This window comes from Budorcas taxicolor, chromosome 5, assembly GCF_023091745.1.
Source record: "Budorcas taxicolor isolate Tak-1 chromosome 5, Takin1.1, whole genome shotgun sequence".
NCBI classification, from domain to species: domain Eukaryota; kingdom Metazoa; phylum Chordata; class Mammalia; order Artiodactyla; family Bovidae; genus Budorcas; species Budorcas taxicolor.
In genome coordinates, this window is record NC_068914.1 from 99,585,634 (window position 1) to 99,729,812 (window position 144,179).

The following is a 144,179-nucleotide window of genomic DNA, read 5'->3' on the forward strand; positions in this document are numbered from 1 at the left end:
AAGTAAGGCCCTGCTCACATACTACCTCCTCCATTACTTCGTAGTTCACCCTCTTCTGTTTTTGTGCCTACATGATAACACTCAACACATGCAATTATAGGTGTGGAAAACAGAAACAAGTGTTTGAACATTCTGAGAACAGTCTCACTTTTTTTTTTTTTTTTAACAATCTCAACACCTAAACAGAGTATTAAACATAGTAACCACTCAGAGTGTACTTGGTCAATGAGTTACTAAAAGAATAAAGCAATGCTAAGGGACATGATTCCTTAGATTACGACTCAGTAAAATCTGAGCGTCACTGTCCCTCCCATCAAATTCCAAAATCAATCACCAGTCAGTCTTGCTTCTTCCCTCCAATCCCTGATATCTCACCTCGTTTATACCTCTGTCCCACTGATCCAGACTGGGCTTCTGAATCTCATTCAACAACTCCCCAGCCAGGGTCCCTACCTCCAGTCACTTTCAACACCTTTTAACATCCATTCACTGATGATAAAAACATCAGATTATTCTTTCTAAAAATCCCACTAATGGCTTCCTTCTATCCATCAGATAAAATTCAAGGGCCTCCTGAGCCTCTCTTTCCCACATTATTTGCCATACTTCTTACATAAAACTGGGGTGCTTTGCTCCCTGTATCCCCAACCATGGCTCCTGCATTTCTTCTGCTTGGCTACATCCTACACTTTTTAAGCATCGGTTCAAATCCCCTCACTCCCATGAGGACTTTCCTTAATGACCAAGTCCCAAGCATTCACTCTGTTCTCTGAAATTCTGATGTACTTATTGCCTACAACCACCCTCTAACATTACCCCTTACAAAGAAAGAGAGAGAGAAAGAAAGAAAAGACCACCTAGTGAAGTCAAATAAATTTGGGATATCTATATGTATTAATATATTGCAATAATGATTAACAACTTTTGAAGGTATTTACAAAGATCCATCTAGTCAAAACTATGGTTTTTCCAGTAGTCATGTATGGATTTGAGAGTTGAACCATAAAGAAAGCTGAGTGCCAAAGAATTGATGCTTTTGAACTGTGGTGTTGGAGAAGACTCTTGAGAGTCCCTTGAACTGCAGAGATCCAACCAGTCAATCCTAAAAGAAATCAGTCCTGAATATTCATTGGAAGGACTGATGTTGAAGCTGAAACTCCAATACTTTGGCCACCTGATGCAAACAGCTGACTCATTGGAAAAAGACCCTGATGCTGGGAAAGACTGATGGCGGGAGGAGAAGGGGATGATAGAGAAAGAGATGGTTGGATGGCATCACCAACTCGATGGACATGAGTTTGAGCAAGCTCCAGGAGTTGGTGATGGACAGGGAAGCCTGGCATGCTGCAGTCCATGGGGTCACAAAAAGTCAGATATGACTGAAAGACTGAACTGAACTGAACTGACCAGCCTTTATGTACGTTGTTGTTCCAGTTAATCCTTACATCTGGGAAGCGGAAAATTTCCCACTACCCTTCCTGAATTCTTTTGGCTGGTCTAATAATTAAACTGACACAAGACAGAGTAACAGGAGAAAATCAAATTTAATTTCATACATACAAAAGTCTCATAGAAGACCTAAAGAGATGATCAAAGCAGACAGCTTTTATACTTTTTAGACAAAAAACAACAAACCTATGAAGAACCGACAAAACAAAGAAGTTTGGGCTTAGGGTTCAGTTCAGTTCAGTTGCTCAGTCGTGTCCTACTCTTTGCGACCCCATGAATCACAGCACGCCAGGCCTCCCTGTCCATCACCAACTCCTGGAGTTCACTCAGATTCACGTCCATCGAGTCAGTGATGCCATCCAGCCATCTCATCCTCTGTCGTCCCCTTCTTCCCCTGCCCCCAATCCCTCCCAGCATCAGAGTCTTTTCTAATGAGTCAACTCTTCCCATGAGGTGGCCAAAGTCCTGGAGTTTCAGCTTTAGCATCATTCCTTCCAAAGAAATCCCAGGGCTGATCTCCTTCAGAATGGACTGGTTGGATCTCCTTGCAGTCCAAGGGACTCTCAAGAGTCTTCTCCAACACCACAGTTCAAAAGCATCAATTCTTCAGCGCTCAGCCTTCTTCACAGTCCAACTCTCACATCCATACTTGACTACTGGAAAAACCATAGCCTTGACTAGACGGACCTTAGTTGGCAAAGTAATGTCTCTGCTTTTGAATATGCTATCTAGGTTGGTCATAACTTTTCTTCCAAGGAGTAAGCGTCTTTTAATTTCATGGCTGCAGTCACCATCTGCAGGTCAGTAGGTGCCCAATATGCTACTGGAGATCAGTGGAGAAATAACTCTAGAAAGAATGAAGGGATGGAGCCAAAGCAAAAACAATACCCAGCTGTGGATGTGACTAGTGATAGAAGCAAGGTCTAATGCTGTAAAGAGCAATATTGCATAGGAATCTGGAATGTCAGGTCCATGAATCAAGGCAAATTGGAAGTGGTCAAACAAGAGATGGCAAGAGTGAACATCGACATTCTAGGAATCAGTGAACTAAAATGGATTGGAATGGGTGAATTTAATGCAGATGACCATTATATTTACTACTGCCAGCTTAGGGTAGTACATCAGTAAAGCAGTAACAAGGCTTGTTTGACATCCTTATCAGCCCTGAATTCCCCGAAAAGGGCGACAAGGGTGTGTCTCTACCACCTGAGATAGGGCGGGTACCGTTCATAGTGGAGATTTACTTCCTGTTTTCCAGGAGATAAAGAGGAGGGTCAGAGTGCCCCTCTTACACTCAACAACTCAAGTTGTTTCTTGAGTAACTTTAATTCAAACTAATCAGCATGCCTCTTTGGCATAGTTGGAGTCGCCTCCCCTGAGCCCCAGCATTCACAACAGCCCCATGAGGCACTATTCATATCTCTATCTACAGAAAAGAAAACTAAGTTGAGATACTTGACCCCCTTAAGCCTCAATTTTCTTCCTATTTTTTGGCCACGTCTCACACCTTGCAGGATCTTAGCTCCTCTGACAAGGGATAGAACCTGAGCCATTGCAATGGAAGGGCAGAGTGCTAACCACTGAACCACCAGGGAAATCCTGAGCCTCAATTTTCGTATCTGTAAACTAGGACTCAAACTCAGACAGGGCCATGATATTCTCATCTTGAGTACATAGAGTCAGTCAAATTTTCAGGTATCAGTTCAGTTCAGTCATTCAGTTGTGTCCGACTCTTTGAACCCCATGGACTGCAGCATGCCAGGCTTCCCTGTCCATCACCAACCCTCAGAGATTGCTCAAACTCATGTCCATCGAGTCAGTGATGCCATCTAACCATCTCATCCTCTGTCATTCCCTTCTCCTCCTGCCTTCAATCTTTCTCAGCACTAGGGTCGTTTCCAATGAGTCAGTTCTTCACATCAAGTGGCCAAAATATCGGAGTTTCAGCTTCAGCATCAGTTCTTCCAATGAATATTCAGGACTAATTTCCTGTAAGATTGACTGGTTTGATCTCCTTGAGGTCCAAGGGACTCTCAAGAGTCTTCTCCAACACCACAGTTCAAAAGCATCAATTCTTCGGTGCTCAGCTTTCTTTATGGTCCAACTCTCAACATCCATACACGACTATGGAAAAACCATACCTATGACTAGATGGACCTTTGTTGGCAAAGTAGTGTCTCCACTTTTTAATATGCTGTCTAGGTTGGTCATAGCTTATCTTCCAAGGAGCAAGCGGCTTTTAATTTCATGGCTGCAGTCACCATCTGTGGTGATTTTGGAGCCCAGAAAAATAGTCTGTCACTGTTTCCACTGTTTCCCCATCTGTTTGCCATGGGACTGGATGCCATGATCTTAGTTTTATGCATATTGAGTTTTAAGCCAGCCTTTTCACTCTCCTCTTTCACTTTCATCAAGAGGCTCTTCAGTTCTTCACTTTCTGCCATAAGGGTGGTGTCATCTGCGTTTCTAAGGTTATTGTTATTTCTCCTGGCAATCTTGATTCCAGCTTGGGCTTCATCCAGCCCAGCATTTTGCCTGATGTATTCTGCATATAAGTTAAAACAGGAGGGCAACAATATACAGCCTTGACGTACTCCTTTCCTGATTTGGAACCAGTCTGTTGCTTTGTTTTGGAACCAGTCTGTTATTTTCAGGTATAGAAAATGCAATAGAAATGTCAGAACTTGCCACTACCAATACTGTTTTTATTCCTCAGTAAATGGAAGTTCTGAGAGCAACACCAGCACAGTTTGCATCTGTGTCTCCATGGCAGAGAGCACAGGGAGCACCCATCCCCCCAGTAAAGTTTTTCCTTCAATTTTCATAAAAGACTATTTTCAATGTATAAAAACAACATTTTAATTTTCCCTTTGCCATCTATCAATTTATTTTCACAACAGTGCTCAGGTAGATCAGTATTTCAGCACTTTTTATATACAAGAAGATGAAGATACAGAGAAAGTAAACCATCTACCCAGGAATGGACACAGAGGATGTGGAAGGAACGGGTTCCCCATACCTCACTACTGAGCAGGCCGCCTCCACTCCTCCCAACACAGGGACCCTCGTCAGCATCTCTGGGAGGGGCTCAGTGATCCACACTGAGTAAGATTCCTTTATTCAGTCTCCTCGTCAACCTCAGAGATATATAAATTATAAATATCAATTAGGGAAAAAAATTAATAAAGGTTTTCTGATATGTCTAAAAAGTGAAAGTGTTAGTTGCTCAGTTGTATCTGACTCTTTGCAACCCCACAGACTGTAACCTGCCAGGCTTGTCTGTCCATGGAATTCTCCAGGCAAGAATACTGGAGTGGGTAGACATTCCCTTCTCCAGGGAATCATCTCAACCCAAGCCTGGGTCTCCTGCATTGCAGGCAGACTCTTTACCTTCTGAGCCATCAGGGACCTCAAATATATTCAATGCCCCATTTTGCAGAAATTAAAACAGTCTCTCTAAGGTGAATTACTAGAGAAACACTTGATATTACAGAAATCAAGCTCCTATTCCTTTTGTTACTACTTTGTTGTTCTAACCTTTCTGCATATACAATTGTGTCCCCTGTTTGTGTTCAGTATTTGAACATTATATTTGAAATATAAAATATAATAGGTATTTTTACATCTCTCTATGGATACGTGTATGGAAATTGTTCACATGCAGGCACAGATGTACCCTGGACTGGGAGAACTTAGTCCCCTGGTCTGTGAAGGCTCTCATTTCTTATTCTCCAAGCTTCACCAAAATAATGGACTTTGGTATTTCTATTAAGAGAAATCTACTTTCTCTCAAAAACTCCCTCTGGTCTATGGGAGAGGTTGTCTTCAGTGAATTTCTCTGTTCTTTCCTTCCTGATCTTCTTTTCCTGATCAATGTTTTAGTCTAACTACTTGATTTTCAAATTACTTTGTAATTACAAAATGTTTGGCTAATTTTAGCCTCACTCCAAAAAGTGATCTTCATTCGTGCCATCTCTGTCTTTCTCTGTTGCTTTCCTTGGCAATATTGTAGCTAGAAGTAAAATTAACTGCGGCCTGATTGTAACAGTGCCACCTGAACTGGCTAGCTATTCTTCTTTGAGGAAGTATCAATTGAAAAAAAAAAAAAGAGAAAGCATTCATGCTGATAGATAAAAGAATTAGGATCTCTTAGCCTGGAAAAGTGTAGAGGGGTGACTATAATGGCTTTTAAGTACATAGGAGATAATGGCTAGTTGTTGGCAGGGAGAATAGAACAAAAGGAAACAGATTTTAAGAGGAAAAGTGGAGATTCAGAATGTAGATAAGGAATAAGTTACTGTCTAAAGACAGAGCCAGTGTTACTTGCAGACAAGACAAATCCAAGAGGTATGTGATGTTCTGAAGTATCCCAGGAGGCCTCCTGGTACATCATGAACTTCTCACTCCTGCAGGGTTTTTGGGCTCTCTCACTCTCCTCTGTTGCTCATCCTTTCCACTCTCTTCTAAAATCAAATCATTTTATGATTTATTAAGACACAAGCACATCAGTATGGCTTCCAGGACCAGTAACATAATTTGCAGGGCCCAGTATGAAATGAAAATGTAGAACCACTTGTTCAAAAAGTAAGGACTTCAAGACAACGACAGCAGAGCATTAAAACCACATGTGAAGCCCTTATAAATGCAGGGCTCTGTGCCATCAGACAGTCACACTCCATGGAGTTGGCCCTCATGGCTCAGCTGGGTAAGATGTAGAAAACAAGGAGGTTGGACCATGTGGCTTCTAGAAGCCTGTAAGAACCTGTCAAACATTGGACCTAGATCCAGGACCCAATCACGGCTCAACAAGCCTTCTGAGACCATGATGGTGAGAAGAGGATGTCAGGAGGAAAGGAGAGAAGAGCCTGCGATATGTGCCTCGCTATTCCCACTCTCTGTGCTGTAAGCTCAGGTGTTAATGGGCTTCCCTTGTGGTTCAGACAGTAAAGAATCCACCTGCAATGCAGGAGACTGGGGTTTGATCCCTGGGTTGGAAAGATCTGAAGAAGGGAATGGCAACCCACTCCAGTATTCTTGCCTGGAGAATCCCATGGACAGAGGAGCCTGGCAGGGGGTCACAAAGAGTTGGACAAAACTGAGCAACTAAGCACTCATGTAAGTGTTGATAACTAATAATGTCCTAACACCTAAATCTCTTATCCCTAAAATGGTTCACTTGAAATGAAAAATCAAATCCAACTTTCCAAGGCCTTGAAGAACAGTCTAAAACAGAGTAAGCCCAATGTTGAAAATAAGGTGGTTTTTTTAAAATGGTAAACATACATGTGAATCTTACTTTCTAGACCTTAATAGAGTTGTATCTATTTATATATTCTTAAGAAATAGTAATTTTTGAAATTACATCTACAACAAAATGTTATCTACATTTTCATTTTTTTCTAGGCATGAACAAAAATTTTGACTCAGTATAATTGTGACAAGAAGCCACGCTTATGTGTGAGAGTGTTTGTTTTTATTTTATTTTTATTTGGAATAATTAGAAATTCAAAACCACCAGTTTATAAGGTGACAAACTCATTTTTCAAAAACTAGCTGTGGGGTTTGGCCAAGGACAGTCTACCACTTCTTCTCTAAAAGTTGGTACTAACCCTTGGGACCAATAAAATTAGCATGCTGCTGCTGCTGCTAAGTCACTTCAGTCGTGTCTGACTCTGTGCAACCCCATAGATGGCAGCCCACCAGGCTCCCCCATCCCTGGGATTCTCCAGGCAAAAACACTGGAGTGGGTTGCCATTTCCTTCTCCAATGCATGAAAGTGGAAAATGAAAATGAAGTCGCTCAGTCGTGTCCAACTGTAGCGACCCCATGGACTGCAGCCTACCAGGCTCCTCTGTCCATGGGATTTTCCAGGTAAAAGTACTGGAATGGAGTGCCATTGCCTTCTATGTTCTCCCAAAATGGAATGTCTGGTTCATTTTGATGTAACTAATTCTCTCAAAGCCAGAAGTTTCCTGATAACACAAAAATAATAAGTAACAATTTTCCAATCATGTACTCTTTGAGTCGTAAAGAAAGGATAAAATTGGTCAACACAGAAAAGGTAGATTTGTGGATTTTCTTGTGCATTCTATCAGCAAGACACTTACAAGAACAGAAAGTCAAACTTAACCCCTGTCTCTCTGTTTTCTACATAGACATCTGGATGTTCCACATTTATCCTGTGGCTTCACAGGATTTAAAAAAAAAAAAGTGCTGGCCAATGTCCCTGAAAGTGTTAGTTGCTCAGTTGACCCCATGGACTGTAGCCCATCAGGCTCCTCTGTCCATGGGATTTCCCAGGTAACCCAGGGATTGAACCCAGGTCTCCCGCATTGGGGGTGGCTTCTTTACCAGCTGAGCCACTAGGAAAGCCCAAGAATGCTGGACTGGGTACTTATTCCCTTCTCCAGGATAGCTTCCCAACCCAGGGATCAAACCTGGGTCTCCTGCATTAGCAGAAGGTAGTGAAGGACAGGGAAACGTGACATTCTGCAGCCCTTGGAGTTGCAAAGAGTCACATACGACTTAGCAACTGAACGCACACTGTCTCCTGGAGACTATATATTCATTATTGATTGCCTTTAATAAGTATCAACAAGAAAATAACGGCTGTCATTTTTTGACCACGTCTCACAGACCAAGCACAATGCCAAAGTCCATGCATGGGATATCTCAGTCTCACTGATGCTGAAGAGGAAGGGTGATTATCTCTCTGAGTCATTACAAGGATTAGAAGAGCTAAGTGCTCAAAGTCAGCTAATGTTAGCTAATCTACATGTGCTATTTTCTTTAATCCTCTTAATAATCTCATGATTAATAAATTAATAAGATCAAAGTAGTAAGCAACAGATGAAATTTTACCCCAGTTCAATAAAGTGGAAAACCTGTAAACTGAACAGGAGGACTCTTGGGGCCTTTCTGGGACAGATGCCCCCATGTCCTCCACCTGCTTCTTTTTTGGTAGAAAAACTTAAGCCTCCTGTGTAGGATAAGGGAGTTAGAGAAGGCAAGGTTTGGGAAAAGACGAGACTGGCACTTTACAGGAACAGATCACCTTTAATGAGGCAAGAAGGGGCAGCAGTCAGATTAGTGATCTGCTGCACTAACCCAAGAAAAGAGTAAGTATATATAGGCATATATGTGGAAATCTACTGTCTTAAGGGGGCCTGTTCTCCAGGGTTGTTCGGAGTAGTTATCTTTTAAATGACTGGGGCAAGGAATTCTGGAGATTGGCCAGAGAGAGGCTGGACCAGCTGAGAGCTGGGCATAATCAACCTTAAGGTCCATTTTTTTTTCCCTTTGGTGAGAGAGTTCTTTGTTTTGCATAGAATGGTAGGGAGAACCTGGAGGGGAGTTTTAACTCCAGGCTATTTTGAGCCCTGTAACTCTCCTTCATCCTAGACCTTCCTTGAATTACAAAGAAAAAGAGCAAATTTAATCAGAGAAATGAGATTATGCAGAAACAAAGAACAGTCAAGCAAGACAAATAATGGTTGAATCCTCAAAACAAAGTCAAGGATATTTGATTCCTCTTCAAGGGCTATAGAGGGCGTCCCTGGTGGCTCAGTTTTAAAGAATCCACCTGCCAGTGCAGGAGACTCAGGTTCCATCCCTGAGTCAGGAAGATCCCCTGGAAAAGGAAATGGCAACCCTCTCCAGTATTCTTGCCTGGAAAATTCCATGGACAGAGGAGCCTGGTGAGCTACAGTCCATCGGGTCGCAAGGAGTCAGATACAACTGAGCAACCAAACAACAACAGGGCTGTAGATAACATCCTGAGCCATATCCTTGAGTTATTTTGCCACTTTCTCAAAAAGGCCTTCCCTGACCACCCAACCTAGAGCAGCCCCAACCCCACACTCCAGGCACAGAACCCCATCACTCTGTTTCTCTTCCACAGAGCACTTCCCATGAGTTTCGCGATCATCACCTGTCTCCCCTCACCAGCATGTCAGCTTCCTGAGAAGAGGGGTCTCACCTTGGTCGCCACAGCAAACCTAAGACCTGGATTGGCATCTGGTAAGCCTCGAGTGGTCATGAATGAATCAATCTGCTGTACCGCATAGCTCCTCAAGAATCAGCTTTCTTCAGGTAACACAGCTTCCACCTCAGCCCACTTTCCTGATCGAAATGCACCTTCACCCTGGTAACATATTAATCACCCGGACAGATACTTCCATGACTCCTACTACTGCGATTACTACTGCTGCTAAGAGTATCTATCACATGCCGAGTGCTCGCCATATGCCAGAGTACTAATCATTTTTTATACATTATCCCATTTGCCAATGTTACTATCCTCGTAACAAAGAACACATTTAATCGGAGAAGTGAGATGATGCAGAAACGAAGGAGAAGAGTCAAGCAAGACAAATACTAGTTGAGTCCTCAAAACAAAGTCAAGGATATTTGGTTCCTCTTCAAGGACTACAGAGGGCTTCCTTGGTGGCTCAGTGTAAAAGAACATTTTAAAGAAGAGTATCCTGAGATTACCTTCATGAGGTCATGGGGCTTGAAAGTAATACAGCTAGTAAGTGGTGGAACCAGAGCTCAAATCCACATTTTTCTGATTATAAACCCACCATGACATCCCCTCTCCTCTTTCAAAAGTATGCATTTCTGAGTGTGTAATTTAAAAGTTTGAGAAACACTGAACTGAATGATGGAAATTCAACTGGGAAGAGTCCAGAGAAAATATTTCTAGACAGCTTCAGAGCATTCTGGGTTACAGGAGACAGGGAGGCAAATACATCCTTTGAAAGAAAAGTGCAAAGTGCTTTCCCCCACCCCCCAAAAAGTCTAACTTAGTCGGCTATCCTTTATTAATGGTGTCAAGACAATCATTAATCACACCACTTTTGAGAGCCCCAATGGTGAAAGTGGCCTCCTGAAGCAAGGACAGATATTAGGTTTGCAAGAGATGCAACTGAGAAGATAAAAAGACTGCAAAGCATAAAGTCCCCACTACACTCAACTATGCCTGTTGCTCAGCCTCCACAGTGTATTCAGCTAAGTTAGGAAAATGGGGCTGCACATTTTAGGCAAAGGAGGGGGCAAAAATCCTGCTGAGTTTTTAAGCATATTATAGATTGTTGGAGTGGTCAGTAGGTTTCCAAAATGCGGTGTATACCCTATCTCTCTAATTCTGATAAATGTAGGGTCCATGATAAATAATGGGTAATCAACCTTGAGATTCACTGAGAGACAGTCTGAGTTGGGGGAAATTTCTATGAATCCAGCAATAATGCTATAAGTATAAGAATACACAGGCAACAAAATGACCCAGGTTTTGAAAAATAAATAAGATCTTGTGAGGTGATTTGTGACATCACTTTTCAAGGCTGAAATGGTGAGAAGAGGATGAGAGGAAAAGAGGAGGTTTTGGAGGCAATATAAAATTTAGAGCTTCTTGGTTTATAGTCAAACGCATTTAAGACTCCACTAGGAAAGCTAAGGACCTTGATTATCATGTGGCTTAGGCATTTCAGATGATGTTATTCTTGCTATGCATCCTATTAGTATTGGGGCCTATATTTCCTTTTCCTAATTCTTAATATTTGATCATTTTTCAAACAGAAAAACGCAGCCTATATCCCCACTGAATTTACCAGGGAGAAATTCTTTTAAAGACATAGTGGTGTATCAATCCAATGTGTCGGGTCTTTAGCATTCACCTATTAAATGGCCCTTATATGTGAACATCTCATGTGTCGTTAATTGATTTTAATACTCCATTACTAATGAGTCCTTCTTGAAGCCATAGTTCTATACTGCTGGGAAACAATCTTTAAAAAAAAAAAAAAGCTGAACCAGAAATAGAAAGAGTTAGTCCTCTATTATTCTCTCACCATAGAAAGCATGGGTGCAGTTCTGTTTTAATAGCAGAATAAATGGTAGAGTGATGATGTTTCACACTAATAAATTAAATTTGGGTCACCAATGTAAAATAGAAATGTTTCTGATAGTTATGGCCTGGAATACAGAATCTGAAAAATAAGTACAATCTCTAGAAAATGTTTCTTTTATTTAAAAAAGGAGGCTATCGTTTTAACATTTCTCTTAACTTTGCTAAAAATAATAACCATGACAGAATGCTTTTTCCCCACTAACAGGGATGCCAAATGGGAAAAAAATAACTAAAGAACCACAGTGTCCCCTAGTGAGAAGAAGCAGAATCGTTCTTTATGTACAGTAAGTAGTTAACTACACAGAACATTTGTGAGCAAAAACAGTCACAAATGAAACAGGAAGAAAATGATAGTATAATTGATTCCAAAAAATAATTTAGTATTCATGCTTGGTCCTGATTTTCTTTGTTTCTAGCAGTTTTACATTGCTAAGCGATAGTTTATGGAGTTGTGATCATGCCATACACATGGTTCTGCATGTTGATTTACTCTTGACATGACAACCCACTCATTTCCTTATGTTATTCAAAACCCTTATAAACTCCTTTGTAATGTACCATGATTTATTTATCCTTTTCATTTTTATAAAAAACTTTAAGTGAATTAAAAATATTTTTAAACAAAAATTTTGTAAAGGAATCCAAATAGGATTACCAAAGAATTTCAAGGTAAAGAAGGTCCTTGGGTAACTGCTTTAAGAAACTCATGATTTAAGACAGTTCAGTTCAGTTCAGTTCAGTTCAGTCGCTCAGTCGTGTCCGACTCTTTGTGACCGCATGAACCGCAGCACACCAGGCCTCCCTGTCCATCACCAACTCCCAGAGTTCACCAAACCCACGTCCATCGAGTCAGTGATACCATCCAACCATCTCATCCTCTGTCGTCCCCTTCTCCTCCTGCCCTCAATCTTTCCCAGCATCAGGGTCTTTTCCAATGAGTCAATTCTTCCCATCAGGTGGCCAAAGTATTGGAGCTTCAGCTTCAACATCAGACCTTCCAATGAACATCCAGGACTGATCTCCTTTAGGATGGACTGGTTGGATCTCCTTGCAGTCCAAGGGACTCTCAAGAGTCTTCTCCAACACCACAGTTCAAAAGCATCAATTCTTCAGCGCTCAGCTTTCCTTATAGTCCAACTCTCACATCCATACATCACCACTGGAAAAACCATAGCCTGGACTGGATGGACCTTTGTTGACAAAGTAATGTCTCTGCTTTTGAATATGCTATCTAGGTTGGTCATAACTTTCCTTCCAAAGAGTAAGCGTCTTTTAATTTCATGGCTGCACTCACCATCTGCAGTGATTTTGGAGCCCAGAAAAATAAAGTCAGCCACTATTTCCATTGTTTCCCCATCTATTTGCCATGAAGTGATGGGACCAGATGCCATGATCTTCATTTTCTGAATGTTGAGCTTTAAGCCAACTTTTTCACTCTCCTCTTTCACTTTCATGAAGAAGCTTTTTAGCTCCTCTTCACTTTCTGCCATAATGGTGGTGTCATCTGCATATCTGAGGTTCTTAATATTTCTCCCGGCAGTCTTGATTCCAGCTTGAGCTTCCCCCAGCCCAGCATTTCTCAGGATGTACTCTGCATATAAGTTAAATAAGCAGGGTGACAATAGACAGCCTTGACGTACTCCTTTTCCTATTTGGAACCAGTCTGTTGTTCCATGTCCAGTTCTAACTGTTGCTTCCCGCCCTGCATACAGGTTTCTCAAGAGGCAGGTCAGGTGGTCTGGTATTTCTATCTCTTTAAGAATTTTCCACTGCTTATTGTGATCCACACAGTCAAAGGCTTTGACATAGTCCATAATGCAGAAATAGATGTTTTTCCGGAACTCTCTTGCCTTTTTGATGATCCAGTGGATGTTGGCAATTTGATCTCTGGTTCCTCTGCCTTTTCTAAAACCAGCTTGACAATTTGTAATCAAAACATCAATTATTCAATGATCCTTACTACTGTTAATGTTAGATGCACATAGGAAGGACCTAACAAAAGAAGGGGTACTGGAGGGACAGGACCAAGGTGATTAAAATGCACATGCATACAAACAATGCAAGGCAGCGCCCTGAAGTAGGAAGTAAAAGACACAACCATGTACGGAGATCAGAAGGGTGGAGGCAGCAGCCGTCTAGAAAAGCCATCAGGAGAGCCATCAAGGAGATGGCCAGCTGGAGATGAGAGGAAAGATATATTCAAGATACAGTGAATAACAGAAGCAAAGTTACAGAAGCTGGAGCTCAGTTTTCCCAAAAGACGGAGAGGAGATGGTTTCAACAGAGGGCTTAGAATGAACATTTCTTATGATACAAAGGGAAGGGGGTGGGAAAAATATGTGCTGAGCCTCATTCCATGTCACAGTCGGCATGTTGGGAGTTTTACATTAGCATATCACTTACTCATCACAACCTTGCAGTTGTGGGTGTCCTTGACCTCATTTTAAAATGAGGAAGCTGGACATCTCAAAGGGGATAACTCTTGGCCAATAAGTAGAAAAGATAAGATTTGAACCCAATCAGTTGTCCTATATGGGTTATATTTTCTAAAGTAAAAAAATCTTATCCCTTGCCATCATGTTTCATCTATTCACTTAGAAAAAGAAAACCCTTTTATCCTGGAAAGAATGGTAGTATACTTCAGTCAGGTTTCTGTCTCAGTGATCATAGATGTAAAATCTGTAGTTTCTGAATAAATTATGACTGCAATTAAATGGCCTAAACTCCTCAAACCACAATTTTCTTTTGTGTCTGGAATTTGTGAAGACTGGAAACTGGCACTCAGAGTAAGGATCTAAATCCTTTGTGAAACCGCTGGGGGTTAGACCCTCTATTTCCCTCCCAAAGCAGAGGGATGGCAGAGTGACGTGAGAGCAAGAACAGCAAGGTTGTCTCTTGGGATGGCATCTGGTTATGTTGGTCCTGCGTTCAGGCAGCTGCACATGCCCATGATATTTCTTTACAGAAGAGAACTAACATTTACAGCACCCCCACCAATGACCACATGCTCTTCACATATGTTACCCATTTAATGCTCATACCAGCTACCCGGGGCCACAGGGTTCTGAGAAGCTGTGACCATGCAGCACAGGTGCTCAGAGTTCTCACATTCAAGATGTAAAGACCAGCAACAAGTCGATGCAAATTCACTTGAGCTCTCTACGTGCATTTCTCAAATATTCTGAAGGTAGTATGTAGGTCACAGCCACACTCTTTTAAAATTCCCTTTTTCTCTCTCCTTTACTTCCCTCACCAACCACAACTATTCCAGCACCTCCTATCTTGCAAAACTCCTCAAAACAATAATTTTTCCAAACTAAAAACTTCTGTCCCAAAGACACTGTTAACAGGATAAAAAGACAAGCCATAGACTGGGGAAAATGTTTCCACAGGGAGCAAATATTTGCCAAACACATCTGACAAAGGACTTGTATCCAAAATGTACAGAGAATTCTTAAAACCCAACAATTTTTTTAAAAAGCCCAATTAAAAATTGAGGAAAAAAACTCTGAACAGACACCTCAAAAAAGATATACAGCTGGTAAATAAGCATATGAAAAGATGCTCAACATTAAATTGCAAATTTAGTTGCAAATTAAAACAAAAATACACCACTATACACCTATTTGAATGGCTAAAATCCAAAACACTGACCATGCCAAATGCTAACAAGGGTGTGGAGCAACAGGAACTTTCATTCTTGGCAGGTAAGAATGCAAAATGGTATAGCCACTTTGGAAGACAGTTTGTCAGTTATTTTTTTACAAAACTAAACATACTATTACCATACAATCCAGCAATCACACTCCTTGATGTTTACCCAAATGAGTTGAAAACTTGCATCCACAAAAAAACTTTGCACACTGAGATTTAAAGCAACTTTAATAATAATTGCCAACAGAAGCAGCTTGACCATCAATGCATGCTCAGTCACTTAGTCATGTCAGACTCTGAGAATCCATGACAACTCCTCTCTGTCCATGGAAATTTCCAGGCAAGAATACTAAAGTGAGTTGCCATTTCCTTTCCACTTGGTCATCAATAGGTGATGAATAAACAAACTGTGATATCTCCATACAATCAAATATTATTCAGCAGTGAAAAGAAATGAGCTGTCAAACCACAAAAGGACATGGAGGAAGCCAGTGTGAAAAGGCTACATGCTGTATGATTCTGACTAAATGGCATTCTGGAAAAGGTAGAACTATGGAGACATAAAAAGATCAATAGTTTCCAAGGAGTGGTAAACAGAGGGGAAGGAAGTATAAACAGCTGAAGCATGGTGGGTTTTTAGGGCAGTGAGGTTATTCTATATGGCACTATGATGGTGGGTACAGTACATTATGCATTTGGCAAAAATCATAAACCTTTGCAAAACAGAAAATGAACTCTAAACTATGGATCTTAGTTAATAATAGAATATCAGTATTGGTTTGTCAGTTGTTACAAACATGCCACACCAGTGCAAAAATTAGTGACAGGGAAACTCAGGGGAAGAGGATGGAGTATGTGGAAATGCTCTGTACTTTCTGCTTATTTTTTCCAGAAACCTAAAGCTGATCTACAAAATGCCATCTACAAATTTTTTTAATTTTATTTTTAATTGAAGGTAATTACAATATCGTGATGGTTTCCACCATACAGCAACATGTATAAATTTTTTTATTATTATTATTTTTCTCTCCACATGTAAGTGGCCACTGGAACCAAACCCCCCCGTCCCCCAACTCCCTATAGCTATCGTGAGTGCCAAAGGACCAGAAGACCAAGAAAGATGTGTCCTTCTCCTCACTCACGTGCTCTTTGACCCTCTCCCTTGCTTCTTGGCCATCATTTTGCTTACTTGGGATTAATTTCCATCTTGTCCTTCTGGTACTTCCTACACCCATGTCACAGAGCCCTGTGCCGCAGGTGAGGCTGGGTGGCCTCTGACAGGCCAAGAACTCAGATGGCCCACTCCTCCCAAGTGGGGCTCTTCATGGAGGATGTCAACAGAACAGTCTAGGAGGTGACAAGGGTTGCTCCACAGGAAAGCAGTGATGACACAGTGTGCTGTGTCTTCCCAAAAGGATACCTTGCAAAAGAGTTCAGAACTAATAGGAGTATCTCCAGGTACCCAGACCAGAGTCTGACCTGAAGAGGAACCAGGGGCAAAGTGGGCCTTTTGGGGAAAATGACACTCCCTGCTTTGCATGGTTGCTCAGAGAAATCGTCCTTCAGAAATTGCCCTTGCATCTGCGCCTTTGTGAAGATTTTGTTACAGAAATGACAACCAAGGTCCAGGTCTCTCCAGATCTTATGAGTTGTCTTTAGAACCTAGTTTGGAAATCCCCCAAAGCAGTCCATATTAAAGCACAGTTGGCCCTCCATATCCTTGGGTTCCACATTCAAGGGTTCAACCAACCATAGATCAAAAATATTCCTTTAAAATATTCCAGAAAGTTCTGAAAAGCAAAACTTGAATACGCTGCTCACCAGCAACTAGTTATGTAGCATTCACATTGTATTTATAACAACTTACAAGGCATTTACATTGTGTTTGGTATCATAAGTAATCTAGAAATGACATAAAGGGCGGGATGTGGTAGGATATAGGCAAACACACTATGCCATTTTATATAAGGGATTTGAGCACCCTTGGGTTTTGATATCCCTGAGGGAGGCAGTTTCCTAGAATGAATCCCCCCATGGGTAGAGGGAAAGTTGTACTCAGGGCTTTCCTGGTGGCTCAGACTGTAGAGAATCCACCTGCAATGTGGGAGACCCAAGTTCGAGCCCTGGGTTGGGAAGATCCCCTGGGGAAGGAAATGCCAACCCACTCCAGTGTCCTTGCCTTGAAAATCCCATGGACAAAGGAGCCTGGAAGGCTATAGTCCATGGGGTCACAAAGCGTTGGACATGACTGAGCAACTAACTTTCACTTTCACTTTTCTGAAACAGGACAGAATGTAAAATAGGCTAAGTAATAAAATCTTCCCAAAAAACTTGTGTAAGAGACTCACAAGTCATTATAACTAACAGAGGGTACCAAGCCTCAAATTAATATAGATCATCAGTCATCTGCAATTGAGTTCAAAAATAATGTTTCTTAGTTGGAAGAACTCACTTTCTGGGTTTAAGACTTAACATGCAAATAACCTTCTGTCTTGTCCCTTATTTTCAAGGGTTAAATTTTTCCTAAGGCTCTAAACACCCTTCCTCTTCTTGACTGATCATTGTCAGTCTGCCAAATCACTCAGAAGGAAATGTTTACAATGCAGTACATACGTTTTTAGTTTATCGTTTTGCCATCTGTTCATGGAAAGCCATCAACAGCAGCATGTACGTACACATTGTCCTCTCATCTTCTACTACCTCAGCAGTAAATATCAGCAGACATTTGGCAACTATTAGCAGCAGATGACCTTTTTCCAGATAAGCACAGAATATTGTCAAAAAAAATGTAATGGATTCAATAGGATATCAAATCAATGGATTCATTTCACAGGAAAAACCATTTTTCTCAGACAACCTTAATTAAAATTGAAAAAATGTAGAACTGGGGTTTTTAAAAAAGACATCTTTCATGTAAGAAAGATAACCATGATTTCTACTGATTTACAATATTTAGCACAGACATGTGCCCTTCATAATTTTCGAATTGTTATGCATGTTACTTCTACCAATAAAGAAGAGTGTTAGATTTACTTAATGTTTCCTGAGTGTCTGTTTTGAGATGACTGCTCATTATATCCTCCTTGTAAACATATGGAGAATTTTATAATCCCCTTAAAATGTGGTGACTCTACCAGAGAGTGTTCTGTGATAACCAAAATTTAAATTTACATTTCTCTGCATTTTGATCTTTTGTATTATTAAAGATTCATCCCTTTCATTATAGATTTGATTTTTGAAATTTCAGCTGAACTTTTCTGAAAAGTTGGTCTAAACAGGGTTGAGCAGCATATATTTGTGGGACTGCTGACCTCACTGCCTCAAGAGATGAATACATTGAAAAGAGACGGTTAGTCCTAGGTTTACTGGATCTTGACTAAATTTAAGCAAGTTATTACTTCTCTTACAAAATCTCAAATAAAAATAGGAATATGATACCTTTATAGAGTAATTGTTCATTTCCTGGGTTGGTTTTTTCAGCCCAATAATGTCTAGTCCTAATGAGACCTGTAGTGGGGATTTGAACCTCAAACGGACCATCTTCCTTTGCACCAAGAAAACTTCTCTTGATTGCCCATTAAGCCTCTCAAAGATGTATCATTTTTTTTGCCATGGATACCACCAAAGAAGTATGGATGGATCTGCACAAATCCATAATCACTAATCATTTCTGGAAAAATCAACCAGAACTTCAGGATGTACTGAAGATGACCCATACATCATTTTAAATAGAAACAAATGCACCTTTCTTCTCCACTGAAGTAAAAATTCTGAAAGCTAAAGCTCACTGTCACAAGCTCTGCCTTACCCACCATGTATGTATATATATGGAAAAGAATAATGTCAATCAACACCACAGCTATCTGCACTTTCAGTTCTAAATCCAATAAAAGAAAATCAAGGCAAAACACACTTTTTTTTCTAATATGCTAGGATCCTGCCTTGATTTCAGCCATGGAGACAAAAGATAAAATTAAAACATTAAAATCGTGCAGGAAATATTTCTGCCAAAAGGCCTACAGTGTAAAGACAAAAGCAGATGATTAATATGAAAGCACCATTTACCAAAAATCTGCACATCATCAAATCAATATATATTTTTAGGCCCCAGCCATGAGCCAAGCACTCAAGCTATTAAAGGAAATTCAAAACCTGCCATTTTCGAAAAGCTTATGCTCTGCTTAGGAAAATGAGGCATGCATTCCAAAGCACTTTGTGAACAGTGAAGACAGTGTCTAACCATATTCTGGAAAAGATAATCTAAATAAGTACTATGGGGATAGAGAAACACAAAGATCTTTGTGGAATGGAGTAATCGAGGAAAAGCCTGCTAGAGAGAGGGCAGACTTGAATTGGCTTGGAGGTAAGTAAAAGAACAGGTATTCCAGGTCAAAAGAGGCTGCTTACTTTTGTGAGAAGGCTGAGGAAACCTCTCTGAGGAGATAATGTTTGAGCTCAGACCTAAATTATGAGGAGCAAAGCTGCAGCCATCAGGATTTATATCTCCAGCCATCAGGAGTTATATCCTCAGCAAGAAGATATAATCTTAGGAGAAAAAGAGTTCATGTTCATTTTTAAAGATCAAAAGGAGGCCAGTGTGGAAGGTACACAGTGACTGGGGACAGTGGCATGGGTGAGGTCAGTGACAGGGGAGAGTGGTGTGGCTAAAGTCAGAAAAACAGGCAGAGACTGATCCAGCCAACTTTTTTCCACCATATAAGAAATTTACCTTTTAGATACAATAGAAAGTCAGTGACCTATTTTAGATTTGGGCAAGTGATGCATACAGGCAAGTTAAATGAGATCATTTACATTTTTTAAAGATCACTGTGGTAGCCCTGAAAAGAATGGATTGTGGAGAGAGGAACAATAGAAGCAAGGAGATGCTTAGGAGGATGCTGCAGCAGCAATGCTGGCTGGGACCAGGGGGGAGTGGTGACAAGCAAGAGTGAGAGAAGCAAACTGCCCACAAACACAAAGAACCTCCAGGATTTGCTAGCAATTGTAAATCAAGAGGAGGGAAGAGAGGAAAAGAAGGCCTAAGGATGACATCTAGCCTTTGTACTTGTGCAGTCTTGAGGGTAGTGAAACTTCTTAGTGACCTGGGGAAGACTTGAAAAAGAAAAATCTGAGGGGAAAGGGTAGGGGCAAAGTCAAGAATTCTTTATTAGTCATGCTATTTTTTTTTTATGCCTGTTCTATATCTGTATCACTCATGGATAGGAATTATTTACAGAAACTTTATAGCAAGGACTTGTATTTTTCTCATATAGTAAAGAGTCCAGGGAGGGACTGGCAATTTGGAGCTGGGAAAACTACTCAAAGTCCCCCTTCCTTTCCTGCTAAAGTACCAAAAATGAAAAATCTTTCATTCTTGTGGTCACCCCATGATTACAATATATGTTCTGTCTGCAACTTCTGGTCTATGTTTCAGACAGAAATAAGAAGGAAGCCCAATGAGGAAGGATATGTGTCTATATCAAGACTGGAAATTTCCCAGAAATCTCCAGAAGACTTTGATTGACATTTCCCATGAATATCCAAAGCTACAAGGGAGTCTAAAAAAAATGTAATGCTTAGGTTGGGCATATCATTACCTCCAAAATATCCACACTGGATGAAGCACAAGCTGGACTCAAGATTGCTGGGAGAAATAATAATAACCTCAGATATCCAGATGACACCCACTCCAGTGTTCTTGCCTGGAGAATCCCAGGGATGGGGGAGCCTGGTGGGCTGCCATCTATGGAGTCACACAGAGTTGGACACAACTGAAGCGACTTAGCAGCAGCAGCAGCAGCATGCAAATGACACCACCCTTATGGCAGAAAGCAAAGAGGAACTAAAGAGCCTCTTGATGAGAGCAAAAGAGGAGAGTGAAAAGGTGTCTTAAAACTCAACATTCATAAAACTAAGATCATGGCATCTGGTTCTGTCACTTCACGGCAAATAGACAGGGAAACAATGGAAACAGTGACAGACTTAATTTTGGGGGGCTCCAAAATCACTGCAGATGGTGACTGCAGCCATAAAATTAAAAGATGCTCACTCCTTGGAAGAAAAGCTGTGATCAACCTAGACAGCATATTAAAAAGCAGAGACGTTACCTTGCTGACATATGTCTGTCTTGCCAAAGCTATGATTTTTCCAGTAGTCATGTATGGATGTGAGAGTTGGACTGTGAAGACAGTTGAGCACTGAAGAATTGATGCTTTTGAGCTGTGGTGTTAGAGAAGACTCTTGAGAGTCCCTTGGACTACAAGGAGATCAAGCCAATCAATTCAGTCCTGAATATCCATTGGAAAGACTGATGCTGAAGCTGAGGCTCCAATATTTTGGCCACCTGTTGCTAAGAACTGACATACTGGAAAAGACCCTGATTCTGGGAAAGATTGAGGGCAGGAAGAGAAGGGGACGACAGAGGATGAGATGGTTGGATGGTATCACTGACTCGATGGACATGAGTTTGAGCAAGCTCTGGGAGTTGGTGATGAACAGGGAAGGCTGGTGTGTTGCAGTCCATGGGGCTGCAAAGAGTCAGACATGACTGAGAGACTGAACAACAGCTGGAGAAAGTGGATACTGGGAAGGTAACCAGCTGTATGAGCCACCATACACAAGTACAAACTGAAAGAAGTCTGAGGGAGTAGTTATAGATATGAAAAAGTCATCAGCCAATAAAGGATAGTTAATGCCATGAGACTGACTAGAATTAGTTAGGTAAAAAGTAAAGACAGAGAAGAGAACTCCACGCTGAGCCTGGAAGCTTATCAACATTCTGGAGTCCAATAAAGGAGGTAGCAAAGAAAATTCAAAGGAGCAGTCAGAGAGACAGAGGGTAAGTCAGAAGAATGTGTTGAACACTGCTAAGAGGTCACGTTAGACAGGTCAGAGGAAGGGCCACTGGGTTTTGCACCATGGAGATTGCAGGTAATCATGAACAGAGTCATTCAGTAGAGAAATGAATTCAAGGGCAAGATTGGAACAGGTTAAAGAATGACTAGAAGGTAAGAAATGGGGGCTGAGTAGAGACAATTATCTCAAGCAGTTTTGCTACTAGGAAAAAAAAAGATAAAGCAACAATAGAGGATATGTGACTACCAGAGAAGTTGTGGGATTTTTGTTTGCTTGCTTGCTTTAGAAATGAAAGATACCAGAACACATTTCTCTGCTGTAGGAAGACCTTGAATTCCATGTTGAGAGGTTGAGATTTTATTTTGGAAACATTGCAAGTTTTTAAGCTGGAAAATGACATGATGAAATCAGTGTTTTAGGAAGATTCATCTGAAAAGAGCTGCCCATAAATTGTATAAAATTGGAAAAGTATACATAGCCATGAAAAGTGCTGGATGTCACCCAAAGGGAGCTGACTAATGCAACACAAAACAGCCTTAAAGAGGCTCCCGAATGAGGTAAGTCAGCTGTGAGTCTTTCAATGGCTAAAGAATGGGCCCCAGAAGGGGCATTTGGAATTGATGCCTCTCCAAACGGCAAAATTTTAGCTTAAAGTCTGTCTCTGAGAGACTGCCATAAAAACTCCAAACGCTGTAAAATATCTGAGGATAAAATATTGAAGTCATCACTAAAATCTGCTAAATATTAAATGGATGAATGTGTTGGCTCAGCACTTATTTTTATTCTTATAATTTATAGTGCTGTGTAAATGTATGTGGTACTTTAGAGAACATAAAGCACAAAAGACAGAATTCCTGTCCGGTGAAGTTTACAGTCTCTTTCAGACATAAACTAAAACAGTGGATGATGACCCTAAAATATTTTTTTCAGCCAAAGCGATGGGAAAAGACATGAGTATAGCCAACACAATGGATCAATGTTTTACATGTCCTAGTGCAGAATCCCAGTAGAAAACCTTGTTAGAAACCATGGTCTCTTACCCATTTCTTCTTCAGTTGTGTTGCATATATATTCCGAAATATCTGGAAAAGAAAATATACTTATTTGCATGTGGTGGTTTAGTTGCTAATTGTGTCCAACTCTTGCAACCCCATGGACGGTTGCCCGCCAGGCTCTTCTGTCCATGGGATTTTCCAGGAGAGAATACTGGAGTGGGTTGCCATTCCTTTCTCTCTAATAACAATTAGATAACAATTAGAATTTGTTAGAGTTCTCTTGATAACAATTAAACTTAGAATTTTAGATTCTAATTAGAATTCATTAACAGACTCAGATCACAGAATAAGTGTATTAGAACCATAACAATCAAGTGGCCCAATCAACTCACTTTTGAGATGGAGTTGATAGCCAACAAGGTGGAGATGGAATAATTCACAAAAGGTCATTGCACCAATTAGCAGATCTGGAATTTGAACATGAAAACAGTGTACAGTCTAGGACTTTTCCTCTTTTCTCCTTCAGAGGAAAATCAGCTCATAGATGTTCTATTTATTTATTTCCCCCATTGATTTTCATGAAAAACATGTGGCTATTTTATGCTGTTTCCTCTGAAAATCATCTGCATTATGTTGCTCATTAATAAAAACATGTAGGGAAGAAGATCAGGGGCTGCTTTCTAAGGTCCGAATCCTACATTCTGGTAACCCAGAATCAACAACTGGCCACATTTAACAAAGAGCCAGGCTTCCCAGATGGCAGAGTGGTAGAGAATCCTCCTGCCAATGCAGGAGACCGAGCGATGTGGGTTCGATCCCTGGGTCGGGAAGATCCCCTGGAATAGGAAATGGCAACCCACTTCAGTATTCTTGCCTGGAAAATTCCATGGATAGAGGAGCCTGGCAGGCTACAGTCCATGGGATTGCAAACAATGGGACATGACTGAGCGTCTGAGCACACACAATGTAGAGCCATCTCTGACAGGAGACTTTTCTGTTTCTTGAATCTATTTTAAAAGCTTTTTTTGCCTATAAACCAGGTGGTGCCCACTCTCAGCAGTCACATTCTAATCAACCTAAAGATGTAGAAATAAACTTGCTCTTTGCTTGTTTCAGGTGCCTACAACACAGCCTACAGAAAACAGCATATAATATGTGGTAGATTAATTGACTGTGAAATTACAGTTTAAGCAACAAAGATTTTTAAAGTGTTAGGAATGTAAAGAAGCATGCAAACAAACTGATTTTCATTATTTGTTGAAAACCGTTTGCCTTTTCTCCGAGCCTTCCTTCTTTTCTCTTTATAAATGTCTTACAAGCATTTTCTCTGGGATCGTTTCATTTATAGAGCTTTCCTAAACAGCCCTCCTTGAAAAGGGAGATTTATTTGGAGAGGTGCTGAATGATTTTAGCTAAAGTGATCTGCAGTGGTTTCTGCAGATATTAAAAGCTAATAAAGCATTGAACAAATCAAAAGTATTATATTAATGTTATTATGATGAATACAAAAGGTGAATGATCATTATCAATGAGCAGCTTAGTGATTGCTCAGCACTTTACAACTACAAAGGACAACAGAGAAAATTAATCCAGCCCAATTCATTTGGAAAATGGGGACCAAAATAAGGAAAAGGAATTTGTCCAGTATACAATAACTAGTTAAAGGCTGAGTTGGAGATGGAAAACTTATAAAGTGTAAGGATTCTAAAACTGCATCCCCAAGGAATTTCTCTTGTGTGGTACCCCCAGGTCTTGGCACTATACCTCCATCTTGGCACTATACCTCCCAGCAAACCACACCTGCAAATCCTTTAGTCTTGCCCAAGAGCAGCCTATGGGTCAATGACTGCAGATATCCAGGGCTAAAGCCAACCACCAAGAAAGGTCAGTCATTATTAGACCCATGTTTCCCAAAGGTAAAGCCAGGAAAACTGAGGCAATATTCTGCTATTAGAATATTTATTCCATGATATTTAGCCTTCAATCACAGAAATATACGGAACATAAATACATTCAGTTAGATTAAAAAAAAATCCTCAGTTTTCAAAATGTTCCTTTTTCCCCCCATACCATGAGAGTTCTATGCCCAAGTTGACTTTTCTAGTTCCAAACACCCATACCGGTGTCCTACACGATAATCATTTGATAGGGTACCAGTATAATGATTGTGCAGAGTCCATTTGATGAAAATTCTATTTGTTACTGGACTTTACTATGATCTGTTGCCTCTTTCTCATATCATCCAGGAAAAGTGAGAATATTAATATGCCAAAGTTTTCAGCAAAATGGGTGGAACTTTTTGCATTCAGAATGAGAGAATGCATTACAAATTTAACGTCATGCTAAGAAATAATGACTCCTAAATTTTACGTTTTTCAAAGTATTGTCAACTCTATGGAAGCTTGTTACAGACATGATGACGGGGTCAGGCTCCTAATTCACAGGAACACAGTGGGATTAGGAAGCCAGCAATGAGTGGCTTCCAGATCTAGTGGGTGTGAGAGAGAGAGCAGGCAATTATAAAGCTCAAGAGGAAATATAGTGAGTGACTAGGCAAGGAAGAGGTAGAAGTTAGCATCTGCATCCTTTCTCATACAACGAGCAAGGCAAATGCCCAACACACATGGGTCCATTCTCTTTGCATAAAGCTTTCTGGGCTATGGTTCCTTCATTCCAAAGGCAGTCTGGCTCCCATTCCAGCTGTTAACTAACTTTTTATGGCTATCATCGTACCAACAAGACCCTAAGTAAAGTTCACTCAAGTCAGAGGAGGTCTTACCATGCGTGAGGGGGGGGCAGAAAGAAGAAACTGCTCCCTGTGGGTTGTTCTCCTCCCTTGGGCATTTGGTCAACAAATTCCAAAGAAAGATTTGCTTTCCTCATAGCAGCACAGTACTTCTCAGCAATTCATATAAATCAGGGTGAGAACCCTCACAAGGGCAGAAATAAAGTTTCTGGTCTCAAAGTGAAATCTCCAAATCTGGAGAAGGGAGATGACAAAGCTCAACCTCAGAATTTTCCAACCAGATCAAATAATGATAGTGGTCACTTATTCATTTGCTCAGCAAATATCTTTGAGTGTCTAATCCAAGGCAGACTCTATTTCAGATGCTGAGGATACCGTAGTGAACAAACAGACCAGGAAAGTGAGCAAATGTAGTATGTCAGAGGGTGATAAATCTATGGAAAAACAGGAAATTAGGCAAGGGAGAGAGACAGGGACTTGGAAAGGGGGCACGGGTTGTAATTTTTAAAGAAGGTGTCCAAGGAAAGTCTTATTGAAAGGGTGACATTTGAGTCAAGGCCTGTGGGAGGTGGGTGAGTGAACCAGACAACTATCTGGGACAACGGCAGGGATAAGAGCAAGTTCAAAGGCCCTGAGGCAGGAGCCTACCTGGAACATTGGAGGAATTGAAAGGAAGCCAGTGTGGTTGGAAGGGAGAAAAGGAAGGGAGATTAGTAGGTGGTGAGGACAGAGAGAACCTATAGGGTTTGGGAAATCCAGTCACCAAAACAAAGTTTCTCCACTGGCTGACTCCAGCTCCATGATGTCTCTTCATGTTCAGAACTTGATTATTTCTTCATACCCTTTGACTTAAAGGGGCTCTGCCCCTACAGAATTCAGTCATTCAGTGTTTGTCCTCCTGCAGAAATATCCTATCTGGGGACTCAAATGAGTAACTAGAAAAGGAAATTATTACCGTTCTAAAGTTTATAGAACTAGAGTTTTTAAAGTTTTTTCCATTAATCACTAAAGAACCTTGAAGGAGACTCTTTGAAAAGAAAAAAAAAAAAAAAAGTAGAAGTACTCCAGTAGAAGTATTACAGAATTCAATTTGTGACTTTCTTCATGGTAGTTCTGTGAGATATTCTGCACGTGTCATTGCTATGGCAAAGCAGGTCATTTTTTGCATTGTTATTAGAAATTGCTTATAGACTCGGTTTCCTCAGTAGAAAATCTTAGGTTTCTTTTGACTAGTTCCTAAAATGTGAACACACATTATTGCCATGCTGGTAGTTCAAGATCTAAGAAAATTTTCCCTGGTCACCCGGGCCACACACTTTCCTCCCTTTGTGCTTCGTCACTCACTCAAGTCTGATGCTTTGTGACCTCATGGACTGTAGCCTGCCAGACTCCTCTGTCCATGGGGATTTTCCAGACAAGAATACTGGAGTGGGTTGCCACACCCTCCACCAGGGAATCTTCCCAATCCAGGGACCAAACCCAGGGTTCCAGCATTGCAGGTGGATTCTTTACCATCTGAGCAACCAGGGAAGTTTCCCTTTAGGAATTTGATAACCCAGAAATCGTTCCATCTCTATCTTTAACCTCTCTTCCAAAGAGCTCCTAAATCTACCTATGAATTATAAGAAGGAGAATCTCTCCACAGCAGACTAAGATATTATTAAAAAGTCAATAAGCTAATTGAACCACTATTTTCTGTTCAGTTCAATTCAGTTCAGTCACTCAGTCATGTCCGACTCTTTGCGACACCATGAACCACAGCACACCAGGCCTCCCTGTCCATCATCAACTCCCGAAGTTCACTCAAACTCACGTTCATTGAGTTGGTGATGCCATCCAGCCATCTCATCCTCTGTCGTCCCCTTCTCCTCCTGTGTCCAATCCGTCCCAGCATCAGAGTCTTTTCCAATGAGTCAACTCTTCACATGAGGTGGCCAAAGTACTGGAGCTTCAGCTTTAGCATCAGTCCTTCCAAAGAACAACCAGGACTGATCTCCTTTAGAATGAACTGGTTGGATCTCCTTGCAGTCCAAGGGACTCCCAAGAGTCTTCTCCAACACCACAGTTCAAAAGCATCAATTCTTCGGCACTCAGCTTTCTTCACAATCCAACTCTCATATCCATACATGACTACTGGAAAACCATAGCCTTGACTAGACGGACTTTTGTTGGCAAAGTAATATCTCTGCTTTTGAATATGCTATCTAGGTTGGTCATAACTTTCCTTCCAAGGAGTAAGCACATTTTAATTTCATGGCTGCAATCACCATCTGCAGTGATTTTGGAGCCCAGAAAAATAAAGCCAGCCACTTTTTCACTGTTTCCCATCTATTTCCCATGAAGTGATGGGACCGGATGCCATGTTCTTTGTTTTCTGAATGTTGAGCTTTAGGCCAACTTTTTCACTCTCCTCTTTCACTTTCATCAAGAGGCTCTTTAGTTCCTCTTCACTTTCTGCCATAAGGGTGGTGTCATCTGCATATCTGAGGTTATTGATATTTCTCCCGGCAATCTTGATTCCAGCTTGTGCTTCTTCCAGCCCAGCGTTTCTCATGATGTACTCTGCATAGAAGTTAAATAAGCAGGGTGACAATATACAGCCTTGACGTACTCCTTTTCCTATTTGGAATCAATCTGTTGTTCCATGTCGAGTTCTAACTGTTGCTTCCCGACCTGCATATAGGTTTCACAAGAGGCAGGTCAGGTGGTCTGGTATTCCCATCTCTTTCAGAATTTTCCACAGTTTATTGTGATCCACACAGTCAAAGGCTTTGGCATAGTCAATAAAGCAGAAATAGATATTTTTCTGGAAATCTCTTGCCTTTTTGATGATCCATCGGATGTTGGCAATTTGATCTCTGGTTCCTCTGCCTTTTCTAAAACCAGCTTGAACATCTGGAAGTTCACAGTTCACTTATTGCCAAAGTCTGGCTTGCAGAATTTAGAGCATTACTTTCCTAGTGTGTGAAATGAGTGAAACTGTGCCGTACTTTGAGCATTCTTTGGCATTGTCTTTCTTAGGGATTGGAATGAAAACTGACATTTTCTGGTCCTGTGGCCACTGCTGAGTTTTCCAAATTTGCTGGCATATTGAGTGCAGCACTTTCACAGCATCATCTTTCAGGATTTGAAATAGTTCAACTGGAATTGCATCACCTCCACTAGCTTTGTCTGTAGTGATGCTTCCTAAGACCCACTGACTTCACATTCCAGGATGTCTGGCTCTAGGTGAGTGATCACACCATCGTGATTATCTGGGTCATGAAGATCTTTTTTATACAGTTCTTCTGTGTATTCTTGCCACCTCTTCCTAATATCTTCTTCTGTTAGGTCCATACCATTTCTGTCCTTTATTGAGCCCATCTTTGCATGAAATGTTCCCTTGGTATCTCTAATTTTCTTGAAGAGATCTCTAGTCTTTCCCATTCTGTTGTTTTCCTCTATTTCTTTGCATTGATCACAGAGGAAGGCTTTCTTATCTCTTCTTGCTATTCTTTGGAACTCTGCATTCAGATGCTTATATCTTTCCTTTTCTCCTTTGCTTTTTGCCTCTCTTCTTTTCACAGCTATTTGTAAGGCTTCCCCAGACAGCCATTTTGCTTTTTTGCATTTCTTTTCCATGGGGATGGTCTTGATCCCTGTTTCCTGTACAATGTCACAAACCTCATTCCATAGTTCATCAGGCACTCTATCTATCAGATCTAGTTCCTTAAATCTATTTCTCACTTCCACTGTATAATCATAAGGGATTTGATTTAGGTCATACCTGAATGGTCTAGTGGTTTTCCCTACTTTCTTCAAGTCTGAATTTGGCAATAAGGTGTTCATGATCTGAGCCACAAGCAGCTCCCGGTCTTGTTTTGGCTGACTGTATAGAGCTTCTCCATCTTTGGCTGCAAAGAATATAATCAATCTGATTTCTGTGTTGACTATGTGGTGATGTCCATGTGTAGAGTCTTCTCTTGTGCTGTTGGAAAAGGGTGTTTGCTATGACCAGTGTGTTCTCTTGGCAAAACTCTGTTAGCCTTTGCCCTGCTTCATTCCGTATTCCAAGGCCAAATTTGCCTGTTACTCCAGGTGTTTCTTGACATCCTACTTTTGCATTCCAGTCCCCTGTAATGAAAAGGACATCTTTTGGGGGTGTTAGTTCTAAAAGGTCTTGTAGGTTTTCATAGAACCTGTCAATTTCAGCTTCTCCAGTGTTACTGGTTGGGGCATAGACTTGGATTACTGTGATATTGAATGGTTTGCCTTGGAAACGAACAGGCTTTTGCAAAATCTGAGGTCTCTGTGTGTCTTAGATCACAACACAGCACACCATAGAGCTCAGGAAACAGCCCTGTTGTGCAAAGGCAGGAATCTTCTCCTGGACTTGGAATCAGAAGCTGTCTATTGTGGCCAAAATAATATAGACACATTTAATCAGGTCCTTTTCTTATCAAGGCATCCAAAAAATACTAATTATAATTAAAATATATCTTTCTAACTTACTCTGACTTTTATTTAAGACTTCAAAATGACTCCTAGTGCAGAACTCACCAAACTTTCTCTGTAAAAGGCCAGGTAGTAAACATGTTAGGCTTTATGAGCCATAAACTCTGTCACAACTACTCAGCTCTGCCATTGTAGCACAGAAACCCAGCCATAGACACTCTGAAAATAAATGGGTATGGCTGTGTTTCAACAAAACATCATTTACAATAAAAGGTGGCCCACTGGATTTGACCTGTAGGCCATAGTTTATTGACCCCTCCTCTAGAGATTAGACCTGAGGTTATCTTACTCCTTACTTCCACAAATACAAAATTTTGAGTCTTCAGAAAACATATGCCAAACTTACTCCTTTAATTTATCCAGAATTCACAAATTCTGGAAAAATTTACAGATCGGAGACTATTAAATAAGAAACACCAGTATAATCATTTATTTCTCATTGTTGCTTAATCACTGTCATGTCTGACTCTTTTGTAACCCCATGGTCTTTTGTGACCCCATGGCCTAATAGCCCATCAGGCTCCTCTGTCCATGAGATTTCCCAGGCAAGAACACTGGAATGGGTTGCCATTTCCTTTTCCAGAAGATCTTCCTGACCCAGGGATGGAACCCACATCTCCTGCCACATTTCCTGCATTGCAGGCAGGTTCTGTACCACTGAAACACCTGGGAAATAGTAAATATGATAGTTCTTCTAGTAGCCTACAATGGCTCAAAAAAATCATTCATCCAAACAATGCAGAGTATCCAACAAGAAACCTCATTCAAAAAAAAGCCTATGTTTATGATATCATCTGCCATAATAACAAAATACAACTGCTACATTTGAAACAGATTTCCATATTTTAGGAACTTGCCGACAGGTTAAGGTTTCTACTTTTGCTCAATTCCAATATTCTTAGCCTGTAAAAGAGATGCCAGAAATCATGTTTGGATATCTTAAAATATATATTCACATTTTAGTGACCATAGATAAGAACTTGAAACACTAGTGAGTGCTTTTGATTATAATCCTAAAATTCCTAGAACAGCAGAATCACAAGAATGGAATAGAGTCTCAGATTCTCTAAGAGAATTTGGTATTCTAACTCTCCCTACTGGAACACTACCTAAGTATCAAGGCTAATTTATTTGGGGGATATAGAGACTCTGGCAGCCAATCTCCAAGATGGCGTCAATGAACCCCACACCTAGTATAGTTCCTCCCCACACTGTACCAGGGTTAGTCTGTGTGACCAACAAAATAGAGCACAAGTGATGGAATGTAACATCTGGAATCAGATTCTAAAAGACCCCAATGCTTCTATCTTGGTTGCTGTGTCTTGCTCTGCTCTCTTAAGTCATTTGCTCAGTATGGTTGCTGCCAAGTCACAACCTTCCTGCAAAGGGACCCACAGGTTGAGGAACTGAGCCTTCAGTCAGCATCCATATGAACAAGTTTGGAGGTCACTCTTCCAGCCCATCAGAAGACTGCAGACTGGTCAACAGCTTAACTAGAACCTCATGAGATACCCAGAGCCAGAACCAGCCAGCTAAGAAAGTGTGTGAGATAATAAATATTTGTTGTTTTAATATGCTGAGCAATGAGATAATTAGTTACATAGCAATCGATAATTAAAGATTAACAGATATCTAATATGTAGATTGGTTTACATGAAAACAGCTTGTGGTTCATTTGTGGTCAGTATAGAAAAGACTGATAATATTCAAAAGCAGACAAGAAATAAAATTTCTTCAGGTGTTGCAACCAGCCCCTGAAAGGTAACTCACACTGATAGATCCAGCCATCACCTGTGAATGTGAGTTCAAGTGACCAAAATATGAGGAAAAACTTGCTGCTCAGACCTGGCCCTGAAATCCCATCTTCTTTCCATCCTTCTACTTAGGTCAATGTGCAGACTTCATTCATTCTTTGTGACCCAGCTCAATTTCTTCCCCAACACTTTTCAGACTACACCAGCATCACATGGCTCTGTCTTTTCTCAATTTCTATTGCATTGGATTCTATGCCACAGAGTTTATGACTGTTAACTAGTAATTAATCACCCTAAGTACTTTGAGAATAGAATGTTTTTTATAGGAATTTTCTACTTCTCACCTCATCCTATCCCTATCTTCTGATATTATTCATTTATTAGCAACAGGACCCCCTCTCATGACCACGCTAGCAATTGTGAGGCATGATCTATGCTAGATACTATATACGGCACTCATCATCGATTTTCAATCTCTTCCAAGAGGCCCGCCCACCCCAACCCCGCCCCTGGATTCTAGGACTCAGAGGCTGAACACTACAATTCCTAGACTCTCCTGCAGCTATGATTCTAGATACAATATAGGTTCTGCTAGTAAGATGCACTTGTATGAGATCTGAAAGGTAGAAAACAGGTAGAATACTTATTTTTTCAGGTGTGATTGGGGAGACAAAGCCAACATGAGTATTGGCAGTAGGAAGTTACAAAAAGTGAAGTCGATTAGTCGTGTCTGACTCTTCGCAACCCCGGGGACTGTAGACGACCAGGCTCCTCCGTCCATGGGATTACCCAGGCAAGAGTACTGCAGTGGGTTGCCTTTTCCTTCTCCAGGGGATCTTTCCAACCCAGGTCTCCGGCAATGCAGGCAGACACTTTACCGTCTGAGCCACCAGGGAATCCCCAGGAAGTTACAAAAGCAGTAACAATGGCAATAGGAGTAGCTCCCTGACCTCAAGTCACAGCTGGTCGAAGAGTCCAAAGGACTACCTCCAGGCCTTCCAATGATTTTTAAGCACCCAGTTCCTTGTAGTAAATCCCTTTCAGGGTAAGATGCCCTGTTGACTGCATTGAACTCTTACTGATATGCATACCATGCAGCTTTCTTTTTTTAAGCCTTTGCTGATTACCTGCTACTTTTCTTTTTTTTTTTTTTTCATTCATTCATCCACTCAACTAGCCATGGACATTTTCTGAGTGAATGGATAAGCGGAGAAGAAAAGAATGTCTCAAAGGAAAGAAAAGGATTTTTGTTTTTGATAATATGCTTACAGGTTCTCCAAATGGGGATAACCAACAGATGGAGAAGTCCAGGGCCCATGATGCAGGAGAGAAGTCGAAAGCTTCCTTCACTACCCTGACTGCTGCCAGGGAACTGTCAGGTGAAGGGTGGTTGCTCTCACTGTTGATTACCCTGAGTCTGCAACTGCTCTCATTACTTTGAATAAGTCAAAGTCATGAGAGAAGGTGAAGAGGAGGATGTGAGGGTTAACTCTTAACTCTTTCATAAATGCTTTTCACTGGGAAAGAAAACGCACTTTTATGATCATAATCTTCAACATTTCAGTAACTACCATAGTACTTTAAGGTCAGTTTAAAAGAACAGAATTATTTTCAACACCTCTGCCTGCTTCAGCAAAATTCAAGAAGGAAAAAAAAAAAGAAAAAGATATTAGCAGGACTTCCTTAGATGTGACTTTTAAAAATTTGACCCTTCCAAATCACTCCAGCAGAGCCCTCTGGACTCCAAGGAGGCATAGAAAATTGTGGCTGCTTAAATATTTAGTGTTAACTAAAACTGGCATATTAGTTTTCAATCAAATTTATGATAGAATTGCTATGTGTATACTTAATACTACAGTACAGCCTCAACTACAATCAAAGTATATGGGACACTTATGCCCATTTTTACAACATTTGGATCAGAATTTTATTTTTTTTTAAGTGATTATGTTTATGGTAGCTGGAGCTTTATCATATTGTTATTAATAATAATGTTAATAGAGCTGGGGTGCCTAGGGCTGAGTGAAGCATATCCCCCAATATAACATGTTTTCTCTGCATAAAAATCAGATTTTCTGCACACACTGTAAGCAGACTGAGCACCACCTCCACTTTTCTGCACATCTCCCACAGGACTGAGAACAGTTCAGAGTACAAAGTTGGCATTAGTATGACCTTCTTGCTCAAGGAAATGCTCCGGTGTGTGTATATCAGTAAAAACACTCTGCACCTGAAAACCTAGTTATTCTTCACTTGATAATACTCTCCCCTCTTCCAGCTGTTTGTCATACATGTCCTGCTACAAAGTAGGGGGTGCCCTGACTCCCCAGGATAGTCCCTGGTGAACTATAGGACGTTAAAATCATGAGTCTGGTAGAGATAAAAATGGCTTCCCCAGCTAATCTCCTTTCTCTCCCACCATCTCTGTTCTACCTGAATCATGTATGACTGCTCTCTGAGCTGTGTATGAGCCCATGATCAGGTCTCACTGTCTCAGTGTCACATGCCTCTATTACCCAGCCATTCATTCCACCATCATGCATTAAAGACCCGCTATACGTCAGGCACTGGTGAGACAGTAGAGCATGTAGCTAAGAGGACAGGCTGTGAAGCCAGTCTGCCTGGATGTCCATAACCTAGCTCCACCTACTACTAGCTGTGTGACATCGAGTAAGTTACTTAAACTCCCTGGGCCTCAGTTCCTTATGGATACAATATAGAATAAATTAGCACTTAGCTCACAAGGGTATTTGAAGGATTAAAGGAGCTAATATACATTTTTTTTTAGATAGCATTTGGTGCACAAAAAAATGCACAATAAATAGTACAAGCCTTGGGGATACAAAATTAATTAAGTAATCCTGTGTGTGTGTGCTAAGTCACTTCAGTCATGTCCAAATCTGCAACACTAAGGACTATAGCCCACCAGGCTCCTCTGTCCATGGGGATTCTCCAGGCAAGAATACTGGACTGGATTGCCATGCCCTCCTCCAGTGGATGTTCCCGACCCAGGAATTGAACCCGTGTCTCTATGTCTTCTGCATTGGCAGGCAGGTTCTTTACCACTAGCACCACCTGTGAAGCTTTCCTACCCTCAGGGAAATCACAGTCTAGTAAGGAAAGAAGATGGTCAACATTACTTACAGTATCACTGTTGTGACAAAGGGAAGCACAGACAGGGTAAAATGTTTAAATTATGAAAGAAGACAAATATGTGATATCACTTACATGTGGAATCTAAAATGATACAAATGAACTTATTTACAAGACAGACTCACAGACTTAGAGACCAAACTTATGGCTACCAGAGGGAACGGTGGGAGGGAGAGATAGATTGGGAATTTGGGATTGACACATACACACTGTTATATTTTAAATGGATAACCAAGGACCTACTGTGCAGCACAGGGCACTCTGCTCAATATTATGTAACAACCTAAATGGAAAAAGGACTTGAAAAAGAACAGATAACAAGCATATTCATAACTGAATCACTTTGTTGTACACCTGAAATTAATATAGCTTTGTTAATCAACTATACTCCAATATAAAGTTTAAAGCTTTTTAAAAAGAGAATAATAAAGGGCTTCCCTGGTGGCTCAATCAGTAAAGAATCCACCTGCAATGCAGGAGACATGGGTTCGATCCCTGGGGCAGGAAGATCCCCTGGAGAAAGAAACCCACTCCAGTAATCTTGCCTGAGAAATCCCATGGACAGAGGAGCCTAATGGGTTACAGTGCATGAGGTCACAAGAGTCGGACTCAGCAACTAAATCACCACCGAATAAATAAAATAAAAACCAACAAGGACCTACTGTATAGCACAGGGAACTCAGCTCCATATTCTGTAATAACTTCAATAGGAAAAGAACTTGAAAAAGAACAGACACTCGCATATGTATAACTGCATCAGCTTGCTGTATACATGAAACTAACACAACATTGTTAATCAACTATATTCCAATATAAAATAAAAAATTTTAAACAGGAAAAAAAAATAGACTGCATGGCTGGTAGACTTCCTACAGGAATCAGTATTTGAGCCAAGCTCTGACCAAAAAATTATGTGGAAGACATTCTAGCCAGAGGCAGCAACATCATGAATGCCAGGAGGCAGAAGGCTGAATGAGCCAGAGGGATGACCGAAGCTTCAGTGCAGCTGGAGAAGCTGAAATCAGAGGGGCTGATGATGACAGAACTTACACGCCACCCTAAGGGATGCAAACTCTAACAATAAAGTCAGAGATACCAATGAGTGACTTGCATTTTGAAAAGATCGTTATGGCCTTAGGGTAGAAATTAAAGATGTGTCAGGCAGCTCCACATCTCAAGATCTGCAGAAAAGGATAGGAAACAGCCACCCTGTCCACTTTCTCATTATCTGTTGTCACTGTACCCAATAAGGCTTTCTCAAGGACCTGCTCTTTGCCCTCTCACTAAGTAAACTTAACGAAGTTTACTCAAAATAGTAACTTTAACACAGGGACTCAAGATTCCATTATACTTGCTAGAGTTAAAGAGAATTTCAGACCATCTATATTTGATCAGCTCTACTAGAAAACTAGTAATGTGACAACCTCCCTTGTTCTATTAAATTTCCCTTCATTCATGAGGTGAGTCTGCCCAAAGATACAGGTGAGAATCGTAACTCTATTTTTAACTTTCTATTCTTCCCAAGTGAAACAGGTTAATTATATTTCAGAAGTAACCTTTTCCTTCCTTTAGATTGGTAATGGTGTCAAATAATTTCATAATGGATAATAAAATTCCCATTAGTATTATGAATTATATTAATATGAATCTTTTCCAAAGTCTTAAAATGTTTTAGCTGATATTTTAACTGCCTTAAAATTATAGTATAAAGTGCTTTCTTTTAATTCTCTCATAGTTCAATCCCAGCTCATCCAAAAGTGATGATCTATACTGTGTTAGTTCAAGTCCATTCTCTTATATACTTGGTAGTTCTATAGCTATGCCCTTACCACTTCTGTTCCTGTATATTCAGGTCTTTACATTGCAAAAACAAGGCTTACTTGTCCAAGAAAGCTGCTTACAACTCAGAACACTCAATGAATGCCTCCTAGGGCAGTGAATATTAGGTGGAGAAAAGAATTGTCCCCAAATCAAGCGAATTTAGATGCCCTTTGCTATGTGATTGTTTCTGTTCTCTCATTATAAAACGTAACAGAACATAATCATAGCAGTGACTCCTCATCACTTTGATCATAGTCTACTGGTTACAAGCAAGGCATAGATTCCACCCATAATCAAAGGGAAGGCATTCAAGGGCATGACTTATCAGGGTTCCCCTTAAGGGTGGGTCTGACACATAGGTGCTTAAGCTACTACTTTCTAGCCTGGAGTGCATCCTACCTTTCTATTCAAAATAAATATAGAGTACAAATAATCTTATTGCAATTTAAAGTTATTAACACAGCATCTGAAATAATATTATTTAAAAAGGAAAAAAAGTAAGTACAATTAACACACTTCCTCCTGTGTTTTGAGACACCCTGCTGAGGCTTAATAACAACTGTGGAGGGCTGGCTTTGGCATTTTTCAGCAAAGCAAACAGGATAGTCAGAGTAGAGGGGTACCCATCTGCAGGGCCTCCCGCTTACCTTACTTAAGTTGGCTGAGGGCATTTAGCTCACGAATTCACTGGGTTTCTACAGTTCTGAAACCCACTGTGTTTCTGAGTATCTGCAGTTATACCGCCTTAGCAGGCTTGCATGTTCTGTATAAATCTATCTGAGGAGGTCCTTCAAGGCGTTAAGCTTCTCAGTGCTGAGGCAATCAATGCAGCCTTTATCAAGAAATCCCTGATGAGATTCCCTTGGTTGAATTCAACCTCAGCAGGAAAAAAAATAAAAAAGGAATTTATTCTTCACAGTGTAATTTTCCAGAACGTTTCCTAAATTTCTTAGGAATATTTGGTAAGTTGACAATGGAAGATTGGATCAGTTCTGCTGTGGATATGCCACGACTGAAATCCTTAAGAATATGGCAAATCAGAACTGGAAACCATTCATAGTGCATAGTGTTGATCCTCATGACTTTTGGCTTTGCAAAAACCAATTTGAGGAAGAAGGGATTACCAGAGGTCTGATTTTGCAGCTTTTAGCATAGGTTCCCCTGGAATAGGAAATGGCAACCCACTCCAGCATTCTTGCCTGGAAAATTCCTTGGACAGAGGTGCCTGGTGGGCTGCGTGCAGTCCATGGGGTCACAAAGAGTCAGACACGACTGACCACACAAGCACTGGCACTCGTAGCACAGGTTTAAAAAAAATGTTTGCTTCGCTTTCACCAGAGTGCGAAAAAGCAAGGTCTGCGCTCTCTTTCTCTTGCCACCTGTCCTTTTCACTGCTAACATTGCCATTGGACACATGACCTTCTTAAAGGAATGCTCCAAATCACCTGAGAAATCTGCCCAAAGGAAATACTTGAGGTAATTGTCACAATGAATAAAACAAAAGCAGAAGCCCCCAGACATCTTCTATAAAAACTAGAGTTGAAACAACGTTTTGCTTTAATAATAGATAGTTTGAAAATACTGGAAGGAGAAACAATTAGAATTTTTTTTTTAGATAATAATCTCAAATGTCTCCATTACTTCATATATTAACTAAATGTAATAAGAAAAACGAGCCAAGATTCTGGAAGGTGACCATCTCTTCTGCCTTCATCCACTCAGTCAATATCAACAAGCCTGCAAGTTTCCCTGCTGGGAACTTAGAAATTGCAATAATGAGTTGTACAGCCTCCTAGCCCTGCACATTTATGTGATGTGCTTTATGAAATACGTACTCAATTCTAATGTATACTGAATTAAATTAAAAGTGGACAAATAGTGTAATTCCATTGAAATATGTACATCCATATTCACATACATACTGTTGGTTTTACATAGAAAGACTGGACAGAGTTAAATGCATATTTAATTCTTTCATTTACTTCTTATCTCATTTATTCAGGATGTGTATATTATTAGAGATCAATTGCATGTACAATCCTTAGTGAAGAATAAATGATAGTCATTTTTATTTTACCAAAAAAAATTGTTCCCAAAGGCCAACTTTAGCATGTAAAGTCTACCAAAGTATTTACTGATTATTTACTTTCATCCTCTACTTTGAGTCATTTTTAAATCTAATAATTAAATCTTGCTTTCATATAGTGCTTGATACTCAACATAGTCTTTAAAAGTGGAGAAGGCAACGTCAGACTCCTGTATTTAACTGTCAGAAAAATCTGAGGCAGGCTTGTTCCTTAATCTCATGAAACTGTGTACATTGGGTGGTATGATGGTGGAGGAGGAAGGAGTGGGTTTGTGAAGAGGCATCAGCTTGGAGCACAACTTTCCGTGGGGATGAATACCTCTGTGCATTTTGGGGAACCTTTCTTAACTTCTCTTGGATTCAGCTTCTTTCATCTGTAAAATGGGTATAAATACTACTGCAGAGGTCAATACAAAATGGGAGAATGTATTTGAAGCATTTTGTACATAGAGGGCATTGCTGCTATTACTTCACCAATGAACTAAGGGTAATAAAATACCCACTTCAGAGGTTGCTGTGGAATTGCATTGGTAAATGCTTGAGGACGCATAGGCACAGTGCCTGATGTTCAATAGGTGTGCATGCTTGGTCACTTCAGTCGTGTCTGACTCTTTGCGACCCCATGGACTATAGCCCACCAGGCTCCTCTGTCCACAGGATTCTCCAGGCAAAAATACTGGAGTGGGTTGCCATGCCCTCCTCCAAGGGATCTTCCCGACCCAGAGATCAAACCCTCCTCTCCTGCATCGCAAGCAGATTCTTTACTGCTGAGCCATTAGGAAAGCACACTCAATAGGTATCAAGAGACATTTACAATAGGTAAACAAGCATGCCTGTGTATGTGTTTGTGTGTATGTGTGTGTGCACATGCTTACCAAAGTGTTTATCTTCCGAACTATCATACCGACTGAATTGAAAAGAATTAAATTGTTACACCTAGACAACATATTAAAAAGCAGAGACATCACTTTGTCAACAAAGGTCCATCTAGTCAACGCTGTTTTTCCAATGGTCATGTATGGATTTGAGAGTTGGACTATAAAGAAACCTGAGCGCCAAAGAATTGATGCTTTTGAACTGTGGTGTTGAAGACTCTTCAGAGTCCCTTGGCCTGCAAGGAGATCCAACCAGTCCATTCTGAAGGAGATCATTCCTGGATGTTCATTGGAAGGACTGATGTTGAAGCTGAAACTCCAATACTTTGGCCACCTGATGCAAAGAGCTGACTCATTTGAAAAGACCTTGATGTTGGGAAAGATTGAGGGAAGGAGGGGAAGGGGACAACAGATGAGACAGTGGGATGGCATCACCGACTCAATGGACATGGGTTTGGGTGGACTCCAGGAATTGGTGATGGACAGGGAGGCCTGGCATGCTGCGGTTCATGGGGTCACAAAGAGATGAACATGACTGAGCGACTGAACTGAACTGAACTGAAATTGTTATGCTGGGAAATGTACAAAATAAAAAGGCTGGTTTTGCCACATGTCCTACAATCTGTAGGGTTAATATAACCTAATAAGATCCATGGGGCTTCCCTGGTGGCTCAGAGGGTAAAAAAAATCTGCCTGCCTGCAATGTGGGAGACCTGGGTTGGATCCCTGGGTCGGGAAGATCCCCTGGAGATGGGAAAGGCTATTTTGGAGAAGGAAATGGCAACCCATTCCAGTATTCTTGCCTGGAGAATCCCATGAACAAAGGAGCCTGGCAGGCTACAGTCCACGAGGTCACAAGAGTTGGACACGACTTAGTGATCCTGTTTCATTAAGATCCTATTTAGTTATCATTGTAAACAATGCCCAGCGAAGCTCTGAAGTTGCCACTGTCTAACAGATAGTCTGCTTTCAGTTTGTCCCCTCTCCGAGCATTTTTCTCATGTCTTCGTCATAACACTTTGGCTCTCGCCCTCTCTGTGGGATCCAGGCTTGTGTACTCTGGCTCCTCATTTCCCCAGGTAGTTTTCATTCCCTAAACCTTTCGGAGAAGGCAATGGCAACCCACTCTAGTACTCTTGCCTGGGAAAGCCCATGGATGGAAGAGCCTGGTAGGCTATAGTCCATGGGGTCGCGAAGAGTCGAACATGACTGAGCGACTCCACTTTCACTTTTCACTTTCATGCACTGGAGAAGGAAATGGCAACCCACTCCATTATTCTTGCCTGGAGAATCCCAGGGACAGGAGCCTGGTGGGCCACCGTCTATGGGGTCGCACAGAGTCGGACACGACTGATGTGACTTAGCAGCAGCAAACCTTTCAGTTCAGTTCAGTTCAGTTCAGTCACTCAGTCATGTCCGACTCTGTGCGATCCCATGAATCGCAGCACGCCAGGCCTCCCTGTCCATCACCAACTCCCGGAATTCACTCAGATTCATGTCCATCGAGTCAGTGATGCCATCCAGCCATCTCATCCTCTGTCGACCCCTTCTCCTCCTGCCCCCAATCCCTCCCAGCATCAGAGTCTTTTCCAGTGAGTCAACTCTTCGCATGAGGTGGCCAAAGTACTGGAGTTTCAGCTTTAGCATCATTCCTTCCAAAGAAATCCCAGGGTTGATCTCCTTCAGAATGGACTGGTTGGATCTCCTTGCAGTCCAAGGGACTCTCAAGAGTCTTCTCTAACACCACAGTTCAAACCCATCAATTTTTCGGCACTCAGCCTTCTTCACAGTCCAACTCTCACATCCATACATGACCACAGGAAAAACCATAGCCTTGACTAGACGGATTAAAAATAACGCATGAACGTGGTAGGGCAGTCAAGCTTGGCATAGTCATCACAGCATCCAGAGCTTTTCCTTCCCATTGCTCCACTAACCCTGCCTAGGTGTCTGCCCTCATTCACATGGCTCAGGGAAGCTCATCTCCAGTCCATCTTCTCAGCAGCAGGATGAAGAAAAGGAGTGGGAAGAAGGGGCACCCTCCTCTGTATAAGAATGATTTTCATAAGTCATGCCCATGGTTTTTCACATCTCACCAGCCAGCCCCTAGACACATGGTCACACCTTGCTGAAGGGGAGGTTTAGGATATATGGTCATTGTTTCAAAACCCAGAGGCACAGCTAAAAACCAAAGGTTCTATTATAGAAGGAAAGGGGAAGGTGAATATAGAATCACAATTATTCCTCCCTGTCACACATTTTTCAGAAATCTGGTGATCATGAAACAACTCTGTAAAGAATTTTCTTTCAGTAAGGACTTCTGGAGTTGCGAGAGGGGAAACCATACTAAGCCTAAAAGAGGAACATAAGGAATGACCATTATGGATAGAGGTCGGCTGGTAAAATGAAAAGACAAAAAAGTTAGTGCTAAAAATTTGAGCTTTACAAGGGTGTCCTCAATTACTTTTCTGCCAATTACACTGATTTTTCTAAAATTTTGTTTATTCTTGAATGTCAGCAGGACATGAGTTCTCCTGACTTTTATTTTTATGATTTGGGAAATGGCGATTTCCTTTTAGTGTAGCATTTAACCAGAATGAGTTTATATAGGAAACTTAAAGGAGCTAGATTTGTCTGCTTCAGCCTACAAAGCTTTTCAGAGGAAAGCTTTTAACATTAAAACCACTCATGTGTATATATTAACCTCATGAGGTATAATCACCCCTTGAAGTAGGTAAAGCAGAAATCATGACCCCAATATTTCTAGCCCAGAGATAGCTGGTATAATGAAAACTACGCTAGGTTAGGGGCCCTGAGGCTGGGGCTGTGGCATTGAATCTTCTTCTTTTCAGCCATTCGAACTCTGGCAAGTCAAGTAATCACTTTGTAATTTCTAACAATTTAATTGGTTGGAACAGAGGTGCAAGTGGAAACTGGCATGCTCAAGACACTGATTATTTTTTGATGGATTAATATAATATGGTATCTAATGGGACTATCGATTTAAATACTACAGGGAACCTTCACTGAAAGGGATGTGTGTATTTTCTTAAAAGCAAGTTCAATAAAAACTGTCAATCTGATCCTGCTATAATTGGCACAGCACCAAGCTGAGTATCAAAAATATATCCAACCCAGATTGTGACCTTGTTTTAGCAATAGGTGTCTCACAAAACCACAGGGTCCATTTCGTGCTTACAGTGAGCTATTCCTCTATTTTTCATAACAGGTGGGAACAGGAGTCCACAAGAGTCCTTTTCAGACGTGTGCTACTCTAACTTGTCTCCTCTTCCTGTGTGAAGCCTGAAAATTATTAAAAACCTGGATTTTATTTCTGAAGGTTTTGTACTGCAAACATGTGCATTAAAACATTAAGGGACAAAATAAAATAGAGAGTAATCATTCACTAAACAAATACTCATGAAGAGACAAGCATTTGCCAATCTAATGGGGACTATAAATTAATGGCTTAAAATACAGGGACGTATAAGGCCCCGGCCCTGTCCTTAAAGAGGTGACAACTCAGCAGGTGAGACCAGCACACATACACAGAGTTACAAATGGGCACAAACAAGCCTCAGTGGAGAAATGTGGCGAAGGGGTCACCACTTGGGCTGGAGTGACGGTTACAGGTGGTGGAGGAGGACAGTCAGAGAAATGATGTGAAATGGTGAATAAACAGCTTGGGGTCTGGGCTCAGAAAGGCTGGAGCTGGAATCATGGCTTTGGTGCACGGTAGCAAAGTGACAGAAATTAACAATTTTATAATAATTAATAATAACATGCTACGTGTGTGTGTGCCCAGTAACTCAGTCATGTCTAATGCTACACGGTGCCATGGACTGTAGCCTGCCAGGCTCCTCTGTCGATGGGATTCTTCCAGGCAGGAATATTGCAGTAGGTAGCCATTTCCTCCTCCAGGGAATCTTCTTGACCCAGGGGTCAAACTTGCATCTCTTGTATTTCCTGCATTGGCAAACAGATTCTTTACCACTAGTGCCACCTGGGAAGCCCCTGTTTGTCTTTATTTTTGTGGTTCTGAAGTACCCCCAGCTTTTAAAGACACAAGTAGGATCCAACTGAGGAACAAGCCTGTCTCATTTCTTTTTTTTACTTTTAAATCTCCAGTTTACTTTTATACCTCCAGTTAGTATGCCTCTGCCCCTGAAAGGTACAAATGGCACCACAGAGATGCAAATGACCAAGGTGGATGAAGGGATCACTGAAGATATTTCAAAATCCCACTGAAACATTTTTATGAGGAAAAAATATGCAAGGAAAAGCTACTCTGACTATGATATGAAATCCTATTTTGGCAGATACTCTAAGGATTAAACAGAGATTAAACATTTACCCTCTTTAACCTCCAAACAAAAGGAAACTGACAAGAAATCTTAGGTACACCCAAATTAGGTTTGACCTAAGCACTGCACAATTCCTGAGGTGTTTTTCTTTAGCACGACATAGCCTGACTTGTGAATTCACCCAGGCTGTGAATGCCAGAATGTGAATGAAGCCCAACTATCTGAAGTCTTTGAACTTACGGCTTCAAGGAGAGTGGTCCTCAAAAATAAAGCTTGTCCTCATCAAATAGCTACTTCTTCGCAAACCAAGGGATGCCAGAGAAAGAACAGAAAGGCAGAATAGAATCAAGCCCATAGGAGTTAATTTCATTTAGTCAGTCCTTCATCCTCTGCCCACTTTTCAGAAAACTAGATGGACAAAAAAATGATACTGTTGAAAAACAACAAAGAATCAACAACTTGTCTTTTTCCCAAAGAAAGAGCCTTTGAAAGCTCATTCTGATTTTGGTATGTAATGATTTTCATGCTTCTTCTGTTGTTCTTGGTTTATGGAGGGCTTTTTTTTTTTTTTGGTAATATAGGAAGAATTGTATTGTTTTCTTGATCTTCTGTCCCTCAAGTTCATTTCACCCACTTCAGTGTGCTATAAAACTGAATAAACAGTGAATAAATTGAACAGTGATTTACCATAGTATCTTATTTTCAACAGTTGAGATGACTGGTACTAAAGCCTTAGGCTCATTGTGGGAGAACTGATTCTTCCCCAACTCTTGCTAAAGAAAAGCTAGCTCAGCCACCATGGAGATATAGTTCTCCACACACCCTGAATGGAATGTCATTTCAGGAAAGCAGGACATCACAACATTCTTTGTTTTTTATCAACACACAGGTAATTTGAGGCTAAAGAAATTAGATTAGAATCTGACTCATCTTCAGAGCAAGAAAAATAATGCCAGTTAAGCAATTGATTTTGTTCTATATAACAATATTTTGAAATATGGATATATTGGGTAAAAATCCTTTAAAAGGGTGTGTTGGCAAATTTTGTGTAAGCTGCAAAAAATGTTATTTCTACATTAAAGGTAGCTCTATATTTTAACATATTAAGTCATGTGTCTGTGGCTTACAAAGGGGTGTATAAGAGGTTGTAGTGGTAATGGTGGTAATGGTGGAAGTGATGCTCGCTTTTAATAAATGAATTACCTTTGATTTTTTTTTAATTTTTTTTGAAAGTTAGGAAACAGAAGATGAACCAGAAGGAAAGCAGCAGGCCTAGGTTACTTGGGAAATTCACAGGACTCGAATTTTGTGTTAGAAATGTTGCACAGAGGTAGTAAGTCTAGCCAGAATATGGTCTTTTGAGGGCTAGTACATTATATTTCTATGAAAAATGCAGATGAAATAGCATCTAAATAATCAGATACTGGGAATATCATAGATGAATTTGTTAGAATTTTATTTGCTAAATGGGTGATCTTGGGCAAACTATTTGACCTCTTTAATATTCAGTTTCTAGTCAGTAAGTGGGAATAGTAGTATCTACCTCAAGGACTGTTGCATCATTCAAAATAATTAATAAATGTGAAATAGTTAGCCACGGTAAGCACTGAACAAATGTCAATCTCTTCCTCCCTTGCCCCTATTTTTCTTTTAGCATTTTCATTTTTTTCCAATAATGTTGTCTTGCTATAAGGATTAAATGTCTTGGAAACACTAATAAAACATATTGAATAGTTCCATAAATTAATTCAATATAAGACCTATCTTCAGTTGTACAACACCTTATAAGCTACAGACACATAAGACTTAATATGTTAAAAGAACAGAACCTCCTCAGAGACAGGTCTAAGCCACACCTAAATATCTAAATATTTGATTGTCTTTGTTCTATTCTATTCAGTACATTGCTTCCATCATTTGCTCAATCAACATCTGCTCTCAAGGAAAAAAAAAGAAATTGATTAGATACTACTTCTTAATAACACATGAAACTTCAGACAAAGTTATTAATTTGGGATTTAAAAAGCAATTTTATAAGTATAAGTAACATTTCTATTCTATCCCTCTCCAAGAAAAGAGTACCTCACCTAATAATCTGTGCCTCTGAGATAAATGAATGCATTAAAGCTCTTAACACCCCATTGATGGACTACAAATGGTCACAATACAGGAAAATATTTGAACAATAATGATTTGTGCTTTCTTCTTAAGTGTAAGCTGATCGCAAAAGCTCCCAGACCACACGAAGTAAATAGCTAAAGGGTCATGAATCTTAATAGCTTCCAAATCAGAAAGATCTGCAACTTATACGCTCTGACTGGAGTGTGGATGGAATGTATAAATATTAATAGGTCTGGCAGAGCCTCTGCAGACAAGCTGTCTAAAATTTCACGGGAAGAAGATTGAAGTTGCAGTGCACAAAGCAGACATGAGCCTCCCACCTGGAAATGAACTGTCAGCATGTGTGTAAATACATTTTTCCTGAAGCAATATTTAACACCCGGTGCTGCCCTGACACCCAGCAATGCTATGCATTGATACTTAACTCCAGTCCATTATTTAAGATTATGAACATGCAGACTAGGTTCAACTCTGGAAACACTAAGACAGGAATCCTAGTTTTCAGAATCTCAAAATACAGCATGGTAAACAGCAGAAAATCCCTGGAAGACTCTAAAACAGTACTCAGCTCCCCCACTCAATGACTTGCTCTCTATTGGGGCATGCCTTGGTTCTGTAACATCCTATTCTCAATGGAGAGGACACACAGGCGTTAATCGACCCAATCAAGGTAGAGAGGTTTCATAATGCCATCTGCAACAAAATGTATAGACCTAGAGATTATCATACCAAGTGAAGTCAAGGAAGAGAAGACAAACACCATATGATATCAGTTATATGTGGAATCCAAAATATAACACAAATGAACCTATCTACAAAGTAGAAACGGACTCAAAGACATAGAGAACAGACCTATAGTTGGCAAGGGTGGGGGTGGGGGAGGGAAGGATTGGGAGTTTGGGACTAGCAGATGCAAACATTTATATATAAAATGAATACCCAACAAAGTCCTACTGTATCACATAGGGCACTATATTCAATATCCCATGACAAACCATAGTGGAAAAGAATATGAAAAAGGATGTATATACATATATATATACATTCTTACATATATATATACACCTTCTTTTTAATTTTCATATATATATATATATATATATCTGAATCACTTTCCTGTACTGAAGAAATTAACACAACATTGTAAATCAACTATACTTCAATAAAATAAAAAAATTTTCAAGAGAGAGATTTTCGCTTTACATTATGAATAGTACAAATAAAGTAAAGTCGCTCAGTTTTGTCCGACTCTTTGTGACCCCATGGACTATAGCCCACCAGGCTCCTCCATCCACTGAATTTTCTAGGCAAGAATACTGGAGTGGGTTGCCATTTCCTTCTCCAGGGGATCTTCCCGACCCAGGAATCGAACCAGGGTCTCCCACATTGCAAGCAGATGCTTTACAGTCTGAGCCACCAGGGAATCAACCTGAATAGTACAGTGAACAGTAAATGATAAACACTAGTAAAAATGATACCAGAAAGAAGAAAATTAAATTTAAAATAAAGTCTTTGTGGAGCAATAACGTTTTTCTGTTTTCTAACCCATAGCATCCTGGAAAGCATAAGATCTGTATGTTAATTTTTCTATACTTTTTCCTGTAAACTGGAAATCTCTCAGAACCAAGTATGGGAACCCTACCTTGCTATTCACATGTGAAAGAAAAGAATGACCAGAAATATGTGGTATTCTTAGGAGTAGTGAAGAAAATTTGGTCATATTAGAAAATAATCCATACTTTCCCTTATTTTTCAATATTTGTGAGGGAAAATACACAGCAATATTAATTTTCTAATGGTTTAAGGGTGTTTCTGTTTATATTTTCACAAAAAGAATGAGATTTAAGATTTTAAATCTCGACTCAATTCTGACTTCCATTGAACTTGGACAAAAGCAAAACCAAAAATTTCTCCCCTCCTTCCAAAAGGAATAGTGTTGATCATTATTTGCCCTCAAATGAGAGAGGCAATGAAGCCCTCAAGAAAAAGCAAATACTCCTTAGGATGAAGGATTTAGTAATTTGATTCCTGCTTAAGATTTATCAAAAATTTGTCTTCACCAACTTGGGACTCTCAAAAGAAATCACTTGAGATGTGTTAGATTTTTCAAACCGAAGGCTATCATGGACAGCCAAACCAACAAAGCCTCACCTACCACCTTTTCACCAAAAGGCAACTTTAAAAAACTAAGTATCACCCCAAAATAATTCAAGCTGAAAGCAAAATTAGAATCCAAACAACAGTCTTAGTGTAATAATCAAGATCACGCCCAGCTTTGTCAGCCAAAGAATGTACTATGAGGTGCCATCATTGGATCCATTATGTGCTGCCTTTACTGCAGGGAAAGCTCTAGTTCATAAACAAATGAGCTTCTGGGAAACTGGGCACATAACTTGATCCTTCCACTTGATTTCAGACATATTTTGTTTTTATCTCCAGTAGATCTTCCAACATGAATTATTCCTAACACTTTAGTTCTAAATCCCTCTGTCTTTTTCATTCCTCCTCTAACATCTCTCATAACTATGGGAGAACCCATGCATGTGTGCTCATTTGCTCAGTTGTGTCCAACTCTTTGCCACCGCATGGATGGCAGCCCACCAGGCTCCTCTGTCCATGGGATTTCCCAGGCAAGGATACTGCAGTGGGTTGCCGTTTCCTTCTCTAATGGTAGAACCCAAGGAACTCCATTATCTGCTTGTTATGTTTGGAATTTTTTTAAGCTGCAACATACCTGTGTGGACCTTTAATAAAGACTTAGAAACTTTCAATTGCCCAAGAAAATTCCAACTCTACTAAAAAGAGATAGATGTTCCTTGAATGTGTGACATGAAGTATAATCCTGGATAACCCACATTTGGCAATCAAAATCCTAGAGTGATTAGTACTTCAGTCATCCCTCAAATTACAGATTTGTAAGATTAGATTTGCAGTCCAAAGATGCCAGCCTTCAGCCTGCCAACTGCAGATAAAAGAACAGTCCTTAGAAGTCATTGCTGGAAGTCTTGAAGTGTCGATTGTGACCATCCAGGGTCTTAATGTCCTTCTGGCTTTTTATATTTATAAAATACCTATCTTTATCTCCCTAACTTCTGAAACTTGTTCTATTTGAGGGATGTGCAGAGCACGGACGTTTTTATCCCCAGGTTTCAATTTCTTGTCTATAAAGACAACTTCAATCTCAACTTAAACGTGGCCTTTTTTGATATGTATTGATGCCCTTGTTCAGGATACAGCAGCTAAAATAAAGATTTGTAGATATTCTTATGCTCCATTTCTTAAAAGTACAAGTATCAGTGGTCCATCAGCACAGAATTACATTTCTGAAATTTATGATCGCAGGACTGTGTATCCCAAAGGTTTTCTTGTCCTGGGACAATTTCAAAGCCTGGATAGAATCACCCTCAGCTGAACCACAATTGCCAGTTATTCCCAAATATTCCTTTTGTCATCAGGCTTTTCACTACTGCACAAAGCAGATGCTTTGGCAGATGGGGGAATGAACTGATAACTGGCTGTCACACGTACTGAAAGCATTAGAGCACTAACAAGCCTACAAGTTTACTACACAGTGAAAATGGTTTAGAAACGCTGTACTAGAATGTCCACGCTACATGATTGAGCTGAGTCTTCGTATTTAGAGGCATACAAGGGTCTACTCAAGTAATCACAGCTGACAAGCTCTCTTACTCTTCTGTTCATCTGTTTTAAATTGGTCAGAATTCAATTGAATGTCTTCTGTGCACCCCAAGACACTCTGGAATTAGGATATAAAATCTTGCACCCATATGTAGGCAAGTAGTAGTAGTGCTAGTCATTCAGTCATGTCTGACTCTGCAACTCCATGGACTGTAGCCTGCCTGACTCCTCTGTCCATGGGATTCTCCAGGCAAGAATACTTAAGTGAGTTGCCATTCCTTTCTGCAGGGGCTCTTTCCAACACAGGTCTCCTGTATTGCAGGCAGATTCTTTACCGTCTGAGCTACAGGGAAGCCCAGTAGCTTATGTAGCCCTGTGTAGGCAAACAGCTTCATAATTCCCCAGGTCAATAGAGCACTCTGATGTTCTGTTTGTAACTGACAATTCTCCTACAGACCCCAGAATTAGTGCAAAAGTGATTTTACTGAAAATTGATAATAATTATGTACTTCAGCATATTCAGAACTTATTTCAACCAGAGAGTTTCCAAAATCATTGTGCCTCTTCTTTTCACTTTTCAAAATATACATATTAAGCTACATTTTACACAATGCTTTCAAGCATAAAGTTCAAACAGAAATACACTGGTTTCCCAGAATAAGCCATTAAGACAGTCCTTAAATGTCTAGGTAATACTACTGGGCCTATGCTGCTGCTGCTGCTGCTGCTAAGTCGCTTCAGTCATGTCCAACTCTGTGTGACCCCATAGACAGCAGCCCACCAGGCTCTGCCGTCCCCGGGATTCTCCAGGCAAGAACACTGGAGTGGGTTGCCATTTCCTTCTCCAGTGCATGAAAGTGAAAAGTGAAAGTGAATCACTGAGTCGTGTCCAACTCTCAGCGACCCCATGGACTGCAGCCCACCAGGCTCCTCTGTCCATGGGATTTTCCAGGCAAGAGTACTGGAGTGGGGTGCCATTGCCTTCTCCGTACTGGGCCTATATTTACATATATTTACATATAAATTAGGCCCAGCACATCAAACAAAAATGTCTTGACTTTTAGATACTATCATTAAATTCTGCACAAAAACTTTATATTATTCACTTTAATAATTAATATGCCTGAATCTGCATTTAATTCAATGTCATTTTTCAAAGTTTTTCTTTATATTTTATGAAATATGGCCCCTCATGCTAGCTTAAGGTATTTTCCCGATATTTAAGATATTCTTATATTGTTGCTATTAATATATTTAAGGGTTTTTTTTCAAACATGGTTGGAATGAAGTTTGGTGACTTGCCTGCATTAAGTAGCACCTGATACTTATAAGCACAAGTTCATCTCTATTTTACAAAGGAGGAAACTAAGGATCAGAGAGAAGAAATGATTTCTCTACCATCATATGGTTAAGAAAGACAGAAAATATCTCCTAGTTTACTCAATTTAGTCAAGCAAAACAGCCAAAAATATGGAAATACAAAAACATAATAACTATTTCTAAAAGAAACTTGGAATTCTGAACTTTGTCAAAATCAAAATAAATTACACTATATGTGAATAAATATAGTATCTAAAATAGTATCAAGAGGGTCATCATTAAATTGTTATTGCAAGATGTTGTAGCATTTAATTAATTTCTTTCTCGTGAAGAAAAACCATTTAATTATAGCCACCCTCACAGTGTGGTTAAAAATTAAATAATCTCTCAATGTCATTCTTAATTATATTTGACTGTCTTAATGGCAATATTTATTTTGACATGAATGTTAAAAACAAGATTGGCCCAAAAACAATATAGCAAAGAAGTGGGAACATGAAGATGGAGTAAAACTTTCTTAAATCTATATCTTAGTGATAGCTCACAGTGAGCAGTGTCAGATTCCTGATCTCTGAAGAAAATTTAACTTCAGGACCAGGGATCAGGCTTGATCACTCAAGAGCTTTTGTATAGCAGAGTTTTATTAAAGTGAGAGGGGACAGAGAAAGCTTCTGACACAGACATCAGAAGGGGGCCAGAGAATGTTCCCTTCGCTAGTATTAGCAAGGGAGTTATATACCTTTTAATTAATTATTACAATAAATCAAAAGAATGTCTCAAGTTTGTGAAAATTTTACCAGATCCACTCCCACATTTTACATTTTAGGATAACAGGCTTAGAACTTAACAACAGAAAGATCCTACCAGACCCTCTCCCATAATATACATTCTAAGATATGAGGATTAGTCAGAAGGTTTCCAGGAAGGAGAAACTGTCCTCAAGCAGGATACATTGTTGTTATATAATCCCTAGTAGGTGGCTCAGAGGTTAAAGCGTCTGTCTCCAATGCAGGAGACCTGGGTTCGATCCCTGGGTAGGGAAGATCCCCTGGAGAAGGAAATGGCAACCCACTCCAGTATTCTTGCCTGGAGAATGTCATGGACAGAGGAGCCTGGTAGGCTACGGTCAACAGGGTGGCAAAGAGTCGGACACGACTGAGCGACTTCACTCACTTCACAGAGTTTAATCAGATAATCATGATGATGTGATCACTAATCTAGAGCCAGACATCTTGGAATGTGAAGTCAAGTGGGCCTTAGAAACCATCACTACTAACAAAGCTAGTGGAGGTGATGGAATTCCAGTTGAGCTGTTTCAAATCCTGAAAGATGATGCTGTGAAAGTGCTGCACTCAATATGCCAGCAAATTTGGAAAACTCAGCAGGGGCCACAGGACTGGAAAAGGTCAGTTTTCATCCCAATTCCAAAGAAAGGCAATGTCAAAGAATGCTCAAACTACAGCACAATTGCACTCATCTCACACACTAGGAAAGTAATGCCCACAATTCTCCAAGCCAGGCTTCAGCAATACGTGAACCGTGAACTCCCTGATGTTCAAGCTGGTTTTAGAAAAGGCAGAGGAACCAGAGATCAAATTGCCAACATCTGCTGGATCATGGAAAAAGCAAGAGAGTTCCAGAAAAACATCTATTTCTGCTTTATTGACTATGCCAAAGCCTTCAACTGTGTGGATCACAATAAACTGTGGAAAACTCTGAAAGAGATGGGAATCCCAGACCACTTAACCTGTCTCTTGAGAAATCTGGAAGCAGGTCAGGAAGCACCAGTCAGAACTGGACATGGAACAACAGACTGGGTTCCAAATAGGAAAAGGAGTACGTCAAGGCTGTATATTGTCACCCTGCTTATTTAACTTCTATGCAGAGTACATCACGAGAAATGCTGGACTGGAAGAAACACAAGCTGGAATCAAGATTGCTGGGAGAAATATCAATAACCTCAGATATGCAGATGACACCACCCTTATGGCAGAAAGTGAAGAGGAACTAAAAAGCCTCTTGATGAAAGTGAAAGAGGAGAGTGAAAAAGTTGGCTTAAAGCTTAACATTCAGAAAACGAAGATCATGGCATCCAGTCCCATCACTTCATGGCAAATAGACGGGGAAACAGTGGAAACAGTGTCAGACTTTGTTTGTTTGGTCTCCAAAATCACTGCAGATGGTGATTGCAGCCATGAAATTAAAAGACGCTTACTCCTTGGAAGAAAAGTTATGACCAACCTAGATCGCATATTCAAAAGCAGAGACATTACTTTGCCGACTAAGGTCCATCTAGTCAAGGCTATGGTTTTTTCTGTGGTCATGTATGGATGTGAGAGTTGGACTGTGAAGAAGGCTGAGCGCCAAAGAATTGATGCTTTTGAACTGTGGTGTTGGAGAAGACTCTTGAGAGTCCCTTGGACTGCAAGGAGATCCAACCAGTCCATTCTGAAGGAGATCAACCCTGGGATTTCTTTGGAAGAAATGATGCTAAAGCTGAAGCTCCAGGACTTTGGCTACCTCATGCAAAGAGTTGACTCATTGGAAAAGACTCTGATGCTGGGAGGGATTTGGGGCAGGAGGAGAAGGTGACGACAGAGGATGAGATGGCTGGATGGCATCACAGACTCGATGGACGTGAGTCTGCATGAACTCCGGGAGATGGTGATGGACAGGGAGGCCTGGCATGGTGCAATTCATGGGGTCGCAAAGAGTTGGACACGACTGAGTGACTGAACTGAACTGAACAGAGTTTAAACTGAGTTATTTGTTGTGTAATCATCAGCTCCAGGCTTAAAGATAAAAAGCCATTTTATGTGACTAAGACTAAGGAATGTAGAGAAAAAAAATGTTTGTCCTTTCTTCTTCCTCGAGAAGCCCAGACCCCTCTCTCCTCGGGGACTTCTGGACTTCTTATCAACCTGCCTAGGAATTAACTCATAGTAAAAGTAATTTAGAAGTCGTAAATATATGCAGACCCTTGACCCAGCAATTCAACTTCTAAGAATGCATTCTAAATTAATCATTCTAATTCGGAGACAAAAGAATTTGAGCACAAATATATTTACTAATATTTTATTTATGAGTAAAAATTGAATACAACCTAAATAGCAAAACATAGACAATGGTTCTATAAAGTGATATAGTATATTTAATGTGCAGATCATGCAGTTAGCAAGATGGTAATTAAGTATACCTCATAATAGCAAACAAATCCATACAGTATATATTAAGTTTTTAAAAGATATAAAAATAGACATACGAAATGCAGTATAATATAAGCAATGGAATGTAAAAAAACCATGGAAAACAGATTGGGAGGAAATTGGCAAATATAAGGAAGGAGTGAGTTTATGAGAGATTTTCTATTCTTTGGATTTTTAGGCATTTAAAATTTTTTAATAATGATGATTACTTGAAAATTGTAAACCTTTTTTAAAAAAGAAAAGGTCAACTTTTAGTTCTAATAATGGAGAATTCAATAATTAGAACCAATCCCTTCGCTGTGGACAGTTAAAACACTAAGTGAAATATAAAAATACCTGCTTGAAGGCATCTGAGACGTAACAAAATAACAAAGAATAACTGAGCTCAGTTCAGTCGCTCAGTCGTGTCCGACACTTTGCGACCCCACGGACTGCAGCATGCCAGGCCTCTCTGTCCATCACCAACTCCCAGAGTTTACTCAAACTCATGTCTATTGAGTGAGTGCTGCCATCCAACCATTTCATCCTCTGCCGTCCCCTTCTCCTCCCACCTTCAATCTTTCCCAGCATCAGGGTCTTTTCAAATGAGTCCATTCTTCACATCAGGTGGCCAAAGTAGTAGAGCTTCAGCTTCAACATCAGTCTTTCCAATGAATATTCAGGCTGATTTCCTTTAGGATTGACTGGATGGATCTCTGTGTAGTCCAAGGGACTCTCAAGAGTCTTCTCCAAAACCACAGTTCAAAAGCATCAATTCTTCAGCGCTCAGATTTCTTTATAGTCCAACTCTCACATCCATACATGACTACTGGAAAAACCGAAGCCTTGCCTAGATGGACCTTTGTTGGCAAAGTAATGTCTCTGCTTTTTAATATGCTGTCTAGGTTGGTCATAACTTTTCTCCCAAGGAGTAAGTGTCTTTTAATTTCATGGCTGCATGATCTTTTTAATGTGTTGTTGGATTCTGATTGCTAGAATTTTGTTGGGGATTTTACACCATGACCAAGTGGGCTTTATCCCAGGGATGCAAGGATTCTTCAATATCCGCAAATCAATCAATGTAATTCACCACATTAACAAATTGAAAAATAAAAACCATATGATTATCTCAATAGATGCAGAGAAGGCCTTTGACAAAATTCAACATCCATTTATGATAAAAACTCTCCAGAAAGCAGGAATAGAAGGAACATACCTCAACATGATAAAACCTATATATGACAAACCCACAGCAAACATTATCCTCAATGGTGAAAAATTGAAAGCATTTCCCCTAAAGTCAGGAACAAGACAAGGATGTCCACTTTCACCGCTACTATTCAACATAGTTCTGGAAGTTTTGGCCACAGCAATCAGAGCAGAAAAAGAAATAAAAGGAATCCAAATTGGAAAAGAAGAAGTCAAACTCTCACTGTTTGCAGATGACATGATCCTCTACATGGAAAACCCTAAAGACTCCACCAGAAAATTACTAGAGCTCATCAATGAATATAGTAAAGTTGCAGGACATAAAATCAACACACAGAAATACCTTGCATTCCTATACACCAATAATGAGAAAGTAGAAAAAGAAATTAAGGAAACAATTCCATTCACCATTGCAACGAAAAGAATAAAATACTTAGGAATATATCTACCCAAAGAAACTAAAGACCTATATATAGAAAACTATAAAACACTGATGAAAGAAATCAAAGAGGACACTAATAGATGGAGAAATATACCATGTTCATGGATTGGAAGAATCAATATAGTGAAAATGAGGATACTACCCAAAGCAATTTACAAATTCAATGCAATCCCTATCAAGCTACCAGCCATATTTTTCACAGAACTAGAACAAATAATTTCAAGATTTGTATGGAAATACAAAAAGCCTCGAATTGCCAAAGCAATCTTGAGAAAGAATGGAACTGGAGGAATCAACTTGCCCGACTTCAGGCTCTACTACAAAGCCACAGTCATCAAAACAGTATGGTACTGGCACAAAGACAGACATATAGATCAATGGAACAAAATAGAAAGCCCAGAGATAAATCCACACACATATGGACACCTTATCTTTGACAAAGGAGGCAAGAATATACAATGGAGTAAAGACAATCTCTTTAACAAGTGGTGCTGGGAAAACTGGTCAACCACTTGTAAAAGAATGAAACTAGATCACTTTCTAACACCGCACACAAAAATAAACTCAAAATGGATTAAAGATCTAAATGTAAGACCAGAAACTATAAAACTCCTAGAGGAGAACATAGGCAAAACACTCTCCGACATAAATCACAGCAGGATCCTCTATGATCCACCTCCCAGAACTCTGGAAATAAAAGCAAAAGTAAACAAATCGGATCTAATTAAAATTAAAAGCTTCTGCACAACAAAGGAAAATATAAGCAAGGTGAAAAGACAGCCTTCTGAATGGGAGAAAATAATAGCAAATGAAGCAACTGACAAACAACTAATCTGAAAAATATGCAAGCAACTCCTGCAGCTCAATTCCAGAAAAATAAACGACCCAATCAAAAAATTGGCCAAAGAACTAAATAGACATTTCTCCAAAGAAGACATACGGATGGCTAACAAACACATGAAAAGATGCTCAACATCACTCATTATCAGAGAAATGCAAATCAAAACCACAATGAGGTACCACTTCACACCAGTCAGAATGGCTGCGATCCAAAAATCTGCAAGCAATAAATGCTGGAGAGGGTGTGGAGAAAAGGGAACCCTCCTACACTGTTGGTGGGAATGCAAACTAGTACAGCCACTATGGAGAACAGTGTTGAGATTCCTTAAAAAATTGCAAATAGAACTACCTTATGACCCAGCAATCCCACTGCTGGGCATACACACCGAGGAAACCAGAATTGAAAGAGACACATGTACCCCAATGTTCATCGCAGCACTGTTTATAATAGCCAGGACATGGAAACAACCTAGATGTCCATCAGCAGATGAACGGATAAGAAAGCTGGTGGTACATATACACAATGGAGTATTACTCAGCCATTAAAAAGAATTCATTTGAATCAGTTCTGATGAGATGGATGAAACTGGAGCCGATTATACAGAGTGAAGTAAGCCAGAAAGAAAAACACCAATACAGTATACTAACACTTATGTATGGAATTTAGAAAGATGGCAATGACGACGCTGTATGCAAGACAGGAAAAAAGACACAGCTGTGTTATAACGGACTTTTGGACTCAGAGGGAGAGGGAGAGGGTGGGATGATTTGGGAGAATGGCATTCTATCATGTATACTATCATGTAAGAATTGAATCGCCAGTCTATGTCTGACGCAGGATACAGCATGCTTGGGGCTGGTGCATGGGGATGACCCACAGAGATGTTATGGGGAGGGAGGTGGGAGGGGGGTTCATGTTTGGGAACACATGTAAGAATTAAAGATTTTAAAATTAAAAAAATAAAAAAATAAAAAATAAAAAAATTTTTAAAAATGAGATTATCAGCTCTTATATGAATACATTTATTCTGTTTGGTTTTTGCAATTATTTTAATAGATAGATTGGTCTCAGGCTGGATGATGCTTGCATTTAAGTATTATTTTAACTTGAGAAGAAATTAATGTAAATTTCTTGGTGCACATTTGATATCATTTATCAATAGCATTTAAAATGACTAGTAGTTCCACTTTCCTTTGACTAGTAATTCCACTTCTTAAAATTTATGGTATAAAAATTTGAGGTGCTCAAAAAGATATATATTCCAGATATTTACTGCAATAAAATGTAAAATGGTAAGCTATAAACAATTTAAATGTTCAGCAATTATAGCAATTATATTGTGGTTCATCAAATAATTTCAAAATTGTAGCAAAATCATATTCTCAAAATAAAAATTTTGCCTCAGTTAAAAAAAAAATAAAAATAAAAAAATAATTTCATGGCTGCATAACTGAGCTCAGATCTTGGAAAAAACAAAAATCCAAAGAAGAAAGCTTTTCCTTGGGATCTACTTTTGCCTTAGGACAAATTCCAGAAGAGGCTGCTGAAAGCAAACCAACTGCTGACAATCTCATCACCTAGTGTTTCAAAATTTGGCCACCAGAACTGCTAAAAGTAGGAGCTCAAATAAAGCTGTAGTGTCTTGGGTTGGGATCCCAAAGACCTGCATCATATTCATAAGTGAAATCTTATGGATGACCCTGAATTTTTTTTTTTATTCCTAAAACTGGAAAAAGGTGATCCTAGATTACTAGTGCCCTCAGGTACCTGAAAAAAGCAAATTCTCTCCAGTCAAGAAAAACCTTAGAAATCATCCTAAATTTCAAACTACTTCCACAAACAATTTTAATACAAAGCCTAGATAACCAGACAGGCAAAGATAGGCTATTACATGACCAAAAAAACAGCAAACAAGTGAAACAGATCTATAGGAGCTCTAGATATCTGAACTTTTAAAATAAATCTGCTTACCCTGTTCAAGGAGCTAAGAGACAATGTTTCATTTTCAGCAGAAAAAATTCAAAAGATCCAGAGAAAATTTTAAACAAATGCCAAAATTATGAACTAACAGATTTAACAGCACATTAAATGCAATCAAACAAAAATTAGTGAACTAAAAATCAGAAGAAACTAACCAGAATAAAGTATAGAACACAAAGGAATAGAAAATACAGAGGAGAATGTAACAGAGAATACATACACCTAACATGCTTTTAGTGGGAGTCCCAGAAAGAGGGGAAATGGAAAAGCAATTTTAAAATATAATGGCAAAAATTTTCCCAAACTGATGAAAAAATATCCATTCATAGATTTAAGTGAAGTGAGTGAAGTCGCTCAGTCGTGTCTGACTCTTTGCAACCCTGTGGACTGTAGCCCACCAGGTTCCTCCATCCATGGGATTCTCCAGGCAAGAATACTGGAGTGGGTTGCCATTTCCTTCTCCAGGGGAATCTTCCTGACCCAGGGATCGAACCCAGGTCTCCCACATCGCAGGCAGACACTTTAACCTCTGAGCTACCACAAACCCTGTCAAAAAACAAAATGAAGGAAGACTCAGGATTTTGAGGATTCAACTCATACCAGTGAGCTCTATGACCATCGGCAAGGCATTTTAATCTCCCTGGAGATCTCTTTCATTATATCAATAAGGAGTGGGGGGCAGAATCATTGGATTATATGATTTCTAAAACTTTATCAAATATGTTCCTAATAACAGCTATTATATTCAAATGTAGACTTTATTATATTATAATCTTACAGGCTTTTTAAAACCTCTGCACAAAAACATATCCCACATCAATCAGCAATGTCATAAGCCTACATTGCTCAGTTCAGTTCAGTTCAGTCTCTCAGTTTTGTCCGACTCTGTGTGACCCCATGAATCACAGCACGCCAGGCCTCCCTGTCCATCAACAACTCCTGGAGTTCACTCAGACTCACGTCCATTGAGTCAGTGATGCCATCCAGCCATCTCATCCTCTGTTGTCCCCTTCTCCTCCTGCCCCCAATCCCTCCCTGCATCAGAGTCTTTTCCAATGAGTCAACTCTTCGCATGAGGTGGCCAAAGTACTGGAATTTCACTCTTAGCATAATCATTCCTTCCAAAGAAATCCCAGGGCTGATCTCCTTCAGAATGGCCTGGTTGGATCTCCTTGCAGTCCAAGGGACTCTCAAGAGTCTTCTCCAACACCACAGTTCAAAAGCATCAATTCTTCGGTGCTCAGCCTTCTTCACAGTCCAACTCTCACATCCATACATGACCACAGGAAAAACCATAGCCTTGACTAGATGGACCTTAGTCGGCAAAGTAATGTCTCTGCTTTTGAATATACTATCTAGGTTGGTCATAACTTTTCTTCCAAGGAGTAAGCGTCTTTTAATTTCATGGCTGCAATCACCATCTGCAGTGATTTTGGAGCCCCCCAAAATAAAGTCTGACGCTGTTTCCACTGTTTCCCCATCTATTTCCCATGAAGTGATGGGACTGGATGCCATGATCTTCGTTTTCTGAAAGTTGAGCTTTAGGCCAACTTTTTCACTCTCCACTTTCACTTTCATTAAGAGGCTTTTTAGTTCCTCTTCACTTTCTGCCATAAGGGTGGTGTCATCTGCATATCTGAGGTTATTGATATTTCTCCCGGCAATCTTGATTCCAGCTTGTGTTGTTTCCAGTCTAGCGTTTCTCATGATGTACTCTGCATAGAAGTTAAATAAGCAAGGTGACAATATACAGCCTTGACATACTCCTTTTCCTATTTGGAACCAGTCTGTTGTTCCATGTCCAAGTCTCACTGGTGCTTCCTGACCTGCATATAGGTTTCTCAAGAGGCAGGTCAGGTGGTCTGGGATTCCCATCTCTTTCAGAATTTTCCACAGTTTCTTGTGATCCACACAGTCAAAGGCTTTGGCATAGTCAATAAAGCAGAAATAGATGTTTTTCTGGAACTCTTTTGCTTTTTCCATGATCCAGCGGATGTTGGCAATTTGATCTCTGGTTCCTCTGCCTTTTTCTAAAACCAGCTTGAACATCTGGAAGTTCACGGTTCACGTATTGCTGAAGCCTGGCTTGGAGAATTTTGAGCATTACTTTACTAGCATGTGAGATGAGTGCAATTGTGCGGTAGTTTGAGCATTCTTTGTCATTGCCTTTCTTTGGAACTGAAATGAAAACTGACCTTTTCCAGTCCTGTGGCCACTGCTGAGTTTTCCAAATTTGCTGGCATATTGAGTGCAGCACTTTCACAGCATCATCTCTACTACAGTTATCTTTTGAATTATCAAACAAAGCCAGCTTATTTTATCTTAAAGGATATTATTTAAATGTCCATATGCTATCTGATATCTGAGATGAGTGAAAAGCAACTCCTGGACTTTAACAGAGTAACATAAATTGGATTTATTTATTATACTGTATTACTATCAATTAACAAAGAATTAAGATAAGGTATGCAAAACAAGTAAGTTTCAAGGAAAGAAATCACCAGGTAAAGTAAATAATAAAGCTAGCAAAATAAATAGAAAAGTAGAAATATTATTATTAAATGCTCCAAATATATCTAAATTCTAATAGTCAATTTAATTAAATATAAAATTATAATATTTAGCAGTGTCAGTTTAAGAGTACCAAGTTATAAATACAAAAACAAAAATTGAAATTATAAGAATAGCAATGTTTTACCACCAAATTATTTAGAACAACTTCTATAATCCCTAAATTACCTCGTATTTCTTGAAATAGAGGGAACAGAAAAGAAAAAAATAACAGGAAGAAACCAAATAAATGATATTAATAAATATTCTACTGTCATGCTACAGGCAACATGGCTTTTTCAATGTGCCTATTTAAATAAGAAATGTGAACAATGAATCCACCATGTTCTTGAGCTAAAGATAGGATATATAATATTTCTATTGCCCTTTATAAAAGCTGGTTAACTTTTCACTAAGCTAGTTCTAACACTCACTGATCTTTTTTAATCAATCTTTAAGTGTTATAAATAAGAAACTTTTTATATTTGGTGTTGTTGAGTCCCCAAGTCATGTCCAACTCTTTACAACCCCATGGACTACAGTACACCAGGCTCCTCTGTCTTCCACTATCTCCCTGAGTTTCCTCAGATTTATGTCCATTGAGTCAGTGATGTCATCCAATAATCTCACCCTTGTCATCCCCTTCTCCTTTTGCCCTCAATCTTTCTCAGCATCAGGGTCTTTTCCAATGAGTCAGCTCTCCGCATCAGATGGCCAAAGTATTGGATTTTCAGCTTCAGCATTAGTCCTTCCAATGAACATCCAGGACTGATCTTTAGAATGGACTGTTTGGATCACCTTGCAGCCCAAGGGACTCTCAAGATTCTTCTCTAACACCACAGTTCAAACGCATCAATTCTTCGGCACTCAGCCTTTTTCACAGTCCAACTCTCACATCCATACATGACCACTGGGAAAACCATAACCTTGACTAGACGGACCTTTGTTGGCAAAGTAATGTCTCTGCTTTTCATAATGCTATCTAGGTTGGTCATAACTTTCCTTCCAAGGATAAGCATCTTTTAATTTCATGGCTGCAGTCACCATCTGCAGTGGTTTTGGAGCCCAAAAAAATGAAGTCTGACACTGTTTCCCCATCTATTTCCCATGAAGTGATGGGACCAGAATTTCCTTTAGGATTGGCTGGTTTGGTCTCCTTGCAGTCCAAAGGACTCTAAAGAGTCTTCTCCAGTGCCACAATTTGAAAGCATCAATTCTTTGACCTTCTTTAGGGTCCAACTCTCACATCCATACGTGACTATTGGAAAAACCACAGCTTTGACTAGATGAACCTTTGGTGGCAAAGTGATGTCTCTGCTTTGACTAGACTAATACACTCTCTAGTTTTGTCATAGATTTCCTTCCAAGGACCAAGTGTCTTCTGATTTCAAGGCTACAGTCACTGTCAACAGTGATTTTGGAGCCCAAGAAAATAAAATTTATCACTGCTTCCACTTTTCCTCTTTGTATTCACCATGAAGTGATGGGACTGGATGTCATGATTTTAGTTTTTTTAATGTTGAGTTGGGGCATAGACTTGGATTACCGTGATATTGAATGGTTTGCCTTGGAAACCAACAGAGATCATTCTGCCATTTTTGAGATTACATCCAAGTACTGCATTTCGGACTCTTTTGTTGACCATGATGGCTACTCCATTTCTCCTGAGGGATTCCTGCCCACAGTAGTAGATATAATGGTCATCTGAGTTAAATTCACCCATTCCAGTCCATTTTAGTTCGCTGACTCATAGGATGTTGATGTTCACTCTTGCTATCTCTTGTTTGACCACTTCCAATTTGCCTTGATTCATGGACCTGACATTCCAGTTTCCTATGAAATATTGCTCTTTACAGCATCGTACCTTGCTTCTATCAACAGTCACATCCACAACTGGGTACTGTTTTTTCTTTGGCTCCATCCCTTCATTCTTTCTAGAGTTATTTCTCCACTGATTTCCAGTAGCATATTGGGCACCTAATGACCTGGGGAGTTCCTCTTTCAGTATCCTATCATTTTGCCTTTTCATACTGTTCATGGAGTTCTCAAGGCAAGAATACTGAAGTGGTTTGCCATTCCCTTCTCCAGTGGACCACAATCTGTCAGACCTCTCCACCATGACCCGCCCATTTTGGGTTGCCCCGCGGGCATGGCTTAATTTCATTGAGTTAGACAAGGCTGTGGTCCTAGTGTGATTAGATTGACTAGATTTCTGTGAGTATGGTTTCAGTGTGTCTGCCCTCTGATGCCCTCTCACAACACCTACTGTCTTACTTGGGTTTCTCTTACTTTGGTTGTGGGGTATCTCTTCACGGCTGCTCCAGCAAAGCGCAGCTGTTGCTCCTTACCTTGGAAGAGGGGTATCTCCTCACCGCCACCCCTCCTGACCTTCAACATGGGATGGCTCTTCTAGGCCCTCCTGCGCCCGCGCAGCCACCACTTCTTGGACGTGGGGTTGCTCCTCCCGGCCGCTGCCCCTGGCCTCAGGCATGGGGTTGCTCTTCCCAGTTGCCACCCTGGCCTCAGGCAACATTTGCTGGATCATGGAAAAAACAAGAGAGTTCCAGAAAAACATCTATTTCTGCTTTATTGACTATGCCAAAGCCTTTGACTGTGTGGATCACAATAAACTGGAAAATTCTGAAAGAGATGGGAATACTAGACCACCTGACCTGCCTCTTGAGAAATCTGTATGCAGGTCAGGAAGCACCAGTTAGAACTGGACATGGAACAACAGACTGGTTCCAAATAGGAAAAGGAGTACATCAAGGCTGTATATTGTCACCCTGCTTATTTAACTTCTATGCAGAGTACATCATGAGAAGCGCTGGACTGGAAGCAATACAAGCTGGAATCAAGATTGCCGGGAGAAATATCGATAACCTCAGATATGCAGATGACACCACCCTTATGGCAGAAAGTGAAGAGGAACCATAAAGCCTCTTGATGAAAGTGAAAGAGGAGAGTGAAAAAGTTGGCCTAAAGCTCAACATTCAGAAAACTAAGATCATGGCATCCGGTCCCATCGCTTCATGGGAAATAGATGGGGAAACAGTGGAAACAGTGACTGACTTTATTTTGGGGGGCTCCAAAATCACTGCAGATGGTGATTGCAGCCATGAAATTAAAAGACGCTTACTCCTTGGAAGTAAGCGTCAACCTAGATAGCATATCTAGGTTGATCAACCTAGATAGCATATTAAAAAGCAGAGATGTTACTTTGCCGACTAAGGTCCACCTAGTCAAGGCTATGGTTTTTCCTGTGGTCATGTATGGATGTGAGAGTTGGACTGTGAAGAAGGCTGAGCACCGAAGAATTGATGCTTTTGAACTGTGGTGTTGGAGAAGACTCTTGAGAGTCCCTTGGACTGCAAGGAGATCCAACCAGGCCATTCTGAAGGAGATCAGCCCTGGGATTTCTTTGGAAGGAATGATGCTGAGTGAAACTCCAGTACTTTGGCTACCTCATGCGAAGAGTTGACTCATTGGAAAAGACTCTGATGCTGGGAGGGATTGGGGGCAGGAGGAGAAGGGGACGACAGAGGATGAGATGGCTGGATGGCATCACTGACTTGATGGATGTGAATCTGAGTGAACTCCGGGAGTTGGTGATGGACAGGGAGGCCTGGCGTGCTGCGATTCATGGGGTCGCAAAGAGTCGGACACAACTGAGCGACTGAACTGAACTGAACTGAATGTTGAGTTTCCAGCTAGCTTTTTCACTCTCCTCTTTCACCCTTATCAAGAGGCTCTTTAGTTTCTCTTTGCTTTCTGCTATTAGAGTGATATCATCTGCATATCTGAGGTTGTTGATATTTCTCTTGGCAGTGTTGATTCCAGCTTGTGATTCACCCAGCATGGCATTTCACATGATGTACTCTGCACATAAGTTAAATAAGCAGGGTGACAATATACAGCCTTGATGTACTCCTTTCCCAATATGAAAACAGTCTGTTGTTCCATGTCCAGTTCTGATTGTTATTTCTTGACCAGCATACAGGTTTCTCAGGAAATGGGTAAAGTGGTCTGGCACTCTCATCTCTAAGAATTTTACAGAGTTTGTTGTTATCCACACAGACAAAGGCTTTAGGGTAGTCGATGAAGCTGAAATAGAGTTTTTTCTGAAACTCCCTTGCTTTCTCTGTGATCCAGACAACGTTGGCAATTGGATCTCTGGTTCCTCTGTCTTTTCTAAACCTGGATTGTACATCTGGAAGTTCTAAGTTATGTACTGCTGAAGCCTAACTTGAAGGATTTTGAGCATAACCTTGCTAGCGTGTGAAATGAGCACAACTGTTCGGTAGTTTGAACATTCTTTGGCATTGCCCTTCTTTGGGAATACAATGCAATGCAAGAAACTTTTCCAGTCCTGTGGCCACTGCTGAGTTTTCCAAATTTGCTGACATATTGCATGCAGCATTTTAACAGCATCATCTTTTAGGATTTGAAATAGCTCAGCTTGAATTCCATTACCTCCACTAATTTTGTTTGTAGTAATGATTCCTAAGACCCACTTGACTTCACACTCCAGGATGTCTGATTTTAGGTGAGTGACCACACCTTCATGGTTATCCAGGTCATTAAGACTTTTTTGTATAGTTCTTCTGTGTATTCTTGTCACCTCTCCTCAATATCTTCCGCTTCTGTAGGTCCATACAATTTCTGTCTTTTATCATGCCCATCCTTGCATGAAATGTTCCCTTGATAGCTCCAATTTTCTTAAAGAGACCCCTACTATTTCCCATTTTATTGCTTTCCTCTATTTCTTTGCACTGTTCATTAAAGACGGCCTTCTTATCTCTCCCTTCTATTCTCTGGAATTTTGCATTCAGTTGATTGTATCTTTCCCTTTCACCCATGCCTTTTACTTCTTTTCTTTTCTCAGCTGTCTGTAGAGCCTCCTCAGACAACCACTTGCCTTCTTGCATTTCTTTTTCTTTGGGATAGTTTTGGTCACAGCCTTCTGTACAATGTAATGAACCTCCATCCATAGTTTTTCACCCTGTCTACCAGATCTAATCCCTTGAACCTATTCATAACCTCCACTGTTTAATCATAAGGAATTTGATTTAGGTCATAGCTGAATGGCCTACTGGTTTTCCCTACTTTCTTCCATTAAAGCCTGAATTTTGCAATGAAGAGCTCATGATAATTTTTTAAATTATTGACTCAAATGCAATTTGATAAGAGGTTTTTTTTATTTGAAACAACAGAAATCTTATCTGATTTCTAATATTTAATGAAATGCAAATTGAATGCTTTACTCTGTTAAACATCAGAAGGGTCAATATATGTTATTCTCTAATATTCAGATTCATGCTGTGAATTTTAAATTCTAATTCCATAGTTCATTTCTCTCTTGCCTCACCACTGACAATATCTGTTCAGTCCATCCCCAGGATTAGGTTCATTCTCCCTGGTGATAAAGACATTGAAATTTGGCTTTTCCTGGCTTTCCTGAAGGACTACATTTGTCATTTCCATTGAAAGTCCAGTAGGTCTTACTAAACATGCAAATTTTCAGAAATTAAAAAGCTCTACAAAATTTTTGGAGTATTTTCAAGAAAACTGAGTAAGCTCAAGCTAACATTGAGGGGGAGAGGAAAGCACTGAACAGGGTTAGGGTCTTTTAAAGTTATGTATGTAGAAGATGGTTTACAATGAAATATCATCCATGGAAATGTACCCAAATGTAACCCTGAAAGATTAGCAATGCAAACAATAGATAACAGCAGATACAAACCCGACACAGTTATGCTGTTCTAATTACATGCTTCATACTAGAATGCTAGAGACGAAACACTGCCAAGTAATACACTTCAGGGGAAAAAGTCAGGTCCTCTCACTTGAGAACATTTTACATATAAAATGAATGGCAACAAGTTCAAAGCACTACAGGTAAACCCTATAACAATAGTCTGGACATAAAAGCCGGGGCACCATATGTGTGATCCAAACTCTTCACTCCTCAGGGGGAAGCTGGGATTTGTTGGTTCCTTCCTGACCGTAAGGCCTGGAGGTGAGGTTTATGCTGAGAGAGTCTCAGCCTTTCTTACCTGTTTCAGTATGGGTGTGTTTTCAGCTGCCCGTTGTATAGTAGTCACTCAAACTGTTTCTGAATTTCTCTCAGAGGAAACTGATCATTGTGTGGCTGTATATTCAGTGAATGTTGGGAGGAAGGAAATTCGGGCTCCTTTTTTGGTGCCATCTTGGTGGCTTCTCTCACTCATCTTTTTATCCCTCTGACCACCCAATGCAGTTCATGAAAACAGTAGGTGTTCATAAACATTTATTTAATTAGAAGAGAAGGATATTATAAAATGTACTCAAAACAGAGCTTCAATAGTGAAAAATCAAACTGGTCACCTTATCAAACAATCTTCTAATTTTACAGATATAAATCTAAACAATAAGCAAACATAGGTCAGCTTCCTAGAAAACTCATTTGCATGGATGAATTCATTCCCCAATATTGGTGAATAAATAAAGTATTTCTCTATTTTAGAAAACTGAATGCAAAAATCCCCCCAAAATTTTAGTGAACAGAATCCAACAACACATTAAAAGGACCCTACATTATGATCAAGTGAGCTTTATCTCAGAGATGCAAGGATTCTTCAATATATGCAAATCAATCAATGTGATATACCATATTAACAAACTGAAAGATAAAAATCATATGATCATCTCACTAGATGCATAGAAAGATTTTGACAAAATTCAATACTCATTTATGATAGAAAACTGAAATTTGACAAACTTTTTTTTTAATTTATACAGTTTTAGGGAAAATAGTACATACAGCAATTATGTAGAATGGTATACTCAAATAGTTGCAACTATCAAAATAGTGAGAAGTTAATAATTGAGTATTTGGATTATACCTATTTTTAACATGTTTTAAGGGCTAAGCGGGGGTAAGTAAATTAGTTAAGGGCAATAGAATGAGCAAATCCACTATCTAAAAGAAAGACCCTGATCTTTCATCTCAACTGTTAAAACTTGTCTTATAAAGAGACATTATTTCTTACAAAATAGACTTTTACTTTATTGGACTTCGCACCATGAGATGTGAGTAAAAAGTATCTGTGAAGAAGTTATAAGGAGTAGAAGTATTAATAACATTAAAATGGCACTGTTTTCACTGAACTATTTATGACAATATTAAAAATCGCTTTTGTCAGTAATTCTGAAGTAGAAACTAAAATTCAAAGAGGGAAGAGTTATCCTATTTAGTTTTTTACTTTGTTTTATTTTATTATTATTTTAATATCTTCCATATAAGTTCTCAAGCTTCAGAGGTCATCAAATCACCTAAAGAGATTTTTGAAATGTGGATTATTGGACTTCACTCCCAGAGTTTCTAATTTCCCTGGTGGCTCAGATGGTAAAGAATCTGCCTGCAATGCAGGAGACCCAAGTTCCATCCCTGGGTTGGGAAGATCTCCCAGAGAAGGAAATAGCAACCCACTCCAGCATTCTTGTCTGGAGAATTCCATGGACAGAGGAGCTCCAGTGTGCTATACAGTCCATTGGGTCACAAAGAATCAGACATGACTGAACAACTAGCACTTTCCCATTCAGATCTCAGGTGGGACCCTAGAATCTGCATTTCTAACAAGTTTCCAGGTGGTATGTATACTGCTTACTGGGACCACATGGTTGAGAACCACTGTTCTGTAGAGTTGGTAACAATTTTTTATAATAAAGTAGTTTTCTGAAATATTTCCCAAACTAAGAACACTGAGAAAGAACCTACATTTACTTTACACAAGATATTTGTTTAAATTGGTCTACAACATCCATTTGTATATTTCAAATTCTATGGTACGGTGCCTAGAGAGGACAGTGTTTATTATTTTATAAAACCTGTGATGTATTCTGGCACGAATGGAAAAATACTTTGGTGAATCAAAAAATTGGGTGGTAGAGCCTTTAGTGGAAAGAAGTGTACTTTAATTGGTTTAATCACCCACAGGATCTCACACATTTGTGGACATGTAGCTATGTCTCAACAAACACATGTTGACTGATAAATAATCCCCTGCTGTATGGAGTATACAAGTCTAGGTTTTTATATATCTAGTTCATTTTAAACATACTTTCCTAAAGCATTTTCTCATGTCCGTTACATGGAATCTCTTGAACTCCAAAGCCATCTCTAAATCACCGCCTCCTGCATCCAGCCCTCCCCCGACCCCCAGCCTAGTTTTACCTTCACTTCAATCATATCTCGCCTGGAGAATCCCAGGGACGGGGGAGCCTGGTGGGCTGCCGTCTATGGGGTCGCACAGAGTCGGACACGACTGAAGCAACTTAGCAGCAGCAGCAGCAATAATCATATCAAACCGTTAAGTTCCTTGGTCTCTCCATTTTGTCACGTCTTTCAGCTACCTATGGCTTCATGTCCTTCCTCTCAGCCCCATGATGGACTATCTCAGTCACTCTCATAACACTTTCCACAATTATCTTGTCTTCTTTTGCCTCAACACCGTTCTTTAAACAAAAGCCCCATGCTGGATCGCACCAATCATCCAGCGTCACCATTTCTGCGTCTCTGCATCCGAAGGACAAAAATCACACAATCAGGCAAGATGGTGCACCTGCACATTTTTTATTTTCTGTTGCACCAGAACGAACTCTCAACCCAACCTGACCTGACCGTTCTACACGTGGAAGGGGCTGCCTTTCCCATTCTCCTGAGGAGTGATTCCAAACCTCAACCCCCGCCCCCAAACTCCCTCTTCCACCCTCTCTCAGAAAATGACGTTGCCTCCTGCTTCACTGAGAAAACTGGAGCCGCAGGTCAGTCTCTTTCTCAGTTTCCTCCCCTTTCTCTTACACTGCTCTTTTACAGAGCAGAAGTACACTTGAGTTCTGTGATAGCCATCCTCTAAGATGGACCCCAGTGATCCCTACCTGCTGGTGTTCACACCATTTGTAGTTCCTCCCACATTATACCAGGATTAATATGTACAAACAGAAGTGATGGTAAATGATGGTATTACATCAACGTTAGGTTATAAAAGACACAGCAGCGTCTATTTGGGCTTTTACTTTCTTACACTCTCTTGGATCACTTGCCCTAGAAATCTTGTCATAAGCAGCCCTATGGGGAGGCCTATGTGGTGAGAAACATACGCTTCTTGTTAACAGTTCAGATGCAGCTGCTCCAGCTCTAGTCAAATCTTCAGAGACTGTAACTCTGGCCGCCAGGTAAACTGCACCCTTCCAAGATATCTGGAGCCAGAACTACCCAGCTAAGCAGCTCTCAGATTCCTGACCTTCAGATATTATGTAAGGTATTAAATGTTGATCATATAAGCTGCTAAATTTTCAGGTAATCTGTTACTTAGCAACCAATAACTAGTGTAGAGTCTAAGACTAAATCACCCACTTCTTGCCCCTTGAGAAGCATTATTCTGTCATCTTTTCACCCTATATTTCGAACTTTTCTATTCTGCCTCCTACCCTGTATGAGATTGCTCCAAGTCTCCCTTTTCTCAAAAAAACAAAACAAAACCACTCCTTGGGAATTCCCTGGTAGTCCAGTGGTTAGGACTCCAAGCTCTCACTGTTGTGTCCAGATTCAGTTCCTGGTCAGGGAACTAAGATCCCACGAGCTGTGCAGTGTGGCCAAGGGAAAAAAGAAGAAGAAAAAAACCCACTCTTCCATCCCTTATGCTGTCTTTTGTTGCCCCCTTACCTCTCCCCTCATCTTCATATCAAAATTCCCCAAATGATGACTGGCTAGCCACAATTTCTAAACTGCCACTGGCTCCTCCACCCTCAGTAGACTGCTATTCACAGGCACAGTTTCCCTAAAGTTTCTCACTGAAGCTGTTAATGTGCTCAGTGTTGCCAAGGGCAATGGCTATGGTAAGGAATTTGGATTTTATTCTAAGGGCAGAAAGAAGCAGACAAGAGGCAGCCAACTGCAGTGGTTAGAAGCACACACCTCATTGCCAAAACGCCTGAGAAGCAGAAACAGCAGTTAGAGAAAGGGCTATAGTAGCAGCCAGGAGGGAAAAGATGATGACTTACTCCAAGGTTGTGGCAGAGGAACTGGAAAGAAAGACTATGTTTTTGGAGACTGAAACAATAGAACTTGCTGATGGATTGCTCATGGGAGGAAAGAGAAAAGAAGAAATTGAAAATGACTTCCAAGTTTGGGGCTGGAGTGACTGGTGACAACTGATGATTTTATTAAGATATAAGGTTGGGGAAAAATAGGTTGGGGAAAGAGAGGTAAGTGAGAAGAGTTTTGGCATTATGTTTGAGATGTCTAGCAGACATCCAGATAGAAATACCATGAAATAAAAACATGTGGAATAGTATCCTGACCACTAATAACTCCTGACCATTTTTAAAATATGACAAGTGAATTCAAAAACATCTATCAGAAACAGCTCATTATTTGTATATTTTAGCAAGTGTAAAGAAACTACTTTCCATAGGTTCAGCATTACTTGAAATCTTTGTTTGGTTCACATTTCTTGAAATTAAGGCTCAACTAGGGTTTAATATTACATGAGCAATCAAACACAGAGACAGAGTTCAAAATTGGTGACTTTCAGAATCAAACTCTGCAGGGATTTTAGGCTTCTGATTAAAATATATTGACAGCACATAATTTAGGGTTAAATTTATCTCAGTTCTGGTACTGTAACTTTATTCCCAGAGGAGAAATAAAACCTAGCATATTAAGCATCCATCAGGGAGTCTGAAAACCAAGATCTAATTTGAGTAAGTCTTTTATTGGATCACCATGTCCTGCTGCTGCTGCTAAGTCACTTCAGTCGTGTCCAGTTCTGTGCTACCCCAAAGACCGCAGCCCACCAGGCTCCCCCATCCCTGGGATTCCCCGGGCAAGAACACTGGAGTGGGTTGCCATTTCCTTCTCCAATGCATGAAAGTGAAAAGTGAAAGTGAAGTTGCTCAGTCATGTCCAACTCTTTGCGACCCCATGGACTGCAGCCTACGAGGCTCCTCTGTCCATGGGATTTTCCAGGCAAGAGTACTGGAGTAGGGTGCCATCGCCTTCTCCATCACCATGTCCTAACACTCATGAAAATAATTTAAACTCTCTCTTTCAGAATGAGAAAAGCAAACACAGAAAAAATAGAATAAATAAAGTTAAAATAATAAATAATAAGTAATGCCAGAAGGAATAACAGTAATAACAAACAAAGAAAAAGCAAAAATAAATTATTGTGATCAGAAATTTATTTGAAAATAAAAATTATCTTGATACTAGATGGGCACCTAGCTAATACTACCAAACATCTAAAGAACTAACACTTGTTTTTCTCAAATTGTTTCAAAAATTTAAGAGGAGGGAATATTTCTGAACTTATTCTACAAAGCCAGTATCATCCTAATACAAAAACCAGGAAAAGACACCACAAAAAGAAGAAAATTAGAGGCCAGTGATTAACATAGGTGCAAAAATCCTCCACAAAATGTTAGCAAATCAAGTTTAACAATACATTAAAAGAATCATAAGCTATTATCAAATGGAATTAGTCCCAGAGATCCAAAGATAGTACATCTGCAAATCAATCAATTTGATATACATGATTAAGAAATTAAAGAACAAAAATCATTTGATCATCTCTAGATACAGAAAAAGTATTTGACAAAATTCAACATTCATTTGTGATAAGAACTCTCAGCAAGATGTATATAGAGGGAACATACTGCAATATAATAAAGGCCATTTATGATCAACTCATAGCTAACATCATACCCAATGGTAAAAAGCTGAAACTTTTCCTCTAAGGTCAGGGACAAGACAAAGATGCCCACTCTCATCACTTTTATTCAACATAGTATTGGAAGTCCTAGCCACAGCAATTAGGCCAGAAAAAAAAAAAAAAATAGAGGCATCTAAACTGGAAAAAGAGCAGTAAAATTGTCACTCTTTGCAAATGGCATATTATATACAGAAAATTCTGAAGATGTCACCAAAATCTATTAGAACTAATAAATTAATTCTGTAAAGTAGGACACAAAGTTATTATATAGAAATCTGTTCCACTAACAATGAACTATCAGAAAGAGAATTGAAGAAAAAAATCCCATGTATGACTACATCAAAAAAGAATGAAATAACTGGAACTAAATCTAACAAAGGAGGAAAAGATATACACTCAGAAAATTCTAAGACATTGATAAAGAATAGAAGATGACACAAACACATGGAAAGATATATATCATGTTGGGTCTTCCTTGGTGGTCCAGTGGCTAAGACTCCATGTTCCCAGTGTAGGAGGTCAGGGTTCGATCCCTGGTCAGGGAACTAGATTCCCACATGCCACAACTAAAGATCCAGAATGCCTTAACTAAGACCTGGTACAGCCAAATAGATAATTTTTTAAAAAAACAAAAGAGATATACCATATTTATGGGCTGGAAGAACTAATGTTGTTAAAGTGACCATACAACCCAAAGCAATCTACAAATTTATAAAAGTTCTGTCAAAATACCAGTGGAATTTTTCACAGAATAACTCTAAACTTTGTGTGAAAATCCAAAAACATCTCAACTAGCCAAAACAATCTTGAGAAAGAAAAACAAATTTGGAAGTACCACACACTCTCTGATTTCAAACTATACTACGAAGCTACAGTAGTATAATCAAAGCAGTATGGTATGGGCACAGACTAATCAAACCAGTATGGTATCAGAACAAAAATAGACACGTGGATCAACAGAAAAGAATACAGAGCTCGGAAATGAACCATACTCGTTGTTTTTGTTCAGTGGCTAAGTCGTGTCTGATTCTTTGCGATCCCGTGGACTGCAGCACGCCAGACTCCTCTGTCTTCCACTATTTCCCAGAGTTTGCTCAAATTCATGTCCATTGAGTCAGTGATGTTATCTAACCTTCTCATCCTCTGCCACCTCATTCTCCTTTTGCCTTCAGTCTTTCCCAGCATCAGGGTCTTTTCCAATGAGTTGGCTCTTCACATCAGGTAGCCCAAGTATCAGAGCTTCAGCTTCAGCATCAGTCATTCCAATGAATATTCAGGGTTAATTTCTTCTCGGATTGACTGGTTTGATCTCCTTGCAGTCCAAGACTCTTAAGAGTCTTATCCAGCACCACAATTCAAAAGCATCAATTCTTTGGTGCTCAGCCTTCTTATGGTACAACTCTAACATGGCCAATTAAGCTATAACAAACGAGGCAAGAACATACAACAGGAAAAAGATAGCCTCTTCACTAAATAATTCTGGGAAAACTAGACAACTACATACAGAAGAATCATACTGGACTGCTTTCTCACATCATACATAACACACACACACACACACACACACACACACACACACACAATCCTTTTTATGGACAAACACTTGAATGTAAAACCAGAAAGCATAAAACTTCTAGAAGAAAACATAGGCAGCACACTTCTTTGACTTCAGTCTTGGCAATATTTTTTTGGATGTGCCTCCTTGGGGAAGGAAAACAAAAGCAAAAATAAACAAATGGGAGCAAATGAAACCAAAAATTTTACACAGTGAAGAAAACTATCAACAAAATGCAAAGGCAGTCAACTGAATGGGAGAAAATATTTGCAACTAATATATCTGATAAGAGATTAATATCTAAAATACACAAAGAGTTCATAAACTCAACATCAAAAAACCAAACAACTTTATTTAAAATGGGTTGAAGATCTGAATGGACATTTTTCCAAAGAAAACATGGTTAACTGACACACAAAAAGCTGCTCAATATAACTAATAACAGGGCTTTCCCAGTGGCTCAGCAGGTAAAGAATCTGCCTATAATACAGGAGATTTGCAGGAGACATGGGTTCAATCCCTAGGTCAAGAAGATGCCCTGGAGGAGGAAATGTCAACCCACTGCAATATTCTTGCCTGTAAAATCCCATGGACAGAGGAGCCTGGTACGCTACAGTTCAAAGGGTAGCAAAGAGTCAGACGTGACTGAGCATGCACAGAGGCACAAATCACTAGTAATCAGGGACGTGTAAATCAAAGCCACAGTTAAATTTCACTTCACACCTGTCAGAATGGCTATTATCAAAAAGACAAGAAATAACAAGTGTTGGCAAGGTTGGAGAGAAAGGGGAACCCTGGTAGTGTTGGTAGTATTATAAATTGGTACAGCCACTGTGGAAAACAGTATGGAAATTCCTCAGAAAATTAAAAATAGAACTACCATCAGATTCAGCAATTCCATTTCTAGGTATTTACATGAAGAAAACAAATTCTAATTTAATTCTAAATTCTTAAAAAAAAAAAAACCACTAATTCAAAAAGATACAAGTACCCCTATGTTCATCAGGTCATTATGTACAATAGCCAAGATATGGAAACAACCTGTGTCCACTGATAAATCAACAGTTAAAGAAGGTATGGTGAATATAATATACATTCCGTACCTATACTACATATATATATACGTGTGTGTGTATAATAGAGTATTACTTAGCCATAAAAAATAAAATCTTGCCATTTGCAAAAGCATAGATGAACCTAGAAGATATTATGCTAAGTGAGATAAGCCAGATAACAGACAGATACTGTTTAATCTCACTTACATGTGGTATCTAAAAGCAAAACAAGCAAGCATCTTATAGAAATAAAATAGAAATAGAGTCATAGATTCAAAGTACAAACTGGTAGATGTCAAAGGGGAAATAGTAGGGAAATGGTTAAGGAAGATTAAGAAGTCTGAACTTCCAATTATAAAATATATAAATCACAGAAATGTAATGTAGAGCCTATGGAATGTAGTCAAATAATATTGTAATAACTGTATGATGACAGATGGCAACTAGACTTCTCATAGTGATTATTTTGTAATGTATAAAAATATCAAATCACTATGTTGTATATATGGAGAAGGAAATGGCAACCCACTCCAGTGTTCTTGCCTGGAGAATCCCAGGGACGGGGGAGCCTCATGGGCTGCTGTCTATGGGGTCGCACAGAGTCGGACACGACTGAAGCGACTTAGCAGCAGCAGCAGCATGTTGTATACATGAAACTACTATAATATTCTAAGTCAATTATACTTTAATAAAAAGGAAAACAAGAATGTCCACAATCAGAATTTTCTTTTTGGCACTGCAGTAGTTGAAAGATATAAACAATCTGTTCTAAGGAAAAGACTTATAAAATGATAAATTCGACTGAGAATCTGTAACAATAGATGCTGGAGATAATATTGCAAAAGCACTCATGGAAAATAGTTCAACTTAATGTGCTATTTCCATCTAAATTAAGATAGAGGAATTGATGCAAAATAAAAACATCTTTAGAACATCAGAGACTGAGAGATTTACACTCATAGAGCCTCTCTGAGAGAACTACTAAAGAGCATACTTTAGCAAAAATGAAATTAAGCCCAGGAGGAAGGAAAAAAGAATATGAAGCAACAGTGAGGAAAAAAAATTTATATATATATGTGGGTAAATATAAGTAAGCAATGACTTATTTATAATAATAATTGACTAATTTGGCCAGGGTATGAAAAACAAGTTTTAACTAACTTAACAGACAAAATTTAAATTGAACAAGGTTGCCACTTTATGGCAAAAAGATGTGGGGAAAATGGAAACAGTGACAGGCTTTATTTTCTTGGGTTCCAAAATCACAGCAGACAGTGACTGCATCCATGAAATTAAAAGAAGCTTGCTCCTTGGAAGAAAAGATATAACAAATCTAGACAGCATATTAAAAAGTAGAGACATTACTTTGCTGACAAAGGTCCATCTAGTCAAAGTTATGGTTTTTCCAGTAGTCATGTATGGATGTGAGAGTTAAACCATAAAGAACACTGAGCACTGAAGAATTGATGTTTCCTAACTGCAGTCCTGGAGAAGATTCTTGAGAGTTCTTTGTACAGCAAGGAGATCAAACTGGTCAATTCTAAAGGAAATCAACCCTGAATATTCTTTGGAAGGACTGATGCTGAAGCTGAAGCTGCAATAGTTTGCCCACCTACTTCAAAGAGCCAACTTATTGGAAAAGAGCTTGCTGCTGGGAAAGACTGAGGGCAGAAGGAGAGGGGGGCAACAGAGGATGAAATAGTTGGATGGTATCATTGGCTCAATGGACACGAGTTTGAGCGAGCTCCGGGAGACAGTGAAGGACAGGGAAGACTGGTGTGCTGCAGTGCATGGGTCGCAAAGAGTCAGACACAAATGAGCAACTGAACAACAAGCTTGTTGGAAGAGGCTGAGGAACGGAGTTAAAACTTTCTAAACCCCTCCCCCAAAACTGTTCCAGAGGAAAATAAAGAGACTGATAAACTTTAAATATTATAAAGTTTAGGATAAATGTCAATTTTAGGGGAAATAGGTATGAAAATAAAATATATAGCTTCCAAAACAGCAAATGGATAAAAAGGAATAAAGAAATCTGCATCATGCTACAGAAGGGGAAAGTGAAAGTGAAAGTTGCTCAGTTATGTCCACTCTGCAACCGCATGGAGAAGTCCATGGAATTCTCCAGGCCAGAACATTGGAGTGGGTAGCCTTTCCTTTCTCCAGGGGATCTTCCCAATCCAGGTCTCCCACGTTGCAGGCAGATTCTTTACCAGCTGAGCCACAAGGGACACCCAAGAATACTGGAGTGGGTAGCCTATCCCTTCTCCAGGGGATCTTCCCCACCCAGGAATTGAACCCGGGTCTCCTGCATTGCATGCAGATTCTTTACCAACTGAGCTATCAGGGGAGCCTTACTGAAGGGGAAGGGAGTAAGCAAGCAAAAAGCAAAGTAAAATCCATGTAATAAATAAGTATAAATATAGCATTTAAAAAAACTAATGCAATTGGGTTAAATTATCTATTAAAAGGTAATAAATTTAAAACAGAAACCAAGCCAGTCATAAACTTCTCAAAGATATTTTTCAAGTAAAATTAACAGAAAAGGGATAGTTGCATACCAGGCAAATACTAACAGCCAAAGAAATATAGACTAGAATGTTAATATTAACAAGGAAAAAAAAAAAAAGCACTAATAAGAAAAAGAAGGGACACTATAATGATAAAAGGTAACAACTGTGAACCAATAAGTACCTAACATCATATCTTTTTCATATACTTCTTATAGAAAGCAACAGACTAAGCAGAAAAAGTCAAGGAAATATAGAAACAACACAGTAAACTACTTGAACTAACATCTATAAAGAATCTTTTCTCCACAGATATCAAATATGTATTCTTTTCAGGGATATATGATGCATTTACATAAATTGACAAGGTAATAAAAATTGAAAGAAGTATTAATAAAGTTTAAAGAACTGATGATAGAAAAAAAATTGATCTGAACACAGGGCTATTAAAGTAGAAACAAATATTTAACAGGATGCTCACTAATGCATCTTTACAATGTCCTAAAATTTGCGAACAAAAGTCCAAAATAGAAAAATAAATAAATAAAATGTGGTGTGTGTATGTATTATATATAATAGAATATATGGAAATATGACAGATCTCCAAAATACAATAATGAGTAACAAAAGCAAGAGGATGAATGGTAAGGTAAGTATGGTAAATTTATGTTTATTTATGTAAATATTGAAAACACATGAGAAAACTTCACAGTTGGATGTATACGCCTTAAAGTATCAAAACATAAATTGAAAGGATACTTGCCAAAATAATGATAATGGTGGCCTCAGAATGAAGGGAGATGTTGGGGACTGCAAAGAGGCTTTATAAGTATTTTCTATTTCTAGAAAGGCAGTAATGGATCATGATTAAGAGTGCAGGTTCAGGGACTGGACTGCCTGGGCTCAAATCTTATTATGACACTTTCTGTGTCCCAGTGTCCTCACCTGCTAATTTTAGTTAATAATATTCCCTACCTAGTAGGGCTGTTTGGGTTTAGATAAGCTAATATATGTAAAACACTAGAACAGTGCTTGGTACATTGTAGCCACTCAAGAAAAAAATGTTAATATTTCTTTTGGTTGAGAATTTGTAAAGATGAGAAATTGGAGAGAGAGTGTAGAAAAAACTCTTTGGAGAAGTCTGGCTACAAAAAGCAAGAAAGTATAGCTTTGCACCTAAAGCAGTATATAGAGTCCAGAAGAGTTTATCTAAAATGGGAGATAATTGAGTGTGTTTGTAAACAAATGAATCAAATGAAGGGGAAAGACTGATGGTACAGAAAAGAGAGGAAAGAGCCTAAGTGACTGTCTTTAAGAAGGATATGGCTTTGATAAGGAATAAAGGTTCACAGCACATGTGGAAAAATAATTCCGTGTGGGAAGGAGAAACAAACTTCTATTATTTCAGGAAAGGAGAAAATGATACAGACATGGAAGTTTGAGAGGAAAGGCTGATGAAAGTCCCTTTTGATGATTTTTGTTTTCTCAGTGAATTTGAGAAGCAGTCTTCAGTGGAAGTCTAAAAAACTGGAAGTTGTAAATCCATGCAGCATATTAAAGATTGAGCTTACTAGAGAGAAGCAGCAAAAGAGTGTACAAAATCGAACTGGCACTGTTGGGGTCCTTTAAAGGACCGGGACCTGGCGGTCCCAAGGCAACGATTAGAAAGTGAAAGAGAGAAAGAGGCTGATACTCCCTGGTTTACGCAGAAAACCAATAAAGTCCTTGACACAGGACTTGCGTCTCTCATGAAGGCACCAGGCGCCCTCTCAAGGTGGGTGAAGGCACAGGGCACCTTCTCCAGAGAGTCTTAGAAGTCCGGGCAAGACAGTGAGCAAGATGGTCTCTGAGCTCCAAGGAATCAGTCAAGAAGAGTGGGAGAGAGAGAGAGAGAGAGAAAGAAAGAAAGAAAGACACAGGGACCCAAGCTCTCATGGAGCAAAGGTGCTTTAATGATTTTTCTGTGAGTATATACAGGCTATAGTACAAGAAGTTTCTTTCACCAATGATAAACATCAGAAAACCAAACGTATAGTAATCGTTATCAAGGGAACTAGGGATGATGATGGTCAAAAAGTCAGGAGACAATCCATATCTCAAGAAAGGGGATCAAGGCTAAGCAGTTTTGTCATAAAGAGAATGTTTACTAAAGGAGATTCAAGCCTGTCTCACACAATGACCCCAGTTCCTGGGAGCTGTTCTGCTTAAAAAGAAAGGACTTGTGAGAAAGGGCAGGTAGGAATCCTCCTGTTAAACATTCCCTGACATGGCACTGAAGGTAGTGATCATGAAGTGACACTTTTTCCAACCTGCCTGTCTGGAAGCAACACTTGGCTGTGTGGGCATATGCATGGAGATAGTAGAAGGCTGGATCTACATGGAGTGCAGATTTTGTCAGGAGCTGCTTTATTGACAATGCCAAAGCCTTTGACTGCGTGGATCACAATAAACTGTGGAAAATTCTGAGAAAGATGGGAATACCAGACCACCTGACCTGCCTCTTGAGAAATCTGTATGCAGGTCAGGAAGCACCAGTTAGAACTGGACATGAAACAACAGACTGGTTCCAAATAGGAAAAGGAGTATGTCAAGGCTGTATATTGTCACCCTGCTTATTTAACTTATATGCAGAGTACATCATGAGAAACACTGGACTGGAAGAAACACAAGCTGGAATCAAGATTGCCAGGAGAAATATCAATAATCTCAGTTATGCAGATGACACCACCCTTATGGTAAAAAGTGAAAAGGAGCTTAAAAGCCTCTTGATGAAAGTGAAAGTGGAGAGTGAAAAAGTTGGCTTAAAGCTCAACATTCAGAAAACGAAGATCATGGCATCCGGTCCCATCACTCCATGGGAAATAGATGGGGAAACAGTGGAAACAGTGTCAGACTTTATTTTGGGGGGCTCCAAAATCACTGCAGATGGTGACTGCAGCCATGAAATTAAAAGATGCTTACTCCTTGGAAGAAAAGTTATGAGCAACCTAGACAGTATGTTCAAAAGCAGAGATGTTACTTTGCTGACTAAGGTCCATCTAGTCAAGGCTATGGTTTTTCCAGTGGTCATGTATGGATGTGAGAGTTGGACTGTGAAGAAAGTTGAGCACTGAAGAATTGATGCTTTTGAACTGTGGTGTTGGAGAAGACTCTTGAGAGTCCCTTGGCCTGCAAGGAGATCCAACCAGTCCATTCTGAAGGAGATCAGCCCTGGGATTTCTTTGGAAGGAATGATGCTAAAGCTGAAGCTCCAGTACTTTGGCCACCTCATGCGAAGAGTTGACTCATTGGAAAAGATTCTGATGCTGGGAGGGATTGGGGGCAGGAGGAAAAGGGGACGACAGAGGATGAGATGGCTGGATGGCATCACTGACTCAATGGACGTGAGTTTGGGTGAACTCCAGGAGTTGGTGATGGACAGGGAGGCCTGGTGTGCTGTGATTCATGGGGTTGCAAAGAGTTGGACACGACTGAGTAACTGAACTGAACTGAACTGAACTGAAAGTGACAATTCTATTATACTAAATATTATATGATTAAAATTATCATGGATTCAAAGTTGATGAGGAGGAGGGGAACAAAGACAAAAGAGGGCTGAGGGATAGACAGAACATGGGTTAAAGCTCTCAGAGTCTTCTTAGAATTGTTTCCATAGGTGACTAAGGAGATAAACAGGAAAGACATTACTCAGAGAATGAGATGCATGAATTTACTGTGAAATTTTTACTTTAAAATTAAAGCAGTGAGAGAATACATAGCTGACTTGGAGTAGAAGGAATAATAACTGGGGATGAGATGGCCAAGACGCTGGATAGTCAGAGTATTGGTTAAGTCAGCTACAGGACACTGACAGTGCTCAAAACTGGGAAGCGGATAAAACGTCGTGATCAGGTTTGTATTTTATCAGTAGAAACATCCCAGCTACAACAAGGATGGTGGGTCTGAAAGGATCAAGACTGGAGAAAGGGAGACCATTCCTGCAAACCTGCAAGATCATGGCGGTTCAGATTAAGATGGTGGGAAAGCGGGAAAGAAATGGACGTTTTCAAGAGATGCTGAGATGGCAGAAGGGCTCTGTGTTTTGTGGTAGGAGATGGGAGTGAGGAAGCAGTCAAGACACCAAGATAAGGCAACTGAAGTGAAGTGAAGTGAAGTCGGTCAGTCGTGTCCGACTCTTTGCGACCCGATGGACTGTAGCCCAGCAGGCTCCTTGGTCCATGGGATTTTCCAGACATGAATACTGGAGTAGGTTGCCATTTCTTTCTCCAGGGGATCTTCCCGACCCAGGGATCGAACCCAGGTCTCCCGCATTGTAGGCAGACGCTTTACTGTCTGAGCTACCAGGGAGATACTAACACCATTCTCTGGAAAGGGGGAAAGAGAACGGTGTTAGCCATCTGCCCCAGTTACCTTATCTTACTGCTCTGGGGACCACCTAAACTGGAGATAAATCACCTAATCAGTATGGATATAAAAATAGCACAGCAATCACAACAAATAATATCTAAAGGTCAAAATTCCAGTTAAGGTTTAGAGTTCAAATGTTGATAATACATTTCAATGGTTTGATACAGTTTCTATATAATAGCAGCATACAGTGAAGTCTTTTAAGTCTAGAAGAAATTTTAAATTATTAATAAATTAGGTCTGGACATAATTGCTTTGCCTGAAGATTAAAGAACTCCCAAACATCATAAAGATTAAATATTAAAATAAGTTACTTCCATTTCTTGATAGATGGGTCAATATCTGGTTTTTAAATTTGCATTTTAAAAATCAGTTAAGAAGCATAACATCAGTGCAACTTGATTGGACTAATATTTTGAAACTCTCACTAATCAAATTAACATGGTTCCCCACAATACATACCTTAAATATTTTAAAAATGAATATATAACTTTGTTACATGCTGTATTTTCTCAGTGACAAGTTGATATTGTGAGCACAGGTTTTAGAAAGAGCTGTGTTTCTAGAAAGTTACTTTCATACATCTTTCATTTGCTTAATCTTAACCTTCTGAATATAATGGAAAAGTCAACCTGCATAGTAAGAATTTCTGATTCATTCAAATAATAACCCAATATCCATGTTAATTATGGTGATTTAATTATGGCATCTTCCCCCTTTCCAGAATATTTATGAATTATTCTTTGTGTAATCCCAAGGTATGTTATTAATGCAAATGAAAGGACAGTTTAGTTATAAATATTTATGACCTGGGTAAAGTAACTTTGGCCCTGGAATTTTATAACACAGTTAATTTTTGTCTTTAATTCCTCATATTGCTTGATTATAGATGTTTCAATCAGGCATAGATTTTTGTTTTATTCTATTTAATGGAAAGTTAGAAATAATAGTATTATAATAATCAATTTTTTTAAAATACAGCATAATGTAATCTGTGGTAGTTTTTGAAATTTCCATTTGGTTGTAAAATATGTTCTCCTGTAATAATTAAGTACATAATGAATTTAAGGGCTAAAGAACAGCTGCTTTATAACATTTACAAGAAGTAATTTACATTTCTGAGAGGAAGTAAGAAATTTTTAACATAAATGTAATTAGAATCTGCTGGACCCCTTTTCTACTAGTCTTTTAAAGACAGATTTCTCTGATACACAGTTTTCAACAGCTATTAAAGAAATTCAGTACTTTCCTTCTCCACATGCAATATAAGTGTTTAAGGGCATATGAAATTCTTCAGGCACTTTACTTTGAGGTTTACATGACAAATTATCAGGGTGACTATAACTACTATAGCTTCAATAATTCATAACTAATTCTCAATTATTGTTTTATGCAGGTTTAAACACGGAAGTGTATTCCAGGAAAGCCTGCAAATAAATATTCCATTTACCATTGGGAGTCCTAAAATGTAATAAAGATGTCAAAGACTTGAAGAGCTCTCTATTTGAGGCTAGAAATAACTAATATTTAGTAAATATTTGGGGTAAACAAGATTGCCAGATTCTGAATCAATTTCTCCCCCAAATAATTAGAAAGTTGTTAATAACAGTAACAGTACTTGAAATTGTATTAAAATTGTAAACCATCTGTGTCATTCTTACCATAACAGAGCATGAGAAATGGGTAAAAGCCAATTATAATAGCAGTGTTCATTCAGTTCAGTTCAGTTGTTCAGTCTTATCTGACTCTTTGCAACCCCTTGCACTGCAGCACGCCAGGCCTCTCTGTCCATCACCAACTCCTGGAGCTTGCTCAAACTCATGTCCATTGAGTCGGTGATGCCATCCAACCAACTCATCCTCTGTCATCCCCTCCTCCTGCCTTCAGTCTTTCCCATCATCAGGGTCTTTTCCAATGAGTCAGTTCTTCACATCAGGTAGCCAAAGTATTGGAGCTTCAGCTTCAGCATCAGTCCTTCCAATGAATATTCAGGACTGATTTCCTTTAGGATGGACTGTTTGGATCTCCTTGCAGTCCAAGGGACTCTCAAGAGTCTTCTCCAACACCACAGTTCAAAAGCATCAATTCTTCAGTGCTCAGCTTTCTTTATAGTCCAACTCTCATATCCATACAGGCTGCTGCTGCTGCTGCTGCTAAGTTGCTTGGGTCGTGTCTGACTCTGTGCAACCCCATAGACTGCAGCCCACCAGGCTCCCCTGTCCCTGGGATTCTCTAGGCAAGAACACTGGAGTGGGTTGCCATTTCCTTCTCCAATGCATGAAAGTGAAAGTGAAGTCACTCAGTCATGTCCGACTCTTTGCGACCCCATGGACTACAGCCTACCAGGCTCCTCCACCCATGGGATTTTCCAGGCAAGAGTACTGGAATGGGTTGCCATTGCCTTCTCCATCCATACATGACCACTGGAAAAACCATATCCTTGACTAGATGGACCTTTGTTGGCAAAGTAATGTCTCTGCTTTTGAATATGTTGTCTAGGCTGATCATAACTTTCCTTCCAAGGAGTAAGCATCTTTTAATTTCATGGCTACAATCACCATCTGCAGTGATTTTGGAGCCCAGAAAAATAAAGCCAGCCACTGTTTCCGCTGTTTCCCCATCTATTTGCCATGAAGTGAGGGGACCGGATGCCATGATCTTCGTTTTCTGAATGTTGAGCTTTAAGCCAACTTTTTCACTCTCCTCTTTCACTGTCATCAAGAGGCTCTTCAGTTCTTCTTCACTTTCTTCCATAAGGGTGGTGTCATCTGCATATCTGAGGTTATTGATATTTCTCCCGGCAATCTTGATTCCAGCTTATGCGTCATCCAGTCCAGTGTTTCTCATGATGTACTCTGCATATAAGTTAAATAAGCAGGGTAACAATATATAGCCTTGACGTACTCCTTTTCCTATTTGGAACCAGTCTGTTGTTCCATGTCCAGTTCTAACTGTTGCTTCCTGACATGCATACAAGTTTCTCAAGAGGTCATTTTTAAAAACACGGTCTGCCTCATGGTGGTTAAGAAATCTAAGGAATTGCTTAAGTAAACTACACAGGGTCCCTTCCAAGTCTGATACTGAGAAACTTGATCCTAACATCATGAATTCTCTTCACTTTAGAAGTCAATAGTAACAAAAACAGATTGACAATCAAGAGGATGCAAAGAGAAAAGTGTAGCCACTTTTTCACATGCACCTTTATTCTACTTTGAGCCCCTGATGCTCAGAGCCTCTAACTGTCCAGTCATACCTTTCCACAACTGGATACAGGGACATTGACTCCTGAGATCCAAGGAAAGCAGGCCCTCTTTTATAGAAATTTTCCATTATCCTTAAGAAGCACTAGAGATTCCTCTGGCTTCATGGCAGCTATTTTTTATTTCTGTCCTTGAAGAATATTAAATGTTAGAGTCAAAATGCTAGAATAGAACTTTCCTGGTGGTCCAGTGGTTAAAAATCCACCTGCCAATGTAGGGTACATGGGTTTGATCCCTGGTCTGGGAAGATTTCACATGCTGTGAGGCACCAAAGCCCAAGGGCCACCTAAACACATGTGACACAACTACTGAGCCCATGCTCTAGAGTTTGAGAGCTACAACTACTGAAGCCCAAGAGTCTAGACCCTGTGCTTGAAAAGACGAGAAGCCACCACAACAAGAAACCTGTGTACCACAACTACTGAAAGCCTATGTGCAGCAATAATGACCCAGTGCAGCCATAAATAAATAAAAATCTGAAACAGTCTTCCAAGGTTTTCTGATTAATAGCTTTAAGTTCAGGTAAAAATATCCTCCTCTGGTCAGCGTGTCCAGCCTAATGTGAATCTTCCAGGAACCAAATCAGCTTAAGAAGAGGACCATCCAAACATATAAAAGTTCTAATTATTAGCCTCTTTATTCTGAGCCATCATCTGCTTCCATTTTATTTCCATCCTCTGCCCTCAGGCAAATCTCTTTCACGATCAGCCTTTTAACTTTTGAAGACAGCAATCAAATCTCCTTTTAGCCTCAAATGCTCCAACTCATCCCCAAATCCTTTGAACATTTATCATTTGGCATGGGTAGCCAGACCCTCTACCAATTCCATCAACCTATTCAATTGGTGGCCCTCTTAAAATGTGTTCCACCCCCAGAACTGCACAGAATGCCACAGACATTATCAAATGAGAATCAAATATAATGGTGACAATACCTCCAAATAGTCAGAACATCATGATTTCATAGATGCAACCTGAGATTGTATTGAGTTTGGAGCAGAAAAATCACATAGGTCAGACATTGAGTTCACACAGTGCTGACCATGAATTCATGGTATCATGTTTACAATTACTTCATTATGTATGCCGTGTGTATTATCAATAACCTAAGCACCTTCCAGTTCTACAGCCAAAGCTTTACTCAAAATTTACTTTCCCATTAATTTGCCCTGTGAATAACTAGATTCTCGCCCTTTTCTAAAACTTATATCTAACATATATTGAGTTCTTCCTACATGCAAGAGTTGTGCCTATAACATAAATGCCTCATCTTCTGGTACTTCCCCACAGGATAGAGACTTTCTCATCATATCCATTTTTCAGACAAGGAAAGTAAGGTTCAGAGGGATTGAGTGAGTTTTCCAAGGTCACAGTGCTAAGCAAACAGCAAAGTCGGAATTTAAACCCAGTTGTGTTGAAGCCCCAGAGGCTCCACAAATCTTGTTCTTTTTATGTCACAACCATGATGTCCTCAAACATATTCTGTTTTGCGGTTGCAGCTGCTTGTTTTCTTCCTGCCCATTAAGTTACAGTGCAGAGTCCTCTGGGTCCATTTGGAGATCTGCCAAGCTCTTCTCTGATCCTTCAGGAGTTATCTGGAAATAGCAGGAAGCCTGATCTACCACTGTAGAATGAAAACCTCAAACTGTTTACTACACAGTTAATTCATGCAAAATTAAATACAATAAACTACAAACAATATAAAGAGAGATGCTAGTATAATTAATGCCTATTTCTCAGTCCACAATAATTCTGATCTAGCTGCCTGAGATAAACTGTCTCTATGAGGAAATATTCTGGTTTTCTCCTCTTTTCTTTTTGCTTGGGTTTTGCTAAACCTCTTCTGCTCTTGCCATTTGCCAACCTATTCTGGGACATTCCCATCATAATGCCTGGGCCTTGATCACCATCTGTACAAAATTACTAGTATTTACATCTGCAATTGTAAATACATGATATTTATCAACAATATTGCTAAGGAGGTTTTCCTTCTTTCCCGTATGCTCTGCAAAACAGACCTGACATTAATTACTACTCCTTGCTGGAGATGTGTATCTCTTCAGTTTGTGAGGACTGTGGCTCTTCTGCCTGGGGGTCCCTTGTTCATTATTTTTGTGTTCTGTCCCTTCCCTTGACAAGGAGGGAGATTATGTTAACTTCTCTATTTGGTAAAATAGAATATCTTAAAACCCAGATGCCAGCTAAGACAAAGTTCCCCATTAGGCAAAAAGTCAAGGCCCTGATACTTCCTATGGATTAAAACTCAACATCTTTACTGATGGCAGATTAGAGTTTTGAGTTTAGCCATTTATACCTGGTGCTCATGTGAACTGCTTATACCTCTTCAGGTTGTATAGTATGCAACGATAAGAGTACTTCCCATTCTCTTCCTACATGCTCCCTTTCTTCTGACAAACTATATAGACAAAGAGCTAAAAGCCACAGAAAATATGGCATAAAATCAATAGCACATTACACTGTGCAGTGGACAATTATGTCTTTGGGCAGATAAACATGAATTATTCCCTTCTTTTAATAACAGCATTGTGATGTTCTTTTAAGGAATTATCCCTCCTCCATTGGATACAGTGGGATAAGATCATTCAATAAGAAACCCTGTTGGCACTAATCATGGGAGGAAAGGGGTAGAGAGTTATGACCCTGCTGATCCAGTAAGATCCTCCCACGAATCTGACCCTAAGCCCCCATTCATTCTAGCAGCAGCACTCTGATGAGCCCATGGATTCCTGAAGCCCCCTCAGTCCTTTTCCTGCTCTGAATCTAGTTTTCCAGTCCTGCTGCTCCTCTATATCCTTCCAATAAAATTCTCCTTTTACCAAGAGTCAGTTTCTGTAGCTTTTATCCAAATATCCTTGACTGGTACACATCTCTTTAATGCCACCTGTTATGGACATAGCCTGTGTCTTAAATAGCATCATGGATACTAGATCATATCATCATCTGGGGAAAGAAAATGAAAACTAAACTGATTATATCCATCAGCTTTAGCATTTTCCCCAAATGAAACTGTTATGCAAAATTTACCAGCAGCTCTCACAGGGTTTTTCTTAAGTATGGCACTATTTTGTGTTTTGTGTCAATTTATGCAGACAGTCCACCACTTAGGGGTCCTCTTGGAAAGGGAAACCTCCTTTCATTGACTTACATTCCTATCAGAACCACTCATATTTGAATTCTGAGCTTGTGGCTTATTCACCTTTCATTCTAGAGATGGAAGGGGTGGCATGAGGAAAAGAAATGAGTTTATGGTCTAGTCCCATTTTAAGTAAGAGCACAGATTAGAATATTCTTATTTAAATACCAAGATATGAGGGGTGAAAGGTAAAAACACCTTATTACCTCTTGTTGTTTTAATTCACTTCAAACAACCTAAAATTAGTACATATTTCCAGACAGGCTGAATTTTTTTCTATCCAGACAACCAGTGACTTGTTATGGAGCCCAAACAAGCCTGTAAGGACAGCCTTCTAGAGGTCTTCCTACTGCCATCTACCTCTGAGTCTGGAGACTTCACCCCAAGTTCACCCTGAATTAGACAAGAATTTGTGTTAGGTATGGGGGTCAGAGGCCAGGAAGTCCCAGAGACTGGTGGAAGTGAGAATTTAGCCAGCACTGTACACCTTATTTTGTGTGTGTCAGAATGTTTATATTCATTCAGTACTGTTTCCTTCCTGTCTGGGAAGTGTCAAAGCCAAGAATTCAGTTTATTAACTCAGTGTGATCTGTTTTTCATCTTTTTCCTCACGCCTGAAACATCTGCTGTCAGTTTATATCTTTACTGCCATATATGGAGAACTCTTGCCATTTATAGAATCCGAGGAAGCCATATCCATAATCTTATAAAATAAACCTCATTTTTAGCCACTTGAATATTTTTTTCTGCCTCACTCATGTGACTTTGGCAGAAATGCAACATAAGAGTATTGCACTATAATAAAGCAATTAATACTACTCGAGGCCAACAAAAGATGTAATGGAATGGTTCTTTCACCTCTGATACATTAGGTGTGGGCTGTAGAATATGAACTATGGTTGCCTTCATTTTTATACTACCAAAGAAAATCATAAAGAATGACAGCATCTGAGAAACTGTTAGCATTTCCAAACCTACCTGTCATTCAAAATGGCAGATGAAATGGAGAAACAGACTAGAATGGAAGCCAGCAGACAGAAGAAAGGAACTGGGAAGGAAAAAAAACACTCTCGATGTCTCTCATTTCTTAAAAAGAATGGTTTTAATAGCATATGGTCTCATGTTCATTACAAAGGAAATTAGAACAATATGCCTTCACACACCAAAAGGGAAGAAGGAGGAAAAGGGGCAAAGCGGGGGTGGAAGTGACTGGAAAGGAAATCTGGAAAGATAGGTCACAGACATTTCCTGAAACAGAGGATGAAAACTGGGCTTCTGAGCCATGATAATTTCTCAGCACCCTGTGCTATTGTCACGTGAACTGCTGTGATTTGTGAAGGTATTTACTTAGGTCTTATTTTTGAGCAGTCTTGGCCTATGAAATTTTCCATTTTAAAGACCTGGGATAAAATCTGAGTTTGGAACCCATCAAGAGACATAGCACATTGTATTAATATATTCTTTCCCATTATATCATTAAAAATTAGAGATACCAGCAGCTGCTTGTTCTATTCTCCAAAACGGCAACTAACAGAGCCTAAATCAGCAAGCAAATGAAATATATATATTTATAAATATATCTATGCCAGATTCTTACGGAAAAAGGGACAATATTTAGTGGGAATTTGATTTATGTGGATCAAATTCCTTCTCATTCTTGTTTTTTAAAGAAAACAAGAAACACTTCATATGGAATAGTTGGATACAGCTTCGTGAACATATGGTAGTTCTTAGAAAAATAAGCATCTTTCACCTCTGCTCATTCCTTTCTAATGAGATCTTCCCCGTCTATATTCAAACCATGGTCATCTAATATCTTCTTTCTGTTGTGCATAACATTTATTTTAGAAGTTATAGTCTAGTTATTGTGGCAAGACTAACTCAACATTTTCTATCAAAATGTGTACTCTAGAAAATAGAATCAATATGTTCATATTTTACAGCTTCACTTCTTTTAACTCTTTAGTAGCTAAACCTATTATAACAGGCAATTTTAATAATTCTTTGCATTTTACATCCCCTTCTTGTATAAGATGTCACTTTATAAAAACTGATTACTCCAGAAATTAAAGTTATTTCTAGATGTATTTTTTTCACTGAAATAAAATATGTAAAATGTGTAATCCAACATCTTAGGTTTAGAGATACATAAAAACACATTGGGCTTCCCAAAGGTCTCAGTGATAAGAATCCATCTGCCAAGTAGGAGACCTGGGTTTGATTCCTGGCTCTGGAAAATCCCCTAAAGAAGGAAATGGCAATCCACACCAGTATTCCTGCCTGGGAAATCCCATGAACAGAGGAGCCTGGTGGGCTACAGTCCATGCGGTCACCAAGAGTCAGCCACGACTTAGCAACTAAACAACGACAACAAAATCACATTAGCAAGACCATGTAGGCCAGGAGGAAAAGGCCCAGATTTGGAGTTGAACAGAATGAGCATCACAAGGTCTATGAACACTATGTGATGTTACTAAACTTCTCTAAGGCTTTGTTTGCTAATAATTAACGGCAGCCGGGAGGAGACACCCCGCGTCGGAGGTCAGGGGCGGCAGCTGAGAGGAGCTATCCGTTGCCGAGGTCAGGGGCGACCGGGAGGAGACACCCTGCATCCGAAGTCAGGGACAGCCTGGAGAAGCCACCTTGCGCCCAAGGCCAGGGGAGGCGGCTGGGAGGAGCCACCCACGCCTGAGGCCAGGGCCGTCGGCTGGGAGGAGCAACCCGAGGAACGGTGGCTGTGCAGCCATAGGAGGGCCTAGAGGAGCTATCCCACCTTGAAGGTCAGGAACGGAGTTGGTAAGAAGGTACCCCTTGTCCAAGGTAAGGAGCAGCGGCTGTGTATTGCTGGAGCAGCCGTGAAGACATACCCCACGCCCAAGGTAAGAGAAACCCAAGTAAGATGGTAGGTGTTGCAAGAGGGCATCAGAGGGCAGACACACTGAAACCATACTCACAGAAATCTAGTCAATCTAATCACACTAGGACCACAGCCTTGTCTAACTCAATGAAACCAAGCCACGCCTGCAGGGCAACCCAAGACGGGCAGGTCACGGTGGAGAGATCTGACAGAATGTGGTCCACTGGAGAAGGGAATGGCAAACCACTTCAGTATTCTTGCCTTGAGAACTCCATGAACAGTATGAAAAAGCAAAATGATAGCATACTGAAAGAGGAACTCCCCAGGTCATTAGGGGCCCAATATGCTACTGGAGGTCAGTGGAGAAATAACTCCACAAAGAATGAAGGGATGGAGCCAAAGCAAAAACAATACCCAGCTGTGGATGTGACTGATGATAGAAGCAAGGTGCGATGCTGTAAAGAGCAATATTGCATAGGAACCTGGAATGTCAGGTCCATGAATCAAGGCAAATTGGTAGTGGTCAAACAAGAGATGGCAAGAGTGAATGTCGACATTCTAGGAATCACTGAACTACAATGGACTGGAATGGGTGAATTTAACTCAGATGACCATTATATCTACTACTGCAGGCAGGAATCCCTCAGAAGAAAAGGAGTAGCCATCATGGTCAACAAAAGAATCTGAAATGCAGTACTTGGATGCAATCTCAAAAACGACAGAATGATCTCTGTTCATCTCCAAGGCAAACCATTCAATATCACAGTTATCCAAGTCTATGACCCAACCAGTAATGCTGAAGAAGCTGAAGTTGAATGGTTCTATGAAGACCTACAAGACCTTTTAGAACTAACACCCAAAAAAGATGTCCTTTTCATTATAGGGGACTGGAATGCAAAAGTAGGAAGTCAAGAAACACCTGGAGTAACAGGCAAATTTGGCCTTGGAATGCAGAATGAAGCAGGGCAAAGACTAATAGAGTTTTGCCAAGAAAATGCACTGGTCATAGCAAACACCCTCTTCCAACAACACAAGAGAAGACTCTACACATGGACATCACCAGATGGTCAACACCGAAATCAGATTGATTATATTCTTTGCAGCCAAAGATGGAGAAGCTCTATACAATCAACAAAAACAAGACCAGGAGCTGACTGTGGCTCAGATCATGAACTCCTTATTACCAAATTCAGACTTAAATTGAAGAAAGTAGGAAAAACCGCTAGACCATTCAGGTATGACCTCAATCAAATCCCTTATGAGTATACAGTGGAAGTGAGAAATAGATTTAAGGAACTAGATCTGATAGATAGAGTGCCTGATGAACTACGGAATGATGTTCGTGACACTGTACGGGAGACAGGGATCAGGACCATCCCCACGGAAAAGAAATGCAAAAAAGCAAAATGGCTGTCTGGGGAGGCCTTACAAATAGCTGTGAAAAGAAGAGAGGCGAAAAGCAAAGGAGAAAAGGAAAGATATAAGCATCTGAATGCAGAGTTCCAAAGAATAGCAAGAAGAGATAAGAAAGCCTTCTTCAGCGATCAATGCAAAGAAATAGAGAAAAACAACAGAATGGGAAAGACTAGAGATCTCTTCAAGAAAATTAGAGATACCAAGGGAACATTTCATGCAAAGATGAGCTCAATAAAGGACAGAAATGGTCTGGACCTAACAGAAGCAGAAGATATTAAGAGGTGGCAAGAATACACAGAAGAACTGTACAAAAAAGATCTTCATGACCCAGATAACCACGAGGGTGTGATCACTCACCTAGAGCCAGACATCTTGGAATGTGAAGTCAAGTGGGCCTTAGAAACCATCACTATGAACAAAGCTAGTGGAGGTGATGGAATTCCAGTTGAGCTGTTTCAAATTCTGAAAGATGATGCTGTGAAAGTGCTGCACTCAATAGGACAGCAAATTTGGAAAACTCAGCAGTGGCCACAGGACTGGAAAAGGTCAGTTTTCATTCCAATCCCAAAGAAGGGCAATGCCAAAGAATGCTCAAACTACAGCACAATTGCACTCATCTCACACGCTAGGAAAGTAATGCTCAAAATTCTCCAAGCCAGGCTTCAGCAATATGTGAACCGTGAACTTCCAGATGTTCAAGCTGGTTTTAGAAAAGGCAGAGGAACCCGAGATCAAATTGCCAACATCTGCTGGATTATGGAAAAAGCAAGAGAGTTCCAGAAAAACATCTATTTCTGCTTTACTCACTATGCCAAAGCCTTTGACTGTGTGGATCACAAGAAACTGTGGAAAATTCTGAAAGAGATGGGAATCCCAGACCACCTAACCTGCCTCTTGAGAAATCTGTATGCAGGTCAAGAAGCAACAGTTAGAACTGGACATGGAACAACAGACTGGTTCCAAATAGGAAAAGGAGTACGTCAAGGCTGTATATTGTCACCCTGCTTATTTAACTTATATGCAGAGTACATCATGAGAAACACTGGACTGGAAGAAACACAAGCTAGAATCAAGATTGCCGGGAGAAATATCAATAACCTCAGATATGCACATGACACCACCCTTATGGCAGAAAGTGAAGAGGAACTAAAAAGCCTCTTGATGAAAGTGAAAGAGGAGAGTGAAAAAGTTGGCTTAAAGCTCAACATTCAGAAAACGAAGATCATGGCATCCGGTCCCATCACTTCATGGCAAATAGATGGAGAAACAGTGTCAGACTTTATTTTTGGGGGCTCCAAAATCACTGCAGATGGTGACTGCAGCCATGAAATTAAAAGACACTTACTCCTTGGAAGAAAAGTTATGACCAACCTAGATAGCATAGTCAAAAGCAGAGACATTACTTTGCCAACTAAGTTCCGTCTAGTCAAAGCTATGGTTTTTCCTGTGGTCATGTATGTATGCGAGAGTTGGACTGTGAAGAAGGCTGAGCACCGAAGAATTGATGCTTTTGAACTGTGGTGTTGGAGAAGACTCTTGAGAGTCCCTTGGACTGCAAGGAGATCCAACCTGTCCATTCTGAAGGAGATCAGCCCTGGGGTTTCTTTGGAAGGAATGATGCTAAAGCTGAAGCTCCAGTACTTTGGCCACCTCATGCAAAGAGTTGACTCATTGGGAAAGACTCTGATGCTGGGAGGGATTGGGGGCAGGAGGAGAAGGGGACGACAGAGGATGAGATGGCTGGATGGCATCACTGACTCGATAGACGCAGCTCTGAGTGAACTCCGGGAGTTGGTGATGGACAGGGAGGCCTGGCGTGCTGCGATTCATGGGGTCGCAAAGAGTCGGACACGACTGAGTGACTGAACTGAACTGAACTGAACTGAAAATAGGCAGGATAATGCTTATATCTGGGGATACTGTAAAGTGTAAATAAGAAGATATACAGTGCCTAGCAGAGTACTTTTTCAATAACTATTGGATGAGCAAATCTCATGCCCAGTTATAAACCCAAGAGAAAGAGTGCACAAAATATTTCCACAAGAATGTGCTTAACACTTTATTCAGAATAACTAAAACCTGGAATCAACCTAAATGTCCATCAACAGGAGAACATATAAACTATTTGGATTTTTAAGCATTAGAGTAACATTCTGTGTATGATACACAGGCAAATAACAGCATTTAAACTAAGTACATAGCACACAGTACCGAATTCCTTCACTTCAGTCTGCATGCTTTCCTGTACAAACATTTACCTGTACAGCAAATCTCCTTTGTTAGATGAAACAAAGGAAACAAAGTGGGGTTCCCTCCCCATGTCCTCTGCCTGCCTTTTGTCTGTAGAAAACACATTAGTCAAAGAATAGATTTAATCAGAGAAGTGAGAAAATGTAGAAGCAAAGGTTAAGAGTCAAACACGACAAAATAATAATAATTTAGTCATTAAGCAAAGGTTCCTTGAGGAGGAAGCTTTAAGGGCTATAGAAAACATTCTGAGCTGTCTCCTTTGAGCTGTCTTGTAGATACTGAAACCCTCACCAGGTGGAAGAAGTTAACTGGCTTCTTCTGACCAGTCTGTAGCCATAACATAAGTTGCCACACTTCTGAGAACTGGCCTCAAAGGAATGGGAACAAATCAACCCTAGAATTAAAGATTATCTATACTCAACACAATCAGGATGATTCTGATCGGACCACTGCACAACCAATTTCAAGATGGCTGTCAGAACTGACTGTGCTATTTCTGCATATAGCCCCCTCCTGCCTGTAGCCTACACATCCCTGAAACTCCCGTTTATAAGTTCTTGCTCACTGACTGTCAGTGGGGAGTTGGCCTCTGGACATGAGTCCACTTTCTCCCCCAAATTGCCAGTCTAAGAAATAAAGAAAACTTTCCTTTCTATCAACCTTGCCTCTCAAGTATCGACTTTCAGTGGTGAGAAGCTAGACCGCACTTTCGGTAACAAGATCCTAGAATGGGCTTGATGAAGCTTCAGCAACATTTTCTCCAAACCCCTCATCAACATGAAGCAACATGCTCAGCAGACATGGGGATAAGCAGAGTCAAGGCAAGAACCCAGGTGACCTGACTCCTAATTCAGTGCCCCTTCTGCTGCTCCACGAGACAATACAACATGGTGTAAAGCACTCTGGAATCACTGACCAGCTATTTCATCTCCATGTGGCTTCGATCTCTCTTAGCCTGTGTACTCCCTATGTTGTAGAGATGCTAACAGAACTGTGTCAAAGATTTGCTGTACGGGTAAATGAAACAATACAAGTCACTGGTACAGTAATCAATCAATGAAAATAAAGTGTACTTTACCCTTTAAAGCAAAATTCCACCTGTTATCAAGTAAGATGGGAGCTGAGTCACAGCCATTTCATGAAAGCCTGTCATCATATCCCCAACCAGAAAATTCCATCACATTCTACTTGAAAGTTGAATGTATTTAAATATGAATTCTCACTGGCCCTTTCCAAGAAAATAGCCCAGGTTCTTCTAAAGGCAAATGTCTTTGAATAAGTTTGTAAATATTATATTTTATATTCTAACTGAAGAGGTAGATTTATTTCTTTCATCATGGAATATATTTGCATCTCAAAAAGCATACTAGATTACCTAGTATCAAACCATGGTTTGATTCCTAGTGTGGAATTTATACTTTTATCAAGTTATTGAGCTTAAATGTTTTGAAAACTGAAGGGATACATGCAATTAGTAGGAGGGTGGAAAACACTTTGAAAATACCACCCAAATAAAGAATATATATATATATATAGTTGTCATCTAAAACCATAAATAGAAGCTGGAAGCAATGCCTCACCTTACAAAATGCAGTTTTTCATAAAATCAGAGATCCTACAAATGGTCCCATTTCTTTGCAGACTCTGGAGTTGTCCTTTGTTTTTACTAAACAAGACCTAAAGCTGATTGGTGCACAGGCCACTCCCTGATGCTGAAACATCAGGAATGGTATTGCTTTATTATATAATACTTTTGGAGTCTATAAGGGGTGGTGGAAGGCAGCAGTCAAAGTCCCTAAAGGGCATCACCAGACATGTGTGGTACTCTGAATGGACCACGTCAGTCCATTAAGAACCAAGTGCTTGTCCTTGTCAGAGTATAATTTGATGGTGGTAAAGGCTTTATACATCCTTTGTTGTTTCTGAAAAGAAATAGGAAATATACTATTTAGATTCTAAGGCAACTAAAATAGAAGCATTTTGTGGCAGATGGGATTTTTATGAGCTGTTTGTCACCATATACCAGTCTTGTTAAGAAGCAATCGTTTTCTGCTTCATTACACTAAGATAGCTCTGTTTAGGGTTCCACTCAGCTGTGAAATGATTTTAAAACTTCTGTGAGAAGTAGAGATGGGTTTTTTTATATAATAAAAGATTGTTGACAAAAATGTACTAAAACACAAAAAAGTGGTCAAATGCACTATTTTTGTGTCAGGGAAATAGAGATATGCTGAATCTCCTACTTATGTTTAATCTACTCATTTATGCCAACAGAGAAAACTACATAATACCTTTATTTTCTTCACCTAAGAAAGGTAAGAGTTCCTTTTATGATTTGACATAGTCTTCATGGCATATATCATATAAACAGAAAGGAAAGAGTACTTGAGGAGCAGTTTCAGCTTACAATATGTAAAAAGAAAAAAATTAGTAAATACATTAAAACATATTTTAATGGCTTTATTTTCCTGAAAACTAATCTACTTTTAGGTTTCTTTCCTATTTGGCCATATGTTTAAAGAATAACCATAGGGGCGGGGGCAGGGGGGTAGTGCAGGGATAACCACTGGGACCAGGAGGAGATAGAGCTTGTTATTCAAAGATTATAAATTTATCATATCACTTTTTCTGGCTCTAATCCCCATTCAGTGTAATTTGCGGGAGTCAGGAGGGCTTAGATTACATTCTGACCCTGTCACTTACTTATGTAACCTTAGGTACATCAATTAACCCTTCTGAAGCTTCAGCTTCCTTATGAATAAAAAAGTGATTGGCAATACAAACCTGGCAGTATCAGTGATTTGTTGCCCCAATAATGCTGCTTCCCAAGTGGCGCAAGGTAACAAATCCACCTGCCAATGCAGGAGACGCAGGTTTGATTCCTGGATCAGGAAGATTCCATGGAGAAGGAAATGGCAACCTACTTCAGTATTCTTGCCTGGAAAATTCCATGGACAGAGAAGCCTGGCGGGCTACAGTCCACGGTGTCGCAAAAAGTCAAAGACAACTGAGCAACTGAGCACACACACAGCACGAAGCTATACAAGAAATAACCACAAAATGTAAGTGGTAAACAGTTATTTAGCTGGTAAGTCTGCTGGGCTTGGTTGGTTTAGGCTGAGTGCAACCAGGCTCAGCTCTGCACACTCACGTGTCTGCAGCATGGCCGGCCTGTGCGTGTCTGTAGGTTGGCTCTGCTAGGGCTTGGCTTGCAGTTGGCTGATCTAGGATGGCCTCAGCTTATCCAGTTAGGGCAGTCTCGCCCTGCTTCACGTGTTTCCCATCCTCCAGCCAGCTAAGCTAGCCTCATTCTCATGACATGGTAAAGGTGCTAAGAGAAAACAAACCCAATCACACAAGTTTCTTTTAATCCTTGCTTGTATCACATTGGCTTACCTCAAATGGCCAAGGCAAGTCACACACCATAGTATAGAATCAGGTTGGAATGGTTTTACACAGTGGCAAGGCAAAAAGTGAAGAACTGGACTATTAACACCATCAATCTGCACAGTTGTTGATGTCTGTAAAAACTGAGGCATCTTGTGAATGTTTACAAAGCCGTAAGAAGCGCACTCGGTACACAGCAAACTGAAAGTGTTAGTCACTCAGTCGCATCCAACTCTTTGTTACTCCATGGACTATAGCCTGCCAGGCTCCTCTGTCCATGGAACTCTCCAGACGAGAATATTGGAGTGGGTAGCCATTCCCTTCTCCAGGGGATCTTCCCAACCCAAGGATCATCCCAGGTCTCCTGCATTGCAGGCCAGATTCTTTACCATCTGAGCCACGAGGGTACCCAGCAGGCCCTCAGTAAATGCTTGTTTCCCTCCCTCCTACATGCTCCCAGGCTCTTGAAGCCCCATCTCAATTAATCTCCTGAGATTTTTGTCTCTTCGACAGACCAAATGGAAACAAAAGTTACTATATACAATTCTTGCAGTTTTCTTTCCTTCTCAAACCAGGGCACTTAGCCTCAGGGAGATAACTATGCGACACATCTTTATTGGATATTTATGCAAATCTGGGGAAATGAAATATTTTTATGCTGAAGTACCTGCAGATATTGTATGGACTGCTTTGGGCTCCACTGGAAGTGGGCAGCATGTAACATGGTCTCTCTGCTCTGCCCTTTGGAGAAAATAATGTGACAATCTAGAAAGTTGCACTGCTAAATTTGAGCCCATTCTGCAGTAGCCAATGCTCCCTATAAACCTTCTGCTTCTGAAATTTTTCCTAAAATCCAAGGCTTAAACCCAGTAAAAGAAGCTCTGAAACAAAGTCAAATAGTAAGAGAGGAAAAGCACACCATATTCACCTCGCAAGCAAATAAAGTTTGAGTAAGCAAAGGGTAGGATTCTGGGGAGAGCCTATTTAGAGGAAAGCTGCTGTTGCTGCTGCTGCTAAGTCGCTTCAGTCGTCTCTGACTCTGTGCAACCCCATAGATGGCAGCCCACCAGGCTCCCCCGTCCCTGGGATTCTCCAGGCAAGAACACTAGAGTGGGTTGCCATTTCCTTCTCCAAAGCATGAAAGTGAAAAGTCAAAGTGAAGTCGCTCAGTCATGTCCGACTCTTAGCGACCCCATGGACTGCAGCCCACCAGGCTCCTCCGTCCACGGGATTTTCCAGGCAAGAGCACTGGAGTGGGGCCATCGCCTTCTCCGTTAGAGGAAAGCAGGAGTGCTTTTTTCTCAGAAAGAAGCAGCAAGCACACTGAAGGAGAGACAATGGATTCTCTAGTCCTTGGTGGTTCTGTGGGAGCTTCCACAGTCCCCAGAAAGCTCCATAAATCAGTCTCTACCCATCCTACCTCACACACACCACTCAGGCTAGTCCTTAGCAGGACTAGACCACCTACTCTGGCAGAGAAATGCTATGGCTTCAAGTGCTTTGATGTATGGACCAAAAAGGCCACAGAGACAGAGGTGAGCAATAACCAAGCCCTTCCAGAGATGAGATGCAGCCCCAAGCAGCTATTCCTCATTCACCAACCTCCCAACTCACTTCAAGACTCTCTCCCATCATGAACGTACTTGTAAATTCTGAACTTTACTTCATAACATCCCCTGCAAGTTTCAGTCAAGTAAATATTTTTTCTCTCCGGTCTTCGAGAACAGATGCACTGGGAAAAAGCGCCAAATAACTTTGCCTGTGTTTTACCCAGATGCCAGAATTGAGCACTAAACTCCAAAGCTAGAACAAAAGAACAAAATAAACCTGGAGAAAGCAGGAAGGAATTAAATGGTAAAAGTATTTAATGGTAAACTGACTAATTAGAAAACTGGAAGACAACAAAATTTATAGCATTTGCATCTAAAAGCTACTCATCAAAAAGACACATAGAATAGAAAAATCTACACAATCAAGGAGAAGATCCAGCTTGCTACCTATGCTAATAAATCCAGTTTATCAAGCATTAAATATCAGAGCTCAATAGATTGGGAGCACAAAAAAGAAACAACTTAGGGAAGAGGAGAAATTTATTATTTATTAGTGCCTGGAGAATTCCAGGGACAGAGGAGCCTGGTGGGCTGCCGTCTATGGGGTCACACAGAGTCGGACACGACTGAAGCGACTTAGCAGCAGCAGCAGCAGTAGTAGAAGTATAATCAGTATCCTCAAAGTTATTAGTATTTTCAACTGATTGTGAAGAAAAATGAACAATCAGAGACAAGGAAGAGTTTTCAGAGATGAAAAATGTGATTGCCAAAATTTTAAAATTCAGTTTGTATGGCATAATCTGATTTTGTTAGTAGTATATATGTTTGCATTCAAGGAAATCTGAAGTTTATAACCCAGACCATTGACAGAGAAGTGTCTCTGAAAACTGAAATCGGATTGGTGACCTGAGCAGGGGATAAACTTTTACTATTTCATTCAGTGTTTAAGAACAGAGGCATGCATGCATGCTTAGTCACTGAGTCGTGCCCGATTCTTTGAAACCCCATGGACTGTAGCCCACCAGGCTCCTCTGTCCATGGGATTCTCCAGGCAAGAATACTGGAGTGGGTTGCCATTTCCTCCTCCAGGGGATCTTCCCCACCCCGGGATCGAACCCATGTCTCCTATGTCTCCTGTATTGCAGGTGGATTCTTCACCCACCCTACAAACTTGAAAGAAGCAGATATCCCACTTAACTCTGAGCAAGCTACTTAACACATGTAAACACACACACACAATGGAATATTATGCAGCCATAAGAGGAGAACACTGCCATTGGCGACAACACGGATGGAACTTGAGGACATTGTGCTGTGTAATATGTCACACAGAGAAAGACAAATACCTACATCTTTACTTATATAGAATCTAAAAAAATCCAAACTCCTAGAAATAGAAACCAGAATGATGGTTTCCAGAAGCTGGCAGTTAGGGGAGATAGATGTTGGTCAAAAGGTACAAACTTCTAATTATGAGTAAGTTCTGGAGATTTAATGTACAGCATGGTGATCACAGTTAACAATCTTACATTATTTACTTGAAGGTTATATACTAAGAGAATAGATCTTAAATGTTCTCACCACACACACAACGGTAGTTACGAGGCTTGAGAAAGGTATTAGCTAATGCTATGCTGGTAATCATTTTGAGATATATGAGTGTATCAAATCGACACTTTTTACACCTTCAATTTATGCAATAGTACATGTCAATTATATCTCAATAAACCTGGGGAGGGGGATAAGTGTAGCTCTCAAACACATTAATTTATATAGTTATGCCTCTAAGAAACTGAGCATTTCTGAAACTTGGCTTAAACTGATGGCCCAATGGGATAGAAAGAGCAGCTGTAGATGCCCTTCATTCAGATCATTCTTACACAGAAGCAAGTTCAGACCAAGTTCATACTGCTACTGAGAGATCCTCCTCACCCTGCACAAAATTCTGATCATTCTGGGTAGGTACAATTATGTAAACCTAGCACATCTGAAGTATGCTAGGGAAGTGTGAATTTTAAAGAATCTTATGGTGAATCTTTCTGTAAAGCAAATTATTAACTCTTAATTTTCTTGTTTTGTAAAATCAGATTTTTATATGTGACATGTTAACAGTTGGATAAATCTATAAGTCTGCTTCATAAAGTGTAATCTCCTGTGACTGCAGGCATCAACATTCATGGTTCCATGAGATATGCAACCTCATGCATTGGATTAAGCAAATGCCATTCTGCATGCCTAATTAAGGGCAGAGATGGTGGCCTGCTGTTTCCCTTCTTCAGCTCCATTCCATCTAGAGACTCTCGATCGCCTGAGGAAATTATACAGACATGCCTGTTTCTGTGCCTTGTGTACTCGAAATCAAGCCCTATAACCGAATTAGCTTCACTCTGCTCAGAACTCTGCATCTTCTGGCTTTTTAAAAACTGGCTCCCTTACTACTCTCAAGTTTGTATTTTCAATTATTAAAGAAGAGACATTCCTTATCAAAACCGCAACGCCTCTCATTAAAAAAAGGAAAGAATGAAACCTATGTCTCTCTCTTTTAGGCACAAAGCCAACACTTTTAGAGGCCTGTCAGTTAGGTGTCGGGCTGAGTTGCTGAAACATATTGCATTCACGTGTACCATATCCTTAAAATGAAAACGCAATAACACTGACTTAACTCAGAAGCCCTAATCAGGACTTCCCTGGTGGTCCAATGGTTCAGAATCCACCTGCCAGTGCAGGGGAAATGGGTTCGATCTCTGGTCTGGGAAGATTCCACCTGCTGCAGGGCAACAAAGCCCACGGACCACAACTACCAAAGCCCATGCACCTAGGGCCTGTGCTCCCAACAGGAGAAGCCACTGCAGTGAGAAGTCCACAGACCGCAACTAGAGAGCAAGCCCATTTGCTGCAACTAGAGAGTAAGCCCCATTTGCTGCAACTAGAGAGCAAGCCCATTTGCTGCAACTAGAGAGCAAGCCCATTTGCTGCAACTAGAGAAAGCCTGTGCAGCAATAAAGACCGAGTGCAGCCAAAAATATAAACATTTTTTAAAGCCCTAATCAATATAACTCAATATTTTAATTCACTGAAACAAACATGTTTTAAAAGCTCATTTGAGCTAGAGAGTCCAATAAAGAAGCAAACGTTAGTGAAGCAAAGGGGACCGAGGTGGCAAAGGAGAAAAAAAGGTACATATTATAAAGCCACAAGATGGCATTTTGATGGTCAAGAAATTCCTTCTATTGTGCCAGATGCCTTAAAACCACCATTTCAGATATCTATGGGTGCTTTTTTGGAAAAAATAAATGTCACTAGGCCACTTTGTATTATAAGATATGCATTGTAATTTTTAAATTAAATTAACTAGCTTTTAGTTTTTACATGAAAAACATTTTAAACCTCAGAATCACACTGGCTTAAAATCTCTGTCTGGCATATGACAAATGATGCATTTGTGAGCTGACCTTGATTTTGAGAATTGCCTTTAAAAAATCATTATGAGAAGGAGAGGACCTGAAGGGATTTCTTCCAACATATTAATAGCTCTCACCAAGACAATTAGGTCATGGCTGAATCAAGTCAGAAGCACTTTCATCTCTGGAATATATTGAATTTTTTAAAGAATTTTTCAGTCATGCATTTTGCAGAACACGTTCAAATGCAAAGCATGACTCTCTCCTTAGAAACTGGGTTCTTTGGGACCTTTCAGAGAGTCAGAGGCCAGAGACAATTTCTATTCTATTGCGTCTCTGCTAAGCACTTCAGATGGGAAATAACATCGCCATGGGTGTTTCAGGGAATAATTCAAATGACAATATAGAAATAATGAGGTTCTGAACTAGGGCAGTATCCATGGGAATGGCAAAGAGGGAATGAGTCAAGAAATCCTGAAGATGCAAAATGAATGTAGTTTCTTAACTAACTAGATGCAGGATATAAGGGGCATGACAAAATGTCTAGGTTGAGTGAATAAAAGAGAAGGAAAATCACACTTAAGGAAGGAAATGAATTCCACATAGACACGTTGAGTTTTAAAAGCTTTTATTGCACAAAACAAACAATTGTAAATACAGATCTGAAGTTCAAGAAAGAGAAACACATTCTAAAGAATAAGATCTGGGGATGTATAATAAAGTTCAACCCGGGAAGGAATAGGAGATTCCCTGAGGAAAGGAGTGGGAAAGACAGCTTAGAGTAGAAGTTTGGAAATGGCTAAGTGCAATTAGCAGGCAGGAGAAGATTAGCCATTCCTTCATTCAATAAACAGTCTGAATTAAACAACCTCTCTCTTCCACTTTGTAAAGAGAGTTTGTTTGTTGTGTAGGTGGGTTGGGAGGAGATGCTACAGAGTTCTCTGTCCTGCTGTAAGACTGGTGTAGGATGGTAAACAGCCAAAGGTGGATGAACTCAATGAGCACAGCAAGCCCCACGGGGGCTACAGCGGAAGTCTCTGCACAGGGTCAAGCGGAAACAACTTCAATCACAAAGTCGAAGGAAGGGGGTGAAGTTAGTGCACCATCCCACTTCTCCACACTGCCCCACCATTGCTAAACACCACCACCTCTCACCCTCTTCTCACGCTTCAGGGCTTTCTTCCAAAAGTCAACAAAGCTTAGATCAAAACTTCAGGTATCTTTCAGGTAAAGGGGAGTATCTACCTGTTTAGGACGGTAAAATCACTCAGAGTAAAGGACCATGGCTTCCAGCAGTAAATGTACACAGGAAACACACATAAACACACACCTCTGCAAGTATATTCACAGCTTCCTTCCTGGCCTCATAGAAGTTTCCAGAATTTCTTTACACTACCACCTCCTTCTCCCACTGCTCTATTCTCTCTCTCTTCCATCACTGTAGCTTAATTCTAATGTATCCCATGCTTTTTGTTTCTTCATGTATCTGAATGGTCATCTCCAGATAAGCTGCTCTGCACTTGTCTCTGGCTCTCTGTCCCTCGATTCACGCTCAGCTCCTGCTCTTGCTTCTTCTTCCATACATATGATGACCCTAAAAAGCACAGAAGGTCTTGGCATACCATTAACACTTAAAACCTACACAAATCAGCCAGCCAAGTCTGTCAGGCAGTGTTCCTCCTAAACCAGCTGCAAGGAGGGTACATAGAGTAGTTAATGTGGATATAAACTCTCACATTAAAAATTCAGAGTGCAGTTGTGGCCCAAGCCAAGGAAACTCCAAAAACACATCAGAGATAAGCAGCCTTCAGAGAGTCATACTGCTCTGAAGATATACATAATTTTCTGAAGTAGAATCTTCCTTTTATGAGCTAAAGCATAAATCTCCATTTTTGCCAATTGTTCAGAATTATCAGGTCAGAATAACTACTTTAAGTAAACATTCATAATATTTTCATTATTTTATGTGTAAAGAGCTGTTCTGATTCAAATATATACCCTATAACTTTGCAAATCGTTGTTTTCATCATTACTGTTCATACGCTTTTACTACAAAAGCTCACTGCTGCTGATCTATGGTATTTTTCTTGCCATCAGGTTATTTGCTAAATCTATCTAATCCTTTTGCCCTCTGTATAATATTTCAATTTAGAAAGAAATATCAATATGTTGACTCCTGTGCTGAGAATACTTTTTATAGTGAAAAATCTAATGGCATATTCAGTCACCCTATTATTGTTATCAGTATATCTGGATCCAGTGGTAAATGTCTTGAGAAAGCTAAAGTCTTGAGGAAAAAAAGTGAGGTCATCCACAGGGGATACATATATAGTGATTATTCCTGGGCTCATGTTTTCAATTTAATCACTCCCTATGATCCATTTGCCCTAAGGATATGACTGTTGAAACAAAATTATTTCACTTATACTCCTGTTAATGGGAACTGTAATTCTAGTCAGCAGCCCTTTGTGTTACAAAAGACTAAACCTCTTCCTAATCATTCACAAGGTTTAGGAATGAATTAAAATTCAAACAAAATTTCTTCCATAAGGTAATAGAGCACGTGATGCTTTTATGATAAACTATAATGCTGGGATGCATAATACAATTTCTCCATCATTTGCTGTTCCCAGAAGTAAAACATATAGTAATAGTAATATATGCTGCTCTATGTATTTCATACAACACTACCTAATAACACATCCTTTTATTTTCTCGACAGTGATTTAAAAGTATTACAGACTTCTATATTCAAGAAAGAATATTTTCATAGTCTTAATCTTCTTTCAATCTCTCTAGCATAATGTTCCTTAGATTATTCTTTATCACAAGACAAAATAGGTCCCAAAAAAAGTTCAAGTAGTCATCTGTTTCTTTTATTCTTCTATTTACTTTGCTTCAACAAAGCAAACACCATAGGATCAGAACTGAGTAAAATGAGACATCTTTGAAGTGGCTTTCTTGTTGTCTCAGCCCACCAGTCAGAACAAAAACACTTTTCCACTAGCTGTGGGTCCAAAAGACAAGATTCTGAGTGCCTAAATCCAAGAGCATCTATCTGTCATGATAGCCCACAGCAGCCACTTCCTCCAGCACCATGCCCAGTTCACTTCCATATTTCCCTGAAGATACAGGCAAGAAGACACTCCAGGAAAACGTGTGTAGTGGCTGGCCACCTGACCTTGCCTCCTCCCACCTGTGCTGAATTGGGCCAGGCCAGGCATGAGCCGCAGGCTCTCTCCTGCCTTTGGCACAGGTCTGGATGATGGCCTGCTTCCTCCACCTCCACCTCTCCTGCCATCTGGGTCCCACTGTGGCCCCGCTTCTTCCCTGGGGTGCCTCCAGGTTAGAGGCAATCCTAGCACCAGCTTCCCAAGAGAAAAACAGGCAGAAATACAGATAAGTGAATGCCTTCGGGCAAGTCCCTGATCAAAGCAGGATCAAATTGTCCACTTCCTGGTTCCTTTCCTTGCGTTGATCCCCAATCCCCACTCAAACCAGGCCTGGCCTGGCCTTCCAAATCTCTGATGACCTGCCAATGAGAAATATTCATGGCATATCTTATCACAGTTTTACCTCACCATAACTGCTTGTGGAAGGAAAGAGAGGAAGGGGAAAGGAAGAAATGAAAGGATAGAAGATAGCAAGGAAGGAAGTGGGAGTTGGGAGAGAAAGCAAAGGAGGGAAGGAGGGAAATGAGAGTATATGCTGAAAACACTCCCAGCTCAGCAGCCTCAGATAAAACCGGCCCTTGTCCTCAAGCGTCTTTCACTAGATGGGATGAGGCTGTTCGTAGCTGTTGATAACTCCAACAGAGCCATCTTTTCTGGGGTGGGTCTGTGGTTAGTTTCGTTGCTCACTGAATATGTTTAAAATTTTCAAACTGTTTTTCTTTCATGAAAATAAAAAACAAAAAGCAATAAATGATAAAATGGAAAACATTAGAAATTTTAAAAAGCAAACATTGACCTCCCAAGGTAACACTAGTTTGTCAAAACCAAACTATTTTATATATTTATTAAAATTATATTTCAACTGGAATCCATTTTAGACCTTGATGATTCCAGGAATCATTCAACCAGGATGTCTAGTTGAGAACTAAATTTAATGAGTGTCATTGGGGATAAAAGAGGAGGAATCAGATACCCACTCAATCATTCAGAGTTTAATAAAGGAAGAAGAACCAGCGAAAACTGTGTGTGTACGTTAACAAGGAATTGGTTTATGCGATTGTGAGGACCAGTTAAATAACTCCATAGGGTCGACATTCAAAAAAGAGAAGAAATGAAAAAGCTGCTACCTGTGAGCACAGGCTGAAGCTCCTATCCACAGGCAATCACAAGGAAAGATTACAAGCAGGATGAAGCCGCCAAGGTACAAGCTGAAGTTTACCGCCCCCAGGCCATTAAGAAGGGGAAAGTATAAGCAGGCTGCAGTCCCAAGATCCAGTGTGTGTTAGTTGTTAAGTCGTGTTCGACTCTATGACCCCATCGACTGTAGCCCGCCACACTCCTCTATCCGTGGGATTTGCAAGGCAAGAATACTAGAGTGGGTGGCCATTTCTCCATGGGATCTTCCCAACCCAGGGATCAAACGTTCATCTCCTGCATTGCAGATTCTTTACTATCTGAGCCACCAGGGAAGCAAAATCCAGTGAAGAAGAGCAAATGCAGACCCAGCAGCTGCTGGAGTCTTGAGTCCAGGGAGGGCCTCTTTGAAAGGGCTCACTTGACTAGGCCAGGCCCACCAAGGGTAGTCTTCCTTTTGATTAACTTCAAGTCAACTGATTAAGGACTTCAAACTTCAAACTCCTTTGTTGTAGCATCTAAATTAGTGTTTGATTGAATAGCTAAGGACTATTGTTCAGTACAGCCAAGCTGACACATCAAGAAGCTATCATACCCGCTGTCTCCTAAAACTAATTGGGGAACTCTACTAGTCTACATTTATTCAATGCATAAGCATTTACTTTATGCAAAGCCCCATGCTATGCACAAAGGTTCATATAGTCAAAGCTATGGTTTTCCAATAGTCATGTATGAATGTGAGAGTTGGACCATAATGAAGGCTGAGTGCCAAAGAATTGATGCTTTTGAACTGTGGTGTTGGAGCAGACTCTTAAGAGTCCCTAGGACTGCAAGGAGATCAAACCAGTCAATCCTAAAAGAAATCAATCCTGAATATTCATTAGAAGGGCTGATGCTAAAGCTGAAACTCCAATACTTTGGCCACCTGATGTGAAGAGCTGATTCATTAGAAAAGACCCTGCTGCTGGGAAAGACTAAAGGCAGGAGAAGGGGACAAGAGAGGACAAGATGGTTGGATGGCATTGCCAACTCAACAGACATGAGTTTGAGCAAACTCTGGGAGATGGTAAAGGACAAGAAAGCCTGGCTTGATGCAGTCCATGGGGTCACAAAGAGTCGGACACAACTGAGCCACTGAACAACAATCATGCCATGCACTAGAAGAAACTGACTTTATTATACAGAATCCTACAAAAAGCCTTCTGAAAGTGAGGCACCAGCAAGAGCAGAAATATTTAATGAATCACTTTGCTATACAGCAGAAATTAACGGAGCATTGTAAAGCCACTATACTCCAGTAAAAATTAATTTAAAAAATAATTTTTAAATTAATTTTTAAAAACAGAATTAATGACAAGGAGCAAAAGATTTAAAAATAAGATACATACAGATTTTTAAAATTATATTAGGAACCAGTGCAAAAAAAAACCCACCTGATTTCCATTAAAATAAAAAGAAAGGAAAAGACATTCACATTGGTATGGTATCAAAGTCATGTTTACATTGGCATGCAATAACATTCTCAGAGTACAGACTGTGACTTAGTTTTGCTTTTCCCAATGAAGTTTTCTCAAGTTTTAAAAATTTATGTATACTTAAAATATGTTAAAGAGAAAAGCATACTTAAGAGTTTGTGAGAGGAACCACTCCAATTCCAGACTATAAAAATTAAATTAACCCTCAATAGGGTTTTATAACATGCATGTTATAAAAACAACATGTCTATCATTGTTATTCTGGTTGTGCTCAAGAGAATGAAAGATAATGCAAAAACACAGCACAGAAAAGAAGCGAGGAAAGAACAAAGTCATGAAGATTTTGCATATAATTAGTTGTAAGAACTGTCACCCTTAGGAATACTGCTCCCTCTGTGTTTTAACAGTGTAACCTTCACAAGAGTGGGCTTCCTGGAGTCCAGCCTGAGCACAGGGTACATCCTAAGTCTGTCTCTCCCCTCCCAGCTCCTCTTCATCAAAATCCCAGATTTATTCACTCATTGTCTGTCTGTCTGTCTGTCTGTCTCCCTCTCCCTCCCTCTCCACTCTCTCTCTTCTTCCCTCCCTGCTTCTGCCCTTGAATCTCCTTGTCCTCTCCTCTCCTTTCTAACAGAGTGTGGGCTAAGTCGTTTCAGTCTTGTCTGACTCTTCGCAACCCCATGTTCTGTAGCCCACCAGGTTCCTTTGTCCATGGAATTCTCCAGGTAAAAATGCTAGAGTGGATTGCCATTCCCTTCTCCAGGGTATCTTCCCAATCCAGGGATCAAACCCACATCTCTGACATCTCCTGCTTTGGCAGGCAGGTTCTTTACAGCTAGGGCCACCTGGGAAGCCGCTGACATAGACTAACCGAGATTATTCCTAACTCTGTCTTTCTCCTCCCCACTCCCCACCCTACACCTCAGTCAGCACAACAGAGGCCCTGTCTCAGGCCAAGAGACCAAAGAACCATTCCTCCATGGAAGGTAAGGGGAGCAAACAGTTGCAAATACCCATTACTTTATAAAATTTTTTCCTGACAGAGCAGTAAATCTCCAATGAATTTGCAAGTAATGAATCAGAACTAGTTCTTTCGTTTCTCAGACACGGCGGGGGGGGGGGGGGGGGGGGGGGGAATAAAAATACCAGGAAAAAAAAAAAGATAAATATACCCATCCCAGGTGTCACACTGAAATTTTAAAAAATATATGGTTTATTTGCTCATTTGCTGAACTGCTGTTAAGATTTTTATTTCTTTAAATGAAATACCAGGTATTGGGGACCAAAAAAGATACAGGTTTATCCTTTATTGGATTATGTTTAAAGTAATAGAAAAGGAATCTTAAGGCTGGGAATGGTTCTGAGGTGGAAAAAAATAAAAATACAGAGTTGATGCCCAGCATTATTCGTGCCTGAGATGAAAACCAGATTTGTTACAGCTGACTCTCAATTATTTCAGGAGCTGACTGGGCAATTTGTGAATTAACTGGAATCTCTGCTTCTCTTTATGCCTCCCCTTCAGGGCTCTTGGCCACTGCACTGCAGGTCGGGACTTTTGCAGGAAGGTGAATACAGAGGAGAGAAGCCATCAGTCCATTCTGCTCGCCTGCTACTTGCTAAAAAGCTTAGTGAGATTAAAAAAACAATAAAATTAGATGTGTAGATGTGGGGGGGAGGGCACTTCAATTACCTCTGCTATTCCTGTCCCTCGTTATTTTTCACATTCAAGCATAGATTTCTTATTCAGACGTAATTTCATCATCCAAATTCATCACCCAGGCTGAATTAAAGCAAAACTTTCACTTATATCAACAAGTTAATATTTAGTGTAATAATTTCAACATTATAAGTCAAAGGAATAAGGTTCAATAAAAATATTTAACATTTTTATACTAGAATTAAGATGGCCCATCCTACTTATTCATTCAAGATTCTCTCTTGAGATGTTTATTTCTTGAGGTGCAAAACCTTCACTGTTCATTCAAAAAATTGTATTTAAAAATTTTTTAATGTTTGTTAAAACCTTTAATGCCTGCCTTATTCAAGCACAAAATAATATATACACAGTAATGAAACACAAGAAATGGAAAGTCTTGAGAACTCAGTTTAGAAATGTGTAAGGAAAAGAGACTGAAAAGAAAGACAAAAGTTTCTTTGCATGAAATAAATTGGTGTCAGAGTTCCATAATGCTGGATGCTTCCCTGACCTTATCAATGCGTGTACAGGTGATACGTCTCACTCCTGTATTCATTCATTCATTCATTTAGTAAGCATTTCTTGACTATCAACCCTATGCCAGGCATTGTGCTAGATACTGAGGATACAGATATGAGATAAGATACATGGGAAGAATGTGAAGGGCTACAAATAGGAAGAATGGTAGCTGTGAGGGTTTTGAACAGCATGTTGACAGAGGCTGGTTCAAGAAAATACCCAAGGACCTCAATAAGCAGTGTTTTGTTGAGTTGGTTATGAAAGAAAGGGGACTCGTGTACCCGCAGCAGGGAGACTGTGTGCATGCAGACTCTGAGCTTCTGTGAAACACCAAAGCACATAGTGAGCCCTATCCAGAAACAAGCTGACAGGAAGAGAGAAAAACAGTGACAGCCGGCCTGCCTTGGACCTCTGCTCCCAGCAATGGTCCACATTTTCCTCGCAGCAATGGTCCACACTCCTCCTGACTGTGTTTTTGCTATTACATATATATAATAGCTCCCTGCTGAATCTACCCACAAGCAGTTGCTTCTCTATCACTAAACCAGACCGTGAAGGAAGCAGCAAGTCTATCTGGGGCCTCCACGCCACCATCTGACGGGGACAGTTGTGGTTCCTGTGGCTCTTAGCCGACCCAGCACCTGGTGTGTGGGAACTGAGCCTAAACATCTGAGTGGCCCTGCTCTGACCTCCCACTCCACAGTCTGCCCAATACCACTGCCTTCTCCTATTCAATAGTCATTAATTCAGGTCTTCCTTCTATACATATTTACTGAGCACTTCAGTTCAGTTCAGTTCAGTTCAGTCGCTCAGTCCTGTCCGACTCTTTGCGACCCCATGAATCACAGCACGCCAGGCCTCCCTGTCCATCATCAACTCCCGGAGTTCACTCAGACTCGCGTCCATCAAGTCAGTGATGCCATCCAGCCATCTCATCCTCGGTCGTCCCCTTCTCCTCCTGCCCCCAATCGCTCCCAGCATCAAAGTCTTTTCCAGTGAGTCAACTCTTCGCATGAGGTGGCCAAAGTACTGGAGTTTCAGCTTTAGCATCATTCCTTCCAAAGAAATCCCAGGGCTGATCTCCTTCAGAATGGACTGATTGGATCTCCTTGCAGTCCAAGGGACTCTCAAGAGTCTTCTCCAACACCACAGTTCAAAAGCATCAATTCTTCAGCGCTCATGTGCCAAACACCATACTGGTGCTGGGAGTCTAGAGATAAACAGAACTGAAGCGGTCCAGTCTTCCTGGAACATTCATTCAGGAAGACAGTTTCTAGAACTGGAGCTCCTATCCTCAACTCGAACTCATTTGGCTCAACTCCGAAACCACACTCTCACTAGCTCTGCCCTAGGAGGTGCCATGCTCCCTTATACAGTCATGCTGTTGCTGTTTAGTTGCTAAGTCGTGTCTGACTCTTTGTGACCTCATGAACTGTAGCCAACAAGGCTCCTCTGCCCATGGGATTTCCCGGCAGGAATACTAGAGTGGGTTACCATTTCCTCCTCCAGGGTATCTTCCTGACCCAAGGGTCAAACCTGAGTCTCCTGCTTGGCAGGTGTATTCTTTAGTACGGAGGCACCTGGGAAGTATACAGTCATGGTCAGGCAATAATATGGAGCTGTGCGAGGAGAGAGGGGGAAATGGTGATGTGAAATGAAATATTTTCTGCTCTTCACTCTACTAGTAAACAAGCCTTTTCCAAATGCAAATTTCTAGCCCAGGTGAAACAAAGCCAGCTATTTGGAGGCTATCAGATACTTCTTCCCTGGTAAGCTCTAAGGAGCTAGGCAGGGACAGGAGAAGTGGCCATGTACCCTGTCACCATCTCTTATGGTAAACAAGGAATTAGTAGGTGAACAATAAAGAGAGCAGGGTTGGCCTCAGACAGCTAGATGCATACGAAAGAAATGATTTCGGCAAGCCAGGATGCTTGCATCTTCCCTGACATAGAAGATTGCTAAATCTCTTCATGTGAGAGATTTAGTTCTCTCTTAATTAACAGTGGGCTTCCCTGGTGTCTCAACCGGTAAAGAATCCACCTGCAATGTGGGAGACCCAGGTTTGATCCCTGGGTTGGGAAGATCCCCTAGAGAAGGGAAGAGCTATCCACTCCACTATTCTGGCCTGGAGAATTCCATGGACTATATAGTCCATGGGGTAGCAAAGAGTCAGACACTACTGAGTGACTTTCACTTTTACTAATTAACAATAATCTTTTCATATTCAGATTGACTGCCCCTTGAGGCAAACTCATATATAGTCTGGCCCCTCCCCTCCTTCCTTGGAATCAGCTCTCTCAAGGTCATCTGAGGTCTTTTGGGCTCCAGTCCTAACATTCCCGCTGAATAAAACCTAACTCTCAACTTTTAAGTTGCACGTATTTTTTTAGTTGACAGAGTCATTTTCACTTTTAGCTATGGAGAAGGCTCTATCACCAAGCCAAGAGAATGATCTGAAAACAAATCTGAATGTACTTGGGACCCACGGGCCATGATACTTAGTCATCTACATCACCAAATCAGAGAAGAGTTTCTGATAACAGCTCAGGCAGCCACTGGGCTAAAGGTAAGAGATAGGTCCAGCAGACAGGTGGGAGAGGAAATGGAAGAAGTCTAACCCAGCATAGTGGAATAGCCAGGTCCTCTGACCTGCTATGTACCACAGCTTCTCCATTTGTAAAATGGAAACAAAAATACAGGCATAGTTGGGAGATATTGCAGGTTCAGTTCCAGACCACCATAATAAACTGAATATCGCAGTGAAGCAGTCACATATTTTTTTTTGTTTTTCAACGCATATACATGTTATGTTTATACTATATTAAGTCTATTAAGTATGCAATGGGCGTACCTCATGCCTCAGATGGTAAAGAATCCTCCTGCAGTGCGGGAGACCTGGGTTTGATCCCAGGTTTAATTAATATACCTTAATTAACTTTCTTGTTAAAAAATGCTAACCATCATCTGGGTCTTAAGCAAGTCACAATCTTTTTTACTGGTAGAGGGTTTGAAATACGGCAAGAATTACCAAAATGTAACACAGAGATATGAAGTGAGCAAATGCTGTTAGTAAAATGCTTGATGCAAGGTGGTCACAAACCTTCCATTTGTTTTTAAAAATACAATACCTGCAAAGTGCAATAAAAGGAGGTCTGCCTGTAGTATACTCATGAGGGTGTATAAGGATTCAATGACTTAATGCATTTAAATTATGGTGCCTGAAACACAATAAGCTCCCTAATAAATGTTAACTTTTACTGTTCCTCTCCCAGGGGAGGTCAGAGAAACCAACGAAGAAGGCTTCTTTGAGCTCAGTTTCAAGGGACCTTTCTCTTCTGCTCCACAGACTACATGCTGCATGACATAGTCATAAGAAAACAATTAAGGTGTGATAGCTTCCCTTGGTAGATAACAAGGCTGACAAGCAGTCAGAATCTTCAGGCAAAGTGACATGGAAAGTTCTTTGATAAACTATAAGATATTAGGAATGTTGAGTGTAAGATGGGCAGGAGGACCTCTCATGGAGCCAGGCAGAGGGGCTGGTGGTGGGAAACCCAGCCAGCTTCTCACTTCACAGACCCAGCCTTGGCCTTCCTGGAATGGAGTTGCTAGTAGCTCATCTTCCTGAAGAAAACCCTTTCTTTCTAACTGCCCACCATTTAAAGGGATCAATCTGTTTTAAAATTTGAGTAACACCAACTTACACTTCCAAGTTTTGCTTGGCACAGGCTTCTATATCTTGCTTCTTTCAACTCTGTAAAATGTTTTCCTTCCATGAAGCATTTTCAGGCACTTCAGTTTGTTTGCCCTGTGTATCTCTGACTTCTTTGTCTGCTCCTCAGTCACCTGCTTTGTTATGGATCCAATTTTGTGGCTCACAAACAAAATCTGCTCCGAAATGTCCTGTGAAGCAGCCCCCACAGAGCTGCCTGGGACTTGAGAGCTTTCATTTCCACCCCTGTAGAGAGTGGCAATGACGCAGCATGGAGACCAGAAATGAGGGAAGAGGGGGAGGGGCGCATTTAGTGTCAGGCTTATACGTGCGGTTTGCCTTTTTAGATGCAGTGATTCCTTCGCTCTTTTCTGGGGTTCTGAAATACATTTTTGACCTCATATCTTAATTGGCATATCAACATAAATTTACTAGAAAGTAAGGCATCTTCCAAGGGGCAGTTTGAATTTTTGCTTTATTCATTATACCTATTTATATTATTTAAGGTGATTCTGTTCAACTGTGGTTTTGCAAATAGATGGAATCATTTCTGGAAAAGTAATAATAACAAATAAATGTCTTATTTCAGAATTATAAAAGCATAAGCCTCTTTTTAAATAACTATAGTTGCACATCAAGAAATCTAAACAAATGTGTAGTTAAGAATGATTGCTATACCTTGGGGACTTCACTTCTACAAGACAGATTAGCAAGATAGGAGCCTCATTATGCATGAAAGTCATTTGTTTTTCCATGAATCCAGCACAGCACAAGTTCTGGGGTTTGCAATTCATAAAGAGAGTGAATGTGAAGACTGAGGCTGCTATGACATTAATCTTCATGAATATGGAAACAAGTGAATTATTATCTTTCTCTTTACAAGGTGAAAAGCATTGTCGCAACAAATTTGAATCTTGGTGTTTGTTGGAAGGTGAGAGCTGAAGGGCCTTAGTTAGTCTAGCCCTTCTTCTGTTAGGAGATTCACCCACCTTTAAATGGTCAGTCTGTGGCAAAACTCCCCAAATCAGGGATCTTTTCATTGACCCAAAAGGAGCCAATTTTCTCCTAATCTCATTTTTTCTAATCAAGAGGCCTCTTGGGACATCCCTGGTGGTCCAGGGGTGAAGATTTCACCTTCCAGTGCAGGGGGTTCAGGTTCAGTCCCTGGTCAGGGAGCTAAGATTCCACATTCCTCATGGCCATAAAACCAAAACACAAAATAGGAGCAATATTGTAACAAATTCAATAAAGACTAAAAATGATCCACATCAAAAAAAAAAAAAATCTTTAAAAAAAGCAGGTCTCTTCAACATACTTAATATGGGATCTTAAACTATATATAAGTAATCAATTTTTGACTGCTTGTCTTGAGCTAACCCACTTTTTGGTATTTATCTTCATTTTGCCTATATTTATGCTACACAAATTCCACTGTCAATAAACTCTCAATTCTGTTAATGTCCAGAATTATGAATCTGAACCTTTCTGTTCAGGAGCTCAGCACCATGCTTAGTAAGGAAGGATTCCAGGCAGCTCAGCTTTGGCTGTGCCCTAATACATTCACATTTGAGATTTTAAAATTCCACTGAAAATCCATGATATTCCATTAAGTGTAAAAAATTGTTATTTCTGGGGAGCTGTTAAGGTCTCTTTGGAGAAGCAAGATTCCTTTAAAAAGAACTAAAAAATATATTTTTTAAAGTAAAGCAGGCAAACAAATGGTTCAGAGTCCTTCAAAATGCCTTAGAGTCCTCTCTCATTGGAACTATTACTAATTATCCACATGTATTCTATTAATTTATGTGAGCTCTATTAACCTGTTAAAAGGATTAGCAGAAGAAAGGCATTTAGAAACTAGACTAGAAATCAAAAGACTTCAAATTTGAGCATGATATTTCCTTGCCAGGGAATACAGTGAAAGGAAAATGGTATAATGATGAGAAACCAGCCTGCCTCCCAAGTCTTATTTGACCACCTACCACCTGTGTGCACTTGAACATGTTTTAATCCCTGGGCCTCAGTTGCATCCTCATTAGTAAAAATAAGCATAATTCCTACATCAAGGGTGGATGTAAGAAACTGGATAACATATGTGAAGGCAACAGAAAGCCAGAATCATAATAGGGGCTCAGTGAATGCTAGTTATCTCTTTCAGGGCATCCCTACTTTCATTCTCCCTAATCTTTCTGTTCCTAATCCAGATAACCTAAGTTACAAGAGAACTATAAGGACTGATTTTAGGATGATGCACAGAAAATATATAGAGCATCTATGTTGCAAAAATCATATATAGAGCATTTATATTGCAAAAATCCTTCCATAGACAAAAGAATTGCTTAAAGAAAAATACACAACAAAAAGATCTCCTTCCAAGACAAGACACATGGAGGAGGCACAGGAAATAGAACTAACTGGTAACTTCAAGGTGAGAAGAACTGGTTGAGGGGAGAGAGAGCCTTCTTCTGGCTTAAGCAACGGAGTGACCAAAGATGCATTGAACTGAGGTGGGCAAGGTAGAGGATAGGACAAGCAGAGGCTGTGACGAGGGATGATAATGGGTTTAACTTTGGATGGTAATGAATTGAGTTCTAGACCTGGCTATGGTCTAAATATCTGTGTCCCCCTCAAATTCCTATGTTGAAATCCTAATCCCCAGGTTGATGGCATTAGGAGGTGGGTCCTTTGGGAGGTGATTAGGTCATGAGGGCAGACCCTCCTGATTTAGATTAGTGCTCTTATAAAAGAGACTCCTGCAGAGCTGCTTGGGTCCTTCCACCATGTGCTGTGTGCTCAGTCGTGTCCAACTCTTTGTGATCCCACAGACTGTAGCCCACCAGGGTCCCCTGTCCATGGAATTCTCCAGGCAAGAATACTGGAGTGGGTTACCGTTTCCTTCTCCATCCACCATGTGAGGACACAGCAAAAAGACACCAAAAAGGAACCAGAAGTTGGGTTCTCACCAGAACCTGACATGCTGGCACCCTGGCCTTGGACTTCCACCTCCAGAAATGTGAGCAATAAATTGCTGCTGCTTATAAGCCACCCAGTCTATGATCTTTTGTTACAACTGCCCAAACAGACTAAGACAGACATGTTGGGTTTGAGATTTATGATTCTCTAATCAGCCCCCTAAATAGACAGTAGTCTCTAAACAAATGTTTCAAGCATGTGCATGCCCTTAAAATAGCCTAATTTACAAGAAACCCTTTTTATACAAAGAGTCATTTGATAAAGCAGCTCCTTGACATATCTGTTTTGTCAATTCCAGTCTCAGTATATCAGGTTTTCCTCCAAGAAAAGAAAACCTGCACATATGCTCATTATGGTCTTTAAGAATAGATTTTCTAATTCATCACTCCAGGAATGATGACTGCCAATTCAGAAACCTGAGTCGTATATCACAATTTCTATTTCATCCTGTTTATCATTTCAAAATTAAGTTGCTGTCTTTGTCCAGAAGGAAAGAACTTGGTTTTCAAGAAGTACTTTTGAAGTCACCTATGTGGTGGCTGTGTGGGCACAGGAGGGCCTAGAGGAGCCATCCCACGTTGAAGGTCAGGAAGGGCAGCGGGAGGAGATACCCCTCATCCAAGGTAAGGAGCAGCAGCTGCGCTTTGCTGGAGCAGCCGTGAAGAGATATCCCACGCCCAAGGTAAGAGAAACCCAAGTAAGATGGTAGGTGTTGCAAGAGGGCATCAGAGGGCAGACACACTGAAACCATACTCACAGAAAACTAGTCAATCTAATCACACTAGGACCACAGCCTTGTCTAACTCAATGAAACTAAGCCATGCCTGCAGGGGAACCCAAGACGGGTGGGTCATGGTGGAGAGGTCTCACATATTGTGGCCCACTGGAGAAGGGAATGGCAAGCCACTTCAGTATTCTTGCCTTGAGAACCCCATGAACAGTATGAAAAGGCAAAATGATAGGATATTGAAAGAGTTACTCCCCAGGTCAGTAGATGCCCAATATGCTACTGGAGGTCAGTGGAGAAATAACTCCACAAAGAATGAAGGGATGGAGCCAAAGCAAAAACAATACCCAGCTGTGGATGTGACTGGTGATAGAAGCAAGATCCAATGCTGTAAAGAGCAATATTGTATAGGTACCTGGAATGTCAGGTCCATGAATCAAGGCAAATTGGAAGTGGTCAAACAGAAGATGGCAAGAGTGAATGTCGACATTCTAGGAATCACTGAACTAAAATGGACTGGAATGGGTGAATTTAACTCAGATGACCATTATATCTACTACTGCAGGCAGGAATCCCTCAGAAGAAAAGGAGTAGCCATTATGGTCAACAAAAGAGTCCAAAATGCAGTACTTGGATGCAATCTCAAAAACAACAAAATGACCTCTGTTCATCTCCAAGGCAAACCATTCAATATCACAGTAATCCAAGTCTATGACCCAACCAGTAACGCGGAAGAAGCTGAAGTTGAACGGTTCTATGAAGACCTACAAGACCTTTTAGAACTAACACCCAAAAAAGATGTCCTTTTCATTATAGGGGACTGGAATGCAAAAGTAGGAAGTCAAGAAACACCTGGAGTAACAGGCAAATTTGGCCTTGCAATGCAGAATGAATCAGGGCAAAGACTAATAGAGTTTTGCCAAGAAAATGCACTGGTCATAGCAAACACCCTCTTCCAACAACACAAGAGAAGACTCTACACATGGACATCACCAGATGGTCAACACTGAAATCAGATTGATTATATTCTATGCAGCCAAAGATGGAGAAGCTCTATACAGTCAACAAAAACAAGACCAGGAGCTGACTGTGGCTCAGATCATGAACTCCTTATTACCAAATTCAGACTTAAATTGAAGAAAGTAGGGAAAACCACTAGACCATTCAGATTTGACCTCAATCAAATCCCTTATGATTATATAGTGGAAGTAGGAAATAGATTTAAGGGACTAGATCTGACAGACAGATGCCTGATGAACTATGGAATGAGGTTCGTGACATTGTACAGGAGACAGGGATCAAGACCATCCCCTTGGAAAAGAAATGCAAAAAGGCAAAATGGCTGTCTGGGGAGGCCTTACAAATAGCTGTGAAAAGAAGAGAGGTGAAAAGCAAAGGAGAAAAGGAAAGATATAAGCATCTGAATGCAGAGTTCCAAAGAATAGCAAGAAGAGATAAAAAAGCCTTCTTCAGTGATCAATGCAAAGAAATAGAGGAAAACAACAGAATGGGAAAGACTAGAGATCTCTTCAAGAAAATTAGAGATACCAAGGGAACATTTCATGCAAAGATGGGCTCGATAAAGGACAGAAATGGTATGGACATAACAGAAGCAGAAGATATTAAGAAGAGGTGTCAAAAATACACAGAAGAACTGTACAAAAAAGATCTTTACGACCCAGATAATCATGATGACGTGATCACTAATCTAGAGCCAGACATCCTGGAAAGTGAAGTCAAGTGGGCCTTAGAAAGCATCACTATGAACAAAGCTAGTGGAGGTGATGGAATTCCAGTAGAGCTATTTTGAATCCTGAAAGATGATGCTGTGAAAGTGCTGCACTCAATATGCCAGCACATTTGGAAAACTCAGCAGTGGCCACAGGACTGGAAAAGGTCAGTTTTCATTCCAATCCCAAAGAAAGGCAATATCAAAGAATGCTCAAACTACCACACAATTGCACTCATCTCACATGCTAGTAAAGTAATGCTCAAAATTCTCCAAGCCAGGCTTCAGCAATACGTGAATTGTGAACTTCCAGATGTTCGAGCTGGTTTTAGAAAAGGCAGAGGAACCCGAGATCAAATTGCCAACATCTGCTGGATCATCGAAAAAGCAAGAGAGTTCCAGAAAAACATCTATTTCTGCTTTATTGACTATGCCAAAGCCTTTAACTGTGTGGATCACAAGAAACTGTGGAAAAAAGAGATGGGAATACCAGACCACCTAACCTGCCTCTTGAGAAAACTGTATGCAGGTCAGGAAGCAACAGTTAGAACTGGACATGGAACAACAGACTGGTTCCAAATAGGAAAAGGAGTATGTCAAGGCTGTATATTGTCACCCTGCTTATTTAACTTATATGCAGAGTACATCATGAGAAACGCTGGACTGGAAGAAACACAAGCTGGAATCAAGATTGCCAGGAGAAATATCAATAACCTCAGATATGCAGATGACACCACCCTTATGGCAGAAAGTGAAGAGGAACTAAAAAGCCTCTTGATGAAAGTGAAAGAGGAGAGTGAAAAAGTTGGCTTAAAGCTCAACATTCAGAAAATGAAGATCATGGCATCCAGTCCCACCACTCCATGGCAAATAGATGGGGAAACAGTGGAAACAGTGTCAGACTTTATTTTGGGGGGCTCCAAAATCACTGCAGATGGTGATTGCAGCCATGAAATTAAAAGATGCTTACTCCTTGAAGGAAAGTTATGACCAACCTCGATAGCATATTCAAAAGCAGAGATATTACTTTGCCAACTAAGGTCCATCTAGTCAAGACTATAGTTTTTCCAGTAGTCATGTATGGATGTGAGAGTTGGACTGTGAAGAAGGCTGAGCGCCGAAGAATTGATGCTTTTGAACTGTGGTGTTGGAGAAGACTCTTGAGAGTCCCTTGGCCTGCAAGGAGATCCAACCAGTCCATTCTGAAGGAGATCAGCCCTGGGATTTCTTTGGAAGGAATGATGCTAAACCTGAAGCTCCAGTACTTTGGCCACCTCATGCGAAGAGTTGACTCACTGGAAAAGACTCTGATGCTAGGAGGTATTGGGGGCAGGAAGAGAAGGGGACGACTGAGGATGAGATGGCTGGATGGCATCACTGACTCGATGGACGCCAGTCTGAATGAACTCCAGGAGTTGGTGCTGGACAGGGAGGCCTGGCATGCTGCAATTCATGGGGTCGCAGAGTCGGACACGACTGAGCGACTGAACTGAACTGATGAGTTTCTCAGAAATTATCACATTTAACACCATGGCTTTTAACTTGGGTCATAGTTTTCAAGAAGTTTTCCTTCTGTCCAAAACCTCATCCCTTCCTTTCACCTTACGCCACCCTCATTCCCACCTATCCTCCACCACCATTGCCATCAAAAACCCTTGAAAAGTCTAGGAGTTCTTACTTCAGAGGTACTACCACCGTTTCAAACATACTAAAATGAGTCATTCAAATCACTTATAACTTGACTCGTTGAGTTGCAGAAGACTAGATGATATAATGTTATATTCTAGACATATTTAAATTAAAGTGTTTGTGGTTTTTTCTTTTTTTTTTTTAAGCACAAGCCACTTGTTGTCCATACTTGGCCTGGCAACAAAATCTTCTCTGCTCAAAAAAAAAAAAGAGAGAAACTTCAAACATTGTTGTAGGGCATTGAAATGTTTGTTGTCCATTAAGCTCTTTTTCAATAGCTGATGGATAAAACAGTCCCACAACAAAGCCTTCTCAGAGAAGTACAAGGCACTAGCATTTTCTGAATATTTTTGCTGAACTTTTCCTCCTCACATATAAAGCACTTATTATTTTAAGTGTTTCTTATCATGGGCTCTTCTGTCCTCATGTAAGAGATGGCATGAAGCACAGTGAGGATTGAGAATTATTACCTCACTTGTCCTGGGGATGGGGGGCCACCTCTTCCTGGCCCTGGAATCTCTAGTGTACTCAGGCATGATGTGGCATGAGAGCACGCCTGGGCATGTTTGGACCCCTCCACCCTGTTACAAGACCTCTCAGCAAATACCGCAGGGCCTTCTACATGATCCAAGTGAGGCCTAAGGTAGAGCGAGCATGGTCTTCTATGAGATTTCACTCCAAGTATTCTGAATTTTGAAAGATATTCACAGGACAGGTGTTACCAAAAGCAAAATGTGATTATTTAAAAGACTTATCTCTTCAAAGTATCAAATATGCCATAGGTATCTGCCTTGGCAGAAATCAGTAGCAGAAATGTACTGAAAACAAAGCTTCTCTAAGTTCATAGCTGACTTCAGAAGCTACTTTGTCAGATTCCTCCCGAAGCTGAAAAGCCAAGGATAGGAAGGACCAAGGATAAGAAGGACCTCTGTTGCTCCTTCCCTGCCAAATGCAGTCACTCTGCTCACCCTGGTCACCCTTGGGAAAAAAGAGAACAGGAGGCAAGCAAGGGAGAGGGATAAACGGCAGGGGCTGCAAGCTGTGCAAAGACTGCGTCTCCTCCACCTTGCGCTCAAACCTATATGCCTCTCTGTGAAGACAATCTGAGTTGAGAGAGCAGGGGACAAAGGCCTGTTTAGCCAATAATTTGGTAATATTTTTTGGACACCCCTTATCTCTAATTAGATAGCCACTTTCTTTTGACAAGGAAAGGAAAAGTAGTTCTTACAATATTAACTTCTCAAATAGCAAGGTTGTGTTGATTTACTGTGCTCATTTAAGCTGCACATTTCACTCCACGAGAGACAGCGTTGAGAGAATTGATTTTATAAAAAAAACTGTAGCACATGATAATTGCAACTTATTGATGGTATTAATTATCTCAATTCCTATTTTGTCATTTGGTATACAACTTAAAGGCCTGAGAACTTAAATGTAAAAGGGGGGAATTGATTTTAAAATAAAGCTAGTTAGTTATTTATTTTGACAAAAGATAAAATCAAAGGGTTTCTTTTTCTTATTTATGAACAGAAATTCTGTGTAATGTTATCACTAATAGAGTATTGATTTCCCCCTTTTGATTTTTGCAATGTGCTTTGGATCTGCCTTTTATGTATTTTAAATATACAGGTTTTGTGTTACATTTGGGAAAACATGCAAATACAGAGAATATATTTTCCCAAATAGGTCTAGATATTTCAGTTGTCAGAAATCAATTTCACACACATTAGTCTAGCATCAGACCAACTGTGACACGTAAAAGAAAAATAAGTTGAAATTGAAAAACTCAGCAATAACTGCTCAATGAAAAAAGATTGATTGCAAACCAGGAATAATTTCAACCTGATTATAATTTTTTAATTTTATTTCATTTTTAATTGGAGGATAATTATTTTACAATATTGTGTTGGTTTTCTGCCATACATCAACATGAATCAGCCATAAGTATACATATGTCTCCTCCCTCCTGAAACTTTCTCCCACCTCCTTCCCCTTCCCACCCTTCCATCAACCTGATTTTAAGTTAAAGGCAAAAATATATATGTGGAAATGATTGTGAATACTTATACTTCCTGAAAAGCTTCCCCTCTTCTCTCCACACTCCCGCCCACCCCAATCACATTATTTGCACACTGAAAAATAATTAACTTTGGTAGCAGAGCTGGCAGCCCCTTAAACCAACACTCATCTTCAATCTTCTTACCAATCCCTTCTCTGAGAGCAAAAATATGAGATGCAAAAAAATAAAATAAAATTAAGAAGAAACTGTTACATATTTGAATGAGACTTTGTAACATACCCCTTACCCTACTGCTTTCCACCCGGGTGCCCTTTCCCATCCACCCAGGTGCCCTTTCCCATCCACCCGGGTGCCCTTTCCCAATAAAATCTCTTGCTTTGTCAGCACATGTGTCTCCTCGGACAATTCATTTCCGAGTGTTAGACAAGAGCCCAGTTTTGGGGCCCTGGAAGGTGTCCCTCTTCCTACAACAAATGGCGACTCTGGTGGGACTCTACTTCGCTGAGACTGACAGCCTGACCACACGGAGTACTCAGGGGCCAGCTTGCCTGCCAATGGACCAGACAGAGCAGCCGCAACTGGGACCCTTTAGTCCCTGGTCTCCTCCTGACGTGGACAACTGGCCAGAGTGCCCCGACTGGTAAGGAACAAGATACTTTATTGACCTCTCTCCCCTCCCCCCTCTCTTTCCTCTCCTTCCCTCCTATCCTTCCCTGTTTTTCTAGTCCCCTGGTCCTGAATACAGGAATCTGGTAGAAGGGCCCTCAGCCTGAACTGAGGATCAGAGACTGATCACCTCCTCTTGACAGAGAACTCGAATTCTGGTTCTGGTCTGGTCTGATTTCTGGTAGGGCCGAGTTCCAGTCCTCCCTTCTCTGGAGGCCCAGGGAAAAGTCCCATAATGCCTGGGTATCTGTAGCTGGCAGGAGACGTCTGTAAGGCCACTCCTTTCACGCCCTCTCTCCCACCTCCTCCCCCTTCTTCTTTCAACCTGGCTTCCTTTCCTCCCTTGAAATCTTTGATGTTAATACTTGGATCTGAAGTTCTGTGTCCACTATAGGAGGTTTTCTGAGAGACTGTATTTCTGCCTGCAATGTGGGAGACTTGGGTTCGATCCCTGGGTCGCGAAGATCCCCTGGAGAAGGAAATGGCAACCCACTCCAGTATTCTTGCCTGGAGAACCCCATGGACAGAGGAGCTTGGTGGGCTACAGTCCATGGGTCACAAAGAGTCGGACATGACTGAGCGACTTCACTTTCACTTTGTAACATACAAAAGTCAAACGTGATCTCTTTGTATTAACTCAGTCCAGAGTCCCCAACTTCTAACTTAATTTTGGGCGTGGCAAAATCCTCAAGGGAAGTCAGTGATTTACCTCTGCCTGTGAATCTGAAGGATGAATTTGGAAGCAGTTCCCTGGTGGCTCAGATGGTAAAGAATCCACCTGCAACGTGGGAGACCTGGGTTCAATATCTGGGTTGGGAAGATCCCCCGGAGGGAGGGCATGGCAACCCACTCCAGTATTCTTGCCTGGAGAATCCCCATGGACAGGGGAGCCTGGTGGGCTAGGAGTCCATGGGGTCGCAAAGAGTTGGACACAGCTAAGCCACTAACATTTTCTTTTCTTTTTCAAAATCAGGAAAAACAGCTTATTTAGAAAGCAGAAAAGCCTCAGACTTGGAATCAGATGTCTTTGGCTTGGTATCTAATTAGCTGTGTTGCCTTGGGCATGTCGCTAAGCTTTTCTGAGTATTTTCCTCCCCAGTGGTATGGATGAATTGGACAGGATGATAGCCACATTCTCTTCTAGCTAACTGTCAGCCAAAAAGCACTGATTGAGCAACTGCCTTGATTCCAACTCAGTGCAGAATAAAGTAGAAGGCTATGAAAATACTCTGTGTGTGTGTGTCTACCTCTCCTATCGGTCATCTTTAACTTAAAGGCAAATCCGTGCCCAGTTCTTCTTTCTTTCTCCTAGCATTTTTCACAATGCCTTACAAAATAAAAGCACCCAACAATTTCTTTGGTGAGTAAATGAACACGTGAAAGTGTTCATAGTAGTTTTATAGTCTCCCTGGGAAAATACCAAAAATACATTCTGTCTTTGGCAGGGACGGGGGAGGGTAGTAAAGGTTACAACGAATAGAACCAAGAAATATGTTAAACAGAGGAATTTCATTTATCCCACTCAGAAGCAATAAATTAAAATAGGATATTACAGTACTCTCCTGAATTTAAGACCATGAGCCCATTTTATAACTGGAAAAGCATCCAAATGAATAGGTAACATTGCTCACCTCTCCAGCCACACCTAAAATGACTGATGCTTTAAAAGAAAATTTCTTGCTAAGAATCATGAACTCAGTTGATGCCTCAAAAAGCTTTCCACCAAGATTGCTACCTTGGTGAATGAAGTTTCCTTACAAAATGGGAGATTTTAATCCCCAGTGAAGTCGTCATACAATTGCAAACATCGGAATTTATTTCATGAGTCTTGAAAATCATTTTTCTCTAAAATAACAAGCTTAACTTTTAAGGAGAAAGGACATTTAAATAGAAGGGAGGAAATCTTTTCCAAACACAATTTTTCAGTTCTCACAGTTAAATAACTGAAACTAAAGCTCCACTTGACTTAAAAGTAAGCAGGATTCTAAACCTAAGCCACAGCCACTGCAACACCCAGTTTACTCCCCCAAGAGCTCTTTGGCGAGGAGATGGGGAGGCCTCTTATTTGTCAGTCAGGGTGAAAGACAGAAAACCAAGGTGTCAGTTAAAGAAACAGATCCATGCTTCTCTAATGCCTTCTAAAAGTCCCCTGTCAAAAAATCTCCACATATTGTAGCCTTGCTCATTTCATCTCCTTAGATATCACATATCATTAATCATCTCAGTCTGTCAAGACAAAGAGCTGAAAAATATTTATATTCCAAAATCTCTCAAACATCAAATAGTTCTCAAACACAAAGTGCACTCTGGTTATCAATTATGATTGGGTACTTAAGGTGACAAGTTCTGTTTCAGGCTCTTAGCTTTCCCCTCCCACCATCAGGCTCAGAGAATTGCACATGAGAGGCACAAAATATAACCACACTCAGAAGGCTGATAAACTTCTCCCTAAGAAATGAACAGTCTCATTCCTATGACTTGGAAAGGCAAGCAGCGCCCACTGTGACCAGACTTCCTCCTAACATTCCCCTCAGTGTATTACTGGTTCCAAGTTGGTGTCCTGTGAGGAATGGGAAAGCCCATCTGCCCCTCCCTACCAGCCAAAGCTGCCACCTGCATATTTGCTCATAACCAAACATCCAAGACACAGTACTGCTATTAAGGACAGAGTTGAGTGGACAAACCAGAGAGAAGGCCTGTATAGTTACCACGGAAGGGTGGGTGTCTATGAGAAGGAGAGAGAAAAAGGAAGGCTCTGGAAAGAAAAGACATGGGGTTGACTCAAAACAGTCTTAACTTACCTTTACAACTTTGCCTTCTTTACAGCTCTGAGACCTGGAACAAGAGCCTTAGGGTGATGAGAAAACATCAGGAGTCATTGGGTGTGGAGGCAGCAAGCAGGGAACCCCTCCTTTCCTTGTACCTGTTTCAGGACTCGTAAACACCACCCCAACACAAGGTTTCTAAATGTTTGACCCTACATACGTTTTCACCCTCAACTCGCAAGTCAAACCTGCAGGCTGCTTATTTTATGAAACTGTAGCTTTTTCATTTATGAATACATTTTGCTCCAAAGATTCAAGTGTGTGCCCATCTTAACTTTGTCAATTTTGTTACCTCTGCAAGAAAACCCTCCCACCATAACGGTTTAGCTAAATAGCTAAATCCGTCATTCAAAACTCAACTCCTATCTCATCTCCTCTGAAAAGAACCTCGTTAAAGGGTGATATTTCCCCCTTCAAAACCTCTACAATATTTTCATATAAATCACAGAGTCAGAGAGAGTGTGTGTGTCTGTGTGTGTGTAACAGCATATCAACACTGCACAGAGTTCTTACCTAACTTCTGGGTGTCCAGGTTGGCTGGGCAGACAGAGTACAGGGTACTCCCATCCCAGTTCCAAGGATAACCCAGGATAGGGCACTCAGTGCATTTTAGTACAGGTCTCCAGTCTAACCAATCCCCCTCAGGAATGATTTCCCAGCACCCAAACACTGTACAGTTCTAAAGAAAATTACTCTAGCCTGAAACTAATGACAGCAAATAATTTTTCCCAATATTGAAACAACGCTGCTTCCTCATAACTGGGAAATGAGTCTTCTCATTGTTGCACATCTCCGTGTTCTGCTGTTTCACTTAGCTTTTATACCAGTTTTTCCATTTTGCCTTCATTACTGTACTATCAAATCTTTCAAATGAAAGAGCTAAAGTAGATTTTCTTTTTCTATATTTTTCCTTAAAAATTTATTTCAGACTTAGAAAATATATGCAGTTATCAAGTGAAAGTAAGTAATATCTTTTCTGTATTAGACTATTTTTCAAACAGTAAGATGACTAATTTTTAAATGTTTCTAATTTGGTTTAGTTCTAGGAAATTAGATTTCCCTTATCTATAATCTATTATGTGACTAATGTGTGTAGTGTTCACTTTTGAAAGAATCCAAAATAAGGAATTTAGAATATTAGTTCATTGTTTATATTCACATTAACCAACCATTTAAATTGACTTTGTTTATCTTTTTAAAAATTTTTTCAAGTCTTTGATTCCTACCATTACGCTTCTTTTTTTTTTTCCAGGCTTCAGTGATATTTAATAAAAAAGAGTTTTCCAAAGATTCTTAAGGAAATGATATATCTTCATGCCCTCCACTAAAATTGCTTATTTCCTCTATGCTTAGATTTCAGGATGAGTATTGTAAAACAAACTTAACAGAAAACAAACAATTTAAAGACAAGTACTCCTCCAACTAATACATAGATAAATTACATAAAGGGTAAAAAAAAAGTCCATGGCAAAAATACTCTTTAAGGGTAGAAATGTACATGAGAGTCATGGAATAGGCATTTGGTAGATTCATTTTGTTCACTGAGAGCTTTCTTTCCCAGCTTTTTTCTTTTTTTTATTGAAGGATAATTGCTTTACAGAATTTAGTTGCTTTCTGTCAAACCTTAACATGAATCAGCCATAGATATCCATATATCCCCTCCCTTTTAAATCTCCCTCCCTTCTCCCTCTCAATCCCACCCCTCTAGGTTGTTACAGAGCCCCTGTTTGAGTTTTCTCAAACAGCAAATTCCCATTGGCTATCTATTTTACATATGAAAATGTAAGTTTCCAGATCACTCCACATCTCATCCTCTCCTTCCCTCTCCCCATGTCCATAAGTCTATTCTCTATGTCTGTTTCTCCATTGCTGCCCTGTAGATAAACCCTTCGGAACCATTTTTCTAGATTCTGTGTGTGTGTGTTAGAATATGATATTTATCTTTCTCTTTCTGACTCACTTCACTCTATATAATAGGTTCTAGGTTCATCCACCTCATCAGAACTGACTCAAATGTGTTCCTTTTTATGGCTGGGTAATAGAACTGAAAATGGAACAACAGACTGGTTCCAAATAGGAAAAGGAGTACGTCAAGGCTGTATATTGTCACCCTGCTTATTTAACTTCTATGCAGAGTACATCATGAGAAACACTGGACTGGAAGAAACACAAGCTGGACTCAAGATTGCCGGGAAAATATCAATAACCTCAGATATGCAGATGACACCACCCTTATGGCAGAAAGTGAAGAGGAACTAAAAAGCCTCTTGATGAAAGTGAAAGAGGAGAGGAAAAAAGTTGGCTTAAAGCTCAACATTCAGAAAATGAAGATCATGGCATCTGGTCCCATCACTTCATGGGAAATAGATGGGGAAACAGTAGAAACAGTGTCAGACTTTATTTTGGGGGGCTCCAAAATCACTGCAGATGGTGACTGCAGCCATGAAATTAAAAGATGCTTACTCCTTGGAAGAAAAGTTATGACCAACCTAGATAGCATAGTCAAAAGCAGAGACATTACTCTGCCGACTAAGGTCCGTCTAGTCAAGGCTATGGTTTTTCCTGTGGTCATGTATGGATGTGAGAGTTGGACTGTGAAGAAGGCTGAGGGCTGAAGAATTGATGCTTTTGAACTGTGGTGTTGGAGAAGACTCTTGAGAGTCCCTTGGCCTGCAAGGAGATCCAACCAGTCCATTCTGAAGGAGATCAGCCCTGGGATTTCTTTGGAAGGAATGATGCTAAAGCTGAAACGCCAGTACTTTGGCCACCTCATGCGAAGAGTTGACTCATTGGAAAAGACTCTGATGCTGGGAGGGGCTGGGGGCAGGAGGAGAAGGGGACGACCAAGGATGAGATGGCTGGATGGCATCACTGACTCGATGGACGTGGGTCTGAGTGAACTCCAGGAGTTGGTGATGGACAGGGAGGCCTGGCGTGCTGTGATTCATGGGGTTGCAAAGAGTCGGACACGACTGAGCGACTGAACTGAACTGAATATTCCATTGTGTATATGTACCACAATCTTTATCCATTCATCTGTCAAAGGGCAACTAGGTTGCTTCCTTGTTCTAGCTATTATAAATAGTATTTCAGTGAACAAAGGGATACATGTGTCTTTTTCAGTTTTTGGTTTCCTCAGGGTATATGCCTAGGAGTGGTATTCCTGGGTCATATGGTGGTTTTATTCCTAGTTTTTTAGGGAATCTCCATACTGTCTTCTATGGTGGCTGTATCAATTGACATTCCCACCAACAGTGCAAGAGCATTCCCTTTTCTCCACACCCTTTCCAGCATTTATTGTTTGTAGACTTTTGATGATGGCCATTCTGACCAGTGTGAGGTAATATCTCATTGTGGTTTTGATTTGCATTTCTATAATAATGAGAGATGTTGAGCACGTTTTCCTGTATTTATTAGCCATCTGTAAGTCTTCTTTGGAAAAATGTTTGTTAAGCTGACTCATTTGAAAAGACCCTGATGCTGGGAAAGATTGAGGGCAGGAGGAGAAGGAGACAACAGAGGATGAGATGGTTGGATGGCATCACCGACTCAATGGACATGAGTTTGGGTACTCTGGAAGCTGTTGATGGACAGGAAGGCCTGGCGTGATGCAGTCCATGGGGTCGCAAAGAGTCGGACACAACTGAGCAACTGAATTGAACTGAACTGAGGTCTTTTTCCCAATTTTTGATTGGGTTGTTTGGTTTCCTGGTATTGAGTTGTATGAGCTGCTTGTATATTTTGGAAATTAATCCTTTGTCGGTTGTTTCATTTGCTATTATTTTCTCCCAATCTGAGAGTTCTCTTTTCACCTTGCTTATAGTTTCATTTGCTGTACAAAAGCTTTTAAGTTTAATCAGGCCCCATTTGTTTACTTTTGTTTTTATTTCCGTTACTCTAGGAGGTGGGTCATAGAGGATCTTGCTTTGATTTATGTCATTGAGTGTTCTCCCTATGTTTTCCTCTAAGAGTTTTATAGTTTCAGGTCTTACATTTAGGTCTTTAATCCATTTTGAGTCTATCTTTGTGTATGGTGTTAGGAAGTGTTCTAATTTCATTCTTTTACACGTAGATGTCCAGTTTTCCCAGCACCATTTCTGAAGAGGCTGTCTTTGCCCCATTGTATATTCTTGCCTCCTTTGTCAAAAATAAAGGACCCATGGGTGCATGGGTTTATTTCTAGGCTTTCTATCTTGTTCCATTTGTCTGTATTTCTGGTTTTGTGCCAATACCATGCTGTCTTGATGACTGTAGTTTTGTAGTATAATCTGAAGTCAGGAAGGTTGATTCCTCCAGCTCCTTCTTCTTTCTCAAAACTGCTTTGGCTATTTGGGGTCATTTGTGTTTCCATATAAATTGTGAACATTTTTTATCTAGTTCTGTGACTAATGCCATGGGTAATTTGATAGGGATCACATTGAATCTGTAGATTGCATTTGGTAGTGTAGTCATTTTCACAATATTGATTCTTCCTACCCAGGAACATGGAATATCTCTCCATCTGTTTATGTCATCTTTGATTTCTTTCATTAGTGTCTTATAATTTTCTGTGTACAGTTCTTTTGTCTCCTTAGGTAAGTCTATTCCTATTTAATTCTTTTTGTTGCAATGGTGAATGGGATTGATTCCTTAATTTCTCTGAATTTTCATTGTTCATATACAGAAATGCAAGTTATTTCTCTGTATTGATTTTGTATCCTGCAACTTTGCTAAATTCACTGATTAGCTCTAGTAATTTCCTCATACTATCTTTAGGGTTTTCTATATACTGTATCATGTCATCTGCAAACAGTGAGAGGTTTACTTATTTTTCAATCTGGATTCCTTTTATTTCTTTTTCTTCTCTGATTGCTATAACTAGGACTTCCAGAACTATGTTGAATAATAATGGTGAAAGTGGATACCCTTGTCTTGTTTCTGATCTTAGGGGAAATGCTTTCAGTTTTCCACCAGTGAGAATAATGTTTGCTTTTGGTTTATCATATATGGCCTTTACTCTGTTGAGGTAGGTCCCTTCCATGTCCATTTTTTGAAGAGTTTTAATCATAAATAGGTACTGAATTTTGTAAAAGGCTTTTTCTGCATCTATTGAGATTATCATATGATTTTTATCTTTCAGTTTGTTAATATGGTGTATCACATTGATTGATTTTCATATACTGAAGAATCCTTGCATCCCTGGAATAAAGCCAACTTGATCATGGTGTATGAGCTTTTTGATGTGTTGCTAAATTCTGTTTGCTAAAATTTTGTTGAGGATTTTTGCATCTATGTTCATCAGTGATATTGGCCTGTAGTTTTCTTTTTGTGTGTTGTCTTTGTCTGGTTTTGGTATCAGAGTGATGTTGGCCTCGTAGAATGAGTGGGAAGTGTTCCTTCCTCTGCAATTTTTTTGAAAGAGTTTTAGAAGAATAGGCACTAGCTCATCTCTAAATGTTTGAGAGAATTCTCCTGTACAGCTTTCTGGTCCTGGGCTTTTGTTTTTTGGGAGATTTTTTATCACAGCTTCAATTTCAGTGCTTGTAACTGGGTTGTTCATAATTTCTATTTCTTCCTGTTTCAGTCATGGAAGATTGAACTTTTCTAAGAATCTGTCCATTTCTTCCAGGTTATCCATTTAATTGCCATATAGTTGTTCATAGTAGTCTCTTATAATCCTTTGTATTTCTGCATTGTCTGTTGTAACCACTCCTTTTTCATTTCTAATTTTGTTGATTTGATTCTTCTCTCTTTCTTTCTGGATGAGTCTGGCTGAAGGGTTGTCAATTTTGTTTATCTTCCAAAGAACCAGCTTTTAGTTTTATTAATAATATTTACTAGTGTTTCTTTCATTTCTTTTTCAATTATTTCTGCTCTGATCTTTATGATTTCTTTCCCTCTACTAATTTTGGGGATTTTTGTCCTTCTTTTTCCAGTTGTTTTAGGTGTAGAGTTAGGCTGTCTATTCAATGTTTTTCTTGTTTCTTGAGGTAGGATTGTATTGCTATACACTTCCCTCTTAGTACTGCTTTTGTTGCATCCCATAGGTTTTCAGTTGTCATGATTTCATTGTCATTTGTTGCTAGAAATATTTTTATTTCCCTTTTGATTTCTTCAGTAACCTGTTGGTTATGTAGAAACCTGCTGTTTAATCTCCACATGTTTGTGTTTCTTAGTTTTTTTCTTGTAATTGATATCTAGTCTCATAGCATTGTGGTAGGAGAAGATGCTTGATATGATTTCAATTTTCTTACATTTACTGAGGTTTGATTTGTGACCCAAGATGTGATCCATCCTGGAGAATGTTCCATGTGCCCTTGAGAAGGTGTATTCTTCTGCATTTGGATGGAATGTCCTGAAGATATCAATGAGATCTATCTCATCTAATGTATCATTGAAGACTTGTGTTTTCTTATTAATTTTCTGTTTTAATGATTTGCCCATTGGTGTGAGTGGGGTGTTAAAGTCTCCTTCTATTATTGTGTTATTGTCAATTTCTCCTTTTATGTCTGTTAGTGTTTCTTTTATGTATTGAGGTGCTCCTATGTTGGGTGCATAGATATTTACAATTGTTATGTCTCCCTCTTGGATCTATTCCTTGATCATTATGTAGTGTCCTTCCTTACCTCTTGCAATCTTCTTTATTTTAAGGTCTATTTTGTCTGATATGAGGATTGCTACTCCAGCTTTCTTTTGCTTCCCATTGGCATGAAATATATTTTTCCATCCTCTCACTTTCAGTCTATATGTGTCTTGATATCTAAAGTGGGTTTCTTATAGACAGTATATATATTGGTCTTGTTTTAGTATCCATTCAGCCAGTCCGCGATTTTTGGTTGGAGCATTTAATCCATTTACATTTAAAGTAATTATTCATATGTATGTTCCTATTGAAATTTTCTTCATTGTTTGGGGTTGATTTGTAGCTCTTTTTTCTTCTCTTGTATTTCTTGACTATATAAATCCATTTAATATTTGTTGTAAAGCTGGTTTGGTGGTACTGAATTCTCTTAACTTTTGCTTGTCTGGAAAGCTTTTGATTTCTCCACCAATTTTGAATGAGATCTTTGCTGGGTACAGTAATCTTGGTTGAAGATTTTTCCCTTTCAGCACTTTAAATATGTCCTGCCATTCCCTTCTGGCCTGCAGATTTTCTGCAGAAATTTCAGCTGTTAAGTGAATGGGTTTTCCCTTACGTATTACTTGTTGCTTCTCGCTTGATGCTTTTAATATTCTTTCTTTGTGTTCAGTCTTTTTAGTTTGATTAGTATGTGCCTTGGCATGTTTCTCTTTGAATTTATCCTGTATGGGACTCTTTGTGCCTCTTGGACTTAATTGGCAATTTCCTGTTCCATGTTGGGGAAATTTTCAACTATCATCTCTTCAAAAACTTTCTCGTATCCTTTCTTTTTTTCTTCTTTTTCTGGGACCCCTATGATTCTAATGTTGGTGCATTTGATATTGTCCCAGAAGTCTCTGAGACTATCCTGAGTTCTTCTCATTCTTTTTACTTTTTTCTGCACTTCAGAAGTTATGTCCACCATTTTATCTTCCAGCTCACTGATTCATTCGTCTGCTTCAGATATTCTGCTATTGATTCCTTCTAGAGTATTTTTAATTTCAGTAATTCTGTTGTTTGTCTCTTCATGTTTATTTTTTAACTCTTCTAGGTCTTTGTTAATTGATTCTTGCATTTTCTCCATTTTGCTTTCAAGGTTTTTGATCATCTTTACTATCATTATTCTGAATTCTTTTTCAGGTAGTTTGCTTATTTCCTCTTCATTTATTTGGACTTCTGTATTTCTAGTTTGTTCCTTTATTTGTGCAGTATTTCTCTGCCCTTTTTTTTTTTTTAACTTCTTGTGTTTGAGATCTCCTTTTCCTGGGCTTCAAGGTTTAATTCTTTCTCCCTTTTGGTTTCTGCCCTCCTAAGGTATTCTGAACGAGATGGAAATACCAGACCACCTGACCTGCCTCTTGAGAAACCTATATGCAGGTCAGGAAGCACCAGTTGGAACTGGACATGGAACAATGGACTGGTTCCAAATAGGAAAAGGAGTACGTCAAGGCTGTATATTGTCACCATGCTTATGTAACTTATATGCAGAGTACATCATGAGAAACGCTGGGCTGGAAGAAGCACAAGCTGGAATCAAGATTGCTGGGAGAAATCTCAATAACCTCAGATACGCAGATGACACCACCCTTATGGCAGAAAGTGAAGAGGAACTAAAAAGCCTCTTGATGAAAGTGAAAGAGGAGAGTGAAAAAGTTGGCTTAAAGCTCAACATTCAGAAAACTAAGATCATGGCATCCAGTCCCATCACTCCATGGCAAATAGATGGGGAAGCAGTGGGAAAAGTGTCAGACTTTATTTTTGGGGGCTCCAAAATCACTGCAGATGGTGATTGCAGCCATGAAATTAAAAGACGCTTACTCTTTGGAAGAAAATTTATGACCAACCTAGACAGCATATTAAAAAGCAGAGACATTACTTTGTTAACAAAGGTCCATCTAGTCAAGGTTATGGTTTTTCCAATAGTCATGTATGGATGTGAGAGTTGGACAAGTGTTGGAAAAGACTCTTGAGAGTCCCTTGAACTGCAAGGAGATCCAAACAGACCATCCTAAAGGAGATCAGTCCTGGGTGTTTATTGGAAGGACTGATGTTGAAGCTGAAACTCCAATACTTTGGCCACCTGAAGCGAAGAGATGACTTATTCAAAAGACCCTGATGCTGGGAAAGATTGATGGTGGAAGGAGAAGGGGACGACAGAGGGTGAGATGGTTGGATGACATCACCAACTCAATGGACATGTATTTTGGTAGACTCCAGGAGTTGGTGATGGACAGGGAGGCCTGTCATGCTGCAGTTCATGGGGTCACAAAGAGTTGGACACGACTGAGCAACTGAACTGACGGGAACTGAAGGTTGGTCCAGTGGCTTGTGTAAGCTTCTCATAGGGTGAGATTTGTGCTGAGTTTTTGTTTGTTTGTTTTCCTCTGATGGGCAAGGCTGAGTGAGGTGGTAATCCTGTCTGCTGAAGATTGGGTTTCTTTTTTGTTGTTGTTGTTGTTTAGATGAGGCATACTGCACAGGGTGCTACTGGTGTTTGGGTGGTGCTGGGTCTTGTATTCAAGTGGTTTCCTCTGTGGGAGTTCTCACTATTTGATACTGCCTAGGGTTAGTTCTCTGGTAATGCAGGGTCTTGGAGTCAGTGCTCCCACTCCAAAGGCTCAGGGCTTGATCTCTGGTTAGGAACAAAGATTCCACAAGTGGTTGATTATGGCGTTAACTGAGATTAAAACAAATATACAAAAACAAGAAATCAAAGATGAACCCCAGACAAATGTCCCCTACAAAATCAGGCAAATAATAACTAAAATAATGGAATATACACATATACATATACACCCATGAGCAAAGTCAAAACAGTCCATCAAAAATAAAGTACAATAGATTGACCTTGTGAACAAAGGAAATCAAAAATTATATTTACCAGGTAAGAGCAATGCTAACTAAGCACAAACTGGAAAACAAAGCTAAAGCAAGTTGCCAAGTGGGGAATAAAGCAACAAAAACAAAACTAACAATATGTTAAGAGGAAAGGAAAGAAAGAAAAGAAGGAAAGGATAGATATGCAAAGTTAAATAAAGGTAGATGAAGAAGATTTATATACATTGAAGATTAACTGCAAGGGAAAAGAACAGTAGGAAAGGCAAACAAAGGAATAAATGTAGAAAAAATATAATAGGTTCAAGAAAATTCAAATTATAAAATAGAGAAAAGAAAAAAAAGAAGAAAGAGAAAAGGAAAACTCCACAGAATTGCAAATGCCCAAAGTAGAGGCAGAGGTTTATAGCAACAATAAAAAGTGTGACTGAATACACACATATACATATACACCCATATGCAAAATCAAAACAGTCCAACAAACTAAAGTACAATAGTTGAGCTAGTGAATAAAAGGAACCAAAAAATTATGTCTACCAGAACAAACCTAACTAAAGCACAAGCTGGAAAACAAAACTAAAACAAGGTGCCAATTAGGGTTTAAAGCAATGAAACAAAACTAACAAATATGTTGAGACTAAAGTAAAGAAAGAAAATAAATAAAGAATAGATAAGCAAAGTTAAATAGAGGTAGATAGAGAATATTTATATATATATATTAAGAATTAACTGCAAGAGGAAAAGCAAACAAAGGAATAAATGTAGAAAAATAATAATAGGTTTAAAATTTTAAATTAAAAAAAGAGGGGGAAAAAGTGGGGGGGGGGAACTCCACAGAACTACAGAAGCCCAATATAGAGGCAGAGGTTTATAACAACAATAAAAAATGTGACTGGGAAAAAAAAGCTCAAAAGCTTAGTTAGATTTCATAGTGCCAATAAAATTGACAACTACAATGGAGGAGTGGGGTGGGGGATAAAAAAAAGTCCCCCAAAAAGATAAAACAGAACAAGTTAAAACATAAGAATAATAAGCATTTCTGTTGAGTCACTGCTGTCAGAGTCCTTTTCTCTCTGGGCGTCACAGCCCACTTCACCTCCCTAGGATGCCCTCTAACACTGCTGATCTCTGGACCTGCTGTGGGGGCAGCTCAGATCCTAATCTGCTCTTACTACTGTGTGTTCTTGCCATATGTCCACAGCTATCAGAACTAGTGGGTTTTCTTTTGTGGGAGCTTTCAATGTCTTTTATATATTCCAAAGACATAGAGTCTGCTAGTTGATCGTGTGGATTTAATCTGCAGCTTGTACAGCCGGTGAGAGGATTTGGGGTCTTTTTCCTTAATCACACTGCCCCTGCATTTCAACTATAGTTTTATTTCCACCTCTGGATACGGATTGTTGACTGGGGTTTATTCCTGAGGCTGCCCTGGAGGATTTGAGTTTGCCCCTGTGAGGGCCAGGTGTGGAGGTGGTGCAATTGCTTGGGTCACAGGGGTTCTGGCAGAACCAGGTACTCAGGGGAGTTGGCGGCTAGGGCATCAGGAAATATAGTGCTCTAGAAGGGTATGGCAATCAGTATTGACCAACACGCTCCAGTATTCTTGCCTGGAGAACTCCCCTCCCTGACAGAGAAGCCTGGCAGGCCACAGTCTTCAGGGTACAAACAGTTGGACATGACTGACGTGATCCTGTGTGCAAAGATAGATGCAAGATTTTTTTAGCCTGTGGCAGCTCTGCCCCAGTGAGAGTTGAGAGTGAAGGTGGCCCTGCTGCTTGGCTTGTGGGGACCCTGGTGGTGCCAAGTGTGCAGGGACACAGACCTGCCTCTGCCGCAGGAGTTATGGCCCTATCAGAGTCTTTTCAAGCCTCTTGTAGCTGGTGATCAGAAGGCCTCTTTGGCCAGTCTTTCTCCATAGCTCCACCCATTCAGGCACTTAGAGGGCTCCTTTGCCTGGGATCCTTCAATGTTGTTTGGCATGTCAGGCGCATAGAGAGGCCCCCATGGCTGGGATCCTACTCTGTAGATCAGTGCTTCAGGCACTTAAAGGGGCACCCTGGGTGGGGTCCTACTCTGTAGTTCAGTAGGTCAGGCATTTGATGGGCCAGCCTCTCTATTGTTCAGCAGCTGGCATGTGTGGGGAAGCGGGGTGTGGAGAGAGGCTATGGTGATGGCTCCACCCCCTACGCATGACTCAGCAGCATCGCCTTGCTTCCATGGCTGCCCGGCTTTCCCACCACAGCCTCCTCCCTCACCTCCCCGCAATTTGTCTCTCCGCTGTCAACAGCAGCCCTTGCCCTGGGATTGCTCCACAATCTCTTAACTACAGCTCCCAACCACTGTGCTGTCTAGAGTACATATGGCTGCCGCAAGGACTGTCTGATTTCATTCCATTTAGGCTGCCACAGATCAACTGTTTCCCTCTCAGCCTTAAATGTTTCTCTTCTGACTCAGATGCCCTGATGTGTGAATTGGACCCCTGCTTCAGGTCCCCTACCTACCAAGGGCAGGTTCAGTCCTACTAACACTCCAGTTTTTCCTTTGTGCTACCAAGTTTTGTGTGGGTCTATATATTCTTTTCTGCTTGTCAGGTACTCCTGTCCTCTTTCAGCTGGTGCTCTGCATGCACTTCTGTGTCTGAAGGTGTTTTCCTGATGTATCCATGGAGGAAGAGGTATTCCATGTCCACCTACTCCTCTGCCATCTTGTTCCTCCCGATTCCTACCATTATGCTTCTAAATGGTTACAGATGTTGACTGACAATATTAATCTGAAAAAGGAGTTTAAAATGATAAATCTTTACAAAATAAAAAATTGTAGTTTTTAAAATATAATCTATACTAAAGGACAAGCAACTCATGGCACTCCACACTTTCTATAGGAAAGAACAGCACATTCATGGGTGTGTGTGCACCCATTGAAAGTCCATCAAACATTTAAACACTACCTTCATAAGATTTTCTTGTTCAGTCACCAAGTCGTGTCTGATTCTTTGCAACCCCATGGACTAATGCATACCAGGCTCCTCTGTCCTTCACTATCTCCCAGAGTTTACTCAGATTCATGTCCATCGAGTCCATGATGTCATCCAACCATCTCATCCACAGTCGTCCCCTTCTCCTGCCTACAATCTTTCCCAGCATCAGGGTCTTTTCTAATGAGTCAGGTCGTTACATCAGGTGGCCAAAGCATTGGAGCTTCAGCTTCAGCATCAGTCCTTCCAATGAATATTCAGGACTGATTTCCTTTATGATTGGCTGGTTTGGCCTCCATGCAAAAGCCATGAGTCACACAGTTACTTATAGTACTTGCTCAACTATATGATGATCTCTAGGGTATTTTCCAGAACAACTATCTACTGAAAACAACTGTTCTTAGTTACTCAGTTGTGTCCAACTCTTTGTGACTCCATGCACTGTAGCCCATCAGGCTACTCTGTTCTTGGGATTCTCCAGGCAAGAATTCTTGAGTGGGTTGCCATGCCCTCCTTCAGAGGATCTTCCCAACCCAGGGATCAAACCCAGGTCTCCTGTATTACAGGCAGATTCCTTACTGTCTGAACCACTGGGGAAACACACTGAAAACAACTAGCAAGAGCAATATCTGGAAAAAAAAAAAAAGAAAGAAAGAAAAACACAGAATAAAATAAGTCTCTCTTGAGGGTGATATAGTGCCACATTCTCTGTGACACTAAAATTTAGAGACATAGTAAAGGCATCAGTCCTATACCTGCCTGCCTACCTATTCTATACCTAAAATAGCAGAAAGGGGAAATAAAGAGAATGAAGGAGTGTGGTCCCAGTATACAAGGCACAATCAGACACTCTTTACAATGTTGCTTTTCCTAATCCAATCCCTGCATCCAAACCCTGGAGCCTTGGCATAACTCTGTCCTGTGCCCTAGAAATCTAGAGTTTATTAAGCAATAGTCCTGGCCTTCCAAAAGCTCAAGGGCTAATGAGGAAAACAAGATGGGAGATAGAAGTACACAGATCATTCTACTTGTAAGTGATATGATCCATGTCATAAAGAAAGACTGAGCAGGGTTCAAAGACAGCAACCATGATCCTGTGGGTGCCATTTGAGATAGGTTGAGGGGTAGGATATCAATAGGTGGAGAGGTAGGGCACAAGCAAAGGCTAACAGGGTGGGTATCTTCCAGAAAAGGCACTTGGTTCCTGGGCTGTTGAGGTCAGGTTGACTGGTACCATGCTGTGGAAGGCCTGGCACACCACAGTGAGGATTCTGTGTCTAATGGATGACCTTTGAAAGAGCTGTTTCCATGGAGAAGAAATATCTAAAATTAAACCCCAAAGTGTAATTTGCATTTACGAATGCAGTGGTCAGCCCTCCCACTCTTTCCTTTCTTCTTGACAGGCTACTGCCAACATCTGAACCTTGACTCAATACCTGACAAGTCATTTTCTCACTTTCTATCCTCCTTGAAAGATTTAATTAGTGATACATTCAAAGTAAAATAAACAAAGGAACAAAAAAGATATTGAAGTGGTGGCAGAAAGTGTTAATAGCCGGAGATCAGCCGAAGGAAAGTATCAAGGGATCTTGTAAGTAGGAAGAAGTCTGCACACCCAGCCATCACCCTCCCCCAACACTCACAATCTGCTGCAAAATATGAAGGTCAAATGGTGAGGAAAGAGGAGGTTCCAGGTTTCTCGGGGGTTCAACAGATCTATAGTCAGTGAGCACTGCAGTTAAACACACAGATCTGGAGTCAGATAGATGCAGTTTTGGTGTACACTTACAGGTGGTGTGAACCTGAGCAGGTTACAACCTCTCTGGTCCTCAGTTTACTTGTCTGTAAAATGGAAATACTGGTAGCACCTGCTTTACAGGGTTCTTGAAGAGAAGAAATGTGATGCTGCAAGAGAAAGAACTTATCCTATTGAGCCCTGAAAACGACTTCTCTTATCATCACTTAAAACTTTCAATAACTTTACATGGAAGTAGAGTTCAGCTACAGTACTTTCTGCTGTGTTCAGAGCAAGGAGTCACAAACCCTCCCTACCCCAATGTGCGCATGAGAGAGAGAAAATCAGAAAAAATTCACTCTCAAATTTTTTGGCTTTTTTTAAGAAGAAAGAACCCTCCCCAGGGCCCCATGATGAGTACCTTAATGCCATTCTGGGGAAGAATTAAAAATCAAGGCCCATTTGCAGGGGAAGGGCAGAGTAAAGAGAAATAGGGTTGAGTTTTGTGGCAATCTGGCATCCAGAGTGCAGGACTAGAAAAAGCCAAGTTAACTAAAGTGAGATTCTAAGGATGTGAAAAGTACATGTGTGTGTATCAGAAAAGATGAGCTTTGATCTCACACACACATACACATGCTGATTAGGGTAGTACTGGGAAAGCACAGCTCATATCTATCCCATTTTATTATTTAGAACATCTAAAATATGTTAAGGGTTTGAGACAACCAGGATGCACAAAGGCTGGGAATGGAGGGGATGTCTGCAGTCACAGGGTTCCAGTTGGTTCACATCAGGGGCTGCACAGGAGTATCAGGACTAGACAATTTACCCGGAGAAGTGGAGCAACAATGCTGTTTGAAACAAACGAGGACTATGGGACTTGTGCCTGCCCCCATGAGTGGGGCCACACTTAACCATAGGCTCCCTAACTCCTCTGACACTGACTCAAGGAATTCAGTACCTAGTGGAGGAATCCTACTGTACCTTGGCTTGTCTGGAAGTGCCCAGAGCTAAAGACTCTAGATAATGAAAAGTCCCCAAGAATGACCACTTACAAAAATTTTAAATGCTTCTTCAGGCTACTCTACAGAAATGATTGCACAAAGAACAAAAATGCAGATGATCACTAACAAGTATTTCACCAGAGTCCAGTGTTTGACTGAATGCCATCTTTTTCAAGAAGTGTGATCTGTGTATAAATAGAGGTTTAGTCTTGTTCACATGAAGCATCCAAACATTTTGACAAATTAACTGTCATCTGCCAAGCCAAAGGCCAGGAGCTTCCTTGGGGAGGAAGTGGAGGACAATTAACAGTTTAACAAAACACAGCTGCAACACAGAAAAATCGCCATCATTCTAAGCCCCTTCACCTTCCATAAGAAGAGAACAGAATACAGCTAAAAGTGTTCCCAAGACTCCTACCCCTCAGGTCACAAAATTAAAGAACATTTCTAACAGGTCCTGAAACACCCACAGCATCAGAGGAAGACCAACAGCCCACACCCTCATTCAACACCCAGCACTTTGGTGCTCTGAAACCCCAATCTGTGGCTGCAAATTTGGGATTTATTTAGTTAACATCCCTAATGTACCCTTTCCTGGATGAGGTAAATATATCAATGTAGTTCATCCATGGAAAGGAACTATTGATTTTTATTATGGAAAAGCAGACTGGGTGAACTGTACACTTGGATTTAATTACTTTTGTCAGCAGTCCAATGACTTCAAGGATAAACCTGGAGCAAGCACTTCCAGCAGATAAATGGAA